This window comes from Apteryx mantelli, chromosome 28, assembly GCF_036417845.1.
Source record: "Apteryx mantelli isolate bAptMan1 chromosome 28, bAptMan1.hap1, whole genome shotgun sequence".
Classification (NCBI taxonomy): Eukaryota; Metazoa; Chordata; class Aves; order Apterygiformes; family Apterygidae; genus Apteryx; species Apteryx mantelli.
Window position 1 is genome coordinate 620,357 of NC_090005.1, and position 105,952 is coordinate 726,308.

General features: G+C 64.3%; 10 protein-coding genes across 14 annotated transcripts; 9 read left to right on the top strand and 1 right to left on the bottom strand.

Annotated features, from left to right (window-relative positions):
- Positions 1-10,803: 10,803 nt before the first annotated feature.
- Positions 10,804-31,214, top strand: LOC106491086 (signal transducer and activator of transcription 5B). Of its 3 annotated transcripts, XM_067311982.1 has the most exons (19): positions 10,804-10,892; positions 24,772-24,909; positions 25,034-25,190; positions 25,279-25,368; positions 26,201-26,375; positions 26,452-26,582; positions 26,668-26,819; positions 26,906-27,061; positions 27,168-27,347; positions 27,485-27,572; positions 27,672-27,794; positions 27,902-27,994; positions 28,072-28,278; positions 28,691-28,785; positions 28,858-28,988; positions 29,371-29,541; positions 29,682-29,733; positions 30,026-30,133; positions 30,211-30,429. In XM_067311982.1, exons 2-19 carry the CDS (start codon positions 24,782-24,784, stop codon positions 30,335-30,337), a joined length of 2,364 nt encoding a protein of 787 aa, XP_067168083.1. In that variant the 5' UTR covers positions 10,804-10,892; positions 24,772-24,781; the 3' UTR covers positions 30,338-30,429. The 3 variants fall into 3 exon arrangements, with proteins under 3 accessions (XP_067168083.1, XP_067168082.1, XP_067168081.1); XM_067311981.1 differs by lacking the exons at positions 10,804-10,892; positions 24,772-24,909 and having other exon boundaries at positions 25,099-25,368; positions 29,371-29,526; XM_067311980.1 differs by lacking the exons at positions 10,804-10,892; positions 24,772-24,909; positions 29,682-29,733 and having other exon boundaries at positions 25,099-25,368; positions 29,371-29,526; positions 30,211-31,214.
- A 1,000-nt stretch (positions 31,215-32,214) lies between these two features.
- On the top strand, positions 32,215-35,939 carry GHDC (GH3 domain containing). The gene is made up of 8 exons (XM_067312158.1): positions 32,215-32,873; positions 32,964-33,103; positions 33,237-33,813; positions 34,037-34,220; positions 34,297-34,368; positions 34,545-34,678; positions 34,819-34,907; positions 35,229-35,939. The coding sequence occupies exons 1-8, from the start codon at positions 32,618-32,620 to the stop codon at positions 35,427-35,429; spliced, it is 1,653 nt and encodes a 550-aa protein (XP_067168259.1). The 5' UTR covers positions 32,215-32,617; the 3' UTR covers positions 35,430-35,939.
- Positions 35,940-38,756: 2,817 nt separating this feature from the next.
- LOC136994394 (inactive phospholipase C-like protein 2) lies at positions 38,757-50,854 on the top strand. Its single transcript, XM_067312077.1, has 6 exons — positions 38,757-38,942; positions 44,908-47,397; positions 47,663-47,866; positions 48,277-48,352; positions 50,179-50,288; positions 50,668-50,854. Exons 1-6 carry the CDS (start codon positions 38,757-38,759, stop codon positions 50,851-50,853), a joined length of 3,252 nt encoding a protein of 1,083 aa, XP_067168178.1. The 3' UTR covers position 50,854.
- On the top strand, positions 50,854-53,690 carry HCRT (hypocretin neuropeptide precursor). Its single transcript, XM_067312078.1, has 2 exons — positions 50,854-52,270; positions 53,069-53,690. The coding sequence occupies exons 1-2, from the start codon at positions 52,250-52,252 to the stop codon at positions 53,510-53,512; spliced, it is 465 nt and encodes a 154-aa protein (XP_067168179.1). The 5' UTR covers positions 50,854-52,249; the 3' UTR covers positions 53,513-53,690.
- Positions 53,691-55,023: 1,333 nt separating this feature from the next.
- KCNH4 (potassium voltage-gated channel subfamily H member 4) lies at positions 55,024-67,152 on the top strand. Its single transcript, XM_067311908.1, has 16 exons — positions 55,024-55,099; positions 58,447-58,680; positions 58,808-58,939; positions 59,260-59,387; positions 60,338-60,581; positions 60,745-60,902; positions 63,028-63,235; positions 63,416-63,610; positions 63,789-63,988; positions 64,427-64,676; positions 64,776-64,990; positions 65,610-65,657; positions 65,743-66,110; positions 66,357-66,463; positions 66,614-66,693; positions 66,784-67,152. The coding sequence occupies exons 1-16, from the start codon at positions 55,024-55,026 to the stop codon at positions 67,150-67,152; spliced, it is 3,012 nt and encodes a 1,003-aa protein (XP_067168009.1).
- Positions 67,153-68,682: 1,530 nt separating this feature from the next.
- Positions 68,683-83,517, top strand: RAB5C (RAB5C, member RAS oncogene family). 3 transcript variants are annotated; one of them, XM_067311989.1, is made up of 6 exons: positions 68,683-68,757; positions 79,106-79,351; positions 80,437-80,588; positions 80,919-81,041; positions 81,829-81,922; positions 82,351-83,517. In XM_067311989.1, exons 2-6 carry the CDS (start codon positions 79,186-79,188, stop codon positions 82,464-82,466), a joined length of 651 nt encoding a protein of 216 aa, XP_067168090.1. In that variant the 5' UTR covers positions 68,683-68,757; positions 79,106-79,185; the 3' UTR covers positions 82,467-83,517. The 3 variants fall into 3 exon arrangements, with proteins under 3 accessions (XP_067168090.1, XP_067168091.1, XP_067168092.1); XM_067311990.1 differs by lacking the exon at positions 68,683-68,757 and adding an exon at positions 69,096-69,173; XM_067311991.1 differs by lacking the exon at positions 68,683-68,757 and adding an exon at positions 72,258-72,330.
- Positions 83,518-85,730: 2,213 nt separating this feature from the next.
- Positions 85,731-86,545, bottom strand: LOC106487623 (heat shock protein beta-11-like). Its single transcript, XM_013946399.2, has one exon. The coding sequence runs from the start codon at positions 86,465-86,467 to the stop codon at positions 85,886-85,888; it is 582 nt and encodes a 193-aa protein (XP_013801853.2). The 5' UTR covers positions 86,468-86,545; the 3' UTR covers positions 85,731-85,885.
- A 747-nt stretch (positions 86,546-87,292) lies between these two features.
- Positions 87,293-88,206, top strand: LOC136994385 (heat shock protein beta-11-like). The gene has a single exon (XM_067312032.1). The coding sequence runs from the start codon at positions 87,529-87,531 to the stop codon at positions 88,117-88,119; it is 591 nt and encodes a 196-aa protein (XP_067168133.1). The 5' UTR covers positions 87,293-87,528; the 3' UTR covers positions 88,120-88,206.
- A 779-nt stretch (positions 88,207-88,985) lies between these two features.
- Positions 88,986-99,339, top strand: KAT2A (lysine acetyltransferase 2A). The gene is made up of 18 exons (XM_067312019.1): positions 88,986-89,228; positions 90,057-90,180; positions 90,305-90,450; positions 90,994-91,083; positions 91,690-91,871; positions 92,560-92,751; positions 92,931-93,037; positions 93,227-93,334; positions 93,439-93,575; positions 93,994-94,202; positions 94,284-94,410; positions 94,865-94,975; positions 95,060-95,203; positions 95,551-95,665; positions 96,174-96,210; positions 96,534-96,597; positions 96,969-97,053; positions 97,404-99,339. The coding sequence occupies exons 1-18, from the start codon at positions 88,986-88,988 to the stop codon at positions 97,595-97,597; spliced, it is 2,415 nt and encodes an 804-aa protein (XP_067168120.1). The 3' UTR covers positions 97,598-99,339.
- Positions 99,340-99,613: 274 nt separating this feature from the next.
- Positions 99,614-105,474, top strand: DHX58 (DExH-box helicase 58). The gene is made up of 12 exons (XM_013946398.2): positions 99,614-99,824; positions 100,103-100,304; positions 100,470-100,660; positions 100,996-101,112; positions 101,418-101,544; positions 101,686-101,868; positions 101,969-102,225; positions 102,518-102,667; positions 103,023-103,184; positions 103,508-103,698; positions 103,962-104,058; positions 104,421-105,474. Exons 1-12 carry the CDS (start codon positions 99,657-99,659, stop codon positions 104,598-104,600), a joined length of 2,025 nt encoding a protein of 674 aa, XP_013801852.2. The 5' UTR covers positions 99,614-99,656; the 3' UTR covers positions 104,601-105,474.
- Positions 105,475-105,952: the final 478 nt, after the last annotated feature.

Here is a 105,952-nt window from a genome sequence, read left to right on the forward strand (position 1 = left end):
GACGGCCGTATCTCGGCGCAGCAGCGCGCGGGCTGGTTTCTGTCTGGCCGAGCGCGGTGCCTGGCGCTCCTGCTTGCGTAAAGGAAACCTCCGGTGCTGGGGGGGAGGCCCCTGTCTCTGCGCTGCAGCTGCTGGGGCTCTGCGCAGGCTCCCCTCCGCGGCTGCCGGCGTGGGGGGCCGGGAACCCCCTGCCCTCCGTGGAGGGTGCTGGGGTGAGCTGACCCCGGGGCCGGAGCCAGGGGCTCTTCCGGAGCTGGGGCACTCCTTCCCCGCCGAGGCCCGGATGCAGCGGGGCCCTTGGGCGCCTCTGCCTGGGGGTGGAGAGGGCTCCCGGCGGAGGTGCCGCCTCGCTTCCCTGTGGCTGCGTCTCCAGCTGCAGCGGGATTTTCCACCGCCGCCGCCTCTCCGTTGCGGCTTTCCCATGGCGGGGAAGGGGCCGCAGCTGCAGCGGTGGGAACGGAGGCAGAACTGAAGCAACCGCTTCCCTGGGCGCTGGCTTGGCTCCCTGGGGCTGCATCCAGCCCTGGCGGTGGGGCGAGCCGTGCGCCCCGGCCTGGGCGGGAGGGTGCCGGCGTCGGGGGGGGGGCAGCCGGGACCTGCCGGCGCAGGGCTGCGCTGCCGGGCTGCAGCGCGGGCCTGGCCTGCCCTCTCGTGGGGACGCGCCGGAGCGGTGTCGAGCGCTTCCCGCAGCCGGGGAGCTGCGCCCTGCCCCTCTCCCGGGGGCAGACCCCCGTCCCCTCGCGGGGGGACGCGGACGGCCTCCGTGCCCCGGGGTGCTGCAGAGCGGCTGAGGGCAGCGGGTCCACCCGCCCCCTCTCCCCTTGGTGCCAGGGTGCTTGCGGTGCAGCCAGGCCCCTGCCCCGTAGCAGGAAAGGAAGAAGACGAAAATGCTGCTTTAGGGGGTGCTGGTGGCGAGATGATGTCAGGCCCTGGCTGGGCTGGCCCAAGGAGTCCAAGGGGAAAGAAATGCTGGTCATGGTGCCTTGGCCTGGGCTGTGAGGGGAGGGACAAGGGGGTCTGCAGAGGACCGTGGTCTTCCTGGCTCTGCGGCTGGGTCCAAGGCTTCCTCGGGGTCCAGCTCGGCCTTGGGTCTGCAGGAGGGGGAGAGGCGGTGAGGATCGGGGGACAGGACTGGCCACCAGCAGGCCTGGGGCTGGGGGGACGGTGGCACCTACTCCTGTGGGTACATGTTGTAATGGGGCTGGGAGCCCACGGCTGGCGACGGAGCCTGGTCTGTGTAGGTGGCCCCTCTGGGGGCGCTGACAAACTTGAACGGACGAGGGGCCCGTGAGTGGTGGCCTGAGTGGGGGAGACTGTGCGAGCGAGAGGGCAGTGCCTGGACAGAGGTCTGGTGCTGGAGAAGGGGGTAGATAAACTCCCTGCTTGGGGGTCAGTAACACTCAAAAGCAGCCCTGAAATGGGCTGGGTTTGCCAGCACCGTGAGGAACGTGCTTGATCCACCGGCAGCAGGGCACCCGCATCGGCTGCAAGGCTTCGCCCCGGAGCTGCGGTGCCGGAGCCGCCGGACAGGGGGGCGGCTGCAGTGTTGGTGCTCCGGTGAGGGCGAGAGGCAGATTATTGCTCCATCCGGGCAGGATTAGCAGGGGGATTTTTCATGCAGGGTCGTGCTCAGTAAATCCCCCAGATCCCCTGCAGGAGCTGCTGCCCGGGGCTAGCTCAAGGCGCTGGCTCACCAGCTGGCGATGGCCCTTGAGCTCCTGGCTGGCTCCCATGGGAATGCTGCCCAGCCCGGCGCTGGGGACACCCCCCTCCCTTCCCAGCTGCTTTCCAGCTCCCCTCTGCCAGCCGCAGGATGCAGCAGAAAGTGCCAGAAGAAGGGATCTTCTTACTGATATGCAAAACCTGGGGTTGCTGTAACCGTCGCTGCCGGGAATGCTTCGTCCCGTCCCACACTGGTGCAGATACGTGGTTCCTTATCTCCCCGCACTCGCGTGCCTTGCTGCGCCCGTCGCAACCTGCTTGCCGAGGCCGGTTTGGCCGTGGGGCCCGGCCCCTTGACTAACTCCTGGTAATTAAGCTGCTGCTCTAATCCCAACTGTTGCTACTGTGGGTGCTCCAAGTGGCAGAGTTGTTGGCAAAGGCAGCAACCTGCCTCGCAGCAGGCGCGGGCGGCTGCTGGAGCTCCCTGCTCGGAGCCAGCCCGGCTGCGGCACCCGTGGACCAGGCACCTGCCCCAGCCCCGGCCCTTGCACCTGCCTAACCCGGGGGGTCTCTGAGCGGCTGGAGGTCACCCCAGGTGCAGGCCTGGGCTCCTCGCTTTCTCCCTGCCCAGGCATAATCCTGCCCGGTTCCGTTGGAGTGGCCAGGGCTGTGAGGGCCCCAAGTCCAGCCGGAGCAAGGATGCACAGCAGGGAACGCTTGCAGGCTTCAACCCTGCTGCAGCCGGGAGGGCTCAGGGCTGGGCAGCCACAGGCTGCTTTCTGGGTGCTGCGGTGCGGTGGCACTTCTGCACCCCGGGCTGCTCTCGCCTCGCTCTCCCTGCCCCATGCACTGCTCCAGCCACACGTCCCAGCCGGGCACCAAGCCCCACACAGCCCGGGGCCCCCAGCGCCTGCGAACGTGCCTCCTCCAGAGCAGAGAGCAGCTCTGTCCCTCCACGCTGGCGGCCTCGGCTCCCGGCACCTTCCCCTCCCGCGGCGCGAGGGAGCCAGGGAGCAGCGCGGCAGCACCCGCCACGGCCCCGCGGGGTGCTCTCGGCCTGCCTGCGAGGCTGGAACGGAGGAACCTTGCAGGAAGCGGCGTCTTTCGTCAGCACGAAGTCGCTCACGTGATTTGCAGTTTTGGATCTAACAGGACTTGCTGCCGGGGCGCCTACTCGGGGAGCGTCCAGCAAAGCCGTGCTGGAGGGGGGCTTCTCCGTGCTCGGGGACAGCCTGGTCCCTGAACGGCTGCCCAGGCCCCTCTGTGCCCCGAGGAAGCACTGCTGCCAGCAGAGCCGGGGCGTTGTGGAGCTGCCGGCCGCTTGCGGGTGTCGAAGCAGGTCACCGGGTGGCTTTGCTCCTTCCCTGCTGCCAGCTCCTCTCCGAGGCAGCGCAGCAGGGAAGGGACTGGCACCGGCATCTGCATTGAGCACACATGGATTAGGGGTTTCCAAACGTGGCTAAGCAGCTTGGACCGCAGGCGGCGCGGGATGGGGAGGGGGCGGCCACCTGCCCGGGCAGCGCTGGGGCCGGGGGAGCCGGCGTGCGGTGGGCGATGCAAGCACACCGATGGCGAGGGGGCTGCTGCTGCTCCCGCGCTCTGCCGAGCCCCTTCCAAAGGGCGCTTCGGCCCCCGGGGACAAGGAAAATGGGGTCGGGGATGAGTGCCCGAGCGTGGCCCCGTCCCTCCGCGACTGAGCCCATGTCTTCGCTCGCCCCGAGGCCCTGCTGAGGCCCCACCGCGCGGGACTGCAGCCCCGGGCCAGCCCTGTCTGCGCGGTATTGACAGTCCCTCGGGGATAAACCCACAGATGGGGATTAGGGAGGCCTCGGCACAGCCTTGATTATGGCCCCGGCGCCGAACGGCCAAATTAGCCGTGCTCCAGGCTGGGGAGCGGAGGGCAGGGACCGGCGGGGATGTGGGGTGGCCCCGCGCGCCCGCCTCCCCCCCGTTCTCCCCCTCCGCCAGGCTGCGGCGTGTCTCCGTCTGCCGGCGGCTCCCAGGGCTGGCGCTCGCTCGCGCCGTTGCTCCATCACGTGCAATTAGTCCATTGCATCTCCCAAGCGCGGCAGGGTTGGGCTGTGGGAGGCTGCAAGCGGGCCGTGGGTCCCCCAGCAGCGCTGGGGCCCTGGGAATGAGGGTGCCCGGGGTGGGCAAGCAGCCCCTTCCGACACCGAAATCCCCTGGCAGGCGGGTTCCCAGGGACGCTCGGAGCGGCGGCAGCGTGTGGCGCCCCGGCCGAGCTTGCGAAAGGCTTTGGGGATCAACGAGATGCTGCTCTGCGCCTGTCTGGCTCTGCAGTCTCCCGTTGGATCCTTTTCCTGCAGAGCCGCCGTCAAGGCGCAACCTCAAAGGAGCCACGCAACTGGCCGGTGCAGCGGCGCATCCACGTCCCTCCTCGTCGCCGGCTCGGAGGACAAGGGAGGCTTTGTGCCCAGCTGCGCACGAGCCGCCGCTGCCTGCGCCGACCGCCCTCGCTGCCTGCCGCAGCTCCGAAAACAGCGCCCCGCTCTCGCGTCGCGCTCAGGCTTCTGAGCAGAGCCAAGTGGCCGGCTGGGACAGCGGGCCGAGCCGGGGAGCGCTGCCGCTGCCGCCTTGGTACCCGCCAGTTCGTGCCGGCACTGCATCCCGGGACGAGCATCGCTGATGGCCACCGGCACTGGGAGGCGCCGAAACGTCTCCCGCGAAGGCTGCGTGGGGCTGGGAAGGGACCCTCGGGGTCCGCATCCCGCTCCGCGCGGGTCCCGGGCCCGCTGCAGGGTGATTCCTCGGGTGCTTTTCCCCCGTTTTGCTCCTAGAGGTGCGATTCCCTCCGCGTCCTTTGGCGCGAGGCCAGGGAAGGAGGGCGGCGTGGTCGCTGCCGGGGCGGCCGCCCTGCGCCCCTCTGCCTCGGGAGCTGCTTCGGGGCTGCTCTTGCTTTGCTGCTTCCCATTCCTTCTCGTGCTCCCGGGGGAAGGGGAACCTCAGCTCTGCCTGGTGGAAACCGCCCCGGGGGGCTGCATGGCCTCGGCGGGGGCTGGGGCCGGGTTTGGGGGCGGCCGCATTCCCGTGGTGGCTCTCAGCGGGATGCAGGGCCCAGCCGGCCCCCGTGAACCGGGATGACCCGGGGGTGCGTGTTTACCAGCGCAGTGAGCGCCGGAGCCGCTCAGAGCGAGGAGTAACCTTGGCAACCCTGCTCCAGCCGCAGGGGGAACAAATGCGCCGGGTGCCTCCGTGCACAGCAGCACCCACCAGGCCGGGGGCACCGACGCGGCCCTGCTGCTCCGGCACTGCGAACGTGGAAGAGGAGTGTGGAAACCTCCTGCCCGCAGTGCCGGTCGGGCCGTGGGATCCCCCGGTCCCGGGGCGCAGCGGCGCCCAACGCCGCTCAGGTTTGCATTGCAAACCCCAGCCCAGCTCGTATTTCCCCATGTTTTTCAGCAACCAGAAACCCGCATGTTCTATTCCCAGCTGGGTGAGCAGCGTGGTGGGGACAAACAGCTTTTGCCTGAGTGTTAATGTGTTTTGGCTACTGACACCGAGTGTTTGCTAGGGTTGTTTTCAGCCATCACCGACTGGCTGGCAGCAGAGCTTTCCTGTGGAAATTCCCCCTCGGATGAGACGATGTTCGCCAGGCTTTTATGGAAGCAGCTCCTCGGCTCCTGTGGCCATGAGGGATGCGCTTTCCCTGGTCTCCCACAGGTTTTGCAAATCCCGGTGGCTCGGGCTGCATGCCCTGATAGTGCCTGCGCCGGGGAGTGGTTCTTGGCGGCTGCCGCTGCAGCCGCTTCCGCACCCAAAACCGCCTCGTGTAGGGGTTGTTGCAAGCCATGCTGGAGAAGACGGTGCAGATCCAGCTTGTGGCAAGCTGTACTGGAGAAGACGGTGCAGATCCAGCTCGTGGCAAGCCGTGCAGGAGAAGATGGTGCAGATCCAGCTCGTGGCAAGCCGTGTTGGAGAAGATGGTGCAGATCCAGCTCGTGGCAAGCCGTACTGGAGAAGACGGTGCAGATCCAGCTCATGGCAAGCCGTGCTGGAGAAGATGGTGCAGATCCACCTCGATTCCAACTCATGACCGTGCTGCAGCATCACGCAGCCATCACGGCCTCGTCCCAGTGTGCCTGCCTGCATCCGAGCGGTGCACGAGCCCTGTCCTCCTCCAGTCTGCCCAGTTTGCAGCACATTTCCCTCCTCTGCCCATGGCGTTCCCAGCATCTGGAAAGGGATGTATTGCTGACGTGAGGGCCTGGCATGGAGAGGCTGGGAGGAACCCGCGCTGACTCAGTCGCTGCTGCAGGACGTGGCTCCTTCCCAAGCGCGTGAGCATTGGCAGCCCTGAGAGCGGGTGCACCCGGGGCTTCGCCCCGCTGCGGGGCCAGGCTGACCGCTGGGACGGGTCACGGAGGGGGTCTGGGAAGCGATGTGGGAACGGTCAGAGCCGTGGGAAACGGTGCACGCTGGGAGATGCCTGCAGCCCCCAGCCGGGGCAGGGCGACGGTCCCTGTCCGCGCCCCCAGCAGACTGGCGCTCCGGGCTCTCTCCGGCAGAGGATGCGCCCCGGCCAGGCGGGAGCGAGCCCACCTGGCAGCGCCCCGCGCAGCTCGCCCAGCGTTCGAATCCGAGGACCTCAGCGAGCAAACACGGAGCTGCGAGTAATTTGTGGATTCGTCTGTTTTTCATTAGCTGGGCTGGATCGTCACAGCAGCTCGTTCCGGCCTCAGCGTGCATCCGTGGCCACGTGGGACCCAAACCCGGGAGATGGGCCCGGGCTGGTGGCCTTGGCAGCGCTTCCCGGTGCCGGAGAAGCTCCAAGGGCTTTGAGCAAAGGCTCTGGCCCGTCCGCGGAGATGGGTTCGCGCGGCGTTTCGCGCTCTGGCATTGCACCGAGCCGGGGCTGGACGCGTCCCGCGAGCTGCCGAGGGATGCGCGGGACCTTGCTCGCGAGCTGCCCTGGGGCAGCAGCGGGCAACGTCCTTTCCCCCTGGGGACCGCTCCAGCAGCTGGCTAAATAAATGCTTCCACTCCGGAGAAGTAATTAAGACTCTCGAGATGCCACTTAGGGAGGAAGGCCGCGGCGCCCGCGCTCCTCGCGCTCGTGCTCCAAGCTCCAAAGCCCGGAGAGGCGGTTTTCTAGGAAAGCAATTACGAGACCCCGCGCTGCCGCTCTCCCCGCAGCGCCAGTGTCACTCGGCATCCTGTTGAGCTCATCCGAGACGACAAAGCGCTCGGACGCGGCTCGGCCTCGGCGCTGTTTACCTCGATGCTTGCCAAGACTTCCCCAGGCCCAAGGCAGGAGACCCGCCGCTGCCGGGGCTGCGCCAGGCCACGAGCTGGCCCGGCTGCTTTGCAGTGTTTGGTGGACCGGGAAAATCCACACGTGCTGCCGGGAGCCTCCGTCCGGGCGCTCACTGCTGCCTGCACCATCCGGGGTGGCCCCTCCATCAGCCCCTGCTGTCAACGCGCTGGGTCCCCGGTGCCCTCTTCCCTCCGAAGAGGAAGAAATGCTCTTTTATAACGTTTTCACTGGTCAGCTCGGAGTTTTCCTTGGGCTTTGCGTGAAATGAAATTACAACTTGCATTTGTTGTGATTTTTAATTGTTTCCATTTGCCCTTTCAGGATGGAGGGACCTTCCACTTTCCCTGCCGGGATTATTTTCTTCCCACTTTTTTCTTCCTATGAACAAAGGAGGAAGAAGTCAGAGGGAAGGGGAGAGAGAAGGGGAAACGTTTTGTGCAACGTGTCCCAGCTTCTCCACGTGCGCTCAGGCACGCGTGTCTCGCGCCATGGGAGCCGTGTCCGCTGCTCCCTCCCGCGGCACCCAGGCGCGCGGCGCCGGCCACTCGCAAATGTTTGCCGCTCGCAGACGTTGCCTGTGACCTTGACGTCCTCGGCCGGAGCAGCCAGTGCCTGGATGACCCGGCTGGTGGGTTATGTGGGCTGCGGATTGTGAAAGCGGTTTGCTGGTGTGATGCAACTCGCTGGAGCGGCAGCTTTCCCAGGAAACGCAGAGAGGGCAGGGACTGTAATGCTCGTGCTGATTTCCACGTCCTTTTTCCTCGTCTTAGTGGGAAAAGAGGACGCGGGAGATCCTGGCCGCACACCGGGTGCCCGTCCCGGCTCGCCTCTCTCCGAAGGCTGGGGAACGACGGGAGGGCTGGGAGCGGCGGCCAGGGCTCTGCTGGCAGCGGCTCGGCAGCGATGTGTCAGCGCTGCACGTGCAAGACGCCTCCCGAGCCGACGTGCGCATGCGGGTGGTGAAAGGTTTTGGCGAGCTGGAAGGGCTGGTGTCGCTATTCGCCCACACCGCAGCGGCGCGGGGGCCCTGTTGCAGCGCGAGGGGTCTCCGGGCGTCCGGCCACGCTGCTGCCGGGCACCGGCCGGCGCCTTGGGGTCTTGCAGCAGTGCTGTGCGCTGGGCTCGCCTCTGCCCCCGGCTCCCGCTGCCGCCTGCTTCAGAAGGGAAAAGGAAGACTTTAACGCAAAATCGATGGGCAAAACAATCCGGCGGCGAGACCTTGGGACTCTGCTGTTACATAACTGCAGGGCGATTTGCAATTGCAGCCTATTAAACAGCCACAGCGAGGATCCAGCCCAGGTGCTCCTGGTTGTGCGCGGGAGCGCCCGGGGCGGCGGCGAGCCCCGTGCAAGGCTCACCCACGCTCCCCAGGCAGCTCCACGCGCCCCGCTGAATTTCCCTCCAGCGTTTTCTCAGGCCGCCGGAGATTAGCTGGTAACGAAAGTGAAAGCCCAGGAGATCCCATGCGGCCAGCGAGCGCTCTCAAGCAGAAAGGAGCACGCTGCGTATTGCTTCCTGCTGCCCGGCGCCTGGCTGGTGCTGCCCCGCTGCCTCGCCGCGGCCTGCCCGGCACCCCGGGGTGCTCCATCGCTCCGGGGTGCCCCGGGGTGCTCCATTGCCCTGGGGTGCTCCATCACTCAGGGTGCTCCATCACCCTGGGGTGCTCCATTGCTCCGGGGTGCCCCATCACCCTGGGATGCCCTGTCACTCCAGGATGCTCCATCGCCCCGGGATGTCCCATTGCTCCAAGATGCTCCATCGCCCTGGAGTGCCCCATTGCTCCAAGATGCTCCATTGCCCTGGAGTGTCCTGTCACCCCGGGGTGTCCTGTCGCGCTGGGGTGCTCTGTCACCTGGGTGCCCCAGGGTGCCCCCTCGCTCCAAGATGCTCTGTCGCCCCAGGCCGTCCGGGACGCGACGGTGCGGGCAGGCTGCTGTGCAGAGCTCCTGCGGGCTGGCTTTGCCTCACGGCCCGAGGCCTCTGCTGCCTGCCTTGGCGGTGGGGTGCCGGGGAGCGGGGCAGGGAGCGTCTCGGGCCCCATTATGGCTGGCGGAGGACGCAGAGGCTTGGGAGAGGGCGATGAGCCAGGAGTGCTGCCAGCTTGTTCCCTTTCCCTCTTCCTCTCATGCCCATGTGTGCACGATGCTGTGGCAGCACTGGGGACCCCGGCCACCCTGCTCGGACCGTTCCTGCACGCCCAATGCTGTGGCTGTAGCAGGAGAGGGGGCACCTGGGCGCAAATGGGGGAGGCAGCTGGGCCCGATTCGGCTGGGTGGCCACAGTCAGTGCAAGGCGTTAAAGCAGCCATAGGGTCTGGTGCCCACGGCAGCGAGGGAACAGATAAACTGCCCACGGATCATTGAGTGTTGACTGCGGATGCCGCAATAAAACTACCTGGGTACCAGCAGGACAATTTGTTTGCTGCGGCGGTGCCAAGTGGCAGGGAGCAGCACAAGGCGCCCCGGGTGCAAGCGCCGGGCCGGGCCACCTGCACGCCCCATGCGGAGTGAAGCGCCCAGCTGGCGGCGGCGCTGCGGGAACCTGGCTCGGCTCCTGCCCGGGCATCCAGCCCCGCTGCTGCGCCCTGTGAATTTGCCTGCTCCCTCGGTTAGCAGAGCCTTGGCTTTCACCTGCTTCGAGCAGTCGCCTTTCCCCTCCTGCCGTTCCCACGCTGCTCAGGGCAGCCAGCTCTGAAACGGCAGCAGCCAGAAGCGTTTCCACTGCAAATGCTGCCTGAACTGTTCAAACAGCTCCAAATGGGCTATGATCCGCAAGCAGGATGGCTCTTACATGCTTGCAGCTGATTTACCAGAAATAAGGAAGTCTGCAAAGCCAGTGGGATTTAGGGTGATGGTATTACTCATCCTGCACTTGACTAGCAGTGATTTCCTTTCCATCCTCTTACTCGCATGCAACCCCCCCTGACACGGCCTGCACGGCTTTCAGTGGAAGCCCGCTCTTCCTGCAAAGGCGGGAGACTCCCCGGCAGCGCGCTGCAGTGCAGCACAGTCCCACGGCCTCGGCCCCGAGCCCAGCACAGGCGCTGCCCCAGAGAGGCTACAGCCACGCAGGAGGTGGCCGAGACCTACAGGCAGCAGAGTACAAAGAATCCATTAGGAAATATTAGTTGGTGCAACCGGCAGTGTTGCCCACTTCGCTGCTGCCCTTTCTGGACGGCTGTGCGGAAAAGCAGGATGTGGGGCAGGACAAGGAAGGTCGGTGGGTGTCACCCGGCAGCAGTGACATGGAACAGTGACCTGGTCAGCCCGGTGCTGGCTCCCTGCAGGGGTGTGATGCCTGAAGTGGGTGCTGTGCCCCGTGTGGGCCCCCGCAGGGTGTGGATGCCGGTGCCCGGTGTGCGCGCCCCACTGTGCCCCATGGCATTGCCAGGTGCCCACTGAGGGCTCCTGGCACTGCCCGGTGCCCGGAGCTGCCGTGGGCTCCCCCCAGTGCCAACCCCCGGTTGTGACCGGTGCTGGTGTGGTGTCCCCCCCGGTGATGGTGGACACCCCCCCCGTGCAAGGCCCCACTGCTTGGTGCCCATGCCCATTAGTCTCTGTGCAAGGGCCTGGTGCCGGTGCCCGGTTGCCCCGGTACACGGGCCCAGTGCGGGTGTGAGTTGCCCCGGTGCAAGGGCCCGGTGCAGGGTCCCCCCGGTGCATGCCCATGCCGATGCCGATGCCGGTGCCGGTGCCGATGCCGATGCCGGTGCCGGTGCCGGTGTCGGTGCAGGCGCTGCGCTCCGCCGTGCCGGGCCGTGCCGTGCTGTGCCGTGCCGGGGGCGGCGCCGCGGCGGGGGCGGGCTGCGGCGGGCCGGGCCGGGCCGGGCGGCGGCGGCGGGGGGCGGCGCAGGCGGCGGCGGCGGCGGCCGGAGGGGGCAGAGCAGCGGCGGCGGAGCCGAGCGCCGAGCAGCCGCCGGAGCCCAGCGGAGCCGCAGCCGCCGCCGCGGCCGTAGGTAGGGGCGGGCGGGGGCCCGGCTGCCCCGCGGGACCCGGGGGCCCGGCCCGGCCCCGCCGCCGCCGCCGCCCGGTTTCGCTTTCGGCGGCCGTAAACAGGGCGCGGGGGGCGGCCCCGGGGCGGCTCGGGGCCGGGGCTGGGGCGGCGCCGGGGCCGGGGCCGGGGCCCGCGGCTCGGGCCGGGGCGGCGGGGGGATGCCGGCAGCACCTGCGGGCGGCGGCGATGCCCGGCTGCGCGGAGAGCGCCGGCCCGGGGCGCTGGGTCCGTCCGTCCGTCCGTCCGTCCTTTCTTTTTTTTTTGTTGTTTTTTTTACTCCCTTTTGGTAAATATTTTGGGTATTTCGTAACTCCCTGCGGCCAAACTCAACTTTCAAAAGAAGCCCCGGCGCAGGCCGGGGTTGATTTTGCAGTGTCAGGGCCTGCGGCCTCGCTGCCAGCGGCTGCCGGCCGCGGCGAGCGGCGAGCGCGGGGCCGCGCCGGGGCCGCCCGAGCCCGCCGGGGCCGCGCCGGGGCCGCTCCGCTCCGCGCCGGGCCGCGCCGTCGGGGCGCCGCAGCCCGCGCCGGGAGCAGGTGCAGGAGCGGCCAGGTGGGACCCGCGGCGGGGTCCCCGCCCCGGGGCCTGGAGCCCCCCCAAGCCCCGCTGCTGCTGGCTGCGGTCCCGCACCCGGGGCGCCAGGCGACCCTCCGGCCGAGCTGCGTCGGTCGCGGCGCAGCGCGCTTCGGGGCTGATGCCCGCTCCCGGTGCCGCTTCCTCCGGGAGTGGGGCCCAGCGGTGCTGTGGATCCAGTACTGGAGAAAAGAGAACTTCGTGTTTTAGCTGTGCAGGGGGACTTTCGGTTGTTTCTGCCTCCTCCTCCTCCACTGTTTCCTTTGAAACACCGTTGTTTTGTTTCAGATTCAATAAGTGTTGGTAGTGGCTGCAGAAGGATGCAATGCTGAAGGAAAAGGATTGTTTTGTAAATGGTTTCTGCCTCTGTGAGGAAACTCTGAAAGTGTTAAAATAACGTTTGCGGTACTTCGTACTTGCACAGCATATCCTAGATGTGACGGAAGCCTTGCGTGTGCTTCGGCCTCTCCAGCACCTGGGGGGAGACAGCTGTGCCCGCACACCGGCGCAGCGTGTCCGTCTCCAGGCAGGATGGACAGCGCGAATCGTGCCTGCGCTGGGGCGCGTTCACGGGAGAGGGGAGCCCTTGGGGCAGGTACGGACTCGGCAGCACGCTCCTCTCGGGAAACCCAAACATGTGACTCTGTGTTGTTGGGTAGAGACCAGAAGTCCAAGGGAAAATCCACCCTTGTCCGAGACAGCAATGGTGGCACCTTCCTGGAGCGCAGCGAGAGCGCTGCAGCCCTTGAGGGCTCTTTTATCCAACGCGTTTGCCTGCTGGGCTAATCGTGACCATCCCGCGGCGAGAGCCACCTGTCCAGCAGGGAACTGGAGCCGCCAGGACTGTGCACAGATCCAGCCCAGCTCTGGGCTCGCGCAAGGCAGGGCTGGGGCCGGCTCGGTGCCGGCCCTCCCGTGCAGCTCCGGAGCGCCAGGCACTCGTGCCACCGGGGCCGCCCTGTGCAACGCTGACCCGCCGCCAGGGCCGAGGCCCGGGCTGTTCTTGCAGTCTGCCGGAATAGCCCCATCTTTTCTGGCACCGCGGGTGGGAGAGCCGCACAGCGTTCGTGCGAGCGAACACCGCCCCATCAGAGGGGCTCGGGGGCTCCGCCAAGAGCTGCCCTGGCTGCTGCCTCCTGGGCCTCCGGCTGAACTGCTGACGGCGGTAGCACCTCCGATGGCAGTCGCGGAGCAGAGCGAAGGCTGCTGACTCGCGTGGAGCTGCGGTAACGCTCGCTGCGAGCCAGGTGCTTTCCAGGTCATTCAGGAGAGTCCCTGCGCCAGGGAACCGGTGGCTTTAGCGACAGAGGGCAGGAGAAAGGAGGTGACGGTCGGCAGCTTGCTGGCGGTTGTCAGCGTGCGATGCCAAGGTGTGCGGAGCATGGGGCGGCAGCGGCACGGCCGCAGCTCAGTGGAGTGCGGCAGGGCTCGCCTGCGCCTCGGTGGCTGCAGAGAAAGTCCCCGGGAGCCTGGGGACGGCACCGGGGCTTTTAGCAGGATGGGACTGGAGCAAAGCTACGGCGCCGTGTAGCCTCAGTGCTTCGGGAGAGTGCGTGTTAAAACTGAACATGCAATCAGCTCTCCTTTTAGAAAGCGAAATCCTGCTAAGGCAGGCGAGGCTCCGGACTTGCGTATGCATCTCGGCTCCAGACCTTCTGCTTGGGGAAGGTCTAGCAGTATAAACTTGCGCAAAGGCAGGCAGGTCGCCGAGCCTTCCCTGGCGGCGGGGAGGAACGCGTGGCCCTGCAGCAGGGGCTGGCCAGCCTTGAAAGCTGTTAGTCCACTTAGCTAATGCAAAAGCCCCAGTTCAGATATTTTGCCTCCGAAATCTTGACTATGCCCTTGGCGGACCAGGAAGGCTCGTGGCGTATGTGCCTCTCTGGTGCTGCTGCAGCAGATCGTCCCCGTCCTGCCTTGCCCTGCCGCTGCCCCTGAGCCCCTTCGATGCCTGCAGCGGCAGCCAGAAGCTGTTCGCCCCTCCAAACCCGGCTTGGCAGAGGCGTTCGGCATGCACTGCAGGTGGTCTCGACAGCCCGTCCAGCACTGGCGGCACCAAAGCAGCGGCTCTGGGGTGTGAGAGCTTTGCCCCACGCCTTGCCTTCGGGCACGCATCCTGCAGCAGGGAGCCGCTGCGCCCCATCCGGGGCCGGGCCTGGGGATGCTGCCGCCGTGACGGTGCGGGGGGGGATGCTCTGCTGCTGAAGGGCTGGTGTCCCGCTTCGATGCACCTGCACATGCTTGAGCGGCGCGGCTGTGCTGCGCCTCGGGATGCACGCAGCTGCCGGTGCGGAGGGGAAGGCGGCGGGGCGTCCGTCGCAGTGCTGGGGCTTCTGGTGGCTCTGGGGCCGCAGCCTGGCCTGTCCCGGCTTCCGAGGTCCTGCTGTGCTGGACGCGAGGATGGTGGCCGTTTCCCTGCAGTTTAGAGCCGTCCCTGAAGGCCGGGGGAGGAGGGCGAGCCTCCTGGCATGGAGGAGGGAACGGGACGTGCTGTAGATGTCGTGATGTGGAAAGAGGAGCCGGAGTTCGGATCGAGAGGTGCCAACAGCCTGGGGATGGGAGAGCCGGGGCTGGAAGCAGGGAGGGGCCGGCTGCTGCCGTGGACGCCGTGCTCGGCTCGGCGGCTTTTCCCACAGCGTCCTCCCTCGTGGGCACGGGGGATGCTTGGCCCCTCGGCAGCCGTCACCGGAGCTTCCTCGAGTCCCTCCCGCCGGCAGCTTTGGCATGGCGTGGGAAGGGAGCTCCCTGTCCCTCCGGAGCAGGACACGGCCCCGCGGCGGGTGCTGGGTCCCCGGGGCCGGAGCCCCGCGCCCGGGGATGCTCCGCGCACGCTTACACACGGCGACTCGAGGGACCTTCCCCTCTCGTGGCAGGGGAAGTGCTGACTCCAAGCAGGCAGCGAGCTCTGCGCCCTGGGGTTTCCCACCTCTCTCTCGAGTGATAGCAAAACCCAGAAACTCTGCTTATGAAAAATCCCTGCTCCTTGTACTCCTGCAGCGCGTGGGCGGCCGGGCAGCGAGGGGTGACTGTGCTCTGCTGAGTACAGTAAAGTGCCGCCGTCAGCTGGGAAATGACTTGCTGGTTTGGAAGGAATTACTGTAAGTTGAGGCCGCGCTCGGGGGGCCTCGCGGTGGTCCCGGGGAGCGGGACCTGCCCGGGCTGGCAGGGCGGCTGGGGGGCGCGAGCCCGCGGCAGCTGGGGGCGCGGAGGGTCCCCTTGCAGCGGGGAAGAGGGTCGGGACTGCGACTCCGCGGCCGTGCAAACGGCTCCGGCCTGGGTGACTGTGCATGCTAGCTGGGCTAAGCCCTGCTCCGGGGCTCCGGCATGCTCCGGGAGAAGTAGCCTCGACAGCTGTAATGTTTCCGTGGCATGCCTTTCCTTTCATGGGGTGTCTATTTTGCAACCCCCAAGTGTTTTGATCCCAGGAGGAAGGGGGCGGGGGTGTTTACCCTGGCACCGCGTGTCCGGCGCAGGGATCCAAGCTGCGCTGAGCATGCCTGAATTTTACATGCAGCAACAGTTCTAGCAACATCTGCTGGCTGATAAAAGGTACGTTGCCATAGACTGCTTCTCCCTGCCGAGTTGGGAAATGTCGAGGGGGAGGCATGCATGTGAACACGGCTTCCTGGCCGATAGGGGTGAGCCGACTTGCTGATAAAGCAGAATCCACCCATCTAGTCGCGCCAGCGAGGGGACAGGAGCGCTGGCGGCCTGGGGAGGAGCGCGCTTCTTGCTGCGTGTTTCCCCTATTGCAGACTCTCGCTTTCTGCAAAGTCTGCGAGCGATGTTTTGCCCGGTGGCTTCTCACCGGGGCTCTGGCGGCTCCTTGCACTGGAATGTTATAGCCGAACCGTAGCATGGTCACGACTTGCTCCTTGTTTAAACAGTCACTGGTGAGTTTTGCAATCTCTATTTTTGCTGTAACTTCGTGTCTTCCTGTTGTTGTGATATGTAAATTCTGGTTTATAGCATAGTTCTGTCTGGGGAGAGAATTGGGGAAAAGGCTGGTGCTTGGGTAGGACTCGAGGAGCCTAGGCAGCGGCGCGGCGCCCGGCGCAGCCCCGGCCACAGAGGGCTGAGCGCCGCCCGCTCTTGTCTGTCGGGCTTTTTGTTCCTCCCGCTTGATTGCTGTCTGCAAAGCTTTTAATGGGGGGGGGGAAGAGAAGCAGACTGCGCTTGCGGTGTACCCTAGCCCCTCGCGCAGGCGAAAACACAGCTGCAGAATGATCCCTGTTCTATTTGTTGTTGTTAAAATGCAGCTGTGGCACTAATGGCACAGCTGCATTGGCCTGGCCCCTCCTTTTATAAAGCCATTTGTCACCTGGGCCTTCCAGAAACGCTTAGGTGGGGAGGAATGCGCATGGAGCCATCGCCACCGGGCCGGGGGCGCCTGCCCACCCGCTCGCTGAGCAGCTCGGCAGGGTCCAGCAGCGTCCCGGGAGCCTGGCGGCACCACCGGCTCCGGTGTCTGCATTGCATCTCCACCTGCTCCTCAAAATTTCCCCGGAGATCCTGCTCCCTTCTGCCACATCCGCGCTGCTGCTCGAGCCCCGTTTGTGCGGGGACGCCGCCCCGGCGGCAAGACGCTGCTGTGGGGACACTTTGCATCAGGCGACTCGGACACGCGCTCGGCGCTCTGGCGGTGGGAGCACGTGCACAAATGTGAATCCTGCTGCTGTCGACGGCGGGATGCGCCAGGTCCGGGCTCCCACACGCCACGGCCGGATGGCTCTCATGGGCGGCACTACGGCACTCGGCAGAGCCGGCTCCGCTTTGCCATGTGCCGATCCCCCGCGGCTGCCGGAGTGGGCAACAAGCGGCAGCTGCTGCTCCCGGGGCTGCACACACCTCGGGGGAAGGAAAGCAGGAGCCGAGCTTTGGCACCTGCACCCTTGGACGCGTCTGTGTGCTGTGTTTAACCTGCCAGGCTTGACTGCGAAGCTTACCCATCGCGAATGAGATTTTTTTTGGTAGAAAGCCTCAGTATTTTGGCTTTTTATTCCTGTTCTGACTAGTTCTCTCTCCTGCCAGATTCCCCAGGCGTTCGCGTGCCCCCTTCCTAAAGCAAGACTTTATTCTCCCTCCCATCTGCCGTGCTGCTGCGTGAGCGTCTCCCTGCGCCGGGCTGGTGCTGCTGGGGCAGGGGCCCTCGCTTCTCGCGGCGCTCATGTCCCAGCGGGCCGGGAGCCCCAAGGGATGCCGGAGGCTGCTCCGGGGAACCCGTCCTTCCCTGCCCCCCGGCAACTCCTCTCAGCTCCTTGGCCCCCTGGCACCGCGGGAGGGGGTGCGACGCCTCCCGCGCAGCGGCACCAGGAGCAGGGAGCCTTTTCCTGCTGGCCGGACGCGTAGATCGGCTGCTGACCCGTGCCGCGAGAGCCCGGGTGCTCTGTCGCAACGTGTTGCCTGAACGTGCCGGGGAGGGAGGAAACGCGCTGCTGGGAGACTCCCGCGATGCAGAGCCCGGGCATCGCGTTGGCTCCGCACTCGCAACCGCGGCGGGCGCGTGGGGTGCCTGCCGCCCCCGGTGAGGGGGTAACGCTCTTGCAGGGAGCGGCCCGCCCGCCCCGCGGCGTTGTGCGCGGCTGGGACGTGCGGTGCCAGCGGGAGGGGATGCCGAGGCGCGCGGCCGGTGCGTGCCTGCGCTGCGCGGGTCTCCCCCGGCTGTCTGCGCCTGGCGCCGCAAATCCCGCTCGGCAGGTAAATGGATTTGTCTGATTGCCTGCGCTTGCTGGAGCATGACCGGTAAAATGAAATTGTGTCTCCAGACCCAAATCGGGACTAATTCGACACTGAAATGAGCTTAATCCTTGGATCCTCCCGGCCAGCACATCTCTCCGGGGCACGTGCTAGGTCTAAGCGCGGATTAGCGGTGTGCCCAGGGCGGCTCTGTGACGGTGGTCCACGGCTGCGGTGAGGGTGGGCTGGCTGCCAGGGCGCTCGTGCCTTAACCCCAATCTCTCTGGCCCACCCTGGGCCTGGCAGCGCTGTCCCGGCCTCAGGCCCTGCTGGCCTGGGGTCGCCCGGAGCCCTCGGGCCCCCTCCGGGCTGCGTGTCCCGTGGGGCCAGAGCCCGGGTCCTCCTTGCCGGCACCCCCCGGCTCCGGAGAGGGCGCGAGGGAGGGTCGAGCATCTCTGCGCGGCCGCGGCAGGAGCCAGCAAGGGTTTGTGCCGTGTCCGGGCAGATGCTTTATCCTGAGCTGCTGTATTATAGAGATTTAGGGCAGGTCTGCTGGTCTGAGGTCTCGTTGACATTGCTCATCGTGTAGGAAAAATACCTTGTTGGATTGGATCAAAGGCGTCGGGTCGGGCTAGGAGCGAGTGGCAGCAGCATCCCTGGGAGCGCGGCTGCCTGCAGGGCGATGCGGCGGGCGCTGCTCCACCGGCCGGGCCCCGGGGCCGGGCGTGCTGCGCTTTCGGTTGCCTGGGGCCCGGCCGCCTGCTCGTGCCAGGGATTCCCCGGGGAGGATTTCTGCCGGGCGGCATCCCGTGGCGATGGGGTGGTGATGTGCTGGCACCGGCGGCGGGGATTGCCCGCTGAGCACAGGGTACCCTCTCCCCCCAGGCCCCGGTGGCCTGCAGCCGGCAGGGTGGGCGCGCTGCCCACGCCGCGCTCCTGGTTCTGCACGGCTCTGCGCAGCTCCGTGCGCCCCGCGGCTGGGAACAGGCCCCCTTTGTTCCTGCGCAGCCGCGGCCTCGCCACGACGCCTGGGTCCCGCTGTCGCCCGTCGGCCCCGCGGCGCCCAGGCAGCACGCCCGATGCCTCCCGCGGCCCCTGCCTCGCGCGCTGTGCCGAGGCGCCGGGGGGAGACTTTTGTTATTTTCTCCTTAAAGCCTCAGCTCCCAGATTCCTGGGGTTTTGCTGGGATTTCGCTGGCTGGGCTGGGTTTTTCTTACGCAGCTTTCTGGGTCTTTGTGGTTGTAACGGAAAATCTGAAAATGGGAGCCAAACAGTCCCAAAGGTTTCAAAGGTCAGAGTGCCAAGCAAGACGAATGCTAATGGCCGTTGTTGCTAACGGGACTAGCAGGCAGTCCCCGAGCCGGGCTCTCCGGGCGCTTGGGCTGCTGCGGAGGAGGGCGACATCTCCGCGTGCGTGGCGCCAGCTTCTCTCCTCGGACAGCGTCACGCCACTGCTGGGGTTTCCTCGTTCCCGCAGCGGGGCTAGTTCTCCATTTTGGCTCCCGGAGGCTGGCTCGGCCCATGCCTTTCCCGGCAGCCGCCACGTCCCCGCTGGGCCTCGGGGCAGCCTGCGGGCTCCGCAGCTCCGCGCACGGGGTGCAGCCCCCTCGGGGTGCGCCGGGTCCACCGGCACCCGCCACCAGGCTTTCCTGCACCACGGCTGCTGCAGGGCCCTCGGCCTCTGCTCTCAAGAGGAAATATTTAATTTCCACAGCCGATGTTGTCTGTTGTCTGTGCACACAGACGGGGCCTTGAAGTTCCCCTGCCCTCGCTCAGCAAGCACAGACAGTTTCCAGTGTGGGCTGCAGGCGAGCAGGGGAGCAACTCGGTGCCTCTGTCTCGATGCTGCCGAGGGCAAAACCTTTGGCTGCTGCTGCTCTTCTGCAAGAGAAAAACAAAACCCATCAAAGCACCGAACTTCTAGAAGGAGCTCGTGCCTCTTGCCGAGCTGGTGCCTCCACCTCTGAACCGAAAGCTGGAAACCACAGGCAGGCGTAGACTGGGCGAACCGCGCCGCTTCCAGCGCCGGCGGCCCCCTGCGCCATTGGCTCCGGACGCAGGGAGCAGGCGGCTGGCGGCGCTCCGGGCTCGCGGCGTGGGGGCGTGGGGGCAAGGCGGCCCCGGAGCCAGGGGCCGCGGGTGCTGGCGGCTGCTCTGCCGCTGGCTCCGGACACGGCCTTCGTGGCCTGGAGCTGGGCGCCAGCCCTCGCCCTGCGCCGGGGAGGCGCGGGGACGCGAGCAGCGGCGCGGCAGGGAGGTTAGTCCGTCCCTTCGTCCCCCCCTGCCTTTTTCCTGCCTCTGCCCGGGCCGCTGCCGCCTGCCCCGCTCCCGGTGCATCGCACCCCCCGGCGGCTGGGCCGGCCCGGGGGCCCCGCTCGGCCCCGACGGCGCCGCCGCCCGTCCGTCCGTGCGCGCCGCGGCCGCGGGAGAGGAAGCAGCGGGCGCTCGGCGCGGCGCGGCTGACATTTTGGAAGGAAATAGCTGCGCTTCGCTCCTTCCTGTAGCGCGGCCGCCCGCGCCGAGCAGCGGCAGCTCCGGGAGCGCGATCCCGGCGGGCGCGGGCCGGGCCGGGGCCGCTGCGCGCGGCCGGAGCGCGGCGGAGCAGCGCCGAGCGCGTAAGTGCCGCCGCGCCGGGGCCGGGGCCGGGGCCGGGGGGGCGGGGGGGCGGCGCTGCCGCGGCCCCCGGGGCAGGACCCGGCGCCCGGCGGGATTTGCCCCCTCGGGGGGCCCCGGGCCGTGCCACGTGCGCCGGAGGCCGCGCAGGGGGTGCGGAGCGGCGGGGGCCGGGGGGGGGCGGCCCGGGGGGCGCCGCGGAGCGGGCGGGGGCGGCGGCAGCGGCGCGATTCCCGCGGCGCCGGGCTGCTGCCGGGGCCCGGCCCGGCCGAGCCCTCCGTGCCCTGCGGGGCGCCCCCTCCTCCAGCATCGCCCCGACGGGGCGCACCGAGCCCGGCCCTGCCCTGGGGCTGCGAGCGAGGCCGGCTCTGACCTGGAAGCGATCGCGGGCTCCGGAGGTGCTGGGAAAGCACGTGTGCGCCTGTTTACCGCGCCGCGGGGAAGGGGGATGTGGGCCGGGGCGGCCGGGCCCGGGGCTTTTCCATGCCCGCAGGGCAGAGCGGGGAGGGCAGCGTCGGGGGAAGCACCCCGGCTCCCTGCCGGGGGGCAGGAAAGCTGCTCTGGAAATCCCCTTTCCTCCGGGTGGAGGAGAGGAGGCAGCGCCGGCGCCTGGAGCCTGTTGGGCACAGAGCAGCGCTTTGGCTCCGTTCCCCCCAGGGTTTTGCCTAGGTTTCGTCCTGCTGCCCGGCCTGGCGTGGGCAGAGCTGCCGCTTGCATGTGCCCCGGCCAGGGCCGAAGCCAGACCTGAGCTGCCCCCCGCAAGCAGCGGCTGCGCTGGCACGAGGGGCTGTGCTGGAGCAGCCCTGGGGTGGAGGCACGTTGCCTGCGGGCGGAGGGCAACGAGGTTCCCGGGAGCGCTGCGTGCCTGTGCATCCCAGCAGCTGCGGCCCGAGCCCCATGAAGCCGGCTCGCGAGGCCGGGCGGGAGCTGGAGCCTCGGGGCGGCAAGCTGGGAGAGCTCCATCCATGGTGGGGTTTTGCCAGAGATGGTGCCCGTGGGAATCCTCTGGCCGGCTGCCTCGCCCTGTGAGACATTTCCCTCCTTTTGTCTTCTCCTCGCAGATGCAATTACGACTTTCCTGTCGCTTGAGCTCTGGAGCTGCTCGCCAGCCCTCCTGCAGCGCCTGCCGCGGCCCCAGAGGTGCCTGCGGCTCCTTCGCTGCTCTCCTGCCCCACCACCCACCCTGCCGGTGCTGCCGCTGCGGAGAGCGGCCCCACTCCAGGAGCGCCTGCTGGGCTCCCTCCTGTGCCCGGCCTCCCCCTGCGCATCCCCTGCAGTTGCCTCCATCCCTCTGGACGCGTGTTCGGGTGGGTTACGAGCAGGCGATCCAGCCCCTCTCCTGTCTCCCTTCTTTCCCCGGTGGCAGTGGGACACGGAAGCGCCGGCCCTGGCGTCTCCTCTCCCTTGGCCCCTGCCGGATGCGCTTTCGTGCCTTCCCCCTGCCCGGGCTGCCCCGGCAGCGGTCAGGGGCTGTGTCCGTGGCGCTTGTCCTGCACGAGGGAAGCTGCCGCATGTGCAGTGTTGCAAGCGATAGGTCACCAGTGAACAACTTGCTGTGGGTTGTTAAGTTACTGCTGGTTAACCGAGCTGTGGTAATGGGTGGGATTATAGCTCATTGCCAGTGCAAAACAAATGCAAAGTAGCTTAAACCACTGCAATCATCTGTCTCTTGCAATTGTCCGAGTGTGCATGCGGGTGCTTGCTGCAGCCCAGCTGAGCCCTGGTAACCAGGGAAGCTGCAGCGATGCTGCCTGTCCTTGCCTGGCGCTCCAGGAGAAGGCAGCTCAGCTCGCATCTCGCAGGCTGCAGGCGTGGTTGAGGAACATGGGCAAAGAGATGCCGCCATGGAGGGGACGGATAAACAACAGCAAGACTCCCAGCCGGCCTCTTCTGGAATGGGAGGTCTTCCTGACCCAGCCCGGGAGCTGAGGGTGGCTGTGGGGCCGGTGCCTACATGTGCCTTTGCCTGGGAGGGTGCTGCACCGGCAGCACAAGGAGGGAGCTCATCCTTGAGCGCCGATGTGAAACCATCCCAGGCCTCCAAGGAAGTTGTTGTAAGTGCTCGCCCCAGCCAGATAAGCAGTGCTGCTGTAGGAGGAGGAGGATGATGCTGGTCTTGGATCAAGCCAGCTTTAATTGCGAGCAGCTGGCCAGGCGGGAGTCTGATTGCCAGTAAGAACACGAGTGCCGTGACTGCCTGGAAAGCCCGGTGTCTCCGGCTGTGCGGAGGGGGCTGTAGCTCAGCCAAGCCGTGGGCTCAGGACAGTCAGCGGGGTGCCGTGGGATGCTTTCCTTGGGGCCAGGTGGGATGCACAGCCGCTAGTTCCTGCAGGCTCCCGCTTGATGCTTGCCGTGAGCAGCGGCAGTGGTGGTTTTGGGAAGTTCATGGTGTGTAGGGTGCTGACTCTGCCTCTGGCAACACGCAAGGGCCCAAGGATCGTATCACTGTATTTTATGCAAAATGCAGCTACAGCGCCGTTTCCCTAACCTTGATCGGCTCTTGCGGCTAAGCAGCCTGGTGCCGCTTGTTGCAAGCGTTGCGTCTCGTGCCGTACCCGCTGCTGGCGCGCCTTCTGCGCCCGGCATCCCCTCCGCCTGACTCGAGGAGCTTGGTCTGCGGGCGCGATCCAGGCTGGCGTTTGGGAAATCGGCTTCTGCTATAGCCTCCTTTCGCTTGCAGGCAAGTAGCTTGCGTCCAGCGTTCCCGGTGGCGGGAGCCACCGCTGCAGCGCTGGGCTGCCGGGACCCGGTTTCGCTTGGGAAGTGAGGTCTCGTACCTGTCCTCTGCCAGCTTCGGGGCCGCTTGCTCGCGATCCAGGCTGCTGCTTTGCAGGCACCTGCTTGTGGACGAGCTCAGAGGAATCCCAGGTGTTGCGTCGGTGATGCTTTCCGTTGGCCTGTTGCAATCTCGTCGGAGCGGTTTTGGTGGGACGTGTTTATCCGCCGTGGCCGGCGGGCCCGCGCTGCCCGTGGGACGGGGCTGCAGTTCGCCGGGGCACGCGCGGGGCAAGCTGGGCTGTTGCGAGCCAAACGTGCTGTTTTCCCCGTGTAAATATTGACGTCAGGTTGGCTCTGTTTCCACTCAGACGTTCCCAGCAGCAATGTTCACGGCTCCTGCTCCAAGGCCAGTGCTTTTTGTACTCTGTAACTGCAAGTTAACCGCTGCAGCAGATTAATACTTGTTGCTTAATAACATGTTGGAGTGGAATGGGAAGTGTTTTGTTGCTGGAAGATGGGAATATATCACAATTTTCTTGATAGGAAGAGCAATGTTTATTTAATTTTTGTCTGTGCTGATATTTCTGTTCCTGTCCAGCCCTGGGCTTGGGCTGCTCCTGGGATTTCATCTGTTCTTGACACAGTAAAACAGTTTTTTAAGTTCTCTTCAGCTCTGCCAATGGCAGCATTTTTCATCAGTGCCATGATGCCTCTTATCAACCGTTTGCATTTTCTAACTGCCAATACACTTGCCTTACTATCAGCTTTCCCGCTTTGCCTTCTTTCATTGCTTTAATTTTTTATTGCCTCCTCAAACCCCTCCTTACCAGAAGGGTTTCTAACTGAATCTTTTTCCTGTGAACATGGGAATGTTCCTTGCTTTTTATGGGGGGAAAAAGTCATTTTTAGCCAACTCTCAGTTACTGTTCCTCTCCCTGCATGTCGGGGAGAGATTGTGGAGCTCGGGACTGCTGGCTATTTCCCTGTGCTTGACTTAGACCCTCGGATTTCTTTGCGGTCGTGGCAGCTGACCTGTCGCTTTCTTCCCTCTCTGAGCCCGTGCTCGCGCCGCGCCGTGCCGAGCCCCGGCGCTGCAGGAGAGCGGCTGGCGCCTCCGCGGCACCTGGGGCCGTCGCTGGTTTTGAGGCCGGTTTCCCCGGAGCGTGCCCTGGCCTTGCAAGCTAAAGGGTTCAGGGAAGAGAGGAGCCGCAGCGCCGTGCTGCCAGCTCTCTCCATGGACCTGTTTGGTTTTGACCGTGCCGGGTGCTGCGGTGCCGTAACCGGATCCCCGTCCCGGTCATCTGGCCGGGGGATGCAACGCAAAGACGGTCTCTCCCCCCTGCCCTGGCATCTCCTCCCAGTTGAGAGCATGACTGGCTCCGTTTGCACAATATTAGGGCTAAATCCGTTTGGGTGCGAGTGTGTGTAAATGCTGTTTGTGCCTGCAAACACCGCCTCGGCCCCGGTGGGTGCTTCGCTGCGCGGGGCCGGGGGCTCCCGCGGAGCCCTCCCCGGCTCGCTGGGCATTGCGTCGCCGTCAGACTCTCTTACCGGGTTGTTTTGCCAGGGCCCATCAAGCTGCAAATATAACCACGACGGGGGAAGGCTCTGGCTTTTTATAGGTGCCGTCTCTCCGGCTGTCCTTTCTATATTTGCCCCCGCTGGCCGCGTCCGCAGTGCCGCGCGCGCTTGTGCAAAGCGCCTGTTGGGATGCCTGGGAGTCCGGAGCAGCGCGGGGTGGAGCGGCATGGCACACTCGGGTGTCGCGCGGCCCGGGCGCGAGCGGTGCCTGGCAGCCCTCCCGCCGCTGCGGCCGCCCCAAACTCGCTGGGAGAAGCCCCGCCTGGGTGCTGCTGTTCATTTATTTCGGCGGAGGCGAGCAGCCCCGCGGCTCCTGGCGCTGGCGGGACTGGCCCGCGCTGCCTCAGCCCGGGTTGCTTTCCAGCCCCCATTCCCTCGTTCCCTTGGGCAGGCGACGGCCGCGATGGCATGACGCAGCGCGGCGGGGGGAAACGATTACCATGTGGCGAGCCCTGCGAAGCAATGCCTTCACGGCCCCCAGCTCTCCGGGGGCTTTTCCTAGAAAACAGCGGGTGACTCAGAGCAGGGTCCCCCTGCCCAGCCGTGCCTCTTTCTGCGTGAAACCGGAGACATTTCCCAGCAGCTCTGGGAAGCGCAGGAGGCATCGGGAAGCTCCTGCAGCGGAGTGCGCCGGCGCGGCGGCACCCCAGGAGCGGCGTCCCGACGGCCCCGTCTCCCTGCCGCAGGTGGTGAGCGATGGCGGTGTGGATCCAGGCGCAGCAGCTCCAGGGCGAAGCCCTGCGGCAGATGCAGGCGCTCTACGGCCAGCACTTCCCCATCGAGGTGCGGCACTACCTCTCGCAGTGGATCGAGAGCCAGGCATGGTAGGTGAGCGGGGCGTCCCACCGCGGCTGCATCCCTGCCCGCGGCGCCGGCCGTTCCCGGGAGCGCTCCCCGCAGCGGGGCCGGGGCCGGGGCCGCCCTGACGCCGCCTTCGCCCCGTGCCAGGGACTCCATCGACCTCGACAACCCCCAGGAGAACGTGAAGGCGACGCAGCTGCTGGAGGGGCTGATCCAGGAGCTGCAGAAGAAGGCGGATCACCAAGTGGGCGAGGACGGCTTCCTGCTGAAGATCAAGCTGGGGCACTATGCCACGCAGCTGCAGGCGAGTGGGGGCAGCGCTGGCCCGGGGCCGGGGGGCCGGGGGTGGCTCTGCCCCGCGCCCCGCTCAGGGCCGCGCTCTCCCCGTGCAGAACACCTATGACCGGTGCCCCATGGAGCTGGTGCGCTGCATTCGGCACATCCTCTACCACGAGCAGAGGCTGGTGCGGGAGGCGAACAACGTAAGTGGGGGACGTGGGGCGTCTCCGCTGCCGGGGGCACGGGCACGGCTGCAACCTATGGGGCGGGCAACGCCCTGCGTCTCTGCTGCTGGGGTCATGGAGCAGCCCCGTGGTGGGGGATGCTCCGGGTCTGCATCCCCCAGGAGTGCGGGAGCAGCCCCATGGTGGGGGATGTGCTGGGTCTGCATCCCCCAGGACTGCGGGAGCAGCCCCGTGGTGGGGGGTGCTCCGGGTCTGTATCCCCCAGGAGTGTGTGAGCATCCCCGTGGTGGGGGGTGCTCTGGGTCTGCATCCCCCAGGACTATGGGAGCAGCCCCGTGGTGGGGAATGCTCCGGGTCTGCATCCCCCAGGGCTGTGGGAGCAGCCCCATGGTGGGGGATGTGCTGGGTCTGCATCCCCCAGGACTGCGGGAGCAGCCCCGTGGTGGGGGATGTGCTGGGTCTGCATCTCCCAGGACTGCGGGAGCAGCCCCATGGTGGGGGATGTGCTGGGTCTGCATCTCCCAGGACTGCGGGAGCAGCCCCGTGGTGGGGGGTGCTCCGGGTCTGCATCCCCCAGGACTGCGGGAGCAACCCTGTGGTGGGGGATGCTCCGGGTCTGCATCCCCCAGGACCGTGGGAGCAGCCCCGTGGTGGGGGATGCTCCAGGTCTGCATCCCCCAGGACCGCGGGAGCAGCCCCGTGGTGGGGGATGCTCCAGGTCTGCATCCCCCAGGACCGCGGGAGCTGCCCCGTGGTGGGGGATGCTCCGGCTCTCCGTGGTCCCCCAGCACAGCAGTGGCATGGAAGGGGCTCCCCCCACCACGCTGAGCGCTCCCCCTGCCCTGCGCAGAGCCCCTCGCCAGCCGGCTCCCTGGTGGATGCCATGTCCCAGAAGCACCTTCAGATCAACCAGACCTTCGAGGAGCTGCGGCTCATCACGCAGGACTCGGAGAACGAGCTCAAGAAGCTGCAGCAGACGCAGGAGTACTTCATCATCCAGTACCAGGAGAACATGCGGCTCCAAGGTGGGTGGGAGCCCGGGGGGGGTGCGGGGCCTGGGGCGCCGGCGGTGCCGACCCTAACGCTGCCCCGTGCCCCCAGCCCAGTTCTCCCAGCTCTCCCAGCTGGGCCCCCAGGAGCGCCTGTCGCGGGAGACGACGCTGCAGCAGAAGAAGGCGTCGCTGGAGGCCTGGCTGCACCGGGAGGCGCAGACACTACAGCAGTACCGCGTGGTGAGTGCGGCGGCCCCCGGCCCCTGCTGCGGCCACCCGCCCGGCCGCCCGGCCGCCCGCCCCGTGACGCCTGCCCGCCTTGCAGGAGCTGGCCGAGAAGCACCAGAAGACCCTGCAGCTGCTGCGCAAGCAGCAGACGACCATCCTGGACGACGAGCTGATCCAGTGGAAGCGTCGGCAGCAGCTGGCGGGCAACGGGGGCCCCCCCGAGGGCACCCTGGACGTGCTGCAGACCTGGTGGGTGCCCGGCTGGGCGCGGGGGCGGTGGGCGCCGGCCCCGGCCCTGGCCCCGGCGGGCCGCTGAGCCCTTGGCGCTCCCCCAGGTGCGAGAAGCTGGCCGAGATCATCTGGCAGAACCGGCAGCAGATCCGTCGGGCCGAGCACTTGTGCCAGCAGCTGCCCATCCCGGGCCCCGTGGAGGAGATGCTGTCAGAGCTCAATGGCACCATCACCGACATCATCTCCGCCCTGGTGACCAGGTAGAGGTGGGGGTCCCCGGCGTGGGGGGGGGCCGGGCGGCGGGGCCGGGGCTACTCTGCCCGGCTGCCCCTGACCCCCGTGCCTGTGCCCGTCCCCCCCCCCCAGCACCTTCATCATCGAGAAGCAGCCCCCCCAGGTGCTGAAGACCCAGACCAAGTTCGCGGCCACCGTGCGGCTCCTGGTGGGGGGGAAGCTGAACGTGCACATGAACCCCCCCCAGGTGAAGGCCACCATCATCAGCGAGCAGCAAGCCAAGGCCCTGCTGAAGAACGAGAGCACCCGCAAGTAATGCCCGGGGCTGTGCCGGGAGGGGGCCGGGGCTGTGCTGGGAGGGGGCCGGGGCTGTGCCGGAGGGCGCCGGGGCTGCCGGCGGCGCGCGGGGCTCCGCGGGGCGCCCCTCACCCCGAGCCTTCCCGCGGCAGCGAGAGCAGCGGGGAGATCCTGAACAACTGCTGCGTGATGGAGTACCACCAGGCCACGGGGACGCTGAGCGCCCACTTCCGCAACATGGTGAGCGCGGCCGGCTCCCCCCCCCGTCCCCCCGTCCCCGCGTGTCCCCCTCCTGCGCCGCCTCCCCCCCCCCCCGGCTCACCCCGCCTGTCCCCGCAGTCTCTGAAGCGCATCAAGCGCTCGGACCGCCGCGGCGCCGAGTCGGTGACGGAGGAGAAGTTCACCATCCTCTTCGAGTCGCAGTTCAGCGTTGGCGGCAACGAGCTGGTCTTCCAGGTGAAGGTAAAGGCGCCCGGCGCGTCCCCTCCGCGGGGCCTGCAGGTGCGGGGCGGGCGATGCTGCCGCGGCGCCCCGCGTCCCCTCCCGGCTCAGCCCCCGTCCGCCCGCAGACGCTGTCCCTGCCCGTGGTGGTGATCGTGCACGGGAGCCAGGACAACAACGCCACGGCCACCGTGCTCTGGGACAACGCCTTCGCGGAGCCGGTGAGTGCCAGCGCCCGGCGAGCAGGAGCTCGGGACCGGGCGGCAGCGTGCTGACGGCCGTGCCGCCCGCTCCGCAGGGCCGGGTGCCCTTCGCCGTGCCCGACAAGGTGCAGTGGCCGCAGCTCTGCGAGGCGCTCAACATGAAGTTCAAGGCCGAGGTGCAGAGCAGCCGCGGGCTGACCAAGGAGAACTTGGTGTTCCTGGCGCAGAAGCTCTTCAACAGCACCAGCTCCCACCTGGAGGACTACAGCAGCACCACGGTGTCCTGGTCCCAGTTCAACCGGGTGAGCGGGCCGGGGCGCCGCGCTGGGAGGGTCGCGGGCGCTTTGGGAGCCCGCGAGCAGCAGTGCGCCGTGCCTAGGGGTGGGATGGGGGACGTTGCTCCCGGGGAGCCGCTGCTCGCAACAGCGCAAAGCAGAAACAGCCGTCACCATCCCCGCCTGCCCGCAGCGGGATGGAGGGAACCGCTTTCCTCTCTCGGAGCGATCCGGAGTGCCGTAGGGCCTGCAGGTGTCCGCACGGTCGCACGCGCGTCGCTGGTGCTCCTCTCGCGGCTGCGCAGCGTGGCCGGGTGCTCTGGGCGCCTGGTTTCAGAGCGCTCGTGCTCCAGGCGCCTGTGTCCCTGCTGCTGTGCCAAATGCTTGTGCAGCCTTGAGGCTGGAAACAGGAATGCTTATTTTCCGGGGATTTCAACAGGAAAACCTGCCCGGGAGGAATTACACCTTCTGGCAGTGGTTTGACGGTGTCATGGAGGTGCTGAAGAAGCATCTGAAGCCGCACTGGAATGACGGGTAAGAGCCGTCCTGCCCCCGCGCCGTGGCCGGCCCCCCGCGTGCCTGGCCCTGACCCCTTCCTCTGCCTAGGGCCATTCTGGGCTTCGTGAACAAGCAGCAAGCGCACGACCTGCTCATCAACAAGCCGGACGGGACCTTCCTCCTGCGCTTCAGCGACTCGGAGATCGGCGGCATCACCATCGCCTGGAAGTTCGACTCCCGTGAGTGCACGCCGGGGAGCTGGGAGCCTCCGACCCGTCCTCGTCCCGAGCCTGGGGCTCGGCCCCTTTCCCGGCTCGCGTGTGCAGATCCGAGCTGCCGTCACTTCCCCGGCAGCGCCTGCGTTTGCCTAGCAGGGTGGAAACCTGCCCTGCCTCCGCCCTCTCTGTCCCCTGGGCAAGGACAGACCTTTAGTTCCTGCCTGATCCTGTTTTCCGGCAACCTGCATTTTGTCCTTAAACGTTGGAAGGGGGAAACGCTGGGTTTGGTTGCTTTTTTTAAACGTGATCTCGCAGCTTGTTTTTAAAGCGGAGCCCTGGGAGTCGTCGTGAGCCCAAGCGGCTCTTTCCAGGTGTCATTACCCTGTTTGCTCTTGTCTTCCAGCCGAAAGGATGTTTTGGAACCTGATGCCGTTCACGACCAGGGACTTCTCCATCCGCTCCCTGGCCGACCGCCTGGGGGACCTCAGTTACCTCATCTACGTGTTCCCCGACCGGCCCAAGGACGAGGTCTTCTCCAAGTACTACACACCGGTTCTCTGTGAGTCCACGCCAGGTAGCGCTGCCCCTCGATCCCCTCCGCATCCCTCCCTGTCGCGCGGACCCCGGCCCGGTGCTGGCTCTGCGGCTCGCCACGAGCAGGCCGGCAACATGCGCCAGCGGCTCCGAGCCCTAGCGCTGCCTTCTTCCCTCTAGCGAAAGCTGTGGACGGATATGTGAAGCCGCAGATCAAGCAAGTGGTGCCCGAGTAAGTGGGCAGGTGCCGGGCGGCTCCCGGGGGCGGCTTGCGGCCCCCTGGGCATCCTGCTCGCGGCTCCGGCATTGCACCCGGACGCTCTTCGGGACAGCGGGGAGGAGGCGAGCGTGCGCGGGGCGCCCGGGGCCGGGCTGTTGGGTCCTCCCAGAACCGGGACGGACCACGTGCATGGGGCTGGGGTCCCCTCTCTGCACCGCGCGGGAAGCCCATCGGAGGCCGTGGGAATTCCCGGGGCGTCTTCATCCAGCGTGGGCTGCCACTCACGGGCCCCTTGTCCGTTCAGGTTTGTCAGCGCCTCAGGCGACTCTGCCCCCGGAGGGGCCACCTACATGGACCAGGCTCCGTCGCCGGCCGTGTGCTCCCAGCCCCATTACAACATGTACCCGCAAAAGTAGGTACCGCTGCCCCCCGCCCGTGCCCCGGCCGGCCGGCGCCGTCCCCGAGCCTCACCGCCTCTCCCTCCCGCAGCCCCGACCCCGTGCTGGACCCCGAGGGCGACTTTGACCTGGACGACACCATGGACGTGGCGAGGCACGTGGAGGAGCTGCTGCGGCGCCCCATGGACAGTCAGTGGATCCCCCACGCCCAGTCGTGACGGGGCGGGCGCCCGGCCCCACGCCGCCTCCGGCCCCGGCGCCGCGGGGACTCTGCCGCCGGGAGCAGCGCTGTGTTCGTGTCTCTGTGCCGGGGCCGGGGGGGGAGGGCAGGGAGTGGGGTGGTTTCTTGTCCCAGAGATTTGCTCTGTGCTGTCCAGAAATGCAGGGTGGCGTCTGGCTCTTTGGTGTTTATGCCCGTGTATAAAAGGCAGCGGATTTGTCGCATGGTTTTCCTGTATGTTCCTTTTAAGAGGCCCAGCTTCAGCTTTGCTTCTGCGCGCCCGGCTCCCGGCGCCGCCGGCGGGGCTCGGACCGCGCAGCCCGCCTGCGCCCGCGGCTGCCCCTGGCCCGCGGCCCGGCCTCACCTTTGCTTTCCGCCGTCGTCACTGAGAATGTACATGTTCGCGTTGTTGTTTTTCTCCTAGTGACTCCGTTCGGGCAGGAGTGTGTGTGCCTGTGTGCGTGGCCGTGCCGGGCTCTGGGACGGGGGGACAGAGAGGGCGGCTGGGGCTCGTCCTGGCGGGGGGACGCTTCGCTCTGCAGAGCTGGGTCCTGTCCTGGCGCTCTCCTGCTCCCATCCCTCGGAGGATGCGGGAGACCCCGTTGGCTCCCGGTCTCGGCAGTGTGTCGGCCGTGTCCCTCCCCGTCCTCTCTAGCGCCGATGCAGCGAGAGGGAGGCAGGGTGAGACGGGAACCGGAGCGAGGGAGGCCGGAGCCCGGGCACGAGCGCGGCCGGCGGGGACAGGAGCGGGGGCGGTTGGGGGACGGGAGTGGAGCCCTCCGCTCTCCCCACCTCTTTCGCCTCGACCTGTCTAAGAAACCCTGGTTCCCTGGCGATGTTATTTTTCTACCACAGAGTAAATAAAGCACCGAATATTTTTGTAACACAAAAGCTCTGGGTTTCACATGTGTCTTGGGGAGGGTGCAGGTCCCTGCCCCGCCGGCGGGCAGGGGGAGAGCCCCAAGCCTGCCCCTGGCTGGGTTGGGGGCACAGGGCTGGGGGAGCCGGTTCCACAGGGGCCTCGGGGCTGCCCCGGGATGTGCAGGGGACACGGGCAGCCCCACGTCCTCCCCAAATCGCTTCACGGCCCTGGGGCTGCTCACAGGGCTGGGTTGAGCTCAGCGCTCCTCTGCAGGAGCTGCCATCCCCGCCACCCCTGGGAAACACACCCCCCTGCCCAGGCCGGGTCCCAAGCCCCCACCTCCAGCCCCGGCTTGGCGGGGGGTGCCCGTGCCCCCGTGCATGGCCCTCATGCATGCGCATCGGCACAGGCTGCCCGGATGGCACGGCTGGTCCTGGATGCCCAGCCGGCGCCGGGCGCTGGTGCTTGGCTTTGCAGGGGTCGGTGCTGGGCACCGGCCTCGTACCGCGGGCCGAAGGGCTGGAGGTGCTGGGGCTGAGCCCCCCTCAGCAGGGGTGAGTTTTTTCTTGGTGGAAAAGCCAAGAAAAACAGACAAACTGCACTCTTTTTGGGGGAGAATTCTCTTGCCGAGGAGCGGAGAACGGGGTGGGTTTGCTTTCGTTTTTTAACCGCACTCTCGTTCTCTGCTCGCGCCCGCCGGCCGGGGGAGGGGCGGGGGTTTCCGTGCGCCCTGGGGTGCTGGCCGTTGGGGTGGTGGTTTTCTTTCTCCTTTTTCGAAAGGAGCAAATAAACCCCGTAATTTCAAGCGGAGGCGGAGCTGCTCTGTGCTCCTTTCCCCGCGCGGCGGGGGGGACCGCGGCGGGGAGCCGGGACCGGCGCGGCAGCGGCGGGGGGGGCCGCACGGAGGGGGGCCGGACGGGACGGGCGCGAGCGGTCGCGCTCATTTCCCGTCATTTCTGCCGGAGGCGGAATATCCGGGGGGGGCGGACCCGGTATCGCCCGCCCTGTGCGTGCGGGCCGGGCCGGGCCCGGATTCACGGAGGCGGGGGGGGGGGCCGGGGCCCGAGGGCCGTGCACGGGAGGGGGCAATGCAGGCGGGTCCGGTGCCCGCGGTCCGCGCACGGTGCCGGACGGTGCCGGGGTGATTGTGGAGCCCGGAGTGCGTACCGTGGGACCGGGCGCTGCGGTGACTCTGGTGCGCGGGGTCGCTGGACGGGAGGGATCCGGTGCCCGGGATCTGTGCACGGTGCAGAGGGTGCCGGGGTGATTGCGGTGCGCGGGGTCGGTGGACGGGAGGGGTCCGGTGCCCGGGGTCCGTGCACGGTGCCGCGGTGATTGCGGTGCGCGGGTCCGTGCCCGGCGGCCCCGAGGCCGGTGTGACCGCGGAGCGCGGGGTCGGCGGGGCGCAGCGCCGGGATGCTGCCGGCCGCCGCGGCGCTGGCCGTGTGCGTGGCCGCGGCGGTGGCCGTGGTCGTGTGCGTGGCCGTGGCCGTGGCCGTGGGCGCGGGTGCAGCGCTGCCCGCCGCCCCGCCGCTGCGGCACCGCCTGGCCCGGGCCGTGCTGCACCGCGCTGCGCGCTGGCAGCGGCGGCGCCTGGAGCTGCGGGGCACCGAGGTGCGGAGCAGCCAGGAGCGGCGGCTGCGGCGGCTGCTGCCCGCGGGGGCGGCCCCAGGTAAGCGCCGCGCCGGGGCCGGGGGGTCCCCGGGGGCGGCGGGACGCCTTTCCCGTGGCCCCGGCCTCCCCCGCACTGTCTCTCCCGCAGGCTCGGACGCTTTCCGGGAGAGTCACCCCCTGACGCTGAGCAGCCCTGATGGGGACCCGGGCGAGCAGGAGGCCCCGGTCCCGCTGCTGGGGCCCTGGGCTCTGCTCCGGAGCTGCTGGGCCGCGGACCCCCCTCTCCAGGTACGGGGTGAAGCCAGGCCATCGCAGCACGCCGCAGCCCCAAAACATGGAGGGGGTTGCGGTGCCGCCCCGCACCGTTGTTGGCACAGGGCTCGGGGTCTCCTGCGGGTCTCTCCCACCTCTCTCCGTGCAGGGGGCCCTGCTGTACCTGGATGTCCTCCGCACCGCCTTCCCGCAGGCGCTGGCTCTCCGAGGCACGGCCCTCTTCTGCTGGGCCCCCGGCGGCCCCCGCGCCCCGGCGGGCTGGCCCCTGCCCACGCTGTACTGCACGCCGGCCGAGGCGGGCGCCGTGCCCTCGCGGGCCGCGGCCCTGCGGCTGCAGCTGCTCTTCGCCCTGCGGGAGCGCGGCCTGCGCGTGCTGGAGGCCGGGCTGGCCTCCGAGCTCTGCGATGCGCTGGCGGCCCTGCGCGCCGGCTGGCCCGGCCTGGCCGAGGACCTGGCGCTGGGGCGGCTGAGCCCGCAGCTCGAGCTGCCCGAGGGCACGCGCCGCCAGCTGCAGGGGCTGCTGGCACCCGATGCCGCCCGGGCGGCCGAGCTGCGGGCCGAGTGCGCCCGCGGCTTCGAGGGCATCGTGCAGCGCCTGTGGCCACAGCTCCAGGTGGTGGTGGTGGGGACGGCGCATGGAGGGGAGCAGCTCTACAGCGATGCCCTGCAGCAGGAGGACTGCAAGGGGCTCCCCTTCTACTCCCCCTTCTACCGGGCAGGCGGAGGTGAGTGTCCCCCTCCGGGGTCTGCCCTGGACACGCCGCGGGGACCCTCCTCGCCCCAACCCAGCGGTGCAGCTCTGTGCATCGTTCCTCGATGGAGACCTGCGGGCTTCTCTGAAAGCAGCCGTGTTTGGGACCAGCCGGGAAGTTTCCTCCCCTCGGGGTGGGGGTGAGGCTCTAGCAGGGCCAGGGGGTCTCCGCTGACCGGCGCCGCCTTTCTGCCCAGCACTGCTCGGCGTGAACCTCTGGCCGGAGGAGCCGAGCGCCCGCTTTCTGCTCTGCCCCGACTGGGCTTTCTGTGAGTTCCTGCCCTGCCCAGCCGAGGAGGAGACGGCGACGGCGCTACTGGGGGAGCTCTGGGAGGGCCGGGAGTACGCGCTGGTCCTCACAGCCTGGCCCGGGGAGTACAGGTGCCTCCCTCGCCCCGCTGCGGATGGTCTGCGTCCCACACCGGCCCCCCGTCACGCTGCCTTTCGCCCCGCGCAGGTGCCATGTGGGAGAGGTGCTGCAGGTGGCCGGGTTTCACAAGCAGTGTCCCGTGGTGGAGCCCGTGCGCAGGTGAGGGCGTCCCGCGCCCCGGCCCTGTGCCACTGCCCTGGGGACCGGCGTGCCGAGCGGGATCCATCGCACGGGGCGGCTCAGCACTGGGACCGCCGCAGGCGGGGCGCCGGGGCGGGAGGGAGCCGGCGGTGTCTGCCGGCGTGGGGCGCCCACCGGGGCCCTCTGCTCCGCAGGGAGAGCCAGACGCTGAGCGTGCGGGGCGAGAGCATCCCCGAGGAGCGGTTCCTGCGGAGCCTGCGCCGCGCCGTGGGCATGTGGCCGGGAGCCCGCCTGGTCGACTACGTGTGCGTGGAGAGCGCCCTGCTGGGTGAGCGACCCCCAAAGCGCTAGCCGGGGGCTCGGTGCACCCTCCTCGCCCCGCTCGGCTCCGCCTGCCCCAGTCCCGCGCGGGTCTGCCCAGGCCGGACCCTCCCGGGTGGGTTTAACGTGCTCACGGTGCTGCTGCAGGCGCCTCCTCGGGGGCCTGCGCCCCCCATTACCAGGTGTTCGTGGAGCTGCGGGGCCTGCGGGACCTGTCGGAGGGGCAGCGCTACAAGGTACGGCGCTGCGGGGGCTGCTGCGGGGCCGGGCTGCGAGGAGCGGGACGGCCGCAGCCACGCGGTGGCAGTGCTTGCCTGGCCGCCTGCGCGCCGCCAGCGTGCCTGCGTGCTGCCTTGGTGGCTGCAGGAGCCCGCAGGCGATGCCTGGGCCGGGGGGGGGAGCTGCTTGCAGCGGGCTGGCGTTGCCCCGCGGCCCCGGCGGTGCGGGGGGCACCCGGGGGGCACTGGGCGTTGCGGGGGGCGGCAGCGCTCCGGCGCTGCGGGGAAGGAAATGCAGGGTCGGGAGCGGTGCGGGCAGCCTCCCCCCTCTGCCCGCAGCTGGATCACTGCCTCCAGGAGGATTTCCCCACCTATAAATCCTTCCGCTTCAAGGGCAGCATCGGGCCCCTGCGGCTGCACCTGGTGGCGGCGGGGGCCTTTGCCCGGCTGCGGGAGGCCGTGGGCTGCCCCCGGCCCATGCCCAGGGTGCTGCGGGAGAGGCGGCTGCTCTCCGCCATCCAGAGCGCGGTGGTCTCCTAGGGCGGCCCGGGGCTCCCCGCGGCCCGGCCGCCGCTCGGAGGAAACGCTCCGCGGCCGGCACAGCCCGCTCCGTGCACGGTGAGAGCACGGGGACCCGCCGCGCGCGGCCGTCGAGCAGCACCTGCAGCGCATCCCGTCCGGGGCTCCCCGTCCCTGGGCGGCAGCTGACCCGGCCCTTGGCCGCGGGCCGTGCTGGGGCCCAGCGTGGGACCGTGAGAGCTGGCCGGCGGCACGGGCGCCTTCCTGTCGAGACCATGGCACAGAATTGGAGGGGCACGTGGTGCTCCCCGAGCGGGGAAGCAAGGCCAGCGCCCCGATAACCTGCCGAGCTCTGCTGCTGGGCCGGAGCCGGAGCCGGAGCCCCGGGAGCTACCTCTAAGCCAGGCTCCAGGGCATTTCCGCTGGTTTAGGAGACAATAAGCTCCAGCAAGGGCTGCTTTTAATGTTAAAAAAGAAGCGAAATAAAGGAGGATTATCTCGCAAAAATAAATAAAGGGCAGTGCTCCGGGATTGATTGTTTTGGGTTTTTTTAATCCCCATTAAGAGATTTCTTGGTGACAGCCCTGACTCTCCTCTCGGATTGAAAGTTCCCGCTGTTGGTTCCCGATATTGGGGCCTGGGGCAGGGCCAGCCATGAATATTTAACCAATTCAGCATCTGTCCCCGGCTCTGGGAGTGTCTGGCTGTGCCTTTGAGGCACAAACCCGCCAGGCGGGAGGGGGGCCCAGCTCTTTCCCCTGCCTGTTAAGGGTCTATTTTAAGGGCTCTGGAGCCACGCTGCTGAGGGAACCTGCTGTGCAGACAGCTGTTCCCAGGGTGGGGGCAAGCGAGGCCGCTGGCAGAAGACATTGTCTTGAGCAGGCACGCACAGAGCATCCCCCGCGGTGACAGGCATGGAAAGCGTGCTAAGGCCTCTTCCCACCCCCCTCTCCCCTGCTGGAAGAAAAGCCTGGAGCAAAATTCCTGTTGCAAGCAGGGGGAGAAATGGTGCGTGTGGCTGGAGAGCATGTCACCCGGCGAGGACGTGAGCTAGGCTCGCTGCCCCGATGGGGATGCCGGTCCCAGGCCGGTGTGCATGGTGCTGATGGGGCCTGATGATGGGATTTAGTGGAAAGGGGGGGGTCAGTGGTTGCTGGATAAACACCTGGATGGTGAAGCTGGGCTCTGGCACGTTTGTGGGTGCCCCTGGGCATCCTTGTGCTGGCAGAGACCTGTGCAGCTGTACCCTGCCCGGGCAGCCCAGTGGGGCTGCTTCCTCCCCCCGTGCTGGCACTGCGCACAAGCACAGCCCTTCCCGACGGCCCCCACCGCAGGCCAGGCCTGCAGCCAGCCCCAGAAGCTGCGAGCCCGGAGGAGCTGCACCCTGCAGCCCCTGCTCTGCCTGGCGTGGCCGGGCCGGCTCTAATTGCAGCCTGGCGCTGGCCTGAGGCTCCGCTGTGGGCGGCTGCCCCGGGCGCCCGGCTGAGCTCCCCCCGCTGCCAGCGGGAGCGGGCGAGGGCCGGGCTGGAGCTGTGGCGGGCCGGGCTGCCGCGGGTTCACCCCGGCATTTCCTCCCAGGGCCGGTGAGAAGAGGGGGGAGAAGAGAGCGCGAGGCCCCTGCCCCGGTCCTGCAGGTGCGTGCTCTGCGCCACCCTCCTCCCATGCACCCCGCGTACTGGCAGTGCCATCGTCCCTGCCCTGCTGTGGCAGTCCCTGCTGCCCAGCACACGTCTCCGGCGGCTGCTCCTCCGCTCCCTCAGCCGCGGGACACGGTGCTCCTGCGTTTCTGCCCCTTGCACTGAGCTGCCCGCTCTGCATCGACCAAAGCGGCGGCCCAGCACCGTTGCCTGCGCTGGCCCAGCCGCCAGCGCTGCAGCCACCCTGTGCTGTCTGAAGCAGGCACAGGCCAAGCTTGCGCGTTTCCACCTGCCCGTGGGCACCTTCCCGCCGCGGGAGGGCTCCTGGGCTTGCCCTGGCTTCCCTCCCGTGCCAAGTCCCTGGCACATCAATGAAACGCTGCCCTGCTGGCTGTGCGCTCTCCTGCCCGCCCTGCCAGTTACCCAGCTGGGGTGATCGCCTGTGCTTTAGCAGCTCATCAGACCGCTCTCAGCCCTGGCAGCGTGTAATCAGCAGAGAGCGGTGGCCCGGGGCAGCGCGGGCCTGGTGCCAGGGCTGCTGCACCCACTCCTGGGCTGGGGCTGCCAGGAGCAGAGGCTGCTGCTCTGAACTGCCTCAAATGGGCCAAATGAGCTCCGGGGATCTGATGGGGCCTTCACTGCGCTGGGAGCACGGCCTGGCCTTGTCCCCTGCGTGAGCTGCCCCCTGCGTGGCGCTTGGCACTGCACAGCCGGAGTGCTGCCCTGCACCGGGCATTGCCTGGGCTGTGCGGATGGAGGTGCCAGGCAGTGCCGCGCCGGCAGAGCCCCGGGTCAAACCCAAATCCTGCTGGAGCTGCGGGCTTGGCTGGGGAACCAGGCTGAGCAGGACCAGGCTGCAGGGTGCAGCTGGGGTGGGGCCACGCTGCAGGGTGCCAGGCTGCAGGGTGTGAGCCGGGTTTGGGTGCCAGGCTGCAGGATGCCACGCTGCAGGGTGTGGGCAGGGCTTGGGTGCCTGGCTGCAGGGTGCAGGCTGGGTTTGGGTGCCTGGGTGTGGGTGCTCAGCTGCAGGGTGCAGGCTGGATGGGGTGCCTGGGTTTGGATGCCTGGGTTTGGGTGCCCATTGCAGGGTGCCCAGCTGCGGGGTGCAGGCTGGGTTTGGGTGCCTGGTTGCAGGATGCAGGCCGGGTTTGGGTGCCCGCTGCAGGGTGCAGGCCGGGTCTGGGTGCCCAGCTGCAGGATGCAGGCTGGGTGGGGTGCCCGGGTTTGGGTGCCCGCTGCAGGGTGCCCGCTGCAGGGTGCAGGCTGGGTTTGGGTGCCTGGTTGCAGGGTGCAGGCCAGGTTTGGGTGCCCGCTGCAGGGTGCCCGGGTTTGGGTGCCCGCTGCAGGGTGCCCGCTGCAGGTGCGGGCTTGGCCGGGCGCCCCGGCGGAGCGGGGAGGCTCGGCGGGACGCGGCGGCCGGGCGGGGACCCGGGGAGGGCGCGGGCAGCGGCCGGGCGGGAGGTGCCGGGCGCCGGGGCCGGGCCCCGCTCGCCGCCGCTGCAGCCCGGGGCGGGGGGGCCGCGCCGCCGCCGTCCCCGTCCCCGCCCCCGGCCCCGGCCCCGTCCCTCCTCCCGGCCGCGCCGCCTCCCTCCCTCCCTCTCTCCCTCCCGCCCGCCCGCTCCGCCACTGAGCCCGCAGCGGCGGCGGCGGCGGGCGCAGCACCGGGGGCGCCCGGGGCCCCGCGCCGGCCGCTGCCCTGAGGCCGCGGGGGATGGCGGAGGGGCCCCGGGGCGCCCCGCCGCCGGGCTCGCCCCGCCCCGCCGCGCCGCTGCCCAACGGGCCCCGCGGCGGCGGCGGCGGCGGCGGCAGCCCCGGCTCGGGCTCGGGCAGCAGCAGCCGCGAGGACTCGGCGGAACGGAGCCCCGCGCCCGCCGCGCCCCGCGCCAGCATCATGAAGGTGAGAGCGGCCCCGGGCACCGACCCCCCCGCCCCCCCCGGGGAACCGGCCCCCGGGGAACCGACCCTCGGAACCGGCCCCCCCGGGCACCGACCCCCCGGGGAACCGACCCCCCCCGGGAATCGACCCCCGGAACCAGCCCCCACCCCAGCACGGCGGCCCCCGGCTGCGGGAGCCCCCGGCCACCCCCGGGGCGCTCGGCGTGGACGGGCCTCCCGGCCCCGGTCCCCGGCATCTGCGGAGCGCTCGGGCCCTGCAGAGCACTGAGCCGGGCCGGGCTGAGCCGGGCCGGACCGGACCGGGTCGGGCCCCGCGGGAGCAGGCCTTGGCCCGGCCCGGCTCCCGGAGCCGCCTCCGCGCCGTCCGTCCTCGCCCTCGGGGCGGCTCTCCGGGTCCGGCCCGGCTGCCGGGGCAGGGGCTGTGCCCGCACCCTCGGGGCGGTTGGCGGGTCCCCGGGGCGGCGGGCACGGGGCTGCGGAGGTCGCCCGGCCGGGCGCAGGGCTCGCCCCTCTCCGGGGCGCAGGGGCTGCTCTCGTCGGGGGCCCCCCGACCCCATGCGGGGTCCACCAAGGGCACAGCCTGGCGCTGGCTTTGTGCGCTCCCGGGCCAGGCCTGTCCTTCCTGCACGGCCTTGAGCTGCTCCGTGCAGCCGCCACCGTTCCCACGCGCTGCCCTGCGCGGCCACCGCTGCTCCTGCGGCGGCAGCCACATGGCAGCATCGCCTCGTCCTGCTCGGGGCACTGCTGGGTGCCCGGTGAGCCGGCAGCTGCTCCCGGCTCCCGAGCACGCTCCCGCTTTCTCCTGCAAGCAAGAGCCTTGAGCCTCGGGCCCAGCTTGGCCAGCGCCTCCTGATGCAAGTCCGAACCCTTGCACCGGAGCTGTGGCATGGCCTGGGGGGGGCCGCGGCTGAGGGAGGGTCTCTGGGGCTCTCCTGCGCCGGTGGGCAGCGGGTCACGTGTGTTTTTCTAAATCGGTCCCCCTAATTGTGCTGACGTCGGCATTGCTTGCTGACACAATAGGTCGCCTTTGCCCGGGACCCGCCTCCCCGCTCCTGGCAGCCTATTTTAAGCCGGTAGAGCTCCGCTACTATTAATACCCCGTGTGTGGGCTGCTCCGGTGCTGCCGGCCCCAGACCTTGTTGCCTGGGCGAAGGGAGGTGGCCGCAGCCGCGGGGCAGAGGGAGCGCGGCGGCTGCCTGCTCCCCGGCAGCTCCCCTGCCCTGTCCTGCGCCCGGGCTGGGCTCCCTCTGCAAACCGGGGGGCCGCAGCGGCCCCGTGCGCGAGCGCCCGGCGCGGGCAGAGCCGTGCCATGTGCGGCGCCCGGCTGCTGCAGGCGAGGAGGTTTCCCGGCGCTTCCCGCAGTGCTGGTGCGCGGGGAGGACCAGCCGAACGCCTGGCTGCCGCAGGGACCTCGCGGGGTCCTCCTGTTCCTCCAGCAACCGAGCTCCATCTGCTCCGCCGTCCTGAGCCAGCAGGGACGGGCGCCAGATGCTCGGGAAGGCAGAGAGGCTGCAGCGCGCCGCCCGCGAGCTTCCCCGCGGGGAGGCTGGAGGCAAACGCGCGCAGGGGCTGTTCTCCCCTTCGCTTGCCTCCGCGCCGGGCTGAGCGCGTCCCCTCGTAGCTGGCGTGCGTCACAGTGGGATTCGGCCTTACGTGAAGGTCGCGTGGCCCCGTGCCAGAGCTTGCTGGGGGGGGGCCCGGCTGCAGAGGAGGGCAAACTGACGGTGGCCCCAGTTACGCACCTCCGAGCCCGCTCGGGGGCTGAGATCGGCCTGGACGCTGGAGGGCTGCGAGGCCCCGATGCCTGCACGGCTGCATCCCGCAGCAGCGCCTGGCCCTGGATGCCCAGGGGAGGCCATTCCCGCACTGCCGGGCCGGCCCCCGCGTTTCCCCGTGTCCGGCCGGAGGGAGCCGCTTGCAGGCAGGTACCAATTAGCTGCGGGCAGCGGCTGGGCAGAGACTGGCTGGTGACTCACTGGAGCACGTGTGGGAAGACCAAAGGCGCTGTTATTTTACGGGATTTCCAGAAACGGCTGGAGGAGTGAATCTGAAAGTGCGAATCACCCAGCCGGGGCAGGGGGAACCCGGGGCTGGCCGTGCTGGGTGGTTTTGGACCCGGCTCCTTGCAGCAACGGGAGCTGGGAGAGCAGCTGCACGAGGTGCCCGGCTCCCGGGGATGGAGAACAGGGGAGCTGGCATCCCTGTGTCCTGGTGGAAGGACCTGTTCCCTGCTTCCTTCCCCAGGTTGGAAGTGGAGGGGTTTGGGGGTCCAGAGGGCTGGGGGGGTGCTGGAGCAGGGACTGGGGGAGTGCCGGGTCCATTTCTGGCTGCTGCAGGATGTGACCCGTGCCAGAGCCATGCTGGCCTGTCCCCTGGCCGTGGTGCCACCTCCCCTTCCTGCCGGAGCCCCGGGAGCTGCGCTGGCGCCTTTGAGCGGGGCCGTGGCTCCTGCAGCCCCGTGCTGGGGAGCGGCAGCTGGTGCCGTGGGGAGTGGATGTGTCACTCTCTCTTCTTGGCAGGGAACAAACGTGTGGAGGAAAACCCTGGCTGCACCTGGCCTCCCGCCGCCTCCGCCCCGGCACGGGGCCGCTGCCTGCCCTGCGCCCCCCGCTCGCGCTCCCCAGCTTGGGACAGGGTGGCGCGACCCCCGGGAAGAACCCGGACCTGGGAAAACCAGCTGCAGATGAGTCACGTCACAGCCAGGCCCGGGAGCAGCTGCATCTCCAGGGCTCAAAGCGGCGCGGCTGGCAGAAGGGTCCTGCCAGTGCCGGTGCCGGTGCCGGCGGCGGTCCGGCTCCCTCGCCGGGCTGCTGCGCCGCAGGTCCTGCCCAGACGTCTCGACCCCGGCAGCTTTCGGTTCCTCTGTCCGGGCCGTCACGAGCTGCTGCGCCGGCATGAGCCGCGGGAAGGGAAGGGAAGGGAAGGGCGGCCATGGCCTGGCGGCGCTTCCCGCGCTCACGGGCGGTTTGCTTTGCCGGGTGACGAGTCCGGTCACACGGCGGCCGCGATTAGGGCAGCGCCAAGGCGCTAATTGCAGGAGGTAATTGGCTCGAGAGGTGCTTAGCGCAGGGTGCAGGGAGCCCCGAGCGCCGGGGAAGGCGTCTCCGTCGGCGCGGCTCCCCTCCCGGGCGTGCAGGTGTGATGTGCGTGGCAGCGCTGGCACAAGAGCTGCTGGCTTGGCAGCGCAGGACACCCTGCTCCCGCCGGAGCTGGCCCCTGCCATCTGGGAATCCTCCTCTCGCTCCAGCCGGGCGACCGGGCCTCTCCCGGGCCGTGAGCACCGCATCCTGCTGCCTCCGCTGCTGACCTACTTATCCCCTTAGCGGAGCTGCGGCTCAGCAGGCTCCGGCTGCCGACGCTGCTCCCTGCTCGCGCCTCGCGGAGCGCTTAGACATGAGCAGAGCGTCCCCGGGGTCGAAGCCGGCCTGCAAAACGCCTGTGTAAGGGGCTGCTTGGAAGCAGCGGTTTTTCTCTTCCTTTCTCTGAGCAGGGTGTATTAACCCGGCGGGTGGTTGCAGGAGTGAGGCAACATGCGGTCGCTTCCATCCGGTACCTGGATGCAAATACGTTCAGCGGCTGCAGCGCGCTCGGAGATCCTCGAGCAGCGCCCGCGGCTGCGCGCGCCCGGGGCTCGCCTGCGCGGGGCTGGGAGCCGGCGAGCGCCCCTGGGGCCGGGGGTGCCGTGGAGCTGCTGGGGGCCGCGCCGCGTGCTGGCACCCCCCCCCGATGCAGCCAACCCGCTGGCCGGCCTCAGCCCCCTCCTTCCCCGGCGCCCGCTGCAAGCCCAGACGGGACGGGTGCGGGGTGCCGGCAGGCTGCACCCGCGCGGGGCTCTGCCCGGTGGGCCGGTGCCGGAGGCAGGTGCGTTGGGCTGCCTGCCATGGGCGCAGGCAGGCGCTGCTGCAGCTGGAGGCAGGTCCCGGCGACCGCTTGATCTGCGCGGGCCCCCCACCCCGTGTTTCCTTTCCGGATGGATTTCCTGTTTTCTGCTGGCGGCCCGCTGCAGAGCCGCCGGGGTGGGGTGCGCTCCGGGCTGGGGCGTGGGCCCGGCGGGGGGTCGGGGCCGCGGGGCAGGAGCGCGGCTGCGCTCCCCGCTGCGAGCGGTCGTCCCGCCGGCGGGGGGCCGGCAGCCGCGGGGGCCGAGGTCTCGCGCCGCGAGTCAGTGGCACGCTCAGATTGCCGCTCGCAGGAAGCGTGCCGTTGCGGCCGTGCCGACGGTTTGGCCCGAGCGTGCTTCCCCGCCCGGCTTGGCGATGGCGTAACGTGCTGCCGGGCTGGGGGTCAGCAGCTGGATCCCGCGGCTCGGCCCGGAGGGATCATCCCAGCAGGGTGACGGGGCTCCCGGGATGCTGTGCGTGAACGTCCGTCCCCGAGCCCCACGCTGTGCCCTGCCGTGGGGATGGGGCGGCTGCTGCCGGCTGGGGGGCCCCGTCAGCCATCGGAGCAGGGAACATCCCCGCTCCTGGGAGCCGGAGCCGGCTGGCACGGAGGCAGGATCCTGGCGCTCGGCAATCTGGCAGCGAGAGGATGCAAACGGCTGCTGCGCGCGAGCTGGGGGTGGCGGAAGTGACCCCCGCGCGAGGCTGAGCTGCATCTGCCTTCGCCAGCCGGGGACCCGCGTGCAGAGGAACGGCGCTGGGGCGGGTGCTGAGCCCCGGGGCCAGTGCAGCGCCGGAGCCCCCCGCGTTACCCGTGGCCCCTGCGCACACTCAGCCATCTCGCTCGGGGGCATCTGCCTCCGCGCTGGCAGGGTCCGGCCGGCTCTGGCACAGGGTGGACGCCGGGATCCCTGTCCCCGGGATGGAGCGGGAAAGCCGCCCGCGTGACCCGTCCTGCTCCCTCGCCCTCTGCCACCTTCTCCAGCACCCTTAGCTCATGGCTCCCTGGCCCTGTGGGGATGAATCCAGGCCCTTGGGGGCGAAACGCCGGGATGCGCTCGCCCAGCGTGTCAATCCGCTCTGCGACAGCCGGATGATGGAGGTGTGAAAGCTCTTGGGGTGCCGGGGTGGGCCCATCGCCCCCAAACCCGGGCAGCTGGGAGGAACCCGCCCGTGCTGGAGCCGCCACCGGATTAGAGGTGACTCACCATAATCTTAAAGAAGTGGATTAAATCTCCTCCCCGCTGCCCTGCTTAATGAAATCCATCCCATAATGTGCTGCCAGCCCTGCTGTTCCCCCTCATATCCCCCCCCCTCCCCAGCCCTGTCCAGCTCCGAGCGGTGGCACGGTTCCCCCTTCCATCCTCGGGTCGGCAGCGCCGGGAGCATCCCTGCCCCGGTGCCGTTGCAGAGCCCCTCCGCATCCGCGGACCTGGGGCCCCTGCCCGAAACGCGTGCCGGGGCGCTGGCGCGTGCCCCTCTGCAGCGGTGGCGGCGGCGGGCAGCCCCCGGCGCGGGGGGGCCTGCAGGGCCCGGGTGAGCGGGCGAGCGTGCAGCAGGGAAGGATCCGGCTCCAGGCCGGGAGCAGGAAGGAAGGAAGGAAAGCGGAGTTAAAATAAATCAGGCCGGCGCGCTGTGGGGGAGGCCGCGGCTGGAGCTGCCCCCCCCCCCCCATCCCAGCTCCCAGGGCCCGGGCTTTGCGCTGTGCTGCCGGGCGCCGGTGGCCCTCGGTGCCCGAGAGCGACCCCAAGGCTGCAGCAGAGCTGCTCCCTCTGTTTTCCGCTGCGGGCGGCCCCGGAGCGAGGAGCAGCAGGTCCCTGCGGGGCCTGGGGAGGGCTGCGCTTGCTCCAGCTCCCGGCCCCCGCTGCCTCCCCCAGCTGCAGCCCGTGTCTCCCAGGCGTGGGATGGGGCCGGGGTCCCAGCGGGGCTTTGCACCGGCTGGGTGTTGCCTCCCCGGGGCGCCCTGCGGCTTGGGGCTGGGAGCAGGGTGGGAAGAGCGTGCCGGGGGGGAGGGGAGGGTGTGCGTGGCGTTGCCCTCTCGTTCGGGACCGGCCCTGACAGCTCTGCTCCTTCTCCCCGCCCTGGCAGGATGGCTCTCGGCAGCGGCCCGTGCAGAAGAAGAAGACGGTGTCCTTCAGCACCATGCCCAACGACCGGAAGATCAACAGCACGGCCGCCTGCATCTCCTTCATGCTGGAGGGCTGCGAGCTGAAGAAGGTACGCTCCAACTCCCGCATGTACAGCCGCTTCTTCGTGCTGGACTCGGACATGCGGTCCGTGCGCTGGGAGCCTTCCAAGAAGGACTCGGAGAAGGCCAAGATTGAGATCAAGTCAGTCAAAGAGGTGCGCGTGGGCAAGAAGACCCCCATCCTGCGCAGCAACGGCCTCTCCGACCAGTTCCCGGATGAATGCGCCTTCTCCATCATCTATGGAGACAACTACGAGTCCCTGGACCTGGTGGCCAGCTCGGCTGACGTGGTGAGTGCGTGGGTGATGGGGCTCCGGTACCTGGTGTCCTACGGGAAGCACACGCCCGAGGCACCTGGGACCGGCCACCCCTGCCTTCGGACCTCCTGGATCTCCTCCGTCTTCGACCTCGCTGACCTGGAGAAGTCTGGCCGCATCCCCGTGTCCCGGGCTGTGCAGCTCATCAAAGCCCTGAACCCGGGCATGAAGGCCTCCACCATCGAGCTGAAGTTCAAGGAACTGCAGAAAGCCAGCGACCGTATGGGCACGGACGTGGCCTGCGACCTCTTTGTGGAGGCCTACTGCGAGCTCTGCACCCGGCCAGAGATCTTCTTCCTGCTGGTGCAGTTCTCCAGCAACAAGGAGTACCTGGGCCTGAAGGACCTGCTGATGTTCCTGGAGGTGGAGCAGGGCATGGAAGGGGTGACGGAGGAGAAGTGCTTGGAGATCGTCAGCAAGTATGAGCCTTCCAAGGAGGGCCGGGAGAAGGGCTACCTGGCCATCGATGGCTTCACGCGCTACCTGCTCTCCTCCGACTGCTCCATCTTCGACCCGCAGCACCGCAAGGTGTGTCAGGACATGGCGCAGCCCCTCTCCCACTACTACATCAGCTCTGCCCACAGCGCCTGCCTCCTGGAGGACAACTTTTGGGGCAGCTCGGACATCAGCGGCTACATCAGCGCCCTGGGCCTGGGCTGCCGCAGCATCGAGCTGGTGCTGTGGGACGGCCCCGACGGCGAGCCCGTGGTCTACACCAGCCCCTCGGCCGCCTCCTGCGTGCCCTTCCGCACCGTGGTGGGGCTGATCGACCAGCACGCCTTCGCCGCCTCCGCCTACCCCCTCATCCTCTGCCTCGTGGCGCGCTGCTCGGCCGCCCAGCAGCGCCTGGCCGCCCAGTGCCTGCGCAAGACGCTGGGCGACAAGCTGTACCTGGAGCCCCCCGACCCCGCCGAGTCCTACCTGCCCTCCCCGGAGCAGCTCAAGGGCCGCATCCTCATCAAGGGCAAGAAGCTGCCGCCCGGCTGCGAGGACAGCGAGGGCGAGGTGTCGGACGAGGAGGAAGGCTGGGAGCTGGCGCGGCGCCTGGGCCAGGAGGACCGGGAGGCGCCGGAGGGAGGCGCCCCGCGCCGGGTGCGCCTCAGCCGGGAGCTCTCGGAGCTGGTGAGCCTCTGCCAGGCCGTCCCCTTCCAGGACTTCGAGAGCTCGCGGCGGGGGCAGCGCTACTGGGAGGTGTGCTCCTTCAGCGAGGTGGAGGCCGGGCGCTTCGCCAACGAGTGCCCCGCGGAGCTGGTGAGCTACAACAAGCGCTTCCTCTCCCGCGTCTACCCCAGCCCCATGCGCATCGACGCCAGCAACATGAACCCGCAGGACTTCTGGAAGTGCGGCTGCCAGATGGTGGCCATGAATTACCAGACGCCGGGGCTCATGATGGACCTGAACGCGGGCTGGTTCCGGCAGAACGGGGCCTGCGGCTACGTCCTCCGCCCCGCCATCATGCGGGAAGAGGTGTCCTACTTCAGCGCCAACGCCAAGGACTCCTTGCCGGGGGTGCCCGCCCAGCTCCTGCACCTCAAGGTCATCAGCGGGCAGAACCTGCCCAAGCCCAAGGGCTCCGGGGCCAAGGGGGAGGTGGTGGAGCCGTACGTGTGCGCCGAGATCCACGGCATCCCGGCCGACTGCGCCGAGCACCGCACCAAGACGGCCCTGCAGAGCGGGGACAACCCCGTCTTCGACGAGAGCCTGGAGTTCCAGATCAACCTGCCAGAGCTGGCCGTGCTGCGCTTCGTGGTGCTGGACGACGACTACATCGGCGACGAGTTCATCGCCCAGTACACCATCCCCTTCGAGTGCCTGCAGCCCGGGTACCGCCACGTCCCGCTCCAGTCCCTGGCCGGGGAGCCCCTGCCCCACGCCACCCTCTTTGTGCACGTGGCCATCACCGACCGCCGCGGCGGCGGCAAGGGGCACCGCCGGGGGCTCGCAGGGCGCCGCGGCCGCCGCGTGCGGGAGTACACCTCCACCAAGGCCACCGGCATCAAGGCCATCGACGAGGTCTTCCGGACGGCCACCCAGCCGCTGCGGGAGGCCACCGACCTGCGGGAGAACGTGCAGGTACCAGATGGTGCAGCGGTGGCTGCCGCGGGGAGGCGGGTTCGCCGGGGGGGGGGAGGATGGGGCCGGGCGGCAAGGAATCGGGAGCACCCAGGTGTCCTCCTGATCCCGGCTCCGGAGGGGCCGGGGGCTTGTGGACGAGAGGCTTCACCTGGAGCAGAAAGCTGGGGGACACGGGCCTTTCCCAGCAGGCAGGCAGGGGAGGGAGCGAGGGGTCGGCGGCCCCCTCCACGGGCCGGACGCTGACGCCGGTCTCTGCCCGCAGAACGCGCTGGTGTCCTTCAAGGAGCTGTGCGGCCTGACGCCCGCCGCCAACATGAAGCAGTGCATCATCACGGTGGCGGCGTGGCTGCTGCACAGCGACAGTGCGCCCAGCGTCACCCTCAACCTGGCGGAGCAGTACCCCCCCATGGAGGCCCAGGGCCCCATCCCCGACCTGCTGCGCAAGGTCCTCACCGCCTACGAGACGGTAAGAGCCGGGGAGCGTGCTGGGGCCGGGCAGCCCCCTGCCCGGCTCGCGTCCGTCCCGGGGCGGAGGGGCTTGGCTGGGGGGCTGCAGCGGCGGGTGCCCCCGAGGGACGCGACCGTGTCTCGGCGCAGGCTGCCCCTGGCTCTGTCCCAGCCCAGGGCGTTCGCTCCGCGGCGCAGACCCCGTCCCCCTGCGTGCGCTGCCCCAGCGCCGGGCCGGGGGGCATCCTGCGGTCCCGCCTGGCGGGAGAAATCCCATTAATAGCCGAAGCCGGAGCTGCTTCCTTCCTTTGTGTTGGAGGGAGAGCTGGCTGCCGGCCAGGCGCTGGCCGCGCGGCACCTGGCCGGCAGGGAGCCGCCGGCTGTGCGGGGCCGCCCTGCTCCTCACGCCGCCCCGCTCCTCTCCCCCAGATGATCCAGACGAGCCGGACACTGATCGAGTCGGCCGACGCCGTGTACGGCAAGCTCATGCAGGCGCAGCAGGCAGGTGGGTCCCCGGCGAGGGCGGGCGCAGCCCCGGCGCCCCGTGCTCCCTCTGCTGCACCTGACCGCTGTCCCAGGGCGCCGGAGCCGCTGCGCAGCCTGGGACCCGCGGCAGGTCCCCCTGGGGTGCCGGGGACACTGTGCCACCGAGCTGGGGGCTGGTCCCTGCAGGGATGAGCTGGAGCAGCCTGGCACCAGTGCACGGGCACGGCGGCGCGTTGGGATTTTGGCGGTGCACGCAGACGGGAGGAGCAGGGATGCATGTGCCGGGCCGGGGCGGCGTGCACCTTTGCACCCCTGGGCAGGGCGTCTGGGCTGCGGGTTGCCGGCCGAACAGCCTGGGGGCCGGGAGCGCCCTGGCTGTCGTCCCGGTCAGCCGCGGGAGAGCCGCTTCCGGCTGGCGTGGCCCGGAGCCTGGCTCTGCGGCTTTCCCACATCCCGGCAGTGCCGCGAGGCGTGAGGGGGAGGGAGCCGGAGCGGAGGGCGGTGCGGTGGGGTGCCGGGTGCGGGGCGCCGGCCGGGGCGGCGGGACCCCGAGCAGGGCGCCTGGGGAAGGTGGGCAGCGCGGGAAGTGCTGGGAGGGAAGGGAGGAGTGCGGAGGAGGCTGACGAGGAAGCGGAGAGGAGTCATTAGCTGCCAAACGCCGGAATATAATTAGCATCCGAAATAACAGACTGGGGCTGACGGTAGAAGTGGCAACTGAGTGTTATGACTTAGGAGACACATGGCTGAACCCACACAGGCAGGTGCTGCTGGCAGCCTGCCCCGCTCCTCCGGTGTCCCTGGGCCGCCAGCCCCGTGCCCGGCCCCGCGGCGGCAGCGTGGCTGCGCCAGCGGCGCACAGCTCCCTCCGTGCCCGGGAGCTCGCGGGGAGCTGGGGCGCGCTGGGCGGGAAGGGGGGATCCGCGCTGCCGCCGCTCCCAGCCCGCTCCCCGTGCTGCTGCCAGCAGCCCTGTTTGCTCCCCGGCTGCGCGGAGGCCTGGGAATCTCCCCTGGCGCTCGGCTTGCGGCTCCGCAGCCGCTGCCAGCGCGGGGGGGGAGCGCAAGTGAGGGGGGAGCGGGCCGGCACCGGGGGTGCTGGGGCACCCGGCTGCGGGGGGCCTGAGCCACAGGGAGCTCCGCACCCTGGTCCACGGCTCCCCGGGAAAGGCTGTGAGAGCCCGGCTGTGCCGCGCTGCCGGGGCATGGAGCGGCTTGGAGGGGGGCATCGCCCCGCCGGGGCACGGGCTGGCCCTGGGGCGGCTCGGCGCTGCCGACGCTGAGCTGCACCTCCAGGCGCTGGGAGCGGCGGCTCCCGGGGGTCATCCCGGCCCGCGCGCCCCGGGCGTTTGCTGGCGCTGCTTCGGCGCCCCGGGCTGCGGGAGGCGCCGGCGGGGGGTGCGGGTGGGGGCGTGCTGATTGACGGCGCGCGGGCGAGCAGGCTCGCGTGGGAGCCCCGGCGTGGGCCCGCAGCCGCGGCTGCGTCAGGGAGGGGTAAATATAGCACCCGCTCACGGGGCCGTCACGTGGTGCACGGCGCGGGGGGGCCCGGCGGGCCTGTGATCCACGACCCCCGCAGGGCCGGGGCGCGCGAGGGCCGTGCCAGTGCTGGGGGCAGTCACAGCCCTCCAGGCGGACCCTCGGCTCTGGCGTTAGGGGAGCCGGTCCTGCTGGCCGCTCCCCCCGTGTGTGCCGTGAGTGCAGTGCAGAGCCGGCTGCTCCGTTGGCCCCGTCATTCCCTGCACGGAGGGGGCATGGAGTCGGCTCGCTCCCTCCGTGCCGGGCGAAGGGCGCCGTGCCGGGCCGGTCTGTGCTCGTCTGAGCAGCGCTCTGCGTGTGCCCGCGCCGCAGGCATGGACTTCCACAAGGAGCTGCACCGCATCGAGGCCAAGGAGGGGCTGCGGGGCCGGAAGCTGCAGAAGGCGCTGGAGAGCTTCGCCTGGAACATCACCGTGCTGAAGGTGGGCGAGCGAGGGCCGTGGTCCCGGTGCGGCGCGGGGGCACGCAGCCCTCGCAGGGGGCCCCCCAGGGCCGCGGGCTCGGTCCCGGCCAGGGCTCCCCGGCTGCAGCGCCATGGGGGACCCCCCACGAGCGCCGCGGATGCAGCAGTCGGGTTCTGGTGGTCCGGGATGCTCCCGCGTCCCGCGATGCTCCCGCGTCCCGCGAGCCCGTGCTGCCCCCTCGTGGGACCGTGGCCGTGCCAGCGGGGCGGCCGCGTGAGCTGCCCTTTCCCAGGCCCCGCGGCCTCGCGGGGAGCTGCCGCAGTGCGGCACGGCCGGGCGGCTCTTTGCGATCCCGGGGCGCGGAGCCATCCTGACGCCCGTCTCCGCTCGGCGGCAGGGCCAGGCCGACCTGCTCAAGCACGCCAAGGCGGAGGCGCTGGACAACCTGTGGCAGATCCACAACGCGGGGCAGTCCTGCGGCATCGGCAGGAACGGCTCGTCCTCGCCCGACCCCTCCCGGCTGCGGACCCCGCTGGAGCCCATCCCCGAGACGGAAGGAGGCGGCGACGCGGCGTCCTGCTGACCCCGGCGTGGGGCACCGGGGCCTGGACTGAGCGCTCCCGCAGCACGGCATTGCCCCCGGCACGGCATCGCCTGTGGGGCCCGGACCGGGGGCACCGGCCTTTAGGGACACACGGGGCAGGGCTCCACCGTGCCCACGGGCGGCCGAAGGGCTGCAGCAGGGCTGGCGCAGCGGCAAAGCCTCGTGGGGACCAGCTCTGGGCGCAGAGCAGGGCGTTTGGGGAAGGACGTCCCTGCTCCCGTCTGTCCCGGTCCCCACGAGCTCCCGGGGCTTCCTTCTGTGTCCGCTTCCGGAGTGAGCGCCCGGCCCCGGGGCCGGCTGGGGATGCTGGCACCCCGATGGCCGTGTGCATGTGCCCCCAAGCCCGCTGTGCCTGACCTGCTGGCCCCACTGGAAAACAGCCCCGTCTCTGGACTCAGGTTTGCTGGATTTGCCTTTGCAAGCCCTGGGGAAAACCTGCCTGGCTGGAACCATCCCGGCTCTCGCCGGCTGATCCCCCTGCCCTCGCCGTGGGGCAGCGGGTCGCATCCCCTCCCTGGGGTCCCCCGGGCCCTGCCCTGCCGAGGGGCTGCACAGGCACCTGGGGAGCAGATGTGGCTTTTGGCATCAGGGAAAGCATCCTGGACTTCTCCCCTAGGGTGAGAGCATCCCGGGCGCAGACTATGAGCGAGGGCGGTCTAGGGTCGGATCGGGACTGCGGAGCCATTGTAAAGTGTGCGAGACCCACGCTGGTGCCCTGCTGCTCCGTCTCCGTGCCTGGCACGGGGGGCCAAGGGCCGGCATGGGGCCACTGAAGAGCAGGAGGGTGGCACTGCCGGTGCTGGGGACGGGGACCATGGGGCCGTGCCCGCTCCAGCATGGAGCCACGTGGCCCCCCCCCCCCTTTGTTAGGGAGCAGTAATTAGCCTAATGGGCCACGAGGAACGAGCCCGGGAGATGCCGTCGTCTGGGGCCAGGCAGTCGGGAGGGGACCCGCTGCGTCCTCCTGGCACTGACCTTCCGGCCGCTTTGTGCCGGCCTGGCCGCGGCTTCCTTAGGCAATTACAGCCTCATTAGTGCCAGGCTCCGCAGCCACCCGCGTCCCGCGCCCGCTCCGCGCCGCTCCGCACAATGGGGAGCTGCAAATGAGGGGAAAGGCCTGGCCGGTCTCCGAGCTACTGGGAACAAAGAGCGCGCGTCTCCCGGAGACCGGCCCGGCTCCCGCCGGCCCCTCCGCTTCCCGGGGTATTTTTGGCAGCGCTATTGTGCTGGGCCCGGCGAGGGCCGGGGGACGGGTGGGGGGCGGCCCCCTATAAAGCCCCGTGGCCGGGGCGAGCGGCTCAGGGTGGCTCTGCTCCTCGGCTCCCGGCGGGTCATGCCCCAGCGCCGCTCGGCCGCCTGAAGACGCCCGGGAACGATGGAGACACCGAACACCAAGGTGGGGCCGGGCGTGAGCAGCCCGTCGGGGTGGAGGATGAGGCCCCGGCTGCGGCGCGTGTAGGGGCCGACCGGGGCCGCGGGCAGTGTGGGAGAGCCGGGAGGGAAGCGATGCCAGGGAGGCTGCGATGTGGGCTGGGAACTGGGACTTGGCCCCGCGTGGGCTGGGGGGTGCAGGCAGCCGGGTGCATGGTGCATGCAGCATTGCACTGCGACGTGGGCTGAGCACAGGGGCTCTCGCTGCACATCCCACGATGGCGTGCAGCAAGGGAGGGCGCTCGCTGCCTTGTGCCAGGGCAGGATGTGTGTGACAGCGAGGACACCTGCAGCTCGTCCTGCTGCGGGAAGGAAACGTGGTCTGTGGGGCTGGAGCGGGCAGTGGGGAGCAGGACTGCTGGGTTCCCGCGTCCCTGGGGGGCACAGGGCTGCCCATACCGCCGAGTGCTGGATGCCCCAGGGCTCTTCTCGGGAGAGCTTTCCCCAGAGCAGCGAGGCAGCGGTGATGGGGAAGCCAGGACCGGCCGGGAGCCCTGTCCCCTCCTGCTGCATCCCCTTGCTGCAGCCCGGGCTGGGGACAGCCCTGTCCCTGTGCAGCAGCGGCTCTGTGCCCGTTGGAGCTGGGACACCCCGGCAGCGCGGTCATGCAGGCAGCTCTGCAGCACCCAGGCAGCCGGGAGCCGAGCCCAGCCAGGTGCCGGCTGTCTGGCTGCTCCGGAGAAACGGGAAGGCCGCCCCAGGGCTGCACTGCCCCAGCCTCTCCGGCTGCCCCCACCCTGACGCCAGCCCGTTGTTCCGGTAGTTCCAGAGAGCAGCTTGCCTCTTGCTCCTGCTCCTGCTCTGCTCCCTGGCCGAGGCCCGGCAGAATGTGCCCGAGTGCTGCCGGCAGAAGACCTGCTCCTGCCGCATCTACGACCTCCTGCATGGCATGGGCAATCATGCCACCGGCATCCTCACGCTGGGCAAGAGGAAGAGCGTCCCGCCGGCCTTCCAGAGCCGGCTCTACCACCTGCTGCACAGCTCCGGCAACCACGCTGCGGGCATCCTCACCATGGGCAAGCGAGGGGAGCACCCCGGTGCCGCCTGCCACGACGCGTCGGGCTGCCCCTCGGGCACGGACGTCCTGCCAACGCCGGTCCCGAGCCGCTCAGACACCAGCCCTGCCGGCCCCGGGGAGTGCCAGGGACAGTCAGGGAAGGACCTGGCCAAGAGCCAGGCCCAGGGGGCTGCAAAGAGCTTTTACTGAGATGGTTGGGGGGGGGGAGTGGGATCAGAAAGGGGATCCCGGCAGGGGACAGACCCTGGGGACTCGAGCCCCGGAGCTTGATGTAAATAGCACTTTTAAATACCTCCTCATGGCCCTGGCCAAGCCTGCTCAGGGCACTGCAGGCACCGCTGGCCTTTTACAATAAATGGTAGCCTGACGTTACGCAGCTTTGCCTTGTCTCCGGGGATGGGGCTGGGGGGGGGGGCTCAGGGCCCTGCCAGAGTCAGTGCCAGGGCAGCCAGCGAGGCTGGAGTCTTTGCCCGCTGTGCCAGGACGTGGATTGATGCTGCTGTGTCTGCACGTTTCCAGCTCTGGCCTCTTTTGCCTTGGTGGGGCGTGAAGGGAGGATATTCTGCTGGAGCGAGTCTGCAGGAGCCCCAGGGGCCGGGGCCAGAGCAGGGCGTCAGAGCTCGCTGTGCACCACGCCGTTGCAGGGGTGTGAGCTGGGGGGGAGGCTAGGGGTGCGCCTGGGCCTGGCAGGTTCAGACCTGGAGGGACCCGAGGCTCGAGCAGGGCGTCCAGGCACAGGGGTGCTTGTGGAGCCTCTCCCAGGATGGCGGGACCCTCCTGGCAGGGACGGCAGTGGTTCTGCACCCGGGCAAGGGGAGAAGCTTGGTGCTGGGTGATGCGCGGGCTGCCAGGGCAGGGCAGCCGCCGGCCATGCGGACTTTGGGGCTACGCAGTGCCCTGAGGGGCTCAGAGCATCTCCCCCACCGCAGCACCAGGGAGCCTCCAGTGACCCCCTCCAGGCCATGGGACCCCCCCCCAATCTCCACCTGCCTCGGCTACCCTCCCACCCCTGTCCCCTCGCAGGGCCCTGGCTGGGTCCTGTCCCCCCTGGGCCCCCCCGGGGCATCTCCCAAGGCACAGCCTCGCACTGCAGCCGCGGGGCCACCTTTCCCTGGGGCAGAGCTCCCAAGCCCCGGTCCTGGGCGCAGCGGCTGGCCTGGGGGCTCGTGCCGGCCGCTGGCCCCAGTGCAGAGGGGTCCCGGCTCCCAGGGCTGCCCCGGCTGCCTCTGCCTCCCCTGCCCGCCGCAGGGCCCGGGCAGTGCCGGGGCGGGAGCGGGGCTCTGCAGGGTGCCGGGAGCCTCCGGCGTCTCCGTCCCCGGCAGCGGGACCCTGCCGTGGGCTGGGGCTGGGCGGGCCGGATCCTGCCCCTTCCGCGGCCTCCATGGACCCCGCTTGGCTTTGCAAGGGCTGGTGCCTCCGGGCGCCGAGCAGGCTGGTGCCGCCTTGCCGGTGCCGAGGGGGCTGGTGCCGAGCGGGTCCCGGTGCCGCGGTGCCGGTGGCTGCCGGTGCCGAGGCCCCTCCCGGTGCCGGCGGCGCGCAGGGCCCGGGGCGGGGCGGGGGGCGGAGCGGGAGCCCCGGGCGGGCCGGGCCGAGCCGAGCCGAGCCGGGATTAGCCCGCGGCGCCGGGGACGCACCTGCGGAGGGGCCGGGGGCGGCGGAGCCCAGCCCGCAGCCCCGGCGCGGGCGGGCCCGGCGGGACCATGCCGGTGATGAAGGGCTTGCTGGCCCCGCAGAACACCTTCCTGGACACCATCGCCACCCGCTTCGATGGCACACGTAGGTCTGCGCCCCCCGGGCCGGGCTGGGCCGGGCCCGCTGCGGCGGGGAGGGTCCGGGGAGGGGCAGGCGGTGCCCCCGGGGAGCGGCGGGGGGGGGGGCTGGGGGTCGTCCCGGGACGGGAGCGCCCCCGGGGCTAGACGGGACGCCGCCCTCCACCCTTTCCGCCCCGTCCCCGCCGGTTCGGGACCCCCTGGCCGGGCTCAGCAATTCGAGGAGAGCCGGCCGGACTCGGCCCCCAGGGACCCCTCGTTCATCCCTGCCGGGCTCGGTGACCTGGGGACCCCTGTGTCCCCCAGATGGGCTCGGCACCCCGGGGACCCCCGTGCAGCCCAGGGCGCTCAGTACCACGCGGCCTCCCTTTCCCCCAGGTGGGATCGGCACCCTGAGGACCCCCGAGTGGCCCAGGGAGCTCGGTGGCCCGGGGCCCCGTGCAGACCCCGCTCCCGGCCGCGCTGCCGCCCCCGGGTCGCGGGGCTCCGCCGGGGCCGGGGCCGGGCCGCGCTCGGCGCCGTCGGGGCCGCTCAGCACCACGGACAGTTCCCGGCCGGCCGGGAGGCCCCGGTGCAGCGGCGGGGGCCGCACGGGGGTCCGGGGGGGGGGGGCGAGCCCCGGCCGCGGTGCACGGGAGGCTCCTGGCACCCTCCGGGCCTGGGCTTCAGCCAGCAGAAGCTGCCCCGGGGGTCGCAGCCCCCGGCCGGGTCTCAGGCCCGGGGGAGCCCGGCTCGGGCTCGGCTTCGCCCCGGTGCCGGGGGGTGGTAGCGCCCAGGCCCGGAGAGCTCTGGGGAAGGGAGGCAGCGCCGGGCCAGACACTGCGGGGCGCCGGGGCCGGCGGAGCCCCCCGAAGTGCTGGGCAGGGGGAAAGGGCTCGGCTCCATCCCCAGCGCGGCAGTGAGCTGCCAGGGCAGCCCGAGCCCCGGTGCCACGGGGACAGCCGTCGGGAGCAGCATGTGCCTGTCGCGTTGGCAGCACACGGAGGGGTGCGGCAGCCCATGGCACCGGGCTTCCCTGGGAGCTCTGCACCGGGGAAACCCCCCTGCTCACACAGGCCGGCTCTCCACAGGCACTTCTGCCCTGGGTCCCCAAGGGCTTCTCCTCTGGGAGCTCAGGTGCCATGTGGGGCCCTGCCCACCTCTAGGGCCTAGGTGGAAAAGCATCTCATTTGCTTGGAGCTGTGTCCCTGGAAAAGGTGAATACTGAGAGCAGTGCGTTTTGGCCAGGGCTGGGAGCAGGGCTGTGGTCCTTGCTGACCATTTTGCAACCACTTTCCACAGCTGGAGGTGCTGGAGTGTCCCTGGGAACTGGGCTCCTCCCTGTGTTCATGTGCCGGGGCCAGGATGGATTAAGGCCCTGGCACGTTGGAGAAGGGATTATTCAGCGATGCCACATGCCAGCTGCTGGCAACCACTTGGGGACAGGCTGTGTTCAGTCCCGACCCAAGGCCTCCCCAAGATCACCTGGAGCAGGGGCCTCCCAGGCCCATCCTGCTGATGCAGGATGTCGTTTGCCCGTGGAAGCTGTCATTGGGGTGTTACCCTCGAGATTTGCCTTGCACAACAAGGCAACAAGCCTCCTCAGCCAGCCCCAGCTCAGAGACAAGCAGCTCCCAGAGGTGCCACAAGCTCCCCTCAGCTCTGCGCTGCTGGCAGCACTCTGCAGGCAGCAGGGACAGTGCCCGCCTTTGCTGGCCCTGGGGCCCTGGAGATCTGGATTGGGGCTTTCGGATGCAACAGGTCTGCGGGGGAGCTGCCTGGGAATCTGCCCTGGGGACATCCAGGAATGAAGGTGGCTGACAGCATCCTGCCTTCGATTGCTCAAACCCACCTTCCAGGCACTTTTAAGTAGTGTTTGGCTTTGCGGGTTTGATATGTCTCTTATCAGCTTTATCCACCATGGAACGGGGCTTTAGCTGCAGTGATACGCCGTGCGAGTTAACCCCGGCTCTCCTGCACAGCTGCTGCCTGCTTGGCCCCAGGTCACTTGTCCAGGCAGGCCGGTCACTGCGCAGGGGCTGCCGAGCCTCTGGCAGGGCCACAGCCCCCTTCTCATGGCAGAGCTGCTCCGAAATGCGAGTCCTTTTTTTTTCCTCCTCTTTCTAATAACACACCCTGGACAGCACAGTAATCCTGGCTCCCCAGAGCCAAAAACTGGCCTTAGTCACAGCCTCAAGCTATTTTTGCTTCTCTGAGCTAATCCTGGGTTGAGCTGTGCTGCGATGGCCCTGGTGCAGCCCTTCCGCCCTGGGGTCGTGTGTGCCTGGCATCCTTTCCGCAGCCCCTTCCGCCCTTGCCCAGGCTGCTGCTGGCCTGGCACGGCGTCGGGGCCTCTCCGCGGGCGCCGTAGTCTGCTGCTGGCCTCCCTCTCCTTTGCTGTGAAACGGGGGAGCCAGCGCGTTTCCCGCTGCCAGTGCCCGGCCCGTGGGGCGGAGGGGCCCTCGCCGGGCGGGAGCACGGAGCCTGTGAGCCCGGCTGGCTGCGCACGCCGGCTCCTAGGCGTCGTTTCGGCACGAGGCCGTCTGTCCCTGCTGGCGCGGCGCCTGTGCAAGGTGCTGCTGCGGGCCCCGCTCTGCCCCGCCGGCAACCGCCTCGGTGGCGGGTTGCGATGCCAAAGCAGCTGCTCTGGGGCTGGGCAGGAGCCCAGGGGGTGGCGAGGGCTTTCGTCCACCCGGAGCCACCTCGCTGCCAGGGTGGGAGTATTGCCGGGGAGCCCTTGGGGCACCGCGGTGCCGTGCCCGGGCTGGAGCCCCAGCACCGGCAGCTCCCGGCCGGGTTTGCTGCTGCTCCTGCTAAGCCGCCGTAGCCCCAGCAGGGAGGTGGGAGCGGCAGATGGCGAGGGGGAGGCGTGAATCGCGTCGCTTGGGATCGCGTCTCTGTGACGATGGGAGCCAGGAGCTATATCTGTGCTCCTGGGCTCCTTCCCCTTCCAGCGCAGTGGGGCTGGGGCCTCCGGGGTGCCAGAGCGGAGGGGCTGCCCCAGGAGCCCTTCCCCGGAGCCCCCAGCTTGGGCTGGAGATCAGCCCCGGTTCACGTGATGGTGCACGTTTCTGCCTGGCTCTGCCAGCCCTCGGCGGGCTCGGCGGTCCCGGGAGCCGTGGGGCAAGGCCGGCGGAGGGGGGACGCCAGGCCTGGCCCGGGGGGGGTGGTGCGGGGAGCCAGACGCCTGGGCGCTTTGCTGCTGCGGAGGAGAGCAGGGTCTGCGCACGGGAGCAGGCGGCAGCAGGACGAATGCCTGGTCCCCTTCCCATGCGGCCCCGCGGCGGGAGCGGGCGAGCCGGGCTCCTGCCATGGGGCACAGCGGCTGTTCGTGCCCCCCCGCATGCAGCCGCAGCTGCGTCCCTCTCCTTTCAGACAGCAACTTCATCCTGGCCAACGCGCAGGTCCGCCGCGGCTTCCCCATCGTCTACTGCTCCGACGGCTTCTGCGACCTCACCGGCTTCGCCCGCACCGAGGTCATGCAGAAGAACTGCAGCTGCCGCTTCCTCTGCGGGGCAGAGACCAGCGAGCCCGTCCTGCAGCGCATCGAGAAGGTGCTGGATGGCAAGCAGGAGTACCAGACCGAGGTCTGCTTCTACAAGAAGGGGGGTGAGTGGCACGGGGGGCCGGGCCCCGCGGGCTGCGGCGCTGGGGCCCTGGGGCACGGGGCGAGCCCGCCGGCACGGAGAGTGGCAGAGGGTCCGTGCCGCCCTCACCGCTCCTCTCCTCCGAGCAGGAGCTGCCTTCTGGTGCCTGCTGGACATCATGCCCATCAAGAACGAGAAGGGCGAGGTGGTGCTCTTCCTCTTCTCCTTCAAGGACATCACAGAGAGCCGGGGCAAGGGCTACTCAGGCGACAAGAAGGAGGGTGAGCCGTGGGATGGGGATGGGATTTGGGGCGCGGCGTGCACGGTGGGCGCTTGGCAAAGGGGGTTCCTGGTTCCCAGCCGGATCCTGCCTGGTGTCTGGGTGCCCGGCCGGTGCTCCTGGTGCCGGGTGGTGTCCCCAAAACGGCCTTTGCTCTGTTGCACCATGGTGGCTCCCAGGGGAAGGGGACAGGAGCAAGGGGACAGGGCCGCCCCTGCCGCCGGGGCCCGCAGAGCTCAGCTGAGCCGCCCCGTGCGCAGAGGGGTCCCGCCGGCGGCTGGGCAGCGCTCCCGCTCACCGAGCCTTTCTCGCCCACTCCAGAGAAGCAACGGAGCAGGAAGGCCGGGAGCGCGCACCTGCGGGCGGCGCGGAGGCAGGGCCGGACCGTGCTGCACCGGCTCAGCAGCCAGTTTGCCCGGAGGGACCGTGGCGAGATGAAAATCAACCGCGTAAGGATCTGAGGGAGCCCTGGTTCTGCTCGACGCCTGCCGGGCAGGGGCCATGTGCAGGCCAGCTCCCTGCCCTCCCGCGGGCACCGAAACGCCCTCGATCCCAGGCAGCCGCACCGCGTCCTCAGCGCGGATGCGGCTCGCTGGCAATGGGAGAGCAGCCACAGTGCGCGCGGAGCTTCCCATGGCAGTGCCAACCTTTAGGCAGCTCTTCCAGGCCTGTTTCTCTTATCGCACGCTAGCTGTCAAGAAAGCCCGGCTGCTCGGTCTCAAAGCAGCCGCATGCTCGGGGGAGCGCGGTTACCAGGCTCCGGCACCCGGTGTGCCGGCGGCGGGGTTTCCAGCAGGAGCAGTGACGCGTGTCGTCCCTGTGCCGGGCTGCTCGTGTGGCGGTGGGGGGGAACCTGGGCAGCGACGGGCACCGCCTGCGAACGCTGGGCCAGGGAGGAGGTCTGTGACCGGCTGGGCTGGGTCCGGACCTGGCAACTGGGCAAAGAGTCCCAGCTTGCCGGTTTTGAACCGCGGGGGCTGCTGCGTGCCGGGGTGAGGGACAGGGCCAGGCGGCACGTTAGCTGCTCCCCAGCAGAGCTGTCGCTGCTTTGCAAGGACGGTGGCAGCGGCTCTGCCGGGGCTGCCCACAGCGTGAGACTTTGCATATCGGAGCATTCTGGGCAGCAGCCAGTGGATTGCCATTAATAGCATTAGCATAACATTAATTTATTTGCCATAATCAGATATTCCGTGACTGCCTCTGCGGGTGACCTTAGGGCAGCCCATGTTGCATGTGCCCCTTTGGAAATGCGAGTCTGTCACCCTGGCATCTGGGCGGGCATCAGAGGAACCCGCAGGCCAGCGGGGTCTCATGAAGAGAGGGGTCTGCACGGGCCTCCGTCCCCTCTCGTGCGGGGACAGTCCCTGCCTGCGGGTGCCATCCCTGCCGTTTCCTCCAGAATGTGTTTGAGAACAAGCCATCCATCCCCGAGTACAAAGTGGCCTCGGTGCAGAAGTCCCGCTTCATCCTGCTCCACTACAGCGTCTTCAAGGCCCTCTGGGACTGGCTGATCCTGCTGGCCACCTTCTACGTGGCCGTCACCGTCCCCTACAACGTCTGCTTCACGGGCACGGAGGACAGCCCGTCGGCCGCCCGCAGCACCATCGTCAGCGACATCGCCGTCGAGATGCTCTTCATCCTGGGTAGGTCGGTGCCGGGCTCGGAGCGCCCTTGCGGGGCGAGATGACGAGCCTGGGCAGGGGAGGGATGCAGCCGGAGGATGCAGGAGCGGGGAGCCGGCATCGCTCGCCGCCGGCAGCGGAGGCGAGGGGCGCTGAGCGCCGGCCGCGCGCTCTCTCCGGGCAGATATCGTCCTGAACTTCCGCACCACGTACGTGAGCCAGTCGGGCCAGGTGGTGTACGACCCCCGCTCCATCTGCATCCACTACGTGGCCACGTGGTTTTTCGTGGACCTCATCGCCGCCCTGCCCTTCGACCTGCTGTACGTGTTCAACGTGACCGTGGTGAGTGCCGCTCGCGCCGCGGCCCACCGGGCAGCGAACGGCTCCCTTCGGAGGCGCCGGTCCATGTGCGCCTGTCTGCGAGCCGGCGCGGGGAGCGCGGGGGAAGCGGAGATGGCAGCTATAGCGGGAAGCCTCCCACGCGTCTTAATTTAACCAGAGGCAGCCACAAACGACAGCAACTGCCAAAGCGCCGATCCAGAGCTGCAGGCAGCGCCCGCCCTGCGCACCATGCGCGGGTGCTCTGCAGGCGCCGTGGGGATGGTCCAGGAGGGGCTCGGCTGCATAGGGGTGCAAATACCTTGTGCGTCCGCACGTCGTAGCAGTGCCTGCGATGGGCGCTTGTCCATTGACAGCTCTGGAAGGGCGGTGAATCCCCAGAGCAGGAGGGCAGGGGATGCCCCATGCACCCAGGAGCTGCTGCCGTGCGCTGGTGCATGGGCGGTGGGGCAGGGGCTGCCTGGATGCACCGGGAATGGCCATGCCCTGGGTGCCCCGCTCCAGCACCAGAGCCGGCCCTGCTCCAGAGCAGCCAGCAGCACGGCCTGCTCCGACAGCAGCCCCGCGGGAGGGAGCCCCCGGGAGGATCCCCTCGCCCTGTGGCCTGTTGCAGGACAGATCCTGCGCGGTGTCCCATACGCTACCATAGCGTTTGAGCCACCCTCAGAATCGGAGCTGGATTTGGGAGAGGCGTGTATGTGTGCCTGGGATGCAGATTCAGCCTCCCACTTCCAAAAGTGTGGATCCTGGAAACCCGTCCTCCCCCACTCCACATATGCATGCACACACATGCAGACAAGCATGCATGCATGTGGCTCACATGCACATGAGCGTGCATGCATGCGGCACACACACACACAAGAGTGCAGGCATGCAGGCACACACACGTGCAGACAAGCATGCATGCGGCACACACATGCACACAAGTGCGCATGCAAACATGCACACATGGGCACATGCAGCTGGCAGAGCCGGCTCCCAGCCTGAGCCTCCACCAGCCCTCGCGGGGCCCCAGCTGAGCAGCGGGGCAGGGATGTGCTGCCACAAGTGTGTTGCAGCCCCGTTACCATCCTCTGCTAATTGGAGAAGGGAGGGAAGGAGCGAGGCGAGCACAGAGGCTGCAATTAGGCTTATCGGAGGCACCGCAGCAGAGCGGGGAAGGCGAAGGCGCTCAGGGGCTAGACCTGCCTCCTGAGCCAAACCAGCCCCGCTCGCGCCCCAGCTGATGCTGCTGGCTAGGAAAACAAGCTCGCCGGAGCGGGGCCCTTCCCGGGACTGCGGCTGCAGGGGGCCATTCCCATTCCCGGGGCTGCGGCTGCGGGGGCCTCTAGCTGTCTCTGCCAGGGCAGGGGGGAGCGGGAGGCACGCGGGGAGCAGCACCCTGCGTGGGGAGGCTGCAGTGCGAGGGTGCGAGCAGCAATTTCCTGCAAAAGGCTGCCAAGGGAGCGAGCGCGCAGCACGGCCGCTGCCAGGACGGGGGGCAGTGGCGGTGGGAACGGGAGCTGCTCTGTCCCAGCCGGCTTTGGTGGGTGGCCGACTTCAGCAGCAGCTAACGCATGGCCTCCTTCGCTGTGCCCCACAGCCCTGGGCTCCCCGCAGGGCCTGACGCAGAGATAGGAAGGGAAAGGAGGACGGAGACAGGCGCTTTGGGCAGTGCAGGAAGCCCTGGGGGCTGATGCAGCTCGGCATCGCTGCACGTCCAAACCGATCAGCCTAAGCTGGGGCATCTCTAGCTCGCTGCGTCCATGATCTTTGCAGGCGAGACACAGCCTCTCGCTGAGACTTCCCTTTGCAAAGTAGATTAGATCAGCTTGGCTTCAACATGGCTTCACCACACCCAGCCTCCGCTAGCAAATCCACCGCTCCTGCCCGTCACCTCCCGTCCCGTCTCCTGGGGTGACTCGGGGCCCCGACAACGCTGACCCCAGCTGCCTGCTGCGGTCAGGCATGGCGGTGGCCGGCTCTTTGGGGAGGCAGCTCCTCCCGGCCTGCCCCGTCGCCCACGACCCTCCTGGCAGCTGCGGCCGGTCGGGGCCCCGCGGTGGCGGGTCCCTGCCCGGGGGCGGCGGGGGTCCCTGCCCGGCGCTGGCTGCGGCTCGCGGGTTCACCCACCTGCCCCGCTCCCCAGACCTCGCTGGTGCACCTGCTGAAGACGGTGCGGCTGCTGCGGCTGCTGCGGCTGCTGCAGAAGCTGGACCGCTACTCGCAGTACAGCGCCATGGTGCTCACGCTGCTCATGTCCATGTTCGCGCTGCTGGCCCACTGGATGGCCTGCATCTGGTACGTCATCGGCCGCAAGGAGATGGAGAGCAACGACCCCCGGACCTGGGACATCGGTGAGCGGCGCCGGCCGCGGGGCTGCCCGCACGCGCCTGGGCTCCCGGGGCTGCTGCTCCCCCCTGCGCGTTGCTCTCGGAAGGCGGGAGCCCCCCGGCCGCCGGCCCCGCAAGCGGAGGGCAGAGCCGGGGCTGCGCGGGGCCGCGGGGCTGGCGCTGACCCCTGCCTCTGCTTGGCAGGCTGGCTGCACGAGCTGGGCAAGAGGCTGGAGGCTCCCTACATCAACAACTCGGTGGGGGGCCCCTCCATCCGCAGCGCCTACATCGCCTCCCTCTACTTCACCCTCAGCAGCCTGACCAGCGTGGGCTTCGGCAACGTCTGCGCCAACACCGACGCCGAGAAGATCTTCTCCATCTGCACCATGCTCATCGGGGGTGAGGCGGGGAGCGGGGCCGGCTCGGGGCCCCCGTCGGCCGGCCGCCGTGGCGGGCAGCCTGGGGGTGCGGAGGGGCACGGGTGCCCCGCGGGGACGGCGCCGGGGCCGGGGACTCTCGGGGCTCGGCGCGCTGTGAGCCCCCGCTGCCGGCCTGACGCTGCCCTCCCGGCCCCCAGCGCTGATGCACGCTGTGGTCTTCGGCAACGTCACCGCCATCATCCAGCGCATGTACTCGCGCCGCTCGCTCTACCACACCCGCATGAAGGACCTCAAGGACTTCATCCGCGTCCACCGCCTCCCCCAGCAGCTCAAGCAGCGGATGCTGGAGTATTTCCAGACCACCTGGTCGGTGAACAACGGCATCGATGCGAACGAGGTAGGAACCGTTGGCGGCTCTGGGCCAGCCCTGCTCCTGCCTCCCGTCCTGCACCTGGAGCGTGGGGTGATGGAGCCGGCCGGGCCAGCTCCACAGGTGCAAGCGTGTGCCTGTGCGAGCACATGAGTGTGCAAAGGTGCATGCACACACTCACTGCTGCTGGGGGGGAGCAGAGCTGTGAGCTGGGACTGGGGCATGACTCCTGCTGGCACGGGGAGCAGGGACGTGCATGGGGAGCAGAGGGAGCCCATTAAAACAGCCAGAGGTGTCCCGGGCTTGCTGCGGGCTTTAGCACAGGCACCCCGGCCTGCCGCGCTGCACGATGCCCCGTCGCTGGCAGCAGATCTCCGCCCTGGGGCCGGCAGGTCCCGCGGGGGGGAGCCTGCTCTCCCTTTGCCCCGCGTGTGCGCCACCAGCACCCGGCCTCCTCTCCCCCAGCTGCTGCACGACTTCCCCGACGAGCTGCGGGCGGACGTGGCCATGCACCTGAACAAGGACATCCTGCAGCTGCCCGTCTTCGAGACGGCCAGCCGGGGCTGCCTGCGCTCCCTCTCGCTGCACATCAAGACCTCGTTCTGCGCCCCGGGCGAGTACCTGCTGCGCCAGGGCGACGCGCTGCAGGCCAACTACTTCGTGTGCTCCGGCTCCCTGGAGGTGCTGCGGGACAACGTCGTGCTGGCCATCCTGGGTGAGGGCAGCAGGCTGCTCCAGCCTCGGTGCATGCGAGGACTTGGTGGAGGCTGGGATGCCCTCGCGCCGCCGGGCTGCGACCGATCCCCTCCCGCAGGCAAAGGGGATTTGATCGGAGCCGACCTGCCGAGCAAGGACCAAGTGATCAAGACCAACGCGGACGTGAAGGCACTGACCTACTGCGACCTGCAGTACATCGGGCTGCGGGGGCTCTGCGAGGTGCTGCAGCTCTACCCCGAGTACGCCAGCAAGTTCACGGCCGACATCCACCAGGACCTCACCTTCAACCTGCGGGAGGGCAGCGAGATGGAGGTGGGTGCGTGTCCTGCCCCTGCGCCGGCCCTGCCTCCCCCAGCGGCTGCCCCCCGGGGGGGGGGGGGGGGGATGCCCCCGTGCGGGGCTGGCAGCAGCCACGGGGATGCAGGGAGCTGGAGCTGGCTGGGACCCACAGCCCTGCCGGGAGCAGAGACGGTGAGACCCCATCCAAGGGCTCACGCAGGGCTCAGCGAGCCTCCTTCCCTTCCCCTTGCACCCCAGAGCGGGGCTTGTGGGGCAGGCGTGAGAGGGGCACGTTTGCCGCACGCTTGCAGTCCGTGGGGCTGTGCAGCCACAGCCCGGCTTCCCCCAGCTGCGAGCAGCTCGGCGAGCTTGCGCTCGAGAGCATTTGCAATGCGGAAAGCCAAGGCGGATGCAAGGCTGGCAAACCGGGGCAATGCCACATCCCGGAGAGGGAGCCGGGAAGCAGGACAGGGCGTTCCGACCGGATGCCCCCGCCGGTCCGGGGCCACAGGGCTGGGTGAGGGCGCGAGCACCGGCAGAGCTCGGGCCGGCTGCGCGGGGCCGCGGCAGGAGCGGGGCGAGGAGCGGGCGCGGGGCTGCAGCCCGGCAAGCCCGGGGCCGGCGCTGACGGGCGTCTGCGCTCTCTCCCCAGGGGCTGCTCCGCTTCGCCCGGTCCCCGCGGCTGGTGCAGGCGGCGCAGGTTGGTGCCCGGCCGGGGGGCGGCAGGGTGGGGACAGCCGTGCCCCGCGCGGGGACGGCCCTGACCTCCCTGCGCCCACCCGCAGCTGCGTCCCGACAGCGGTGCCTCCCTGGAGAAGCCCCTTCCCTCCATCCTCGAGGACGGCGAGGAGCCCGATGACATTTTCCAGCACTCGCCCGCTGCCATCGCCCGCCGCAAGCTGCTGCTGCCCAGCCTCAGCAGCCCGGGGCGCCGCGGGTCGCTCAGCAGCCTGCTGGGTGACGAGCTGTGCCAGCTCTCAGCCCTGCGGCGCAACTGCCGCTCGCCGGCCCGCTGCCGCCGGGGCCGCAGCCCCTCTCCGCGGTGCCGGCGGGACGCCCCGCTCTCGGACAGGGAGGCTGGCGGCGGCAGGAAGCCGGCCAAGCTGCTGATCCCCTCCCTGCACAGCTACGGCCCCCCAGACCTCAGCCCCAGGTGAGGCCGGGGCTCCCCAGAGGGTTTCACGCACCACGCGTGTCCATGCACACGTGTCTGTGCATGCCACGCGTGTGCACCTTGCTGCGTGCATGTGCGAGAGAGGGCGGCCCCCTCCCCACGTTGCATGCACCGTCCTCCCCAGCCCGTGCACGTGCGTGGGGAGCGCGGGTCTGCTGCCCCACGCCGACCGGGGCAGCCGGGGCCAGGGCTCACCCCCACTCCACAACCTTTCCCCTGCCCTAGGGTGGTGGATGGCATCGAAGACGACGGGGGCACGTCGGAGGCGCAAACCTTCTGCTTCAACGTGGACCCCCCGCTGCAGAGCGCCTCCAGGGACTCCCCGACGTCAGGTAGCTCCGGCGGCGCTGCGCGGGGCAGGACGAGCCCCGGGGCCGTCCCGAGCCCTCGTGCTCCTGCCCGGGGGGCTGCAAGGGGGGGAGCAGAGGGGGCAGCGCGTCCCGGTGAGCTCCGCCAGGCTGAGACCGGCCGCGATTTTCCAGCAGGGACCGACCCGGCCAGCCCGGCGCTGGACACGGAGGCGGAGGAGATAAAGCAGAACATCCGGAGGCTCAACCAGGAGGTGCGGGGAGGTGCGGGGCGGGCACGTCCGCCGGCTGCCGCGGGGCCGGGCCGGGCCGGGCCGCGCTCACGGCTCTCCGTCCCTTTGCAGATCGCCCACCTCAACCAGGAGGTCTCCCACCTCAGCCGGGAGCTGCAGCGCATGATGGAGCTGCTCCAGGGCCGCCTGGGCGCGCCGCCGCCCGCCTGCCCCGCCGCCGCCCCGGTGCCGCCGCGCCAAGCGGCGCCGCCCGAGCCCCCCGGCGCCCGCAGCTCCCCCGCCGCCAGCCCCCGCGCCGCCCGCTGCCCCGTCCGCAGCCGCTCGGCGCACGCCGCCTCCGGGCCCCCCGGGCGGCCGCCCCGCCACGCCGCGGCCCCGGCGCCCCTCTCCCCGGCGCCGCGCTCCTTCCCCGGCTGCGCGGCCCGCGGGCAGCCCCCCGCCCGCCCGCAGCTCCGCTCCAGCCCCGCCGCCTTCCACTGACCCCCGTCCCGCGGGGCTCGTCCCGCCCCGGTGACTTTCGCACGGTCGGGGCTCCGCTCCGCCAGCCTTAGCCCTCCCGGAGAGCTGGAGCAGGAGCCCGGTGCCGCGGCCGCTCCGCAGGGCGCCGGGACCCCGCGGGGCGCAGGCGGGCCCCGCTGCACCTGCCCTCCTCGCTGCACCCCCGCCGAGCCCCCGGCCTCCGAAACCAGCAGGGATTTTGATACGCTTTTGATACTCTTTTCCCAGGGTTGTTTTTTTTTTTTTAAATCGGGCCCGGCTCTCTCGCCCTGCTGCCCGGCGCCGGCGCCGCGCTCCGCGCCAGCCTCGCCGCGCCCCGAGGCAGCAGCGGGACGCTGCTGGGCGCTGCCCAGGGACTGGGCTGCGAGGGCTCCGGCGGGGCTTTTTGGGGATCTCCGGGCGGCTTCCAGGCGCCGGCTCCGAGCGGGGACGGCACACGGCGCCGGCCCCGGAGCTGCGCCCGGCCCCGCTGCGCCGCCGCCCCGCTCTGGGCCTTGGCGCCTTCCTTCACGTTTTTCAGGGCGCTGATTTCTGTAGTTTATTTTTTTATCCCCCAACAGTACCTTTTGCAGACTCCGGCCCCCAGCCCTGCCTCGTACTCCCACATCTCCCCGGCATGACCTATCCTACCTGTGCGTCCCTACCCGCCCCCCAAACTGCACAGACTCACATGGGAAATAAAAGCTCTATTTTTACAGCCCCGGCTCTGGGTGACTCATTGCAGTGGCCTTCCGCAAAGCCCCGGGCTGGGGCTGCTCTTTGCCCTGCTCTGTGGTGGGAAGGGAGAAGGGATGCGCAGGGCACTGGGATCCCCTGGAGCACCAGAATCCCCAGCTTTTGCCCCCTGGGCACAAGGCTCCTCATGCACCAGGATCCCTGACCAAACACTGGCATCCCCATGCACTTGGATCCCCCCATGCACCGCAATCCCCCCCATGCCCTGGCATCCGCCCATGCACTTGGATCCCCCATGCACCGGAATCCCCCCATGCCCTGGCATCCGCCCATGCACTTGGATCCCCCCGTGCACCGGGATCCCCCCATGCACTTGGATCCCCCATGCACCGGAATCCCCCCCATGCCCTGGCATCTGCCCATGCACCGCAATCTCCGCATGCACGGGGATCCCCCATTCTTGGAGATCCTCCCATGCACCGGGATCCCCCCATGCCCTGGGATCCCCCTTCGCACCGGGATCTCTTGTGCCCCGAGATCCCCCTTGCCCAGGGATTCCCCCCGGGATCCCCCAGGATCCCAACGCCTCAGGCTCCCCCGGGATCCCCCCGCCTTCCCCCGGGATCCCTGAGCTGCCCTCGGCCTACAACTCCCATCGCCCCCCGCGGGGGACGCGCCATGACGTCACGCAGCCCCCGCTCCCGGCGCTCACGTGAGGCGGCGCGTCCGGGGTGGGGGCGGAGCGGCAGTGGGGCAGGGCGCCTTTGATTGGCAGGCGCCGCTGCCTGTGGTCTGCCGGCGGGGAGCGGAAGGGGTGGGCGGATCCGGAAGCGGAACGGGTGAAAGGCGGAAGTGAAGGCCAGAGCCTGCGAGACTCACCTGAGGCGGGGGGCGAGCGGCGGTGCCGGCGCGGTGAGTGGGGCCGGTGTCCGGGGGCGCGGCGGCTGCCGCGGCGCGGGGCCCGCCCTGCCCTGCTCGGGGCCCGCCCGGCCACGCCGCCCCCGGGGTGGGCCGCTCCGGGGTGGGGCCGCCCGCGGCGGCGGGGCCCGGCTCGGGGCCGGGAGCGGCCGGCGCTGCTCGGGCACGGCGGCCGCTCCCGGGCAGCCCGGCGGGGGCCGGCGCTCGGGGCCGCGGCGGGGCCGCGGCGGGGCAGGGCCGGGGTTCCAGCGCGGCTACCGCCCTGCCCGGCCCGCCCCGGCCCCGCTCCGCTCCGCGGGCGCGCTGCCCCGGTCCGGCCGCTCGTGCGAGCTCCGCGCTCGGAGGCGAGGCGGCTCGGAGACTAACGCTCTCTGGTTTATCCGTGTAAGTCCGCCCTGGCAAGCCGCAAGGTAAGGGCGCCCGTGCGGGGATCCCGCTCAGCGGGAGCCGGGTAGGAGCAGCCCGGTCCTGCGGCAGCTTGGTCCCGAGTTAGTGTCGGCGCGAGGCAGGGGGGCGAGCCTCGGTGGCGCCCAGGAGACCGCCCTTGTGGACGTGGGGAGCGAAGTCAACGTGACGGCGGTGCTCTGCAGGCAGCAAAGGGAGCTCTGTGAGCTCGAAGGCTGTCAGCTTTGACAAGCTGATCTTGTAATCTGATGAGAATGTGAGACTGGCTTTGTGCAATCTCGGATCTGACACTCTTAATAATCTTCTTTATTGTTTTTTTCTTACAAGTAAGACTCGGACTCACTTCATAGCAAGTACAAGCACTTGCTGTCAGTATTCTGAGTGTCTGCATGAGTGCTGTTTCTCAATTGCTTTGCCTCTTTTGTAGTGCTGCATTTTAGAGATGACTACATGAAACTTAAATGGAATTTGGGGGAGGTGTGGCGCTTGTAAGGGTAGATGTGATATAATATTTTGTTTTAGTTAGTCAACTGCTGAAGTAGGCATAGAAACACTAGAAGAGTATGAAAGACTAGCTGGGCTCTCAAGTAGAGAACTGCTTAAATGAAGCATGTGACTCTAACTGCTGAAAACAGGTTCCAGTAGAACTGAGGCATCTCTGGATTCCTACTGATGAAACTTCACTTCACACATGACCCTTTGAGGACACAGGAGCAGTGATTATGTGGTGCTGCAGGCTCTTGCATGAGAGAGTTGGAAAGAAAAACATTTAGTAGCTTAACGGGAAGAAAACCCCAAATGCTCAGATGCGAGGCCATCTTCAGCTCTGCTGTGCGGCAGAAGAGTGAATGCTGCGACTATGCTGAGCATAGTCAGCATGTGATCCTGCATAGACTGGCATACAGTGCAGAAATAAGGGTGAGCTAATAGGCTTGTAATGCTAAAACCCATGAAGGTTGCTCGAGCCGTGTTCTTGACAATGCTCAAGGTGCTCCTAAAACTGACTGGGGGGTGGGAGCCATGACAACTTGGTTGCTGCTCTGTTAATTAACTTTGACTTTTCACTGTAAACTGTATAGCCTGTGAGCTCAAATACAGTGTGGACCTGGTCTCAGTTGACCTTTAACTTGTTGCTTCTGTACATGGCTGTTCACAGCTCTGACCTTGATTAGTTTCCAAACGCGTAAGGAAACTGGAGGGAAGAGAGTACACTAAGGTCCTATTTTAAGTTTATGTGGAACAACACACACTTTCTATTCTTAGCTTTTTGTGTGGTGGGTCTCCAAATATTTGAGCTGCCCTGCTTAGTGCAAACTAGGATTGATGTCATGCTATAAGTTAGGACTCCTGAGCCTACTCTAAAGGCAGGGCTGCAAAGCTTGGTTGAGACCAAAGAATAAAATCATACTTCTGATTCGTGTTGGGTTAATGTGCCCTGCTGTGAATGAACTCACTTAGAACATCCCATTTCTATTCACTGCTGCCTTGACTTTGAAGTTGGTTTTTTTGCTTGGGGGAGGGAGGGGGGCATGGCATGATGGTGGCTGAGCTTCAATTTAATGGGATGAGGTGGAGGAGCTGTGACTAAAAAGGCTGTAAACAGCTATGAGGCAGTATTGGTTTTAATGGCTCCTTGAAGTAAGGAGAGCAGGTAAAGCACTGTTCTGCACAGACTTGTAGGGTTAAGAAAAGTTATGCTTAGGCTCAATAACTCATTCTCAGTACTGAAATAATCTATCTCAAACTTCTCTTGAGTAAACTTGATATCTCAACAGTATGCCCAAATAGTTGAGTACTTTCCATGACAAAATCTGCCTTTAGAGGCAATCTTTCACCCTTAGCGTATACAGGTTAATTCAGACTACATTCATTTTAAGATAGAGCCTAAACAGCTTTAAAGGACCTGCACTGCCAGGCACTAATCTTTCCAGGTGGGGGAAGCAACATAAGCAAGCTAAAATGGGACTCCTGAAGAAGGATTTAAATTACTAGAGCTGTAAGGGAAAAGGTTAGCCTGATATATGGATATGAGCTTAGTAAAATCAAACATTTGTCTGGTTTCTCTGAGTAGAGTTGAGCTTAGATCACTTTGCTGTACTAGTGGAACAGATAATGGACTAGGCTCATGTCTGAAACGACTGTCTAGTAACAAATTCGTACTTTGTCTACTTGGCAAACTAAATCACTGTGAGAAGTGGGGAGGAAGTGGAATTGTCTCATCTTGGCAAAGCTGCCCTGCATCTGAAGAGGGACCAGTTCTAGACTTTCTGCAGGCCATGCTAGTCATATCAACTCTTGTGATCCTAACTTTCCAGACTGCTGCATGTTTAGGTGATAGGTAGTCGTGATAGCTCCCTAAAAAGGGAGGGGAAAGAATGCCAAGTACTTTCAGACACAGGAAACGAAATGGGAACGCTTCTAATGAAGTGGGTGTAGCCTGAAGTCTTTTGGTCAGCATACTTAAGAGAGGGTAGAATGTAGAAATAGCAGAGTCAGCTGTTTTATTCCCTCGGGGTATGAAGTTTGAAGTAGTCTTATGCAAGTTCTGTTAAGTGTTTGGAGTAAAGCTATGAAAACATTCCAAGTGCTAGCCAGAAAAAAAAAGCCTTCCTGGCAATGACAATACCAGGGAAGAATAAAGTTGCGTCTAAATCCTAAAAGGAACACTCTTTCTTCCTCTGAAGCACAGGAACAAACTCCTGGAATAGTTCTACATGAACAGATAAGAAAATGCTGTTTTTCATGTTTGCTTTTATTCAGTAGTGTTCCAAATAAGGAACTGCTAGAGGCAGTAGATCTTTGTGCAGTCTGGAAAAGATATTATGAAGGTCACTGACTCTTTTGCAGTGAAGATTATAGTTTTCAGCTTTGTGCTGCTAATGATCTTGTCGTCTTGTTCACAAAACAGTGGATGTCATCTAAAGGTGTATGTTCCTGGACTCCTGGTTTAAAAATAGGCTGTCTGTCAAGGGTGTGGTAAGCAGTGGACAATACCAAAACCAGGAGATATAAACCTTTCCTACAGGATTAAAAATTTGACTCTTCTGTTCAATTTTTGGTTGTTCCAGACTGTACTTATGAATAACTTCCTCAAACTAGCCGTACCTCAACTCCTGTGAAAGAGGACTAAGCTCTTGCATTGTCAAGAAAAACTAAAAGGAGGTAAGATCCCCAAGAGAAGTTAATGTGGGGACAGGGGCTGTTTTGATACCTGGAATAGGTAGCTTTGCTCCATACAGCTAGTAAGAAGCTTATCTAAAATGAGGATGATGTAAAACAGATTCTGCAGAAGTTAATACTGTGTTTTATACTTTAATACTTGGTAGAAAGTTGCCACCTCTCACTTTTGCTCCTTTCACAGCACGCTTTGCAAGTGTGTTGTCCCTCTAGCTCCCCTAAATAAAGCTTGACCAAAGCAATCCTGAAAGCTTGCATTTGTGGATCTTCCATCACCATGGCTGTGTGCGAGTTCACTAGCTATCGTGTACACAGAGCTGCTGGGTTAAGTGGCACTGGTTAGAATGTGTGTTCTAATATTATCCCTGTCACTTTCCTGATGTACAAGGAACAGGCAGAAGCACAATACCTCAGCCTGCTCTAATTGCATGTTTCTCGGTTCAGTCTATGGTGATCTAATAGGGCATTAACTGCAGTTTTGAAAGCAATTAGTCATGCTGTTCTGCAGAACTAATACCCCCCCTGGATTAGGCATGGAACTTCCTTGTAATGCTAGTGTGACCAAAATGATAGTAACTTTTGTTGCTGATGCTTACTCAACTGTTGAAATATAAAAACCCATAGCTGCAAGGTAGCCTCAGTAAGCGTAACATCTCACTTTATGAGACATTGTCAAGAACTTCTGGTGACTGCTTAAACCTAGGAAATCTTTTTGATGAAGGGGATGTGTATAGGGTTGAGCTGGCTAGAAGAAGGCTTCAGAGAATGCAGGTATGTCTATGAGCACTCCAGAGCCGTATTATACTTGTGCTATGGAAAGTGTCTGTGTGACAGTGCTGAGGATCAGTAATGGAAAGATTAAGGGTTGGTATTTTTCTGCTGTTGCACTAGGCTGGTGGAATAGCTTCCTGCATCTGGTTGGAGATATTAAAACTCGCATTTAAGTGTTTGAGATGGAATTCTCCAGTGAGTTTAAACTGAATTTGGGTTTGCTCACACTACTTTCCTTTGTCTCTTCAGTGTGTTTAATATATTCTGCACAGGGAACTGTTGATGTGTGTATGTGGCTCAGGGTTGTCTGAGGCTTGCAAAAAATCTGATCAAGATCTGAGATGCTGACTGATTGCTGTTAGCGGACAGAGGTTATGAAAGTGACTTGGATGAAGAATAAGGACAGCTCATCCTAGAAATCCTTATTATAAGAGGAAAATGAAAGGCTGGAGTGTGAGTCTCACTGACTACTTCAGTTTTAGGTGCACAGTCAGCTTGATAGTTTCCTTTGACCAAAATACTGTGCTTCTTGACTCAGTCATGCAGGCTGTGATACTTGCCTTCTCCTCTGAAGAGGGCTGAGTTGGATCAACTTTATAGGATCCATGGGAGATCTTGGCTTCATAGCCCTCACTTTAACTAGGCAAGTTAGCTCCCTAATAAAGTGGATGCCATCTAGCAAACTAGATTCAGTGTTGAAACTGGGCAGTAGCTTTCTGTATGTAACAATGGTCTGAATTTTGGACAGTCTTCTTGATGTACAGTACTGAGTGTTCAGGTCAGATGTTCAGTTTAACTACTTGTATTCAGTACTGAGCAGTATCCTTTCATAGGTCCTCATACATACTGCCCTAATTTCACTTATGGTAGTCTAATAGCAATTTCAGAAGTACTGCTGTGGTTATCTGGGCTTATTTAGGTCTGTGAATCTACATTTTTAAAGCTGTAGCATAGCTCCTCACAACTGTGCAGTGATTAGTTCCCAGTTTGGGGCTGTTGCTGATGTTCTGGGTTACAGCCCTACTGATCAAAAGAGCAAGTGTTCTCTGTTTGTGGAGGGAAGTGCATGTTGTCTAAAGAAAGATGAAGTATTAAAACTGATCAAACTCCCTCTGATTGAAGAACTCAGAGGTATATACTTACCTGTATGTTTCCTGGTTCCTCTCATCTGTAAGGGCTGGGTTTATTAGTACTTTCTGTGCTGTGCTGGCTCTACTGCAGTAAGACTTTTTTTGAAGTGTTTGCTTTTCATCCAAAAGTAGTAATGTGTTGGAGAATCAGGTTAAGTACTAAATGCTATGCTAATCTAGGCTACTGGAGTCTCTGTGTTGGTTCTAGTAGCTCCCAAACTTGCTGCTGGTCCTGCTTGTGGAAGTTGCTTGCGGATCTGGCTCTTAAAGCTGACTCCTCAGTTGTGGCTGGGAACAAGGTAGTGCAAGCTGCCTGCTAACAGTGTGGCTAGCTGCCCATTCGATGTTAGGTGAAGCAAAACCGCTCATAACTTCAGGGCTCGCTTTGCCAAGGAATTCATGTAACACTGTCAGCTATTTAACAAGATAAATATTTCACTGGGGCTTTTGTCTTGAGTATTTTGACTCTAAGCCAGCAAATCCCCAATGAAATGTGATTTCTTGCATAGCTGAGAGCAGAAGCAGTCTTCTTGGGTAACTAGATTCTTCAGAATTGAGTTTCTAAATGCTGCCAGCTTTCAGAGCAGTTTTCACTACTGAGTGAACACAGGGCAAAAATATCAGATTCAAGTCTATAATGACATCTTAAAACAGTAGCTTGCCTGTGGTAGGGGGTTCTGTGAAGCAATTGGTCTCATACAAATGTTAACATGGGAATCGGATAGCAATTGCCCTGTGGAGATCAGACTACTTGTACTGGGCCTGATGAGTTTAACTCCTACATGCTAATCTCTGAAGAATCCCAACAGCTTTGGAAAACTGCCTTGATTTTGTATAGACTGGGAATGCCGCAGTGCTTGCGTGCCCTTTCTCATTTGGGGTACTCAAATTCTTGAATTAAATGTTCATGGAAGTTTAGAAGCCTCTACGACAAATCTTGGCAGACAGGTGAGGCACTGAGCAGCCTAAATCGCAGGAATGATAGGCCTAGAACTCTAGGTTGTGGACAGCAACAGGTATTGAAACCTGTCCTTAATCTCAACATAAACAGGTACAAGACTGTTTCAAGAGTTCACGATTCCTATACTTTTGCTCTTGTATATGATGCTCAGCTCTTGCATGCGCTTCAGTAAGCAGGGAAGCTCACAGGGCAAGCAAATAAAACAGCACAAGCCTTTTAATTGATCTTGTGATGTTACAAGCTAGTAGGAAAACTAACACATTAATCTTGATTACATGATTACCCTATCTTACCCTTCCTTCTGTCATGGTCTTGACTTGCTTCTTGAATTAATAGTATTGACAAGCTGCAACTTCAGCTTATTTGATTTGTCTGTGCAGTATTGCTGTAGTTAGTCTGATCTGACCATCCAGTGGTTTGAGTGTCATTGCCAGTGTTTTGCATGAGAATCGGAAGGGGGTGGATGCTAAGCTGACTATTTGCTGGAAGAGCGGATGAACAATCTCTGAGTATTAGCAATGTATTCATTCAAGCATGAAGCCTTTGCTGTTACTCCAGCTGGTATTCGCTGACTGCTGTGGACAGATCCAGTCTTTGCTTAGTTTAGTTGGCTATTACTTCTGTGTTTAGCAGAATTGAGTTCTGTTTTAAATATCTGCATGGGATTGCTGCTGATGCAGAGTTTCCATGAACTGTAGTTCTGTTTCTGATAGCAATGTAGAAATCCTCAAAGATGTTGGCATTAGCAAAAAAGTGCTACATTTGATCATCCTGCAATGGGGAGCTCTTGCTGTCTACAGCTTTAGTAGTAGCCTCTCACTTCAATTACTTAAAATCTTCATGTGGGCATAAGCAGAAGTCCTAAACTGTTCAGGCTGACTGCAATACTCATTCTTAGCCTGAGACCTTCAGTGGGATGGCTGCAGTTAAGGTCACTTGAACTGTGTAAACTTCACCCAAACATCCTAATGATCTAGCAGCTTTTCAAGTGGGCATGAAGCCATGCAATCCTGCAGCCAAGCTTCAAACAGTCTTTAGATGATGACCAGGTTCTCCATAATTAAGTGGTTGCAGGCTCTAAATACTTGACTGTTTGCTCTGGTCAGTAGCTCTCCGTGACAAGTTGAACATACAGACATACTTGCTCAACTCTGAATTCATGTAGCACAACCAGATGGCAAAATGAACTGAGGTCTGAAATATAGGTCACATGAAGACTTGAGGGTGTCAACAGGCTGATTTCCTTGTTTTGCTCTGGGAATCCTCCCTATCATATTTCGGGAGGTCATAACTCAGTTGAGGCATGATTCATCTGGCGTTTAATGTGCAGCATGTTAGTCTGAAAGAACAGCACAGAGCTTGCATATTGCTGATAGACTGCCCTGATTAAATGAATACAAGGTTAAACAAGCAGAAGCTGTTACCTTGAGACCTTGGGTTGGAAGAGAAACTCTAAGAAGTGGAAGCTTTCCCAGGCTGGTACAGATGCAGAGCTTCTGATGTGCATCTTGGACCAAGCTATGCCTGGCCAGAACTACGAAATACTGCTTCCTCACTGTCTAGCAAAACAAGTTGCTAACTTGCTTCCTATCAAGCTTTCTCATTCTGTCAAACCAGCATTTGTCCTTTCTAGGAAGAGGAGGTGGGGTCCTGACATTGTTACTAGCCTTTGCAAGAGCTCAGCTCTGTACTACTTGGTACTGGCTCTTGTGTAGTGTTCTCCAGCAGCTCAGATCTCAGCTGCACTCGGTGCTTTGATAATTTCTCTTATGATGGGCTGGGCTTTCTAGCAGCTGTGGGTTAGAGCTTTCACCAGCTGTTAATGCTGCAGCAGGAATAGCTTCAGTGTTTCAGAGGTGCTATTGGCTAGCCTGGTTCATCGGGAGCTGTGTTCTTCTCTGTTCCTAATGAACTGCCATATGCTTAATGACCCCATCGGGTATGGTAATCCTTTTATAGCAGAGCGTAATAGTGCTTCTCAGACAAATGAGATAATAAAAAGCAACAGTTTACAAAAGCAAATGTATTAATGGTCTATCACAGCATCTTGTACAGATGGACTTAAAAGGTATTTGGAATAAGCCATGACTTCACTTTAGAGCTTAAGGCTTTTCTTAAGCTGTAGGTAGATCTGTCACTACATCTAGCTTTCTAGTCATTCAATGAACATTGGGTGACAAATTATCCAGTCCTGCCCTCTCTAGGCTCTATTATACAGTATTGCTGGTAACAGAGCGTGCTCAGTCATAGTTTTGATTTAGTCCCAGTTTAACTGTTCTCTGGTAAATATCTTTATTAAGGCAGGCCTAAGCCTTGTTCAGAGGACACACTGCCCCAGCTCAGATGTTAAGACCCAGTTTAACTTGCTTTAACCTTCCTATTCATAGGAATCTGGTGTGTGGCTGGGTGAATGCTGAATGAGATGGCTATATCCCAACTCTGACTTATAACAGGCTTAAAGTTTTGTCTTTCTCATCAGCTTTTTCAATGCTTCAGACCAGTGTTTCCTTCCAGGAAAGTATCCTTCTGGGCATGCTCAGAACTCAGTGCAAGAAGAAATCGGCTTTTGGGGGCTTTTTGCAGTCTTTGTCAAGAAGTTTCCTTTATGAGAGTTAAAGGAAAGTGGTCGTACAGAGCAGAAGTGATGAGTTGTGGCATTTTATCATTAACAGGAGGTAGGAGTTGTGATAAGGACAAGAAATATGCCTAAATCCCTGCAACTCTGAACTGAGAAAATATTCTTCAGCTGCATGTGGATAATTCATAGTAATTGAGTTAATTGATTAGGGAAGCACTGAGGCTTCATTTGTGGCTAAGCTATGGATGTAAAATGGCTTGTTTTACTCCTACTGTGGTGCTTTGTGCTTCTGCACAGCTCTAAAGACTTGCTGCTGTTGGGCTGCATGTTTTAGGAGTGCTGGGAAGTGGGATGGCAGTTTTGATTGCTGGTGATGCTTCCCGTTTGCTCTGTTCAGTGTACCTGGGTTTGAGACTTGCTCTTCATAGTGAAGAAGCAGGCCAGTAACCTGACAGCCAGGGATGACGTGCAATAAGTACAAATGAGGCAGCTTGAATAAGATGTAGGGCAGCATCTAATGCATGCTGCTTCTGGCATGAGCTAAAGCCCTCCAGACCTCCGTTTGGTGCAGTTTGGTTTGCAGCAGTAATGGAGAGTGGCTTCTTTCCAGTCTGTGAACATGCAGCAAATCTGTTAGAGAAAAGATCTTAATTTCCCTATGACATGCTTCTTGCACAGCAATTCAAATGTCATCTTAAGGACTGCTTTTAGATGCAAAGCTTAATGGCTTGGTTTAAGGACCTTTAAGCTAACAGACTGAATATAGAAACTCCCTTTGTCTGAATGTCTTGTGGAGAACTGTCACAGTACTGCATTTCATAAATGGCTTCTATAGGGTACTTAAGGCCTCATGAGCATCTCTGTGTTGCATTGATAATCTGAAGTTATCTGGTGAATCTAGAAGAGGAACAAGTTGAAGTCACGAAGATCAACTTCTATAGCCTCCATGGCCTGAGTAATTGCTCTTTTATTAAAGGTCTAATGACACTGGCTGGTGTGTTAGCTGTTTTTACTTGACTTGCCCTAATGAGGTGTCTACAATATTTGCATGTAGTGGAAGTGCTAGAGGGCCCTGGGTGGGGAGAAAAGCTTGTACTATTAATATCCCTCCTTTGAGGACAGTTGGACAATTTAAGATGTTACTGAAGGAGCTGCTGACCAGCCCAAACCTGTTAATGCTATGGTGCTTGCAACTGATGGCAAGAACTTCTCACAGCGGGAAGGAATTGCCACCTACCTGCACCAATGATCGTATCAGATCAAAACAACTGACTTGTGCTGGTCCATGAGCATGTTGCTAACTGCGACCTCCTTTTCCAGTTGGAACCTGCCTTCAGGTGAATCTGAGTTCGGAGTCTGCAGCATCCTTACGCTCTTGGCACTCCTGCGCTTCGCCCACAATGGCAGGTCGAGGTGGAGCTGCTCGACCGAATGGACCAGCTGCTGGAAACAAAATCTGCCAGTTTAAACTTGTTCTGTTGGGTGAGTCAGCGGTGGGGAAGTCCAGCCTTGTTCTGCGCTTTGTGAAGGGACAGTTCCATGAGTACCAGGAGAGCACAATTGGAGGTGAGTGTCAAGTCCAAATGCCTAAGTGTGAAAGGTGCTGGCCTCAGTAATGCGGTCCAGGGGTATCGGAGGTTATTAATGACTCTTTCAGTCTGGTCTGAAATTCTAGCTACAAATAGTCAAACAGCTAGTGCTTTAATTCTTTGTTTATAATTTGCTTGTTAGTGTGAAAATCGGTGCACTAGAGGATAGTGCTATGGCAACCATAAGTGCTCTGCCTCTAAGGCTCCTTCACTTCCAGTCCTTGAATTTCTGCTTCCAATTAGAACCGAGGCCTTCAACTCAGTTTATATCCCTTAATTGTGCTTTCAGATCAGGACCTGAGATTTCAGGGTTGTTTTTAGCCTGATACTGTAAACTACTTCCACAGTTCTTTCAGGTCCTGTATTTCTTAACTTTAAATCTTTAGCACAGTGTTCTTACCAATCAAAGGTCTGTCAGCACCCTCATCTCCTGACAGTAAGAAGTGAGTGCTGAGAAAAAGCTTGTTTTACCCCTATAGTAACCCATGTAGGAATTAAATATAGCTGTAAGTATAGCTCATGGGCAAGCAGGGTTCAGTGCTCTTTTGCAGAGGATCATGTGGACACTCTGCTGTCCTACTTCATTCTGTATCTAGGGCTGGTTGCGCTCATTCTAGTTGGAACCCATGGTATTATATACTTACAGGAACAAGAAAATAACCAGTTACTAAATCAGTGTAATGTAACTAGACTGACTTCAGTGCTCTGAGATAGTCCTCAAAGCTAGTCCTGGAGATGTTGCACCTGCACTGTATAATCTTTGAAGGGTAGTTATTGGGGAGGGAGATGGCTCCATAGCAACACCACTGCCTAAATGGTTCTCTGTACTGGGCTGCCAGAGCCGTCCTGGTGGTGGTTTGGTGCTTGGTGACTATGTGGATCCTGTGTGCAAGTAGCTTGACGCAGCAGAGCTGTAACTTCCACAGCAACTGGCACTGCCCTGGCCTCTGTCTGAGCTTTCTGCTGGCTCCTAAAGCAAAAGCAGAACTACTCCAAGCTGCTGGCTCTGCCTGCAGGGGCTCTCCAGCCAGAGGTAAGGCAAACGCACACCTTCTCTTTCAGCTGCTTTCCTAACGCAGACAGTCTGTCTGGATGACACAACAGTGAAGTTTGAAATATGGGATACAGCAGGACAAGAGCGGTATCACAGCCTGGCACCAATGTATTACAGAGGTGCCCAGGCAGCCATTGTTGTCTACGACATCACTAACACAGTGAGTACTGCACAGGGCTGTGAGCGGTTGTTGGGAAGGAGGCGTTTGCCCACGTAGCTGACACTTCTGAATTCTCTGGGAGAGTGTCTGGGTTTGGTGTCCCTGCAGATGCCAGCAGATCTTGCCACCTGCAGGTACTGAGTTTCTTGAAGACTGCTAATGGCCTCTTCCTCAGCTCTGACCAAGGCTGTCTAAGCTGATAAAGGATCCTGCTGCAAAGTGCTGTAGAGGCAAAACACTTCTTCCAGGAAAGACTTGTTCTAATCATATCTTCGCTGTGGATTAACAAAAGGCTGCCCTTCCTGACTGCTACCTCCTGTTTGTTTCCAGGACACATTTGTACGAGCCAAGAACTGGGTGAAAGAGTTGCAGAGGCAGGCTAGCCCCAATATTGTAATTGCACTAGCAGGCAACAAGGCAGATCTTGCTACCAAGAGAGCTGTGGACTTTCAGGTAAGCTGGAACCCAGATCAATTGCTGCCTGAATAAGTCAGGAAAGCAGGTTTTTTGCTGAAGCGGGAGAGATGATAGCTATGTTAGAAATACTTTGAGGAAAAGTGTGGTGGTCAAGATTCATGCTAGACTGAGGACCCCAGAAGGAGACTCAAAGGAAATTGTAGCCTGCCTCTCCTTTTGCAGCCCCTGTAGCTGCTCTTGATAACAATTCTTTACATGATGTATGTGGAGGAAAAGGCCCTTAGAGCACAAGCTTCCTTTTTCAGCCTCTGCTGCTGTCTTACTTGTATAGTCTACCTCCAGTAAGGTATGAAATGGCATCCTTTAGATACAAGATATCTGAAGATTCCCAGCTTGGTCTCTAGTTTTTACAGCTCTTACCTTAAGTTGCTTAAGGCAGACACTTAAGGAGACGCTCTTATCTCAGACCTCTGCACAGAACTGTTTGTGGTGGATTCATAGTGTGTATTACACTCCTAGCTAACCAAAGTACAAGGTGTTATGCTTGAGAAATACCCTGTGTCTACATTTGGGTCAAGTGGCTTACAAACAGTCAGTGCTGTTATACCCCGGCTTGCACGGCTGGTGTCCCAGCCTCCAGTGTTCAGTGGTGCTTATCTTCCAGCTGTCAGGGCTGAGCAGAGTTCAGGGAATTGGGGTGGGAATCTGGCCTGCGGTGGGGCAGACAGTTTCTTTACTGTTTTGTCTGCCAATAAGTGAAGCTTGTGAAGCCTGCTTGGCCCTCCTGCTAGCAGAATGCTGTTACCACTCTGATTGTTTCTAGGATGCACAAACATATGCAGATGACAACAGCTTGCTGTTCATGGAGACATCAGCAAAGACAGCAATGAATGTGAATGAAATCTTCATGGCAATAGGTAACAGCTTGTGTGAAGAAGAATGTCTGGAGTAACTCTGAGCAGCAGCAGTGCATCCCACTGAAAACCATGGGAATTGCCATATCAGCCAGGTTCTAGAGGCTCTTCCTGGAGCAGATGACCAAATTGCTATCCTGTTGTGAACAGTCAGTCACCCAGACAGTCGCTGACTGCCTGGGGCTTTTGCCCTGCGAACCCATTCCCTCTCTTCCCTTATCTGGGATGAGTAAGGAAGGAGCAGAATTCATGACAGCCAAAGCTGGAGTATGTTTCTTTACTATACTTGTGCTGCTAGCAGCACCTGATCCCAAACCCCTTAAGAGATGAGGGCTTGGACCAAAGCAGGGCTGAGCCCAGCTTGATCTGGAAGCAATAGGGAGGAGGTTGACCTTTTTAGAGAAGCCTACTAATGTGTTGTTTCTTTCTAGCCAAGAAACTGCCAAAAAATGAACCCCAGAACGCTCCTGGTGGTCCAGGTAGAAATCGGGTTGTTGACCTTCAAGAAAGCAGTCAGCCTAGTAGGAGCCAGTGCTGCAGCAATTGAGCAACTGTTCCCACCTGACCGAAGCCCTTTCGAATGACGTGACTGGAATCCACTCTAACCAATCGCACTTACAGTAGAGCAGCTGCTGCCAGTGGCTGCTGTGATTTCTCCATCCCTTTCTGATCATAGGCTGGAGGGAGCTCTTCCACCTGCACCTTTCTGTACAAATACTAATTCAATTCTAAGTCTTAAGTCACTTTTTTAATATATGAACTTCTGCTCTTCCCTCTTCCTGGTGGTGGTGGATGCATGACCTGGTGTCTGCCTAGCCAACTCATCCCTTCCTGTGGGTGAGGGCCAGCAGCACGCAGGTCCCACAGTACTGTAGTTCACTATTGGAAACAAAGGGATATCGAGACTAGACAGAACCTTGTTTAAAATCATCCACATGTAAAAGCTAAGGCTAATACCAGTACAATATGCCTAGGAAAACCACTAAACTGTAGCATTATAGTGACAAACTCCTGGCTTTTTAGCCACTTATTGACCAAATCAATTATGAGTATTTTGGGGTGGGGCAGAGGGAAGCAAAACTGGTTTCTTCTGTATTTTGTATTGTATGTTTCTTCATGTAACCAATCAGTATCTTGTCAATATAGTACATACAACTAGCTGCCTATTGTCTTTATTTGTGTTGGACTCTAGCATGCCAACTTTTTTCCATCTCCAGTTCTGTCATAATGCACTAATCCTGTTGCAACTTTTGCAAAGATCTTGTATAGAAAATTGTCCTTTTTTGATGGTTGTGATGCCACTAATGTTGTTAACCCTACTCTAGTGCAAATACACATGGTTTACTGATGTACAGAGGTGGGGTGGGGGAACCTTGAATAACTTGTCTGTGGAAACAATATGTATTACAAAAGCCTGTAATTCCACGAAGTATGAAGGGAGGTATTAAAATGATTTCTGTTGCCAGACTCTAACTGATGTTGGCTGCTGCCTAGTGCCTAATGCAATGTCTTATGCATACTGGTATTTAAGAGGAACTGTCAACCTAGTCTTCATCACAAACTTCAGTTTTGTGTGATTAAAATTTTTTATAAATCTACCATGATCAGCAATGTTCATGTTTCTTAAAATGAGTTGACCCCACAATGGGACTGGATCAGAACCTAACACATGCTGGAGGATAATATGGGCTAGTTGTCTTGTGGTATGTGCAATACCCAGCTCTTCTGTAGCTTTCCTAGAGCACAGCTCTGTGCAAGAGACACTTGGCCTTCCTTCCCCAGGCAGCGAGAAACATGGGCATGTGGCTTTCCCACTCAGCGTCTGGAGTGTCTGGGCTGCGCCAACTGCTCCTGCAGCAACCATTTTGCTAGGAGGTAAGAGGAGTGTGCTCAGCTCCTGCAGAGTGGTATTGGCAGCTACAGGAGGTTCAATATGTTTGTGGTCCTCTGGGCAGCAGCATATAAGGAAGTCCAAGGTGAAGGGGTGGGAACTGTTCATAGCCTAGTACTGTTAGGGAAACTGTCCCTAGCTAAAGTGGGGAAGAGGCAGAGGAGGGAGGGCGGTATGCAGAGGGACTCAGCTTGACAGCTGCACAATAATGTGCTCAAATATTAATGTCCCTGGAGAATGATTGCCTTGAAAGGCATTTCTATCCTGTTACTGCTGCATGAACTTCAAGATCTCTAGACCCATGGGTGACTGGAGTCAATGTGGAAAATGAAGCAACCACTTACAGCTCTACTAATACCAAATGCACTGCTTGGCCAGCTGGGCAGGTGCCATATGTGCTTGGAGAAGCATGAGGACTTCTATGCCCTGGTACTTGAACCTGCTATCTCTCCTTGGGTGCGTGCTTGCTGCTGTCAACTCTGTGTTCGCACAGCAGAAGCTCTGCTAGAGGCACGGCTGCAGTCAACCATATGACCATCTCTGGGTTGGACTTGCCCTTGGTTTGCGGTGTTGGAGGCTGTGAAAGCTCGGCTGGGTAGCTGCAAATAAAATCTTTGTGAAATGCCATGACTTGTGAGCTTTATCCTGTGTCTGAGGTGTTGGTGCCTTTTGCCTCATGCTGGCCTTGCTTAAAATCTCCTTGTTTGCCAGACTGCAGCCCCTTTCCTGTGGACTTGAGAAGGGTCTCGAGCAAAGCTGTGGCCTGTGTCCCTGTTGTGTGGCAGGGGCACAGGCTGTCTGCAGCGTATGGGCTCCAGCAACCTTGAATGGGCTTCATCTCCCCTGGCGCCTTGGGTGCAGCTTGTTTCCGTCCCCTGCAGCAGAGCCTGGCTGGTCATCTGCTAGAGGAGTTCTGTACATCCATGGAGCGTCTGAGATGCAGCTGAGTGAGAGCAGGACCTGTTTGGGAAGGGCTGCTGCAATCCCCACTTGGAAAAATCATGTCAAGACTAAACAAGGTGCTGTTGCCATCTGCTGGCTTGTAATTGCATTCCTATTTGACAGCTTAATTCCTGGCTCCTTGGATAACTCTGGGTCTCCATCTCTGTGAAGGAGTCTGTGATGCCATGAGGGGTGTCTGGATGTGCTGTCAAGCTGCAGTGGACTCTGTATCAGGGGCTGGTTGAGTGCTGCTGTTGCTTGTTGCTGCTGCGCAGCGGTGCTCTGCAGAGCCTCCTCGCTGCCCAGGCCTCGTGGACGGGCTCTCTGAGCTTGGAGCAGCTTTGGTATGAACAGATGGGCCTGCCCTGCATAGCTGCTGCTTGCCTGGGCCTGACCTCTGGGTGTTTGCGGCGGTTAACAGCACTGCCAGGTGACAGACGTCAGCCTCATAAGATGGGTGGTGCCTTGTTCCAGTGGGATCTTGGCTGGCTGTAGCAGCTTCCTTCCAAGCTGCTTGTGGAGAAGCACAGCTGTAAAGGGGACAACCTATAGCCCAACCAGGGCCCCCAGCATGGCGCTCTTCCCAGTCGCTGGCATCTGCCAGGGCACAAGGGGCTGAATCTGTAAGGAGCTCACCGTGGAGCTGGTGCGGATGCCGGTAGCAGCATGGGGGAGGAAAGGCTGCTGCAGGGCTGGCAGTCTGCCTGCCCCATGGCAGAGATGCCTCTGCTCTGGCACAGGTAAGCGGTGGCTGCCCCTTTCCACTCTGGGAGCATCCTATCTTTAACCCCACCCCGCATTTCCTCAGCACCGGAGCAGCACTGTGCTCACATCCCTTCCCCGCTCTGGGTCTGCCTCTTGGCCCCATTTTACCCTGCCCTGAGGCACCCAGAGCCCAGAGAGGTTCTTCCCTTTCTCTGGGCACCTGGGTCCTGCCCCCAGCCCCCCATCAATCACACCCAGGAGAGCACAAGCAGGTTCTAGTCAAAAGCATTTTTATTGGATACAAAACCAAGCACGTTCCAGTATAGTGAAAAAAACAAAGGCAATGCTGACGGTGCTTGTCTGGGCTAAAACCCAAGACTTGCTGCCATCTCTTCTGGTCCTGGCATGGGGCATTGGTTCCCTTCCCATTACTCCTTGGCTCCTCCGGTGGCTCCGTCCTGCATGGCTGGTCCAGGCTGCAGTGCTGCACGGCTGACCTCGATGGGCACGTTCCTCTCCGGGGCGGCCGGCAGGGCCCGTCTGGGGGCCTCGATGTGCAGCTGCCCGTCGCTGGACAGGGAGCAGCTCAGCGCCTCGGCATCCACCTCCTCGGGCACGTCCCACTCCCGCTTCAGCACCTCGTACTTGTAGGAGAAGGAGCCCTTCTCGTCAGTGGTCTGCGTCTCCTTCTGCCCCACCAGCATCACCTTCCTGCCCACCAACTTCACCGACAGCTGCTTGGGGGCGAAGTCCTTGACGTCCTGGCACACGGAGAAGCCATCACCGGAGGCCAGGGTCATGGTTGTGCTGGAGCCCTCGGCACAGTCCCCAGCAAAGTTTCCTTGGCTGCTGAGCTGCCCGAAGTTGTTCATGTATTCCCGAGCCTTCTCCATCTCCTGCTGCAGTTCGGTGAAGATTGCTTCTGGATTTGGCCAGAGGGTCCTCATCGTGCCCAGACGGGTGGCCAGGGAGCTGGAGGCGAACGGCATAAAATGCATTGGGCAAAGCATCTCTGCTTCTTCGGTATCTGCTGCTGGCTCTGAGGCTGTGTCCTCTCCAGTGAGCTGGGAGCTTTCTGCCTACCTGCCGAGAGCCTGCAGTTTTTATACCCTTTCCTGTGGAGGTGTGGCCTCGTCCTGCACACCCACGTCATCCCGGAGAGAAGAGAAGAGCTCATTCCAGCTTCTTCCAGCTCGTTCTTCTTACTCATCTCCTAGGAGAGGCACCTCTTACATTGTGTCCAACATACCTTCACCCTTAGTCTTGCAGCTCTGCTCTCCTGGCTTATAATTAGCAGCATCACCTCAGCCTCCAAATGGGACGCCTGAGCCACCCTTGCCAAAAATCTGCGTCCTTTCCCAGGCAGAGAGCGGGGCTGGGCTCTTCCCACCTCGGCCTTGCGCCTTCCCCTCTCCCCCTCTGCGCCCCATTCCCCCTCCTCTGCCCCCGGGTGGGCTGGGGACCCCCGCACCCCGCATTACAGGGGGCGGCCGCGGTGCGCCGCAGCCCACCCTCCGCACCACCGGGGTCTGCCCACGCGCGGCCGTGCCAGACACGGGGGAAGCCCCGCGAGACCCTCCCCACGCAGGTGCCCAGACGCCGTGTTTAGGGGCGGGTAAACGCTGGCAGGCGTCCCAAGAGGCAGCGTGCGTGGGTGCCGCAGCTGCAGAAAAGCCCAGAAAGTGCTAGACGCTTCTGGCACTCGGTGGCTTATTAACACGTTGCTTTAGGGGTGGCTCCCCTTCTGCGCTCGCTGAAGCAACGCGCCCGGCGGCGCTGGTGCGGTGGCCAAGGGCCGTGCCCGGGTCCCCTCCCCTGCCCCAGTTCCCCCGCACGCTGCTGCATCACGGTGGCGCTGCAGAAACCCGAGCTGTGACTTCAGCTCCCTATTTGCAGCGGGTGACTCGTCCCCAGAAGCCGGCGCTGCTATTTCGGCCGGCGGGATAATCAGCCTCTCAAAAATAGAGCGTTCTGGAAGCGGCACGCCCCCGGGGGAAAGGGGTTTAAAAGGTGCCGCTCGCCGGCCGCAGCCCAGCACGGCTCGCAGACCCGCGCAGAGCCAGCAGTGGAGATGCTGTGCCGCCTGCACTTCATGCCGCCCGCCTCCGGCGCGCTCTTCCCGTGGCTGGGCCCCGTGCGCACCCTGTGGCCGCACCCCGGCACCCTCTTCGCCGAGCTGGAGCGGGAGCTGCGGCAGGAGATGGAGCGGGCGCGGGAGTTCATGAGCAGCTTCGAGCAGCTCCTCAGCAGCAGCGGCAGCAGCAGCGCTGGCCGCCTCAGCATCGCCGCGGACCGCGCACCGGCCTCCAGCTCCGGCGACGGCTTCTCCGTGTGCCAGGACGTCAAGGACTTCGCCCCCGAGCAGCTGTCGGTGAAGGTGGTGGGCAGGAAGGTGGTGCTGGTGGGGCAGAAGGAGACGCAGAGCGCCGACGAGAAGGGCTCCTTCTCCTACAAGTACGAGGTGCTGAAGCGGGAGTGGGACGTGCCCGAGGAGGTGGACGCCGAGGCGCTGAGCTGCTCCCTGTCCGGCGACGGGCAGCTGCGCATCGAGGCCCCCAGACGGGCCCTGCCAGCCGCCCCGGAGAGGAACGTGCCCATCCAGCTGGGGCCGGCGGTGGCGCAGGTGGCGGCCGACGACGGGGCTGAGCGGGCCAAGGCGTGAGGGGGAGCCGCGCGCGGGGCCAGGCTGCGCCTGGCTGCCAACACTTGCAGCTTCTTTTTGATATGAAATAAACCCTTCCCCACTTTTGCGCCTCCGCTCTCCTCCTGCTTTTGCTGTGGTACCGGGGGGGGGGGGGGGGCTCGGGGCAGAGCTGGGGGACGCGGCGGGAGGCGCCAGGCCGGGACTGCCCGGGGGGGGGGGGGGGCGGAACGCGACACTCCCCGGCTCTTCTGGCACCTTCCAGGCGCCGCGCGCCAGGCCCTGCCCGTCACGCGCCAGCTGCCGCCAGGCCCCGCTCCGTCAGGAACGTGGGCGGGGACTCCCATATTTGGGCGGGATAGGGGCGGGCCCACACCATACATGGCCACAAGGAGGCGGGCACAACCCATAGATGGTGCTGGGGCAATCCATATTTGCCGAGGGGAGGCGGATCCTTGCCCCTATATGGGAGGAGGAGGCGGGGCCCCCGCGGCGGGGGCGGGGAAGGTTCGGGAAGCGCCGGGAAGGCGCCGGTGAAGGGGCTGCGTGCGGCGCCATGGCCACCGCCGGCGCCCGGTGCTGCGGCCCCGGAGGGGGCCCCCCCCCAGGCGCGGGGGCGGCAGGAGCCCCGCGGGCGCCGACCTGGCGCTGTCCTGGCGGCGGCAGAGCCGTCGTCCCTGCCCCTTCCCCTTCGCCCGGCTCCCCGCAGGGCGGGCTGCGCCCGGGCGCGGCCCCCGGCGAGGCGGGCGGCGGCGGCGGCGGGCGGTGCCTGAGGGCGGTGGGCGGTGCCGAGGCCTCCTGTGCCCCGCCCCCTCCCGGCGGACTACACGTCCCGGCGTGACCCGCGCGCGCAGGCGCAGTGGGCGCGGGCGCACGCTGGGCCCGGCATGGCGGAGCCGGAGGCCGCGCAGCCCGGCCGGCCCCCGCCGGCCCCCAGCGCCGCGGCGGGCGGCGGGGCGGCGAGCGGGGCGGCGGCGGGGCCGGGCGGCGGGGGCGGCGGGGCGGGCTCCAGCGACCCGGCGCGGCCCGGGCTCAGCCAGCAGCAGCGGGCGAGCCAGCGCAAGGCGCAGGTGCGCGGCTTCCCCCGCGCCAAGAAGCTGGAGAAGCTGGGGGTCTTCTCGGCCTGCAAGGTGGGCGCTGGGCCCGGCGGGTGAGCGGGGCCGGGGGTGCGGGGCGGCTGAGCCGTGCATGGGGCAGGGGGCGCAGGAGGGGGGCCCTGGGCCATCTAGGGAGTGGCATGGGGCAGGGGGTGCAGGAGGGGGGCCGGGGGCCGTGCATGGGGCAGGGGGCTCAGGAGGGGGGTCCTGGGCCGTGCATGGGGCGCGGGAGGGGGGCCCTGGGCCGTGCATGGGTCCTATGTCGTGCTTTGGGAAAGGCGAAGAGAAGGGTTCTGGGTTGTGCACAGGACGCAGATGCCGGGTTGCGTGTGGGAGTGTGCAAGGAGAGGTGCTGGGTTGTGCAGGGGGTTCAGGATCCTGGCCTGTGCGAGGGGGAAAGGGGGAGAGAGGGAGGCTGGGCTGAGCGTGGGTTGCAGGGAGGTAGGTCTGGGCTGTACAGGATCCGGGGCTGTGCTCAGGGGATTATGGAGAGAGGGATGCTGGGGGCACACGGGGGTGCTGAGCTGCGCATGGAAGGTTTAAGGGTGGGGATGTTAGGCCAGACGTGGGAAGGGAGCACTGTGAACGTCTGCGTGGGCACTGAGCTGTGCTAGGGTTGGTACTGTGGGATGTGGGCACCTGAGTGTTGGGCTGCTGGGTCAGGCAGGGTGCTGAGGGAAGCCAGGAGTGAATGCTGTACACCAGGAATGGGGGCTGGCATCAGTAGCACAGGCAGCGGTTTGGAGAATCAAGGAGGCTTTGATGCAGGGGCTGGGGACAGAGCTGTTTGTCCTCAGAAAGCAACAGCCTTGGTACGAGGCAGCACATGGGATTGCTGCTCGATGGCCTCTCTTGTCCTAGGCCAACGACGCCTGTAAGTGCAATGGCTGGAAGAACCCCAACCCGCCCACCGCCCCCCGCATGGACCTGCAGCAGCCCGTGACCAACCTGAGCGAGCCCTGCCGGAGCTGCGGACACGCGTTAGGTAACCTGCTGCGGCACAGGGTCTGGGAGCGGTGGCCGGGACCTGGCGCGGCTCTGACGGGGCTCCCTGGGTGGCGAGGGGTGCTGAGCACGTGGGTCTCACAACGGCTCGCTCTCCACCGCAGCGGACCACGTGTCCCACTTGGAGAACGTCTCGGAGGAAGAGATTAACCGGCTGCTGGGCATGGTGGTGGACGTTGAAAACCTCTTCATGTCAGTCCACAAGGAGGAGGACACAGACACCAAGCAGGTGTACTTCTACCTGTTCAAGGTACGTCTGGTGCTCGTCAGGTCTAACTTCCCCCCTCACTGCAGAACTCCGCTCAGCGGTCTCAGCAGTGCTGGGGGAGCTGACATGATCGGCTTCTTGCCCTCTCTCCGCTGTCCCGTGCAATGTGCCAGGTGCAGAAGGATCTCTGTGCTTGGTTTTGTGCCGAATGATGGGAGGCAGGAGAAGGGAATGGGGGGCTGCCAGGGTGTCGTCTTTTTATTCCCTGGTCTGTGTCTGTCTAATTGTAGATAAAGTGTTTTTCCGTCTGTGGCTGTCCAACCAGCCCAGCCAGAAACCTGAAAAACTGGGATCTTTCCTTGAAGCCATCTGCTTTCCCTGTGTTGAATTCACCTGGGAGAGCAATTTTCAGGGAAGAAACAGGCATTTTCTGAAATGGGCCCTGGCACGTTTTTCAGCCGCGTAAATTGGTGCAACCCCATAGCAGGCCACTGGTGTTGTGCTGCTCCCACCAGATGATGGCCTGGCCTGTTTCTTGGGACCTTGGCATTAAAACAGTAACCGTGTCTGATGCTGTCTTTGCAGCTCCTGAGGAAATGCATCCTGCAGATGAGCCAGCCTGTAGTTGAGGGGTCCCTGGGGAGCCCCCCTTTTGAGAAACCGAACATTGAGCAGGTGATGCCAAAGCTCTGCTGCGCTGATGACTTGTCCTGTGTTTTGCTGCTCTTGCATGGTTCTAGTGCTGGGTAAAGGCCATGTGCCTGCTTGTGCCCTCTTTGGTGCATACCACTGAAGGGACTGATGCTTCTTTCTCCAATCCCATTTTGTGGTTTTCAGCCCCAGCATTTCCCCTAACAATGTGAAAATAAAGGGCGTCTTTTTGCAACTTGGTGATTCCTAGTCATCACATCGCAAGCTCAGATCCAAGTTCTCGGCAGCGTACTGGATTGTGTTTTGCTGCAGCATTGTGTTGCCAGGAAGTGTGTTTGGGTCCGGGTGGTGCCAGTCTTTGTCCCTGGGAATAAATCATTAGCAAGAGAGCCAGGATGGCTGGGGATGAGGTGTGCTGAGTAGGAATGTAAGTGCTGGCCAGTGATGGCCCATCTTGCTTCTGCTCTCTCCCTAGGCCTCTTGCATAGGCCTTTGACATGTTTCTGACCTGCTGTCTCAGGCCTGGGCTCTCCAGATGCTCTTGTGACTGTGGCTTGGGACTTGCAGCCCTGGCTGGGGCTCTCTCCAGTGCTTGGCACCCCTTCGCCATCCCCCCTTCCTCTCTCCCAGGGAGTCTTGAACTTTGTCCAGTACAAGTTCAGCCACCTGCCACCCAAGGAGCGGCAGACAATGTACGAGCTCTCAAAGATGTTCCTGCTTTGTCTCAACTACTGGAAGCTGGAGACGCCATCCCAGTTCCGCCAGCGCTCGCAGAATGACGATGTGGCTACCTACAAGGTCAACTACACGAGGTGAGTGAGGGGGAGGAGGGTCTGAGCCCAGCCAGCTTCTGGGGCAGAGTCAGGGTCTGCACGGCTCCTCTGGTCTCTGTTCAGGGCTGACTGGTGGTTCCTTGTATCTTCTGCCTCTTCCCAGCCCCACAGTCTAGGCGCACACTGGTTTGGGGACTGGCAAGTGGGAACCAGGAAGCTTCTCTTCTGGTCCCTGTCTCGTTTGGTCTGACCCTGCAGCACTGGTGTCTGAACCCCGCAGACCCCAGGGGCACTCATGAGTTGCACTGTGTGTCCAGAACACTGTGAGCCTCACACCTTCATGGATACTCTGGCTTGTGTCTCTTGAGTCCTGACAGCTCTCCTGGATCATTGGTCCATGGTCTTAGACATCGCAGTGCGTATGCCAGCAGGCCACATGCTGCCATGTGTACAGGAGAGTCTGGACTTGGAAGTCACAAGTGCTCCCTTTCTCCTAGGGCTGGGCGGCCAGAGCACATGTCCCACAGATGGCTGGGAGGTTGGGGATGGGTCATGGCCTCTGTTATTTGGAAGCAGTCTCCCCCCTGGATTCCTGCTGTCCCTGCCCTTTTTCCCAAGGAGGTCCCTTGTACCAGCACTTGTCCCAGAGGGGATGCTGATGCTCAGGGGTTGCTGGTCCCTAGCCAGTGGACAAGTCACTGGGAGCGTGTGCTCCGTTGTTTCCTAGGTGGCTGTGCTACTGCCATGTGCCGCAGAGCTGCGACAGCCTTCCCCGCTATGAGACCACCCACGTCTTTGGGCGCAGCCTCCTGAAGTCCATCTTCACGGTCACCCGCCGGCAGCTGCTGGAGAAGTTTCGGGTAGAGAAGGACAAGCTAGTGCCAGAGAAGCGGACACTGATCCTCACCCACTTCCCCAAGTAGGTGCCCGTTGTGGGGAGGGGATGTGCCTTCGGTGAGGGTCTCCTCCCTGAGGGGTGCTTGCCTGGGTGCTGTCTTTCCCTGCCCTGAGTGTGTCCATTTGTGTTGCCTGCTGCATGCTGAGCGGTGGGGCTGCACATGCTCCAGCTCGCTAGCTAATGTGCCATTCCCTGCCCAGGTTCCTGTCGATGCTGGAGGAGGAGATCTATGGGGAGAACTCTCCTATCTGGGAGGCTGATTTCACAGTACCTGCCACGGAGGGTGGCCAGCTGGTGTCTCGCCCAGGTATCTTGGGGAGCAGTTTGCCGTGCATTGGGAGCTGCCAGGATAAATGACCTGGGTGTGGGCGATGCTTTTGCCTGTAGTGGTGGGGTACAGCACTCAACAGGAGCTATGGCTGGACTGATGCACATGCTTCTTCAGTGCATAATGAGGTGCTTTTTGCCAGTCTCGGGTATTGTTGGTTTCTTCCAGCTGCAGTCAGCACCGTTGCTGTGCCCACCACTCCACTCTTCAGCAAGAAGCTCAGCAACAGCAGCTCTTCAGCAAACATGGATTCCAGCACCCCAGAGCCTATGCCAGGTAATGCTGGTCTGGGCCCAGCCCTGGAGGGAGCTGAGACTTTCTTTGGTCCCAGCAGACTCCTTCCTAGCATCTGGCTCTGATGTGCTGCTCTGCTTCCCCAGGTGAGAAGCGGAAGCTGCCTGAGAGCCTGACCCTGGAAGATGCCAAACGGATTCGTGTCATGGGTGATATTCCCATGGAGCTGGTGAATGAGGTCATGCTGACCATCACAGACCCTGCTGCCATGCTGGGCCCTGAGGTATGTGGCAGGGGGGCATGCTGAGAATGCACCACGAAGCTGGCTAGAAAGAGCAGCCAGCTCTTGCCAGTGTTGCCAGGACCTAAGCTGGCATTGCAAAGGGCTCGTCTGTGGTCCCTGCCCAGCAGGTGCTGGCAGCGCTGCCTCTGAGTGCCTGTGCCAGCACTGACCTTCCCAGAGCTGGGTCCTGGTGCCTGGGCGGTGTGTTGTTGGAGCTGGGAGGGGGAAGTCTCCGCACAACGATGCTTTAGTTGAGCAGAGAGCTAAGCACAAGGGTGCCCTGTGCTCCCCTTTGACCCTCCAGGAGCTAGTACCCAGAGAGGCGCCTTTCTGATTTGGCTGGGCCTGTAGGCGCCTGAGCTTTCTCCCAGGGAGGGTATTTGTGGGGCCAGTCTAACCTGCCTGCATCTCCTCCCAGACCAGCCTGCTGTCAGCAAATGCAGCACGGGATGAGACCGCCCGGCTGGAGGAGAGACGTGGCATCATTGAGTTCCACGTCATCGGCAACTCGCTCTCGCAGAAGTCCAACAAGAAGATCCTGATGTGGCTGGTGGGTTTGCAGAATGTTTTCTCGCACCAGCTGCCCCGCATGCCCAAGGAGTACATCACACGCCTTGTCTTCGACCCGTACGTAGCTCAGAGGGGAGCACCTGGTGCTGGGCTGGTGTAGGGAGCTCCCTTCCTCACTCTCTGCCTTGCCGCCAACAGAAAACACAAGACCCTGGCTCTGATCAAGGATGGCAGAGTGATCGGGGGGATCTGCTTCCGGATGTTCCCGACCCAGGGGTTCACAGAGATAGTCTTTTGCGCTGTGACATCGAATGAGCAAGTGAAGGTGAAGGCGGGGAGAGGCTGGTGGTGTGCAGGGTGCGTGGGTCCCTTCAAAGCAGAGTACAGTAGTCACAGCGTGAGGAGGAGCTGGGGGATGTTAGGGTGGACTGGGCTAACGGGGGCTGAGAGGCGGCAGGATGTGCCTGAGGTCCTGCTCTAGCTGCAAAGGAAGCGTGAGCTGAGTGGCTCAACCATGGCAGAGCACATGGATGTAATCCCAACCTCTCGGTAGCCAGACCTGCTCTAGAGTCTGACCCCGCTTGGTGCTGGCCGTTCCTGAGATGGAGCAATGTGTGGGTGTCCTTCTGCCAAACTCATCTTGGGCAGGACATGCTGTCCCTGTCTGTGGGGTGCAAGAGAGGCTGTGGGCAGAAGGACCGTGCATCTTGTCTGTGACCCCCAGGCTGCCTGGGGTCCCATAGTGTGCGGGGGCACCTGTCTCACGGCAGTTCCCCCAGGGCTATGGGACACACCTGATGAACCACCTGAAGGAGTACCACATCAAGCACAACATCCTGTACTTCCTGACCTATGCTGATGAGTATGCCATCGGCTACTTCAAGAAGCAGGTGAGCTCCTTCCCCTGTACTGGCACCCTTCAGGCCAGGCCCTCCTGCTAACAAGCTACTCCTGACCTGCCCTCTCCCTCCTAGGGTTTCTCTAAGGACATCAAAGTTCCTAAGAGCCGCTACCTGGGCTACATCAAGGACTACGAGGGGGCAACCCTGATGGAGTGTGAGCTGAACCCCCGGATCCCCTACACTGAGCTCTCCCACATCATCAAGAAGCAGAAGGAGGTATCTCCTGTGGGCAGGCAGGTGCTGTCCAGGCTGTGCTTGCCCTGGCTCCTGCCAGCCTTCCCCCGTGCTGGAGCTGCCTTCAGCTGAAAAGCAGAGGGTGAGGTGATGGGGATATGCCAGCCCTTGGGAACCATCTCCTGAAGTCTCCCCTAGAAACAAGCTTGCAGGCAAGAGAGGGGACGTTGTGGTGGCACTTACAGTGGCAGGGATTGGCTTTGACCTTGGGCGGATGGATGGTACAGCCCATTGCTTTAGATCTGCCAGGGCCCTGTGTCATAATTTTGCTCCATGGAGCGTCAGAGCAAGTCCTGCAGTGCCTAAAACATCCTTCCCTCCTACCACAGATTATCAAGAAGCTGATTGAGAGGAAGCAAGCGCAGATCCGCAAGGTCTACCCTGGCCTGACCTGCTTCAAGGAGGGCGTGCGGCAGATCCCTATTGAGAGTGTCCCTGGCATTCGTGAGTCTTGCTTGCTTCTACCAGAAAAGGGGTGTCTTGCTGAAGAGCTCCCTCCTAGGCTGCAGCACCGGTGCCAGCCCCTTCTGCCGTTGATCCTGCAGTTACCACCTCATGGCCAGGCCGTGGGACCGCACTGTCCTATCGCCACGCAGAATGGCAGTGCAGCCGAGGTCTGTGTGCTGGAGCTCTCTTTGCAAGAACGGCTTACAGCTCTTCACCCCAGCGCCTGCACTGCAGGGGATGGGGCAGCTTTGCTCAGTCCTACCTGTGCCATGGTCTGGGGTGCATGGTCACAGGCTCTGACACGTCCCCTTGATTTGCTGTAGGTGATGATGTGGGGACAACCCTTGTCAATCTGAACACAGGGCTGGTCGTGGCTGGGCTGTTCTGGGATGGTGGAGGGGTGGCTGGGGAGAGGCAGTGGCCTGTACTGATCACTCAGCAGGGTGCTGGATGCCTGATGCCTTGGGGGCACAGCCCTGTGGTGATGCTGACTCTTGTCTTCCAGGAGAAACAGGATGGAAACCTTTGGGGAAGGAGAAGGGGTAAGTGCTGGTCTCTGTGGGAATGAAAACAGCTGTTTCTTACAGTCAACTGGGCTGTTGGGGGAGCCGGCTCACGCCAGCTGTTGTACCTCACTCCTGGCAGCGACTGGAGGCTGTCTGGGCCCTCAGCGGTGACCCAGCACTAGCAGTGGGGATGTTGAACATGACATGGTGAGAGCTGTGGCTGGCGGGGAGCAGGACTTGCCTCGTAGGGGGGACCATGAAGGGAGAGAGGGGACCGAGCCACAGCGCACACCTGCCTGCTGGGATGGAGAGGCTGCCAATGCTTGGGGCTGATGGACTATACGATTTTGTTCCTGCAGAAAAGAGCTGAAGGATCCAGACCAACTCTACAACACCCTGAAGAACCTTCTGGCCCAGATCAAGGTGTGGGAACAGAAGGGGATGGTTCAGGGTGAGGGGATGGATCTTGGCTGAGAGCAAGCTGGGCTGTGAAGGCGTCCAGATAGACTATGTGCCCTTTTGCTGTGGCATTTGTCCCCTCTGGCAGCCCTTGGAACAGCCTCCCCATGGGCAGGTTGTCTTGGAGCTCCTCTGGCCTTGCTCTCTGCTGTGGGGGAAAGGTTAGGCTGACCCAGCACAGCTCCCATCTCTGCTCCTAATCCTGCCCTGGCAGAGTGTGCTGGCCCGTGGACGCAGTGCCGGGGCATGGGACTGGGTCAGGCATTGGGAGCTGGCCTGCTGGGGAAGGTGGGTGCTGCCTGCCTTCTCACTGCTGTGACCTGCCCTCTCCGCAGACCCACCCCAGCGCGTGGCCCTTCATGGAGCCCGTGAAGAAGTCGGAGGCACCGGACTACTACGAAATCATCCGCTTCCCCATCGGTAGGCAGTTCTGCCCTGCCCTCGTGAGGCAGAAACATGGGAGGGAAGGCTGCAGCCTGCTCTGCCCTGGGCCCTGAGCTGCGTGCTGCGTAGAGCCGAGGTGCCGGGCTGGTCCTCAGACTCGGAGCTGGGGAGAGGGTTTCGTGATTAGTGCTCTGCTAAGGAGAGGGGCTGAAGAGAGAGGGGCGAGTTGGGGTGTCTTGGTTGGTGTCTGGCCCCACGATGTGGGGGGAAGCTGCCTCCTCTGTGCCTGGGGGCAGGTGGGAGGGCAAGGGCAGGCGAGCAGGGCTGGGGAGGGGGGCGCAGAGGCATGATGGGGTCTCACCCTTCCCCCCTCCCACAACCCCCAGACCTGAAGACCATGACCGAGCGCTTGAAGAATCGCTACTACGTCACCAAGAAGCTGTTCATTGCCGACCTGCAGCGCATCATCACCAACTGCCGCGAGTACAACCCGCCTGACAGCGACTACTGCAAGTGTGCCAACACTTTGGAGAAGTTCTTCTACTTCAAGCTCAAGGAAGGGGGGCTCATTGACAAGTAGAGGAGCTGACCTGGTTTCTCCTTGGCCATCAGGACCCCGAGTCCCTGCTTCCCCCTGGGCACAGCCTGGGAGGGACAGGGCTGCTGTTGACCCCCAAGGGACTCTGAGCCCTGCTCAGCTGAGTAGGGGCTGTTGGAGGGTTTGTTGCTGCTGAACAGCCTGGGGGAGCTGGGTCTTCCCTCTTCTGGGGCCAAGGTGAGCGGGGGCTGCCCTGTGCTTGGAACTACCTTTTATCCTGGTGGTGTTGGCAGCCTCTCTCCTTGGGAGCTGCATGAGCAGCAGGGCTGGAGCAGCAGCTTCTGAGGGACTGCCCGGAGCAGGGTCGGCACTAGGGTACAGCCTCTCCCTGTCCCTGCTCTGTGCAGGGCTGGGAGACCCCCTGCTACCTGTGCTCCCCTCTCCCCCAAGGGATGTGCCTTCTGCCCTGGCTCTGTTAGCAAAAAGGGCAGCCCCAGGGCTGGGGCACATAAGTGCTTCGGTTTTCTGCACGGGCCACCGTTCCTGCCAACTGCCGGGGTGCAGCGCCGCTCCCCAGGGCCAGCACGCTGCGCACGCACACAGCACCTGCCCCTCTCCTGGAGTGTACAGCGGGGCTCGGCCCTGCCGCCTCTGCGGAGCAGGGGCAGAGACGCTGCTCTGGGTCCAGGCTCTCGGGTGGGTTCCCTGCTGCGGCTAGGCGCTCTGCCCCCTGCGCATCAGCGCTCCCCGCTGCCTCCTTTTCTGCTCTTCCCTGCATGCAGGGGCAGGCCTTCTCCTGCCCGTGACACTCCGGCCCTGGCCATGGCGCTGGGCTCCTGTCCCAGCCCTGCCTTGCCTCTGAGCCAGCCCAGTGCCTGGCTGCTCTGTGCGCAGCTGCAGCTCGCACGGTCCTACCTGCCTGCTCCCAGCTTCAGGGCTCTCCCTACCTGCTGGGGCTGCCCCTCGCCTCCCTGGCGGCGGTGGAGCAGGCAGGCTGCCCTTGCCACTCTTCCAGCTTCTGCTCTCCAGGCTCCCTTGCTCCCCTATGCAGTCGGGATGCCCAGCATCTGCTGGCCCCTGCTCTCGCTTGCTCCCCAAGCCATGAGACAGCGGAGTTGGGCCTGAGCACCTGTACTCCCCTCCTGCACCTGGGTTGCAGGGCTGGCTCCCGCTAGTGCCCCGTCCTCACTGCCCCTGTCCTTGCACCTCATGGGCCACGTTCCCCCTGTGCCTCCCTGGGAACAGTGCAGGGGGAGCGTCCGACTGTAGCATTAACTTACCCCCCGCCTGCCTGCCCTCACTCGCTTAACGCCTGCTGCCTTATTGTCTGTGCTGTCCTTGCTGTGGGGACGCTGGTGCTGCTCCACAGGCTTGCTGGCCTCGCTGGGGTGGGACCCAGCCCTGTCCAACTGTTCCCGTCCACCCATTCCACTTGACTGATTTTTTTTTTTTTTTTTTTTAAATAAACGTACTTGTGCAGACCTGGCTGCATCCTTGCATTGGGCCCTGCCCCGAGGCCGGGCTGGTGGGCAGCCTGGGCTGCTTGGAGGAGGGAGGAGACGAGTAGAGCAGGATGAGCAGGATCGCAGCCGGGGCTGAATGCGGGGATGCTCGCTGCTGCCCTCCGGGGGAGCAGGGCTTGGAGGGGGGCAGCGGAGCGGTGTCAGAGCACGTGGGTCCGAACTGCAGCGTATGGACCAGCTGGGGTGCAGGAGGCTGAGCTGGGGCCCAGCTCCGTGGTGGATGGAGCAGCTGGGCTGGTTTGGTCGCCCCGTGGGCCGGCTCTGCCTGGTTTCGTTTTCTGCCTGTGAGCAGGGCTCCCCGAGGGGGGGCCGCTGGGCGCTGCAAGCCGGGCAGGCCCCGGGGGAGCCGGGCTGCGACCACGGCTGGGGAGGAGGCGGCGCGGGGTGGGACCCTTCACCCCGTCCCGGCTCGGCTCAGCTCGGCTGGGCTCGCAGCCGGGCCCGGGCGTGCTGCCGGCGGGGGCCCCCCTCGCTGGGGCTCCCTGGCAGGAAGCTCCGCTGCTGGGTTTCGTTTTCTGGCTGGGGAAGCCAGGGCTCTGGAGCCTTCCCTGGGCCAGGCCGCTGCGGCGCTGCTGGCGATGGAGCTGCGGGACTACCAGTGGGAAGTGATCACCCCAGCCCTGGGTGGCGAGAACAGCATCATCTGGCTGCCCACGGGCGCCGGGAAGACCCGTGCCGCCGTCTACGTCTGCAAGAGGCACCTGGAGACCAGGCAGCGGGGCAAGGTGGCCGTGCTGGTCAACAAGGTACTGGGGGGCTCCTGCCTTCGAGGGGAGAGGGGAGATGCAACGAGGGGCGCAAGTCCATCCTGAGCCACCCTTCCCAGCTGCTCCCGAGGCTCTCCGCGGGGGCGATTCAGTCCGACAGCCCTGGCCCCTGCCTGGGGGGATAACGGGGTGCGCGTTTCGAGCCCTTGCTGCCTGCCGGGTAGGTTGGCTCGGCACTGCTCCCTGGGGGATGTTTCCAGGCTGGGGCTGAGCTGCCGGCAGCCAGGTTTCTCATGGGAAATGTGTGGTTTTGGCAGGTGCACCTGGTGGACCAGCATGCCAAGAAGGAGTTCCACGTGCTCCAGGACGCCTTCAGGATCACAGCCATCAGCGGGGACAACGAGCAGAAATTCTTCTTTGCCTGGGTGGTGAAGCAGAATGACATTGTGATCTGCACTGCCCAGATCCTGCAGAACGCACTGGTCAGCAAAGAGGAGGACATGCATGTGGAGCTGACGGGTGGGTAGCAGGGTCCAAACACCGCAGTCACAGGGGGTTCGTTCCTCTCCGTGTAACTGTGTTGGGGAGGGTGAATGGTGTGGGATTGCCCTTGGCTGAGCAACTGCAGCTCCCAGCCTGTTTCTGCGTTGCTCATCTCGGATCTCCTCCCTCGCCCTGGCACAGATTTTTCCCTGCTGGTGATAGACGAGTGCCACCACACGCAAAAGGATGCCATCTACAACAAAATCATGCTGAACTACCTCCAGCACAAACTGAGAGGGCGGCAGAACCTGCCGCAGATCTTGGGTCTGACGGCATCACCCGGCACTGGGGGTGCAACGTCCTTCGAAGGAGCTGTGGAGCACATCCTGCAGGTGGGTCGGCTGTGGGCTGCGCCCTCCCATCCTGCGTGCTGAGCGCTCCCGCCTGGGAATAGGCTCCAGGGATTGCAAGGCTGTAACAGCCTAGGGCTGCGGTATGGCTTCTCCTAGCAGTTCGTGGGAGTGTCCCAGGGGGACAGAGATGGATAACCCTGCTGTGTAGATGCTGTGCAGCTGGCTGGCCCGGGCACAGCGGAGACATCCCAAAACTTGTTGAGATGCCAGCACTGAGCTGCTCTTTGGGCCCTGTGGCACAGCTGGTGCTGGGGGGGGGAATGCCCCGGTAGTGGTTCATCCAGTGTCTGGATGTGGGGATTTCTCCCTTTTAGATCTGTGCCAACCTGGATACTGCTAAAATCATGTCGGCCCAGGAGCACCTCCATCACCTGCAGACCCAAGTCCCTCAGCCCAGGAAGCAGTACAACTTGTGTCAGGAGAGAGCGCAGGTAAGGAGCGGCGTGTTGAAGCCCCAGGGGTGCTCCCTGGGCAGAAGATGCGGACCATCTCTGAGCAAAGCCCCTGAGCTCCGCTGCAGTGGAGGGGAGGCCGTCGCCTAGGAGGTTTATGTCCCTCCATCTGCTTAGCTCAAGACAATCTAAGCAATCAGTTGACCCAGAGCTTTCATGCAGGGGGGTCCCATAACCAGCTGAGTCCTGCTGTGCAAACAGCCCCTGACCCTAGGCTAGATGTTCTCTGAGCTGTACCTGAACTTCCCTGATTCCTTGGATACTGAGCCCTTCTTTGCTCCCAGGACCCCTTTGGAGAGCAGCTGAAGAAAATCATGGACCAGATCCAGCAGTACATGGGCACACCTGGCCTGCCGCAGGACTTTGGCACGCAGATTTATGAGCAGCGCATCGTGGAGCTGGAGAAGAACGGTAAGGAGGCTGAGCGGAGGCAGGGTGTTCCCAGGGCAGGAGCAGGGTGAGATGCTGAGCCCGTGCAGGATGTGTGCAGAGGTAGAGCTGATAGTTCCAGGGGGCCAGGCTGTGACCACGGCGCGTCCTGTCCCTCTACAGCAGCAGAGACGTTTTGTCGCAAGAGGCGTGTGTGTGCGCTGCACCTGCGGAAGTATAATGACGCCTTGCTGATCAACGACACGGTGCGCATGATCGACGCCTTCCAGTGCCTCAGGGAGTTCTACCTCTTGGAAAGGGACATGAAAGATCCGACAGAGCGCTTCCTCGCTACCACGTTTGAGGGTAAAGGAAGGACCTGGATGGGTGCAGCCAGGGGGTTTTGGGTCCAGGCCACCCTGGAGGGAGCAGGGAGCGCTTCTCATTCCCCATCTGCCCTGCACAGAGAACAGGACGTGCTTGCTGGAGCTCGCCAGGAACCAGAAGTACGAGAACCCCCGGCTGAGCAAGCTGGAGGAGATCCTGCAGGAGCAGTTCCAGTCTCTGGGCACTTCTCGTGGCATCGTTTTCACCAGGACCCGCCAGAGTGCCCACAGCCTGCGCAGCTGGCTGAAGGACACAGCGTCGCTCCGTGGGCTGGACATCAGGGCTGCTGTTCTCACCGGGGCTGGTTACAGCAACCAGACCAAGCACATGACGCAGGTGAATAGGGGCTTCCGCAACCCTTTTGGGCTACAGGTCTTAAGGGGAGAGGCCGGGGCCAGATCAGTTTCTGCGGAGCCATGTAGTGGATGCTAAGGAGTGGGTGGGGAATCCCAGGAGCCCAAAGCTGAAGCCTTCCTGCCCTACCCGCTCTGCACACAGGCACTGAAGCTTGCTGCTCGCATGTTTGTGGGGGCTGTGGGTGCTCCTAGGGACTAGGAGCCCTAGGCAACCCCCACGTACCCTGCTCTAGGATGGAGCTGCTGAAGCATCTGTCCCTCTTTCCTCCCAGAACGAGCAGCAGGATGTGATCGAGTTGTTCCGCAAGGGAGACCTCAACCTGCTCTTCTCAACCAGCGTGGCTGAGGAGGGCCTGGATATCCCGGAGTGCAACATCGTGGTTCGCTATGGGCTGATGACCAACGAGATTGCCATGATGCAGGTAGCTGGCCGGGCTCCCTCCAGCTGCTCTCCCTGGCTCCATGTGCCCGGCCCTGCTATGGTGACGGCGTGCCAGGACGCCCCAAGTGCTGCCCAGCTGGGACGCGCCGGCCCTCTCGTGCCCTGTGCACCCTCTAATGGCCGCAAGGTCCCTCGGGGTGAGCCCAGCCTTTGGCAGAGCGTTTCCTTGTAATGCTGCAGCGGGGTGGGAAGATAGACCCGGCTTCACGGGGATGCAGGGGAGGAGTGTGCAGTGCCATCAGAGGCCCTGCAGCCCGGGGCTGACGGTGGAGAGGAGAGGGGGCCAGCTGCTGCCCGTCCCCGCTGACCGCGACGTTTGTGCCCTTCTGCTGCAGGCCAGAGGCCGTGCCCGTGCCGAGAACAGCGTGTACTCCATCCTCGCCAAAGCAAGCAGCAGGGAGGTCTCCCGGGAGCTGCTCAACGAGGATCTCATAGAGCTCATGGTCAGGGCAATCAGAAAGGTGCAAGACATGCCCGAGAGGGAGTACCGCCTCAAGGTGAGCGCTTGGCACAGCTTCTTCCTGCATCTGCCCCTTGGACACGTCCCTCTGCACGCTGGCTTTTGGCTGTGTGCTCTCCCCTTGGGGCAGCACCAGATCCTAGGAGGCGTAAGCAAAATGCTGGCCTTTCAGAGGCGCGCAGGGCAGCGCGTGCACGTGCTGTGCAAGTCTCTCCTGCTGCGCACCCCGCTCTCTCCAGAGCGATGCATCTCTCCATGGCCGTGTCTTTCACGGAGTCTGTGGTCTGTCTGCATCCCTGGTACACCTGCACTGACCCATGTCCTCCCTGCTGTCCTGCCTCCTCCCTGCCATCTTTCCAGATCACGGAGCTGCAGCGAAATGCCGTTGTCAGCTGGAAACTGAAGGAAGCCAAGAACAGCGAGAGGCGGCAGTTGCATGACCCAGGCACCGCTTGCCTCTACTGTGTCAACTGCAACATGGCGGTGTGCCACGGCAGTGACATTCGCACCGTGGAGGGCATGCACCACGTCAACATCAACCCCCTCTTCAGGTAGGAGCAGAGCCCCGGCCGTCAGGCGTCCCTCACGTGAGCTGTCACACGCTCTGCCTAGGGCTGGGCAGGACAGATGGCAGCAATCCCCTAGCAAGGTTGTTGGGGCAGAGTTGCTGCGGTGGGCCTCTTTCTTGGGGTAACCAGTACCGGGAGGTCCCTTGGTCTTTGTGGCACTGCGTTTGTATGGGAGCGCGTATGCTACCTGATTTGTGTCCCCTGGAGCATCCTCCTTACTGTGCCTTTTGGTCACTTCCTCACAGGCTTTATTACAGAGTCACACCTGGGAAAGTGGAGTTGGAGCGGTCTTTCAAGGACTGGGAGCCCGGATGCCGCATCGTGTGCAATGAGTGCAGCCAGGTGAGCGAGGCACGCGGCAGTCCCCGGCTGTTTGGCTTTCGTGGCCCCTCACCCGTAGCTGCAGCTGAGTCACAGGTGGAAGGGCAGAAGGGGCTGTGTCACTAGCCTTGTGCATGAACTCTTGGCTCATTATCCTGGCTAAGAAACGGAGGCTGTGCTTCCATTCGGCGCGTGCCCGTGTGACGTGTGCGCTGCACATGGGGCACGTGGACATGGGCACCTGTCTCCCGAGGGAGATGTACCCTGAGAGCAAAGAGCTGCTTCCAGCACCCAGGCGTGGGGTTGGGTTCATGGTCCTGCAGCACTAGGATGCTGCACTGTGGGTCCTGGGCTGTGTGACTGTCCCCTCTCTGCCCACGCAGGACTGGGGAATGGAGATGATCTACCAGGGGGTGAAGTTGCCCATCCTCTGCATCAAAAACTTCGTGGTGGAGACACCAGCTGAAAAGAGGAAGTACAAGAAGTGGAGCAGCGTGACGTTCTCCGTTAAGGAGTTTGACTACCTGGAGTACTGCTCCAGCATCGAAGACCAGCCCTTCTAGTGCGGGGTCTGCTTAGAAGAGACTATTCCAGGCCACCTCCTGGGGCAATGGGATCCCTTGGCATGGGATCCTCCCCCCGGCCCCTGTGTACAGAGTGCTGCAGCTTGCTCCTCAGAAGCACGGTGAGCTCTTTTCCCCTCCAGACTGAGCTGCTGCAACACGTCCCTTGCTAGAGCCTGTGACCGCAGGGGGAGAAGGCTTCGCTATGCCGGCACCAGGGCCGTTTCTCATGGAAGTGACTGAAGGGTCCAGAAAAACCTGGCAAGGGACTCGGATGGGAAAGAGCCTGAGCCCTTTCCTGCTCGCTGTCTAGCTGCTCCCCATGTCACGCCTTGCCCCCCTTTCCCCCAGTGCTCAGAGGCACTGGGGTGCAGGACCCCAAGCCCCCTCCCCAGCTCTGCCGCCAGCCACTGCCTTGTCCCGCAGGAATGAACCGTCCGATGGTTTTTTGCTTTCCCAGGGGCGTAGGAGAGCGTCTGTAGGAGCAGGAGGGTGTCGGGGATCCCATCCTCGCCCTCTGCCAGGCCCCTCTGAGCTCCCAGCCCCGTTTACAGGGGCTCTGTGCAGCTCCGTGGGGCCCGGCAAGCCCGGCCGTGCCAGACTGCGGCGCTCGCGGAGCCGCGGCATCCCTGCTGCTCTCCTCCCTGGCTGTTTCCGCAGCCTGTACACTACTGTGACACGAGGACCAGCTATTTTATGTGGGCCCAGGACATGTCCAGCTTTTCTCTGGTGGTCTCTGATCTGCTTTAGGAGGTTAATTGTCCTCCATTAAAACCTGGCACGCGTGTGCTGGATGGACGTGAAGTGCTGGCAGTTTCGTTCATTGCAAGAGCTCGCTGCGCGCAGGCAGGTTTGATGCAGGGCAGCCCTCACTCCTGGGCAGCCCAGGCGCTGATGCCTCCTGCCCTCATCAGAGCTTGATGGGAAGCGGCTGGGATGCTGCCGCCCCGGCCGCTGCTCCGTGGGTGGGAAATAGCAGGCAGCTTCAGGCTCCACTTGCAGCGTGTTTCACGGATGAGAGCGGGCAGGCTGAGATGGCAGCATGGAGCCCCCCGAGCTGGACGGTCCCATCCCATCGCACGCCGTGTCGGCTGTGCCGGGGCCTCGCCGGCAGCAGCCCTCAGCCCGGACGGGGCTCCCGCAGCCCGTGGAGCAAGTCGCTGGCCTGGGGCTGCCCCAGCCCCTGCCGCTGCCTGCAGCCACCAGCCAGAGCATCCAGCCTCACCCACCGCCTCTGAGCAGCGAAACCTTCCTGCGAGCCAGAACGCGCTTCAGCCCCCCATCCAGGGTGGCTCAGCCGGCAGGGGAGCAGCCCGGAGCCGCAGGTAGCGACAACCCTGCCGTCGGGGAAG

Bases quoted from the DNA above. Each gene is read 5' to 3' on its own strand.
- KAT2A (XM_067312019.1), top strand. From the start codon at position 88,986: ATGGCGGAGCCGGAGGCCGCGCAGCCCGGCCGGCCCCCGCCGGCCCCC. The intron at 92,752-92,930 runs GTAGGTGCCCGT...TTCCCTGCCCAG, and splicing joins ATCCTCACCCACTTCCCCAA to GTTCCTGTCGATGCTGGAGG. The intron at 94,976-95,059 runs GTGAGCTCCTTC...TCTCCCTCCTAG, and splicing joins TCGGCTACTTCAAGAAGCAG to GGTTTCTCTAAGGACATCAA.
- DHX58 (XM_013946398.2), top strand. From the start codon at position 99,657: ATGGAGCTGCGGGACTACCAGTGGGAAGTGATCACCCCAGCCCTGGGT. The intron at 100,661-100,995 runs GTGGGTCGGCTG...TCTCCCTTTTAG, and splicing joins CTGTGGAGCACATCCTGCAG to ATCTGTGCCAACCTGGATAC. The intron at 104,059-104,420 runs GTGAGCGAGGCA...CTGCCCACGCAG, and splicing joins TGTGCAATGAGTGCAGCCAG to GACTGGGGAATGGAGATGAT.
- HCRT (XM_067312078.1), top strand. From the start codon at position 52,250: ATGGAGACACCGAACACCAAG. The intron at 52,271-53,068 runs GTGGGGCCGGGC...TTGTTCCGGTAG, and splicing joins TGGAGACACCGAACACCAAG to TTCCAGAGAGCAGCTTGCCT.
- LOC136994394 (XM_067312077.1), top strand. From the start codon at position 38,757: ATGGCGGAGGGGCCCCGGGGCGCCCCGCCGCCGGGCTCGCCCCGCCCC. The intron at 47,398-47,662 runs GTACCAGATGGT...CTCTGCCCGCAG, and splicing joins ACCTGCGGGAGAACGTGCAG to AACGCGCTGGTGTCCTTCAA. The intron at 47,867-48,276 runs GTAAGAGCCGGG...CCTCTCCCCCAG, and splicing joins TCCTCACCGCCTACGAGACG to ATGATCCAGACGAGCCGGAC.
- LOC136994385 (XM_067312032.1), top strand. From the start codon at position 87,529: ATGCTGTGCCGCCTGCACTTCATGCCGCCCGCCTCCGGCGCGCTCTTC.
- LOC106491086 (XM_067311980.1), top strand. From the start codon at position 25,174: ATGCCACGCAGCTGCAGGCGAGTGGGGGCAGCGCTGGCCCGGGGCCGG. The intron at 26,820-26,905 runs GTGGGTGCCCGG...GCGCTCCCCCAG, and splicing joins CTGGACGTGCTGCAGACCTG to GTGCGAGAAGCTGGCCGAGA. The intron at 29,527-30,025 runs GTGAGTCCACGC...TTGTCCGTTCAG, and splicing joins GTACTACACACCGGTTCTCT to GTTTGTCAGCGCCTCAGGCG.
- KCNH4 (XM_067311908.1), top strand. From the start codon at position 55,024: ATGCCGGTGATGAAGGGCTTGCTGGCCCCGCAGAACACCTTCCTGGAC. The intron at 63,611-63,788 runs GTGAGGCGGGGA...CCCGGCCCCCAG, and splicing joins CTGCACCATGCTCATCGGGG to CGCTGATGCACGCTGTGGTC. The intron at 66,111-66,356 runs GTGAGGCCGGGG...CCCCTGCCCTAG, and splicing joins CCCCCAGACCTCAGCCCCAG to GGTGGTGGATGGCATCGAAG.
- GHDC (XM_067312158.1), top strand. From the start codon at position 32,618: ATGCTGCCGGCCGCCGCGGCGCTGGCCGTGTGCGTGGCCGCGGCGGTG. The intron at 33,104-33,236 runs GTACGGGGTGAA...CTCTCCGTGCAG, and splicing joins CCGCGGACCCCCCTCTCCAG to GGGGCCCTGCTGTACCTGGA. The intron at 34,221-34,296 runs GTGCCTCCCTCG...CGCCCCGCGCAG, and splicing joins GCCTGGCCCGGGGAGTACAG to GTGCCATGTGGGAGAGGTGC.
- LOC106487623 (XM_013946399.2), bottom strand. From the start codon at position 86,467: ATGCTTTGCCCAATGCATTTTATGCCGTTCGCCTCCAGCTCCCTGGCC.
- RAB5C (XM_067311989.1), top strand. From the start codon at position 79,186: ATGGCAGGTCGAGGTGGAGCTGCTCGACCGAATGGACCAGCTGCTGGA. The intron at 79,352-80,436 runs GTGAGTGTCAAG...CTTCTCTTTCAG, and splicing joins CCAGGAGAGCACAATTGGAG to CTGCTTTCCTAACGCAGACA. The intron at 81,923-82,350 runs GTAACAGCTTGT...GTTTCTTTCTAG, and splicing joins TGAAATCTTCATGGCAATAG to CCAAGAAACTGCCAAAAAAT.